We start from the raw sequence: 104059 nt of genomic DNA, 5'->3' as shown, positions 1-104059 counted from the left end.
TATATCATTCAGTGCCAGTCCCGATGATGATTTCATACTGCCATCCAATACTACCCGTAATTTTGTTGTACTTTTATCTTTTCGAACGATGCCGTGATGGGGAATAACATACTGGAGTGAGGACTCATTTATATTTCTAGAACATGGGTTTAAATATCCCTTTTCTAAATAGTCCTTAATGACTTTATCGTATTCTTGTCTCATTTCGGGTTGCAATAGCAGCTTACGTTCCAATGAAAGATATCTACGCATTGATGCCTGCAATGAGTCACCCAGCTTACTAGGAGTATCTTTGAATGGTAACGAGACAATGTAACGACCTAAGCTATCACGAGTAGTCGTTTGTCTATAAAGGCTTTCACACGCCTCTTCCTGTTCCGTGTATGGCTTGACGTCTGGAATATCCTCTAATTTCAAAAAATTACCAATACAAGCATTATTCTCATTATCCAAATTGTCCTCACCAAAGGTGCAATGTGTATAGTATGAATTATCTATCGAGGGAGCTAATACCGGTGCCTGGCCGACTATTATGTAACCTAATGAAGTCTCAATTGCTACAGGTTCACCGGGGGTCCTAGAAATTATATGAGGTCGTAAAATTCGAGAGAATACATCGGAACCCACAATCAAATCTATACCACGAGGCTGTGAGAATCTGTCATCAGCTAGCTTAATGTGTTTTAGATAATTAAGACTTGAAGTATCGATCTTTGAGGTAGGAAGTTCACCTGTAATTTTATTGATTACCAGAGGTTGTATTGTAATACGCACTGATTCTTCAGTACAAGAGCAAAGTGTTAGACAACAATATCCTTCAATGGAATTTTTCACGTCACCCACTCCGCACACTTGCTTTGTTTCGGAAGGATAAATTGGTAAATTAAGTCTCTTACAAAATTCAAGAGTAATCAGATCTCGTTGCGATGCACTATCTACCAATATTCGGGCAGTACTCAAGAACGTGCCTGAATTGTCCATAATATTGCATATCGCTGTACCAAGCAATATAGTTTTAGTGGGCTGCTGATTACATACCGTCTTAAAACACTGCTGTTCCAATGCGCATGCGCACAGTGAATCTGGCATAGCGTTGTCTTGATCTCCGTCAGTGTGGGTGGCAATGTCTACTGATTTCGGTACTTCACCCGAATCACCTTTTGTAATAAAATGTAACAGCGAATGATGACTACGTGAACATGAACTACATTTTTCATTTGACGTACAATTTCGAACTGTGTGACTGGTACTTAAGCAATTGACACAAAATCGGTTGGTTTTGATGAAAGAAAACCGTTCCTTCGGTGTAATTGATTTAAACTTAGAACAATTTTTTAACTGATGGTACTCCGCGACACCACAGAATATGCATCTCTTCTGTTCGTGTACAACAAATGTTTTCACATTATTATTTCTTATATTACGAGGTTTGTTTGAATTACTTTGTTGAGAATTATATTTATTTATTCGAATACTATTGTTATTCGATATATTATAAGCACGTTGTAAAATATGGGACTGATTACGAATATAATTTATAAATTGAGTACAAGTGGGTAGTTTATCAGAATCAGAGTAGTTCATTTCGAATGATTTAATTAATTCTAAACTAATCTTCTTACAACCTAAATGAACAAAAATAAAATCTTCAAGACATTCTAGTTTTAATTGTTTTAACGAGCTTACTAACGAAGAATATTTGTCTATGTAATTTTCTAAGCTAATCGGGTCGGCATCGTTAGCTACTGGAAGATTCAATAACGTATCAAAATATGACGCCGCCAAGACTCGCTTATCATTATATTTATTCACTAATGTTTGCCATAAAACTGAATAATTTTCAGCAGTGGGCATAAACCCTTGACAAATTAATTGAGCATTACCAGTCAGTTTACCGATTAAATACTGAATTTTTTCACTATCAGATAAACTTTGATTTTCATGGATTATGGATTTAAATGTTTCATAAAATATAGGCCAATTTTGAAGTTCACCATTAAACGGACATAATTCTAATCGCGGTAATTTCGGACACTGTCGGTAGGTCTCAATTTTATTCTCACCAACAACAGTGTTCGCCGTATTTTGCGTATTGTGACGCAACGACATTAGTTCCGAATATTTATATTTTATGCGAGAAAATAGCTCATCAAACGCCACCATTGACTCGTAATTGGGTTCTGTGGCGTCTTCATTTGATGCTAATAAATCATTAAGATCGTCCAGTGACTTTATGAATTCGGTACGCATCATATCTAAAGTACTAGCATTCGACATAAATACATCCACATTGCTCTCATTTATTTTAGTGATACTGTCATAAATGGACTGTACTCGAGAGTAATATGCATTAATTTTACTACGCATCTTACGTACATTACGATCAAAAAGTGATTGAGATTTAGAAGTAGTAGCCATTTTAACTAAGTAGTAACAAAGAAATTTAAACAAAATATTCACCTATTAATAGTTTTTTCAAGTTGGGGGTAGCCGCTCAATCTATGTGCAACGGTTAAATTATTGTTAAATATCCGGCTCGAAGTGATCAAATATGTTTGGGCTTGGTTCTTTTTTATTTATATTTTTGAGCGCAATCGATATGATACTTGGTAGTAGGTAATATTTTTAGGAACTCACCGAAAGTCTGTGTCTTTGTAGTGATAATATTTGTAGCACTATCTTCATGGAGTGGCCACTCCTGTCTTCTTTCTTTGTATCTTGATGAAAAGCTTTTAGTTTTTTAAGTACTTACTTAGCTGCACTCAATATTCACCACTTTTTCGCGATCGCACAATTTTGATGCGCACGATTCAAATTCAATTTAAAAGTGTCATTGATATAGGAGGGGAAAGGGGCGGGACTACATCGATGCGCTCTCAGTTACGTTCAAAAACATCAATGCTAATTATCCATTGCAGATAGCGTAAACACAGTACATTGCCAATCCAGTTTTCGGGCTCATGTTGGGCGAAGGAATTATTGTTATGTTACGTATGAGCTCGGGTAATCTCATAATTCCATGTGAGCGATGAACTTTTCCTTCAAGATGTACTTATGTACAGACAGAGATATAACAAAATGAATGGTACCAAACTCTTCAAGTCTATTATAGGGCAAATCGCTTTTCTAACTTGAGATTGGAATGTATAAGTGCTTCGCGCTAGAAATTGGCAGGTTTGTGGTACAGTAATTACATATAATCGATGTGGATTTTTATTTTATTTTATTGCTTAGTTGGGTGGACTTAGTTAAGTGGTTCCTGGAGCCCATAGACATCTACAACGTAAATGCGCCACCCACTTAGAGATATAAGTTCTAAGATCTCAGTATAGTTACAATGGCTGCCCCGCCCTTCAAACCGAAACGCATGACTGCTTCACGGCAGAAATAGGCGGGGTGATGGTACCTACCCGTGCGGACTCACAAAAGGTCCTACCACCAGTAAAAATTTCTATTACACTACGTTATTCCTTTAGCGTGGAAGTCATTTATGAATGCATGTTAAGTGCACATTTCCGAAAAATTCATATCTGACCATGACTGTCATTTAATTTTGAATGCTGGCACAGTCAGTTCAAGCAAATGCAAGTGAAGCGGGCGTCTCATTATTTAGAGCAAACGACTTCAAATTATAATAATATGTGATATACAAAATCTGTGTGATTAATTGATTCTTACTGGTGGTAGGACCTCCCTCTTGTGAGTCCGCACGGGTAGGTACCACCGCCCCGCCTATTTCTGCCGTGAAGCAGTAATGCGTTTCGGTTTGAAGGGTGGGGCAGCCGTTGTGACTATACTGAGACCTTAGAACTATATCTCAAGGTGTGTGGCGCATTTACGTTGTAGATGTCTATGGGCTTCAGTAACCACTTAACACCAGGTGGGCTGTGAGCTCATCCACACATCTAAGCAATAATAAAAAAATAAAAAATAAAAAAAAAATTAGTAACGTCGAGTCACCTTTACGTATCGCCATAGATGAAGACCCCAATTGCTCCCGAAATGTAGCAGCCTTTCAATCAAACTTTTTGAAATTCAGTACGTAAATAGTTTCTACGGATATCTAATACTTTTTTGTCTAACCTCCCTAGAGTACATTGAGACGTAGCGGAAAATTACAATTTTACCCCCCAGCACTACTGTTTGTTGCTTATTTCTTTTAAGCATTTTTCGTTCCGGTCCGAAAAATAGGATACCCATTATCTGTATATAATGGAGATTTTGGCCTTAACACGATGTGGCATCTTCAGTCAGATGCCTATACGTATGATGGTCATAAAAAATGTATATAAGAGTTTATGAAGGATTTCTAAACTAGAATGCTACGCGTTAATAATAGGTAAGAAGCTAACTAATAGTCATGCGAACTTAAATCCAATAAATAAATAACTTATTTAGTATAAAAAAGTGATTTGTTTTTTCAAGCTCTTTTTGGGATGGAAAGATAGCTGGTGGTCCGAAGACCCTAGCGCCTCCGAATGAGATCTGATAGTTCAAGAGCAGCAGCCTCGCGAATGTATCTCCACTGAATCGGAATCTCGACCCGATGAAAAGTTCTAGCTAGCAACTCAGCGGGCTGATGCAGTAAACTAGATTTCACGTCAAACTCATCGACGAGTTCGACGAGTACGGTTTCCAGGGTCCCTAGGCCTGCTCCTAATGTTAGAGGTACAGGGGTCTGATAAAACTGGCTTGTAAATCTGTGTTTAAACCCGTGTACCGATTTAAGGGGTCAAATCTGCCAAGACCTGAATACTGTTTATGGTATTGTCAAAATGAGCATACATATTGTAGATTAATCTACATGGCATTTTGTTCTGAGTCTATTTTCCTATGAAATACTTTTTACATCTTGACACTTTACCAATAAATCCTCTCGGATTCTTGCCAAGTTTTGCCAGTTAAAACTGCCAAGCTAATGGCCTGTATCCTAGGAAACAGAACGGTGACCAATTAAAATAAAATTGTACGTTTTTTTCTGTGAATCTATTTTTTTATTTTAGCGTGATATTTGTAACGATAAGTGTTTACTCAACTTCAAATACTTACTATTTATGATCGCTTTTTCGTTTGAAACAAAGGCAAGCGTATTGTCTACTAGTGTGTACACCGTGAATATTTTTCAACTTGTAGGCAACCGATTCCAGAGACATGGCTAAGTTATCGTCTACTGCTGAGGATTCCTTTCGAAACTAGTTTGAATAAGGACATGTCGCAGTACTCAGGAAACTATTGGACGAAAAGAAAGGAGAGAAATATGCTCAAAAGTCTAACATTTTGTGACAGAAATTAACTTTACAATTGCACTATATTTCAGGGCTTTAGAGTCTATAGATAATAATGCCTATAGAGCTAAGCTTATAGATCCAGCTAAGAATGAAAACTGCTCTGGTTGTGAGTGCTGTGATGGTAAAAAAGAGATAGGCAAGCAGTCATTGGAAGCAACCATTGATATCAAAAAAATACCTAGCAGCAATACAAATAGCTTTGACCTTATATAACACGATGTGATAAGACTATTGAAAATAACAATTTGTCTCATAGCCGTATTAGAGTCATTGTCACTCTACAAAACTTTCTTGATAGTAAGATATTTGAATATAAACTGCATCCGAGATCAAATGGTCTGCACGAACAGTGAACAAATGTTCTTCTAACTCGGTATTTTATAAATCCTAAAATTTAATTTTGATTCAAAATGTAAAGGATATTTTTATTAGATTAGTTATACAATATCAGAGTCCGTCTAATGTTAAGCGGCTTTGGAACTCACAGACAAATCAACCTCACGTCCGCGATGACACAGGAGTCCTTAGTGGATCCAAAAAAGGGATGTTTAAAAAAATTACGATTGAAGCTTTTTTAAAACGGCTTGGATAGATAACAGCAAACAAACGTAACTAAGTTCTCTCTTTTAAGATTCAATTTTTTTATATCGTTATTAAAAATGTATACTCGTCATCCTGTTCTGATTATTTACAGAGTTAATACTCAAAGTATTATTATAAAACATTTCATTGTTCATACTGCATAGACAGGGATTGTATTGCTGCCTGAGCAGTGTAATTCTTGTTCAATATCACAAGTCACAATTTCTATCCATACAGCTTTTATAACGTAAAATCTATATTAAAGCATACCGCTTAGTGCTTAATCACTGCCATAACCTAACTGAGATCTCTTCCCCTCAAATCGCTCCAAAAAAAGGTTACAACCAATACCAGTCTACTAAATTCTTTTTCGATATACTTATAAAACTTTGAACAGACTGTCAATAAAGCTTGTCAAGAAAATTCAATGAAACAAAACTTGTGTCATTAACGAAAAAATATTAAAAATGTGAAAATCAAAACCATTCAATAAACAAACAAAAGTTTTACACAGCATTTCATAGTTGAAACTGGTAATAAATAACATGGAAAATCGAAGTTTTGGTGAGTAATAAAAATATTCCGATCCATTACCGGAATCTCGGAGACGTTAGAACATTGAACTTGGCTGTAATATGGCTGGAATATAATGGTGCTGTTTTGTCTTTTATGTCTCGAAATCAGAATCAGAAGGCCGTATCTCTGAGCAAAACCAGTCGAAAATCTTCTTTGTTTTCCGACAACAGAAGTTCATAATCGTGTACCAAAATGATATAACTTCAGACTTAACGATGTGATAAAAAAAAGTTGGACTTCAGCCATCATTTTGTCTTTGCTAGCCGAAGAAAACAAAACTGCTTTTAATTTTTCTCGACATGCGAACTTTGAAGTATTGAAAAGAGAGAATTGACCTAATTGGCAATAATAACTAATTTGCTCAAAAAAAGCATTTATACAGTATTTAATACAAGCTTGAACAACCTTCATGAAATATTTTATCTTCAATAGCACAAAATACCTATGATTCCTGACTCTAATAAAAACTTTTTTTGTTTGGAAGTTTATTGCTACAGTGTTAATTTGCTATTTTATTATTTCTACAAAGAATTTCAGTAGACAGTATTAAAAGTAAAGGATGCTTATGTTTTGCTTAAGCTATTTATAGCTTGTTGCCCATTTCACAAAACATAAGCTTATGTATATTTAATTGTCTCTTGATTTCACTTTCTTAAAAGTCTGGCATTTTGAAATTTAATTTTGTAAAATAAGTCTTGAGTTCGCTACTTTAGTAGAACTTAACAAAACTAAGTCTATCCAAATAGATGTTGAAGATATTCTCGATCTAACGGATACCGAAGATACGTCTTCGTCTTCTTCAAATATTGGGGTATACGACAACCGAACACCTCTTGTGATGGATATTCATGAAGTTAAGAAAGACGATCCTATTGCGGAAAATAGTTCACCTGAAACAAAGGTATGCAAATAACTTCGTATTTTTAAAATCAGCTTAGTCATTTCACAAGACGTATCTAACCTTAGTATAGAGCTTGCTAGAAATTTCTATGGTTAGTATTTATCATCATTATTGCCATTCCAATAGTCAAGAGAGTAAAGTAAAAAGAAAATCATTTTGCCTCAATGACTGTGAATTTTATGCATACCCTAGGTCTAAAAAGGTGAAAATATGTGGTAATTTTCGAATGAAGAAATAACTTTTAAAAAGCTAACTTGACTTAAATTACATCTCATGTATCTACGGCCTTGTATAGATTAAGAAGCTGAAAAAGAAGAAGAAAGTTAAGCAAGTCACCGATAAAATGGAGCCGAGTATTTCTTCGGAGAGCGCAGCAGAAGTCAATTCTCTCGTTGCAGCAGTTGAGGAAGGCGCTAAAGAGGAATTCTTCGATGCACACGAGAGCTATCATGTTATTCCAGGTTGTAATTTTTATTTAATTATTGTTTCTCAAATTTGCACTCATTATTCTAAAACATTAAATGTATTATCATTATACATTTAATGTATGATGTTGTCATAGTCTGATGATGACATAGTCTTAATGTCGGAATCGCTGGAGGACCTCAGTCGTATGCTCAACGATCTCAATGCTGCTTCCCGATGCGTGCGACTGCGGATGAACCTTGACAAGACGAAAGTTATAAAATCGTCCCGGGCCAAGTTACCATCCAAAGTTACCAAAAAGGTAAAAGACTTTGTCTACCTCGGTCAGGCTATCCAGCTTGGCCGGGGTAACTTCGATACAGAGATTGAGAGACGCATACGACTGGGTTGGTCGGCATTTGGGGAATTCCGTGCAATCCTCACCTCGCAAATTCCTCAAGACCTGAAGACAAAAGTCTTTAACCAGTGCGTTCTCCCCGCGATGATCTACGGCGCAGAAACCTGGACACTGACGGCAGGGCTGGCCCATAAGTTAAGAGTCGCACAGCGGGCGATGGAGAGAGCTATGCTCGGTATTTCTCTAAGGGACAAAATCCAGAACGAAGAAATTCGACGGAGAACCAAAGTCGATGACATAGCTCTCAAAGCTAGCAAACTGAAGTGGCAATGGGCCGGTCACATCTGTCGAGCCAGCGACGCCAGGTGGGGGGGGAAAGTCCTCGAATGGAGGCCACGGAAGGGTAGATAAAGGCTGATGATGATGATGATTATCATTATGTTTCCGGGTTTCGATTTGGATAAAAGCGTACAAATTAATTTAGCTAAAGATTTGGATTTCATTACATTTGTAATTCGAGCTACTATTAAAAATTCACATTGATATTGATTTTAATTAATTCTTTTAAATTGTACTCGATTTATTTTAGACAATCAAATCGAAAATTCAGAAGCTCAAGTAATTCTGGCTTTAGCTGCTTCTGAGCATCAACAAGGACCAAAAACAACTACACAACAGACCTCAAGTACCCAACCACCTTCCGCAAACCTTACCGAATCGGATAAAAAGCCTTCGATTATTTCAGTTAGTATAATGTTAAGTCTGGCGTTTTTTGTTGACCTTGTATTATTTCTGAAGTCACGGAGGACTGGTCTTTTTCTTCCCTACCTTTTCTAGTAACTTCGAGGGGACATACTAGATTCACCGAACGACTAAGTGAGCTCTCAGGGCTCTAGCCTGGAGTTGTTGCTAACACTAGCTCTAGCAAAGCAGTGTTTCGCAGAATCTTTCGCCGGATCGGAAGCGCGACCCACTGAGAAAGTCCGGCGAGAAACTCAGTGGGCTGTGTCTAAGGGTTAGGTCTTATCGTGAGTCGTGCGTGACCATGAAAACTATAAAACAATCGGAATGTCGCGAATAATAAAATGACGATAATAAACGAGGTTTTAAACCTTAAAAGTAGTTTTAATTATCTACATATATCTACGATTAGCGAAATCCGAACAAATTACTATAATATTAGTATTGTATTAAAATTGTATACTAACGACCCGCCCTCGCTTCACTTCGAAAACTGTAATTTATTATTGATTTCTCCACTATTTAATAGATGTTATATTATACATATAAACCTTCCTCTTCAATCACTCTATATATTAAAAAAAAACTGCATCAAAATACGTTGCATAGTTTTAAAGATTTAAGCATACATAGGGACAGACAGATATAGGGACAGTGAAAGCGACTTTGTTTTATACTATGTAGTGATCCGCTGTTAGTCTTCTACGATTTGGAGTTTATTAATGTCTCTGGGATTTGTCAACGCAATCGAGTTACCGCCGAAAAGTAAGTTTTCGTTTCGTGAGAAGACCCAATCGATTGATTCACTGAGCCATGCCATTATTTCCATAAATAGGTATCAATGTGCAAAGTCGCAGGTTAAATTTGCTATGAAATCAAAGCACGGCCGGCGGTCGTGATCACGCCTACGCCTTTTTTGCAGGATCGATATTTTAAAACGTATCTCTTTAAATAACTTATTTTAAAGTTCACTGGTGTTTGAAATTTTTTATAATATTTATCTATTATAAAAAAAATACAGATGTTTTAGTTGTTTTATTCGAACGTTGACCGTCGGTAATGGACGGTTCAGACAAGCCTTTATTTACAAGTCATCAAGGACTTTATTTTTTTAATTATTTAATATTGATTTATTTTAGACTACCATAATTGCGATATCATAAACATCTGTGCAGTTCCTAAAATGAAATAATGCAAACAACATCCCTATATTGATACATTTACATTGATACATTTTAACATATCGTCAATGTTTTTTAAATGTTATTTTTGAGGCGTATAAATAAATTATAAGCATGTTGTTTTGTTTATGGTAAATATATCGGTTGTCCGTTAGGAATGCCAGGTGTCGTAGGTAATAATGATATCCGGTGCACAAAAAAGTTTATTAATTAACACATAAGATAGGTCGACGACACGAAGACATACACAAAACCATAGAAAAAAAGAAGGAGTGGAAACGAGTAGAACCGTAACACAAAATGTTCACAATAACAGCTGTTGTTAGCGGATAAACAATAGATAGCAATAAGCGTTCGGGAAGCAAGCGACACGGGCTTCGCGGCCGAGGATCTCAAACCGACTGACGTGGGGCGCTCAGTGATCTGCGCACGCGCGTCGTTCGTGATACGCGCCGAGTCGTACGTTTCCAATGTATGATGTCACACTGATATAGTAAAGTGAATGTCGTGTTATAATGTTAATGTTTTGAGTAATAGCTACATCACTCCCCTCCAGAGACCGTCACTACGGGCGATAAAAATCGGGAAACCGAACTGTACGGCCTGAACGTGTTCTTCTGACGTCACCCTGAGCTGGGGCTCTTTGCTCTGGGGGAACAGGATTAGGTAAAGAACTAGGGTAGGAGTTGGAAGTAAGAGTCGGAGTGGAATCGGGGGATGGGTTAATCAAAATATAGGCTGGTTTGAGGCGGTCTATGGATACAGTAACACTCTTCCCTTTGACCTGTATCTTAAAAGTCTTTTCACCTCGTTCGAGAACTTCATAGGGTCCGGTGTAAGGTGGCTGTAAAGCGCCACGCAATGCATCGTCCCTTAAAAACACGTGACTAGACGAAGTCAGATCTTTGTGGACAAAAATTTTGTTGTCGTCATTGTGACGTGCAGCTGGTGTCGGCTGGAGTTTAGCTGCGAACTGACGTAGGCGATAGTTGAAGTCCGATATATCGGTAGAATCCGGAGCGGTAGCCTGGAAAAATTCACCAGGCAGACGAAGCGGCTCTCCGTACACCAGTTCAGCAGAAGACGACTGAAGGTCGTCTTTAAACGCGCTCCTTATGCCTAAAAGCACTAAAGGTAACGTATCTACCCAATTGCAATCAGCGTGGCACATTATGGCTGCTTTCAACTGGCGGTGGAATCGTTCCACCAGCCCGTTACAGGCAGGGTGATACGCGGTTGTCCTGCGATGTTTGAATCCAATAAATTTTCCAAGATACTGGAAAAGTGACGATTCAAACTGTCGTCCGCGATCGGTGACAATATCGGTAGGACATCCAAACCTGGATATCCACGATATTAAAGCCTTTCCGACTGTTTCGGCGGTCATATCGGCCATGGGTGTGACTTCCGGCCAACGAGTGAAACGATCCACCGCTGTGAGACAATAGCGGTAGCCCTGTGAAACGGGCAGAGGACCAATAATGTCCACGTGAATAAAAGCAAATCGAGCGCGAGGAAGGTCGAACGTGCCCAATGGAGAAGATACGTGGCGATGAATCTTGGCGCGTTGACATGCCTGACATTGACGAGACCACTGTCGACAGTCTCTGCGCATTCCAGGCCAAACGAATCGCTCAGCAACAAGCTTAGCCGTTGCGTTAGCGCCTGGGTGGCTGAGGTTATGAAGACTGTCGAAAAGTTGTCTTCTTAAGTCTTTAGTGACAAACGGTCTAGGTGTAGGGGTGCTGACGTCACAATAAAGCTCTGTGCGAGAGTTAGGAACCCTCAACCTTTTCAGGCGGAGTGAAGATTCTCCTTCCAGGAGTCGAGTCAACTCCATATCCGACGCTTGAGACGAAGCCAGCACGTCTAAATCGACTGCCACCTGCAGCTCATCGACACGTGACAGTGGATCGGCAACGACGTTGTCTTTGCCTGAAATGTGTCTAATGTCGGTCGTGAACTGTGAAATGTAGTCTAGGTGACGATACTGTCTAGGCGAACAGTTTGCCTTCTTTTCACTGAAGGCGTAACTTAGTGGCTTATGGTCAGTAAACACCACGAAATGCCTTGCCTCTAACATATGACGAAAGTACTTGATGCTTTCATATATGGCTAAGAGTTCTCGGTCGTATGGTGAGTACTTTTGTTGGGAGGGACTCAACTTCTGCGAGAAGAAAGCGAGAGGTTCCCAAACATTATTTTTATATTGCTGCAATACTGCGCCCATTGCCAGGTCGGACGCATCTGTTACCAGAGCGAGGTCGGCCTGACAATCTGGGTGTGCCAGTAATGCGGCATTGGCGAGACTTTCCTTACACTCGTCGAAAGCCAACAGGGTATCACCCGAAATGTCAACTGGGTGCGACGCCTTGACGTTGCCAGCAAGTAACGCATTTAAAGGGGCTTGAATGGCGGCGGAACGAGGTAGAAATCGCCTGTAAAAGTTGACCATTCCCAAAAATCGCCTGAGTTGTCTAACAGTCTTAGGTACCGGGAACTCTGATATGGCCTGGACCTTAGATTCCAGAGGTTTGGTGCCGGATGCAGAGATTCGGTAACCTAAAAACGTTATCTCTGGTGCACCGAAGACGCACTTGGAGGTGTTGACGACGACGCTGTATTTATTCATACGGCTGAAGAGCTGATGAAGGTGGGTTTCATGTTCATCTTCGTCCTTAGAGAAAACTAAAAAATCATCAAGGAAACAGTAACAAAAGTCGAGGCCTCTCGTCATCTCGTCAACAAACCTTTGGAATGTTTGGCCAGCATTCCTTAGCCCGAAGGTCATAAAAGGGAATTCATACAGGCCAAAGGGAGTAGTGATGGCGGTCTTAGGTATGTCGTCCTCAAAGACCGGAATCTGATTGTAAGCCTTCATGAGGTCGATGGTGGAGAAGACTTTACAACCAGAAATGGAGTGGGCAAAGTCATGGATGTGTTTAATGGGATAACGGTCCGGGATAGTCCGTGAGTTAAGCATCCTGTAATCGCCACAAGGTCGCCAGCCATTATCCTTCTTAGCTGCAAGGTGTAAGGGAGAAGACCAGGGACTTTCAGAAGGGCGCGCTGTGCCGTTATTGAGCATGAGCTCGAACTCATGTCTGGCTATTTTAAGTTTGTCCGGTGCCAGTCTACGGGGGGTACTTGAGATAGGAGGGCCGGGTGTGGTCCTGATATGATGTACTGTGTTGTGCTTTGGAGACACCGGTGTACCTGCCGGGCGTGTAATTTCCGGGTACTTACTTAAAATGGCGTGGAAACGCGTGTCACCTGTCGAAACCTTAACAGAAAAGACATTGGAGTTAGCAATCAAAGCAGTTGACGACAAAGTTGTGGTATTGTCAAGTAGGCGTTGATTCCGGCAATCGACAATTAAATTATAAAAGCTAAGGAAATCAACGCCTATAATTGGCTTTGTTACGTCAGCCACAATGAAACGCCATACAAAATCGCGCCTTAAGCCTAAGTTTAAGTTAAGCTCGATAAAGCCGAAGGTATGGATGATCGACCCGTTGGCTGCAGTGAGCTCGAAGTCGGTCTTGGCCCGTCGTTCCCGAAGCGCAGAGCGAGGGTAGACACAAAGGTCACTGCCCGTATCCACCAGGAATTGGGCGTTCGTGTTGCGGTCGGTGATGAAGAGGCGACCCTTGTGTGGTGGGCAATCGTTTGTCGCCACTACCGACTGCCCACGTCGTTTCCCGTCTTGCCGTAATCGCAAGGCTTTAGGCATTTGTGAGCCTGTGCACCAAACTTGCTGTGATACCAGCATATGGGGTAGTTTCGGTAGCTGGAATTGCTTCGGCTCCGCTGTCGGGATGGTGAGCGACGGTGATCGCGTGGTCTCGAACGATCAGTAGAGTAGCAGCAGGCTGCTCGAGTATGCTCCTCTAGCTTCAGGGTGAGGTGCTGCACCATCTTCTTCAGCTCCGCGATCTCGTTAGACTGCGATGAAGAAGCGTGTATACTACTAGTAGACGCAGTGACGACGTTGCAAGGCGACGCGAGCTCTTGGATGCGATCTGCCAAGTCTGCCAACTGCTCCAGAGAATGGGTTGGCTGTGACGCCAGTACCGTCTGAATGTTGTGCGGGAGACGATTGCACCATATCGACCTGAGGAAGTCATCAGGTATAGAGGGTCCAGCCAGGTCTTGAAGATGTCGCAAGAACTGTGAAGGCTTCCTGTCGCCAAGTTCTTCATAAGTGAGCAATTGTTTGACTCTCTTCTCGTGTGATGCGGAAAGACGCTTTATTAGTTCGGATTTAATTTTATCGTAACGGTTCTTTGCCGGAGGATTGATAATGATATCTTTCACGGCCTTTGCGTACTGGAGGTCTAACTTATTGGTGACGTTATTAAATTTTATGACGTCATCAGTGATGTTATGACCGTCGAATTGACCTTCCAGCAAGGCGAACCACAATTCTGGATCCTCGGGCGAAAACGGAGGAACTTTAATTTTTAAAATTCGCACCTCCGTATCTCTGTGGTCAGTGGAAACGCGCACTCGACGTTTTCGCCGTGTGGTCACGTTGGTATTCTGATGTGAACTAGCAGTTTTCGCCGACTCACTGCTATCGCTCATAATGGTACCTGGTTGTTCTGGTATCCTTAATTCTCGTGTCCTTTAGGGGTCACCAGTTATGGTAAATATATCGGTTGTCCGTTAGGAATGCCAGGTGTCGTAGGTAATAATGATATCCGGTGCACAAAAAAGTTTATTAATTAACACATAAGATAGGTCGACGACACGAAGACATACACAAAACCATAGAAAAAAAGAAGGAGTGGAAACGAGTAGAACCGTAACACAAAATGTTCACAATAACAGCTGTTGTTAGCGGATAAACAATAGATAGCAATAAGCGTTCGGGAAGCAAGCGACACGGGCTTCGCGGCCGAGGATCTCAAACCGACTGACGTGGGGCGCTCAGTGATCTGCGCACGCGCGTCGTTCGTGATACGCGCCGAGTCGTACGTTTCCAATGTATGATGTCACACTGATATAGTAAAGTGAATGTCGTGTTATAATGTTAATGTTTTGAGTAATAGCTACATGTTTCTAAAGCCATTCTCGTTCGCATTACTTAGATTACACACTGACAGAGTATAAAGTGGTTAAATGTCGTGCTATAGTGAAGAGTGAATTTCAAGAATAAATCCCCGGTCACCGTCCTCGTCGAACCCGTTGCTTGCGACGAAGGGCTCAACGAGCGAACTAACCCATAGACACAGCCCACTGAGTTTCTCGCCGGATCTTTCAGTGGTTCGCGTTTCCGATCAGGCGGTAGATTCTGCGAAGCACTGCTCTTGCTAGGGTCAGTGTTAGCAATTCTCCGGTTTGAGCCCCGTGAGTTCACCTACAAACGTTAGGGCGAAGATGAAATAGCCTCTCAAGGCTATCAGCAAAGGTAGGAAAAAAAAATTAGAATAAAATCAAATACAGTTTCAAAGGGACAAAGAGTCCTCAATAGCGCGCGTTCACGATTTGTAGAACTATAGGTCAAATTTTAATTTAATAATCATGACAACTGGTGGGAAAGTCACTTAACGTTTAAGTATTTACAAAATAACATTACTTGTTTTTCACAGAAACCAGTAACGCGTCACGATTGAAGAAAAAAGCCCCCGGGTATGTATAAAGATTGGTATATAGTTGCACATTATCATTGAAAATGATTTATTAGTATTTACTTTCTTATGTATTTTGAAGTTGGGGAACAATAATCCAGATTTTTTACCATCACCATTTGTTTTTTTTTTAAAAGATTCGATTTTTAGTTAAACTATTTTCATTTACCATTCGTAATTTGCAAAAGTAAATGATTGATTTCAGAGAAATAAATTGTTTTTTTTTTATGAAATCAAGGGGTCAGTGAGCTCATTGTCTCGCCTGGTGTTAATCGGTTACCGGAGCCTGTGAATATCAACAAAGTTAATACTTCTACCCTCTTGGAAGCTTGTGGTCTCTCCAGTTTTACCAGAATAGGTCATTAATATTATTTATAGTCACAATATTATACATTCTATTCACAGACTTCCATTGCTGGACATGGGTCTCCCCCAAGCCTCGCCACAACGATCAGTCTTGCGTTGTTTGCATCGAGCGGATTCCTAATAATAATATATAAAGACTGTCGTATATTAGAGGAAATCTGAAAGTGGCGCCTGTGACAGAGAAGTTGAGAAGTGCGCGTTTGGGATGGTATGAACATGTGATGAAACGAAATGAAAATGAGGTTGGTAAGAGAGTATTAACTATGAATGTGGAAGGATATAGAGGAAGAGGTAGACCTAAAATAAATGGACGGATTGCGTGAAAGACGATATGGGTAAGAGGGGAGTGAGCGAAGAAATGATGGAGGAGTATGGAAGGAGAAAACATGTTGAGCCGACCTCAGGTGACTGGGAGAAGGGCAGGAGAATGAATAAAGATTGTCGCACCTAATCGTACAGCATCGTAGACTGTGTAATCAAATGTCGTGTAGATCTGATCAGACGAACGCTTTGGGCTGCGACCCCACGATCTTTTTTCTTCCACTTTGTCAGTGACCATCATCCTTAAATATCAGCAGATTGTATCAGAGTGTATAAATTATATTTGCTACAAACGGGTTATTTAATAATTACCTTAAAAGGAATGCAGCTGATCGCCCGCTTCGAACTAATTTAAAGTAGATAAATAAGTTTTTTTTTGTTTCAGAAATGCACAAGATATGGAAAGTGAAATTAAATAAAGATATTTGATACGAGCAGTAATTGTTTTATTGAGCTAAAGCCAGTTTTCAATCTTAAAAGATTGAAAACTGGGTTTTTATTGTATTTATTCTAGCATTCACAACATAGGTCTGCAACCTGGAGAGCATCACACCATAATAGTATCTATTCTGTAGTACTTAACGGTAGGCAGCGGCTTGGCTCTGCCCCTGGCATTGCTGAAGTCCATGGGCGACGGTAACCACTCACCATCAGGTGGGACATATGCTCGTCTGCCTGCAAGGGTTATTAAAAAAAAAAAGTGTGCAATTCACACGTGGTAGAAGTGAAACCTTACAAAATTAAAATACAATTATCCTAAACGTCTTAAGTATAATATGTAAAATTTTGTCATTAGTAAATAATTGTAAGGTAGCGCCCTCTGTGAATTGACATTTTAATTTCACGTATAATCCTAAATTAAAATTCACAAGAGCTTTCATACACACGTTAGTATTAAAAAATCTCACAGATGGCGCTGTATTAAATAGTATGTATATTTCTGTCTCATTCTTTACTGGCTTCATCCTACACATTTTTGTATTTGTGTCTCTTACCTGTCGTTTTTTCCGTTGCATCCGGTTTGAAATCACAACGATTCTAAAGAAGTTTTCATTTCAAAAACCTATATAAAGCGGCGGTAGTTTTTTAATAATTAAATAGGTAGTGGTAGTAGGATGTCTTGTAAGTCCGCACCGGTAGGTACCACTACCCTGCCTATTTCTGCCGTGAAGCAGTAATGCGTTTCAGCTTGAATGGTGGAACAGCCATTGTACTGTAAAAACTGAGAACTAGAGTTTCAAGATTGATGGCGGCATTTACGTTGTTAATATCTATGGGCTCCGGTAACCACTTAACCCCAGGAGTACCGTGAGCTTATCCACTCATCTCGGCAATGAATAAACAAACGTCAAACTACTATGAATGTTGTTGCGCTTGCGCTGTCATGTAGTCTCCCACATGATAATTCATAATAATGCAGAGTAAAGTAGGAGTTTTTTTTATATTTTCACATAATAATAAAATGTCTTTATTTTCATTTTTAATGATCGCGATTACGCAAGCTTTTTAGCATCAATTTCCACAGGTGCGTCAACCGCTCTTCTTCCATAGATAATATTTTATGAACAACCCACATAAAGCCTTTACGTTTTGATAACTACACTGACATTAGTGACAGATTTGACAGATGTCAATATTACATAGCAACCGCATGTCATTTTTGATATGTTAAAGTTAAAATTTGTAGTTTGATGCTTTTAATTTTTATATGGTTAGTGTAAGAAAATTTGATGAAAAGTTTATTTGGAAGCCCCTGCACAGGGGGCTTTCTTTTCCACATTTGAGTAAGTTGTCAATTGAAACTAATGAAGGATAAATTTAGTGAAAATATTGTTAAAAAGTTTGGTTATTAAATACTCGAATTATTGAATGAAGTATCCGAAAGCTTTCGTTTTTCAGAAGTTTACTTCATTTTTTCTTAATTTTTGATACATCCTATATATTAGAAGAGGGTATAGAGGTTTTTTTTTGCATATCACAGATATCCGCTTCTTAACAATAAGATTATTACTGTAATACTAAACATATTTATTTACAGTAATGGAAAAACATTCCCGTGGCAAAGGAAAAAACAAAAAAGCGGCACCGAAAGCGAAAACACCGAAGAAACGAACAAGCGAAGGTGTGTCTTATATCACAGAGTTAGAGTTGTCTTTTGCGTATTAAAAAAAAGTGATTAGCTTTTAAGAATCTATCGTTAATTTTCAAAGCGTCTTGCAAATTACCGTACTAATAATCAACATCTGTGAATTTATTTTTGGATAAAATATTTTCACTTCATTGCTTCTACATTCTTGCTGAATTAACATTCTTACGAATTAATTAATTTGTTTTGAATGTTCTTCGAAGCGATTTTTTGCAAGGCTTTTTGTAGTTGATTTAAGAAGAATTTCGTGTAGGTACCTAGCAGTCGTTTTAGCATTTTCTAAGATGAGATTGGTAGTCTTATTTATCCATATTTATATCTAATCTATCTATCCAGATATTGTATAATCTTATTAATCGCTTATTATTAATATAACGTTAACGATATAATTAGTGTTGATTAACGAAATCTGTTCGCTCAGGAGTATTGACTAATAAAACAATTATACGTTCTATTTTGAGGCCCAACCTGTTCCTTATTCTTGGCTGAACTAACTAGAAAGCTGGCGTCCAAAAAGAAAGAAGAGGAGGAAAAGCCTAAGAACATCATCCGTAAGTCATCCTCAAGAACAGCATTAGCATTGAATATAAATTAGTTTTTATGGTAATGATCATAAGATGACAGAATCTTGCATCAAAACAAAGCGTAGTTTAGACTAATCATAGTTTTTATTTCAAAGTATCTATAATTTCTACAAGTTAATGGTAAGTAGCTAAGACTTTTTTTTATTGCTTAGATGTGTGGACGGGCTCACAGCCCACCTGATGTTAAGTGGTTACTGGAACCCATAGACATCTATAACGTAAATGCGCCACACACCTTGAGATATAGTTCTAAGGTCTCAGTATAGTCACAACGGCTGCCTCACCCTTCAAACCGAAACGCATTACTGCTTCACGGTAGAAATAGGCGGGACGGTGGTACCTACCCGTGCAGACTCACAAGAGGTCCTACCACCAGTAATTACGCAAATTATAATTTTGCGGGTTTGATTTTTATTGCACGATGTTATTCCTTCACCGTGCATCGCTCGATACGAATGCACCGGACGTCTTATCCTTTAGGCCACGACGACTTCATAAGACTGCAATGAGAGGCCTAATATAGTACCATCGCATTGAAAGTCCGCACGAGTGTGTGTCACCCCAATTTCTGACACGATTCAATCATACGTTCCGGCTGTTACAGCTACTATACTATACAACTAAGATCACACCTACACACTCATGTTCCATTATCATCATCATCAGCCTGTGTCTCTCCACTGCTGGATGTAGGCCTCTCCCATAGTCCGCCATGGACCGCCCATGGTCCGTCAGTCATGTCCCACATTAAAAAAATACAAGAAACTTCCCAACTAACCTAAAACGGGAGACAGCATTTAGGTCGTGTTCATGAGCTACAATAACCATTCCATCACCAGGGCATAATCTTTTTTTTTATTGCCCTTGTAGGCAGACGAGCGCACGACTCACCTGGTGGTGAGTGGTTACCGTCGCCCATGGAATTGAGCAATGCCAGGGGCAGAGCCAAGCCGCTGCCTACCGAAATCTCGTTCGGTCATATGTAGAAACTATTATCATTAACGTCTTAACGTTAACGTTTTTCACAGAAACAATAATAGAAAGTATCACAAACGCGTTACCCATAAAGTTATCAAGAAGGACGACTCCGCCCAAAAAGGAATCGCCTATGAAAATTGAAACATTACAAAAATTTGCTCCTGAATTGGTACCAAAGAATACTGTTGAAATAGTTTCGATACCAAATCAAGTTTTAGAAATCGTAGAAGCAGAGAAAGCAGTGGATAACGTTATTTCTATGACAGAAGTTTCAGTAACAGAAACGATCGCGAAGAACTCTTCCTTCAAAATTCCTAAAATGCCATTGGTTAACAGTGAAGTTCTTAAAAATGCGATCGAGAAAAGAAAGAAGTCTTTAATGAAGGACGCGTCTATGAATACAAACACGGATCACGATATTGCCGCTGAGTTGACTAAGCACGTTGGAACCCTGCGAAAGATATCTCTGATAGCTGAAGAGTTTAATAAAAAAACTGGTTTGTATGCTTTTGTTCTAATCTAGCTACTTCTTTAGAGTTTTCGATAAGAGCTTGGTATCTAAGTAAATAAAGCAACTCCTACTCCTCAACTTAAAAAGTCGTATATTACAAATACAGTAATATTATTATTACTATAAGTTAATGGATTTTTGTAATTGAAATCTGTGGTTATTTTTTTCTGTGAGATTTTTGATATTCCAATTTAACCTTTAACCTTATGCGTAAAACTAGAGGGACTTAATTCATTGAATCTATGGAATTCGGTGGCCATATGAACATTTTTTACCTATTACCATGTAGAAGAATGGTTTGAAGAAATCAAATTTTCGACATTGAATCCTGCACTAAAATTATGTTTTTTGAGACGGGCAACATATGTATGTCACTGAACATTCAGATGCTCCACTATTGTATCAGGTCCAAAGGCCGCGATCGATACTTCCATGATGATAAATGTTCTATGGAGATGATATCAAGGGCTGAAAGGTTATTTGATTGAAGTGACGTTTATTCGACATTTAAATAGTTGAAGAAGTCTTTTTGTTACGATATTTTTGTCAAATTAAAATTTTAAATGGCTACATTGGGTGATGGTAAAGTTTGCAAAAATGTCGCTAAATTTTTTTTTATGATTGAAAGATTGCTGGTGGCCCAGAAGCCTTTCCAGTTTCACTAGGACAGGTGGGCGAGCAAAGGCTCAGCCAGGACGGGTGAGATTTGCTAACAGCTGCCCGAGCGCCTCCAAAGGAGACCTAACAACTCAAGAGCAATTGCTTCGCGAATGAATCTACTACCGGATCGGAATCGCGACCCGCTGAGAAGATCTGGTGAGAAACTCAACGGGCTGACGCATAGGTTAAGTTGCACGTCAACCTCTTTGTCGAGCTCGACGAGTACGGTTACCGGGATCCCTAAGCCTGCTCCTAGTGTTAGAGCTGAAGGCGTCCGTCGCTCAAATCAAATGGCCCCTCAAATACCCCTCGATATTATCTACCATTCCACATTTTATTACAGTAATACCCTAATGTTACACAGAATGAACGTGTATGATTTTTTTTTTAGTCTTTTCTCTCTCTACAATAGTTTGTATGAATCACAACAAAAGTCGTAAAATTAAATAAAATAATTTTCAGCGAAAAACTTGAAAGAAATCGTTGATAGCGTCCAAGAAGAATTAATACAGAAATTAGAAGAAATCAAAGCAAAACAAAAACCAGGAGCAGTACACATAGAAACTGTGAGGGAATAAAAAGAAAAATATCAACTTCAAGAAAGAAAAATAAAAAAATTAAATCTGACAAATTCAAATAGTGACAGAAGAGCTTTGTCAAAATGAAATGATGTTAAAATTTTTAGTAATAAACACACAATATTTTTGATTTGTTAAAAAATGTATTTATTTAGTTGTTAATTTTAAATGAACCAGATTAATTAGTATGTTATGAGTTATGGCCGAAGTTTTAGATAGATTGAAAACCTCAAAAAATGATCAACGCTTTCCGAGGCAAAAACCAAACACACTTTATGATAGAATTACGAAAAATCGTAAGTAAAATTTTATGATGATGCTAAAAATTAGCTTAGCAGAAGATATTCTTGTGTTCTCCTGTTTAAATGGAGTTAATAGCATGATAGTGGATATTGTATCAAAATGATAGTCACAAACAGGCAACGACTTACCCGTTCCTGTGGTTTTGATGATGTCCATGAGTATTGATGACCACTTAGCATCTAGAGGCTGTACGTTCATCAGCCTTTGTAGGCATGAGATGGAGTTAAGAGTTTTTCCGAAGCTATTGGTAAAATTCAAAGTCTGCCGACAATTGGGTAAGTGGCGGAATTTACTTGGTATGGTCTATGGACTTCGGTAACCACTAAGTAACAGTTAGATCGTGAACAGGTCCACCCACCTTTGTTATGAAATAACTGATTCCCAATGAGATTTGGACGAATCGTAGCCATTCTCTCATAGAAATATCCACAACGATCACCTCAATGATTTTTCGAGAAACTCCATCGTCACGGCCATTCTACATCCTCGGTATTTTACTATTATTAGAATAAAGTTTACATGAAAGGAAACTCGTGAAAATTCACCGGAGATTTTTCGCACGATTAATAAATAGCCTCAGCGGAGTGTGGTCTGGTTGTATTATAATAGTGTAAAGCGGCTAGTATTTTTTTTTTCGTTTTTATGACTTTAATATTTAGTATACTATTGATTATTTTTAGTAACATGGTTGAAAAAGGAGATTATATCATAAAATGTCTTTAAATAGCACGTGCTGGCCAGTGTCCCAGCTCAATTAAGGCTCTATTTATTAGTGTATATTGTGTCAAAAGCCCAAAGAAGGGTTTTAGAGTATTTTTTTTAGTGCTTAGATGGTTGGACGAGCTCACATCCCACCTGGTTGTTAAGTAGTTACGGGAGCCCATAGACATCTACAACGTAAATGCGCCACCCACCTCGAGACATAAGTTCTAAGGTCTCACTATAGTTACAACGGCTGCCCCACACTTCAAACCGAAACGCATTACTGCTTCACGGCAGAAATAGGCAGGGTGGTGATACCTACCCGTGCAGACTCACAAGAGGTCCTACCACAAGTACTTACGCAAATTATAATTTCGCGGGTTTGATTTTTATTACACGATACTATTCCTTTATCGTGAAAGTCAATCGTGAACAATTGTTAAGTAGGTACGCATTTCATTAGAAACATTGGTATCCGCCTGGGATTCGAGCACCAATGTATCGCTCAACACGAATGCATCGGACGTCTTATCTTCTTGGCCACAACGACTTCAAATATTTGTATACTAACAAATTTAGGACAATTCGGCTACTTTCGGTTTTTTTTAGTCAATAAATCGAGCCCCCAACCAACATTTGCAACAAGCAAGCTACCGAAGATCGTGAAACCACCTGCTTCGTATGCCTCCGATAAAAACATAAGAACAAAAGAAAAAGTAGATGCAGGTAAGTTAGCTGTTCGATAGTCTATCGAATTATTGCCTGAATCAATTTAATTGTCATCCGTTAATTTTTACTGGTGGTAGGACCTCTTGTGAGTCCGCGCGGGTAGGTACCACCGCCCTGCCTATTTCTGCCGTGAAACAGTAATGCTCTTCGGCTTGAAGGGTGGGGCAGCCGTTGTAACTATATTGAGATCTTAGAACTTATATCTCAAGGTGGGTGGCGCATTTACGTTGTAGATGTCCATGGGCTCCAGTAACCACTTAAAACCAGGTCGGCTGTGAGCTCGTCCACCTATCTAAGCAATAAAAAAAAAGCTTTTGATTCATAGAATAGTATATGAGGGGAATTGGCTGGGTCTAGAAAAGCCTATCCACCGACAGTATATAGATTTCAGAACTCTTCGGTGTACCTTGTATTGTATTTATGTTTTCGTATTACAAGGACGCTCATTTTTAGGAGACAATTTTGCTGGGACCAGTAAGCGAATGGGCTCACAGAAATCCAACAAAAATTACAAACGTATGTATGCCTAAAATTTATATTAATGTATTATGCATATTGATGTGCCATAGAATCTTAAATTTTAAGCAACACCTTGTCATTCATGCCAATGTTTTGGATTTCATTTGAGAACCGCCACCTTCGTCTCAAGATCTAAATATTATTACTAAGCACGAGTTCGTTAGATCGCCCTCCTCCTAAGCCGACTGCCCCACTTTTTAAATCAGAAATCATAATTGCTTCGCGGCTGAAAATACGTACATTTTAACATTTAGCGGATTTGATTTTTATTAAATGCTCCTACTACTTCACTGTGTTTCGACAAAAAATGTCTGGTACATTTGAACATCGGTGTAATAGGATCGTTTGATAGGAGTGCACTAGGTTTCTTATGATATAAGGCCACGACGACTTCAAACTAAATTTCCTTAAATTATACTTTCATAAGTCGAAAAATCAAAACCAAGTCATATACCGCGACGACTACAAGAAGCGACGGCTAAAAGGAATTCAATAAACACAGAAGACATTCCTAGTTTTGAGCAAACCGAAGAGAAAACACTCGCTGAAATAAAAAACATTCAAAGGGTTCAACTTTTGATCAATACAGGTAGGTTTAAACTTGATTTTATTGTAAACTCCTGTCTGACCTTTGAACATTACATGTTGTTTCCTATTATTATTTTTCTACTTTAAAAAGTTCTCAAAAAACATATACCTATGTTCTTGCTTTTATGTATTTTCTGTCGAAGACAGATGTGCTTCGGTTCTGTCGAATCATTAGTGATTACCTTTACTCAGGAACTTCATCTAAGATCATCGCTGCTATAGCAACTATTTTCTGGCCTTGTTTTGAAGATACATATGTCCTGTTGCTTCAGCCACAATTTCAAACAAAGTACAAGCATAACAGGTTCCTACAGGAAATTATGGCAATACAAAAGTTGTAGGAGTAAATTAGTAAGAAAGGCATATCTCTTCTGAGACAGTATTGGAAAGTTCGGGAGGGGTTGCATCACCTATAAACTGCTAATTCCTATCGCAGCCATGACGAAAGCATGCCGCAGACTCCTAAGGAATTTGAAAAGGAAAACGAAACGCGAAAAACAAATGAAAGAAACAAAAATTAAGCTCACAAATTAATATGTCGCTACAGATCTTTGCGAAGAAGACGAACGAACGAATCTCTTTGTACCGGCTAGGCCTATACCTACTTTGGGACAGATTTATGGAGCAAACAACGTGATTGATAACGATCTGTTGGACGGTAAGCAAACATGGAATATTTATTGTCAAGCATCTTATTTGGCCAATCAGACTAAGGGACTGATTTAAAGAGATTTTCTCGAACCCTACCAGGAATAAAGTTACAATATGTGAGAACTATAATAGCTATATATAGAGACAGAGAATAGATGAGAAGATTGTACTACACTTTTTTAATTTTTACCAAAACCAATAAACATCAACCCCTGCATGTCATTATATATTTGTCATTATATATTTGCGGTAGGCAGCGGCTTGGCTCTGCCCCTGGCATTGCTGAAGTCCATGGGTGACGGTAACCACTCACCATCAGGTGGGCCGTATGCTCGTCTGCGTACAAAGGCAATAAAAAAAATTAGAATTTCGGATTTAAGCATGGCAACGTCTAACTATCTCTATGACGCCAATTCCGCCCTTCAAAGCACACTGCATAACTGCTTCGTAACAAAACAGATAGACACGGTGGCACAAATGATCACGTGTGCTCACGCCATGCTATACCAGTTACACGATGCTACTTTAATTTGTTCAAGTTTCCAATCATTTATTCGATTTTCGGGCTTCCAATAACTTTAAAACCCGCTGAATAGAAGAAAATTGATTATTTGCTTGGATTTACGCATTTTATCCCCCGCCTTTCACCACTCATCATCAGGGAGAATATATGTTCGTCTACCGACAAAAGCAGTAAAAAACTTTTGAATTTATGAATTAACTTTCAATTCTAATTTTAATATTTTCAGACTGGCTTATATCAATAGGACCTCCTGTGAATTCATTAGAAGCTAGTCTCAGAAATATAAATCTTCCAACTACAGTGGATGCTGGAAATACGAACATGTGTGGTTAGCTTTCGAAATAACATATTGGCAAACAATCAAACCAAATTGGCAAAGGAATATTTTTTTTAGTACCGTACATTCCTATTATGTTCATTGATTACCTATGTTATATAATTTACTAATTTATATTACCAATTTTAATGCGTTAATTTTTTTTGTCACGATTTGGTAAACGTAATAATTGGACCCTACTACTACGAAAACTACAAAGTTTTAGTGGTCAGACCATACGAATACGATAGGTCCGAAATAATGTAATAACAATAAAAAACGTGAAATTATGTGTCTTACCTTGTTGCGTTAGTTGACGTAAAGCCTTCGATATTTGAAGTTCACAAAAGCATTTGAGAAATTACGGGTCGTCCCCCAGATAGTGACTTGAAAGTGAATTTGGAATCAGTGTTTATTTAAATTAGTGCTTACGATAAAATCAATTTACATTTTTAATCGTATATTTAGATGAAACATAATTTTTACCAGCAAAACTACCAAGACATATTCGCTAGTTTTGATTCATAAGGCTTTCACAATGTTTTGTTAACGCTGTATTTATTTTTCGTATATGAGTCGTCTATTATCAAAGGTGGCAATCTGTGTATTTGGAAAAAAAAATGTTATTGATATGGCGATACAGATTGATTTGAATATAATCGTCTCCTTCAAAGAATACGGTTCAAAACCTGTATTAAATAAAGGTTAATACTTAACCTGTTATTTATCTAAGATGTCGTTCAGAAGAGTTTTGTGACTGCCAATGGAATACAAAGTAAATAATTCGTTTTTCTGATTTACCAATAATTGTCCAAAAGTCACATTGCCGGCTTTGATAATAGTCGACTCATATGCGAGTCATCGTTTAGTACCTACATACATATTTCTCTAATACTTTTTAAACCAAAATTCATAATTTCTAGACTTGAACTTTAAATAATATAATAAATACAATTGCATTATAAACTTACACAGCGTTTTATAAATAAACTAGCAACCCGCCATCGCTTCGTTTCGGAAACTGTAATTTATTATTAATTTCTCCACTATTTAATGGATGTTTTTATACATATAAACCTTCCTCTTCAATCACTCTATCTATTAAAAAAATCCGTTGCGTAGTTTTAAAGATTTAAGCATACATAGGGACAGATATAGGGACAGAGAAAGCGACTTTGTTTTATACTATGTAGTGAAGTGTTTGAACATTCACATAATATGGATTTATTAACAACTTTTTTGTTTCATTCACTGAAATTACTTAGGAGCAGACGAGCAAGATATATCAAACAATAATAGAACTTCCTCGCGCAGGCGAACTGGCGTAAGAACACAAGATGATTTCAACGACTTGACGAATTCGGAAGTGGAATATCCCACTAGAGATTATGAATCTGGTAATTATATATACCTAAATGGAGCGAATACATTTTATCTAACAAGATAGGATAATAATCATAATCGATAATAATCAAGAGATAAAGATAAAAATACAATTGCTTTATGAATGATTCTAGTGAAAGTCTAAATTAAGCCTCATGGTTTTAGTTGAAAACACTATTATTTTTCTGAATATTCACGATTAAATCATTCTAACTTTTTAAAAGGTCCTCTACTCTAGTAAGCATATTTAGGTTATATGAGAAATAAATAAGATTTACGTAAACTATACTGTTATTTAATTTTATGTCGCTATACTTCTTTGCAGCTGTAATTACAGTTAATAAACAATCCCCTGTAGAAGCAAAATCAACACGTAGTGAAAGGATTATACCAGTAGCTGTAGAACAAAAATTTAAATTATCTATTGAAGGTAAAGGTTTGATTTCTCGTATAATCAATACATAAAATACCATAGTAATAATTTATTGTTGCAACCACATTAGTACCCGTATTTAGAAACTTAAAGGCATTTGAATGTTTCTATTTCTACGACTGTAAATAAACGATCATCAACAGCAAGTGGAATTACAGATGAAATCAAAATACCAAAAGAAAACATAAAAATGCTGGTCAAAGAAAATCAAGTCACGGTTGATTCGTATATTGAGCACCCTTCGGAGTTGCTTCAGAAGACTACCACATTTGGTAAAGAAGGTATCTTAGTAGGAAATTGTATAGATTGAGTTCGTAATGGAGTAGTTACTTCTTTTCGCTCCTTTAATTTAATAGCAGCTGTTAAATTGTGCATTGAATCTATAGTTAAACTGTCACATGAATTTGATCCTTGATAGGTTGCGAATCGACAAGAACCCTTAGCAGTATTGGAACAGATTTAGCTGACGATTTATCAAGTCGATATACTTTAGAACATGCGGAGGATGTTCTAGATGAACATTCTCTAGACGATTGGGATGCAAATGGTAAAGAGAGGAATTTCATTTTGCTGAAGACGAAAGGTTGTTTAGGTACTGAAGTGCTATCTGAATATTGGCAATATCAATGGGAAAAAGAATTCAGTGGAGTAAGCTTAATGCCGAATTCAGGTGAGTTAGAAAAAAAATTAACACCATTCATTTCGAGACGTTACTAAGTTTAGTTTTCCTGGCTTGGAGTGACAAACTGCCTTTCCAATTCTAAGTTATTAACGCATAAACATCAAAATATGAATGGTGCCAGAGCAACAAACTCTATGAAATAATCACAGCAGAAATAAACAGTACGATTGAACTACCTCGCGCTCCTTATACAGTAAACGATAATCATGTCTTCAACATAAGCGATGAAGGCAAATTTATGACGATTTTATAGGAAAATAGCAAGACTCAGGCACCTATCAAATATCTTGTGTTCCATGATGGGTACTGCCACAAAATGGGCTGATCGTATTATATCAATGAAAATAATTTAGCTTCGGCTAGTTTACGGGGATGTTTATTTTGCAGAGAGCTCTCGTACCTATCGCTGTTATAAATGCGGTCAACGAATCAGGCGGAAGAGATGTGGAAAAAAACAGGACAATGACATTCGGAAACGATGCAAGAAGTGTAACAGCAGCAAACTGTTGCTGAGTGGCCCAGTCAAACGTAACTTTTTTTTTTTGTATACAAGAGCAAACGGGCTCACGGCCCGTCCTGTGTAAAATGATTACTACAGCCTATAAACGTTATACTAATAGATTTCAACAAAATTTAAATAAGAAATAAAAGATTCTATTTAATATTCCAACTAAGCTCACGGATCGTTTCGAAGATATGGGCCTTCAGAGAGACTGGTTTTCAGTGTGTTTTATACCGTAAGTTCCATGGGGAGTGCTCTGCGGAATTGCTTGAGATGGTCCCGTTATCTGCATTTTACAATCGCATCGCCCGCTACTGGAGCAAAGTCCGTTTCTATTATCCTGAAACATTATCTAGAGCACATTTCAAAAGATAATTAGCGTCGGGTCGCCGTGACTCCTTATGGGGGCACGGGATGGGTCTTGGGATACCCCCCTTTGTTTGGCCTTGAACCTAACAGAGCAGGGGTGTTCTACTTGCAGGCTGCAACATTGAATGGGTTGGCGGAATCGTGGGATGAAAATATTTGGTGGTGGTAATGTTGCTGAATATGTTTAAGATTGGTTAAGCTTGGATGGTAGAAGTTTGTTGACGCAGAAGAGCACCTGTTCTGAAACAACGAAACACGGGGTGGTCTGCTTTTGTCTTCTTCTCCGGATATTCGCTGCTCTTCGACTTCCGATTCTCAGCTGACCTTTTAATTATTAACTAACTAACTTATTTGAACTTAGGCTAAATCGAAATAAAACACTTTATTACAGTTTCTAGCCGTTTCGACTCCATAAGAAAGCAAATTTCAATACGCTTTTGTAGAAAAAGATGGAACCACGTCTGGAAAAAGACGGCTGAGAGATGGGCATTGTGGTCCAAATCGCCAACAAAATCTAACCGAGGTAGGCAATACATTGAAAATATGTGCAGACACTCTTAGAAAATAATGAGGTATTCAAACCAGTCTAGCGTCAATTAATTCACCGCTACCGTCGCAAGTATTTTCTTACGTAGGCTTGTATGGTTTGAAAATCTCCCAATTTTAATAGTAAAAACAATGTATCAGTGTATGAAGAAAGAACCGTAGACTTGTATGGTTTGAAAATCTCCCAATTTTAATAGTAAAAACAATGTATCAGTGTATGAAGAAAGAATCATTTAGTTTAATTACATTTTTGGATTAGAAAATTTGACTTGCAGAAGCTCAGTACAAAATTTAATATGTCAAAAGCGATATCCGTGAGAATCGAAATGCATTATGTGAATCTACGCGTTGACTGTCTTTGGAAATAAACACGCCACCACAAAATTATAGTGTACTTTTAGATTATTATAAAGAAAAAACATTTTCTAGTATTAGATATGCCAAATATACCTACAGTAATTATACCAAACCAATGAGACCTATATACTTCATGTATGATAACAAATAGCTGATCGAGCCGTTGTAACTATACTGAGACCTTAGAACTTATATCTCAAGGTGGGTGGCGCATTTACGTTGTAGATGTTTATGGGCTCCAGTAACCACTTAACACCAGATGGGCTGTGAGCTCGTCCACTCATCTAAGCAATAAAAAATAAAAATAAAAACTTGAGTATTCATGACGCACTTTGGATTCATTATTATTTATCATGTTAAATGTTCACGATTGACTTCCACGGTGAAGGAATAACATCGTGTAATAAAAATCAAACCCGCAAAATTATAATTTGCGTAATTGTGAGTCCGCACGGGTAGGTACCACCGCCCCGCCTATTTCTGCCGTGAAGCAGTAATGCGTTTTGGTTTGAAGGGTGGGGCAGCCGTTGTGACTATACTGAGACCTTAGAACTTATATCTCAAGGTGTGTGGCGCATTTACTGTAAGCTCGTCCACACACATAAGCAATAAAAAAAAAAAATCAGGTAAACCGATAGAGCTTACGGCCTCTAGTGCTAAGTGGCTACCGGATCCTCGATACTTCCCAATGTGAATGTAATACATACACTTTGTGACAGGAAGTGTCAATTGAATAACATAACCGCTGTCCTGTCTTTCGAACCGAAACGCATTACTGCTTCACGGTAGAAATAACTGGATAATATTTGTTACACAATAATGTCATCATCTTGGATGTCATTCGTGAACAATTTCCGTATTTTACAAAAAATAGCCACTCCGTCAATCCGTATTTATTGTGTGTGCCATTTACAAGTTTTATTTTTAGTGAGATTTTTTAATTAAAGATTTTGTTATCAGCTCGACTGGCTCAATACTTGCAGCGTTCAATCGTTTGGGAAAACGCCGATGTGCAGACAACAATACAATGCAAAGAAATCGGTAATTGATCTTAATCGATAAATTCATGACAGACGTCTGTTCAGCTCTGTAACATAATTCCTTACACTTATAAGCTACTCGTCCTTACAGTAATAATAGTGGCATATTAACCAATTAATATATAGAACCGAAACATAGAGTTTTAAGCTATTGCGTAGCTTTTATCGCGGGCTTTGAGCACGGCGACCGAATGAAGAAATTCCGTAACGACAATAAAACCTAACACCCCTCACTCCGCCTACCATGTAGCTCGCGCTCAACACATTCACACGTTGCGCTTGTGTAGCGTTTGTGAATAAGCGCGCGGCGTGACGTCGCACTGCATGCGCGTCATGAAAAGTCTGCTCATCTCTCTCGCGCGGTCTAGCTTATGAGTGTGAAAGGGACAGTTAATGTTTTGCTTTTATTAATGTTTATAAATATAGCGTGGTCTTATTTTATTATTGATTTAATATTAAATTATTATTGTCTAATTATATTTGCATAAGTTGATAAAAAATGCTATGCAATAGCTTTACCGCGGCAGTCCCCGAGTGCCACAGGTTTTTTTTTTTCAGTGATAGGCAACTGGTTGTTGAGGAAACTCAAAGAACATTACAAATATGTTAGATTACAATATGATTGTGAATAAATTTATAAAACATATCGCACACGGCCTTTATTAGAATAAGTTGTTTAATTCTTCATTAAGATTAAAGCAAGCTACGTCTAAAGCCTGAGTTTTTTTATTGCTATAGACAGACGAGCATACGGTCCACCTGATAGTGAGTGGTTACCGTTGCTCATGGACGTCAGCAATACCAGGAGTAGCCAAGCCAAGAGCCAAGCCGCTGCTATCGTTAAGTACTCCCTGCAAGCTTCGTTTGAAGAAGGACATCACGACCTAGCGAAATATTTGTTTGTACTGGTCCATACTGGCTTTTTAGAGCACATTTATTTCTACTATTAAAGGTACCTTTCACCAAACGGCAATCCATAATATATTCTAAAAACCGGATTACTATCACATCTTGACGCGTTAAACACACTTAAATGTGTATTAGCAAATTTAGAGGTACGCTTTGGGAAAAGTAATGCTTAAAGAAGTACTTTCCGATTTCAATTTATCAAATTTAATATGGCAACAAACACAAACATATAAATGTATCTTTCAGGTATCGAAGCGTTTGTAAAGAAAGTTTCTGAGGCGATCAGCGCTGTCGTGAAATGTGGCGACAAATCGACCGAACACATAGGATCTACATACGAAAGTAATGACTATAACTTAATACTGAAATGTACAAAAACCAGCATTTTTTTCCGTGAATACTATATTATGCATATTTAGGGATATTCACAGTCAAATATTCCATATATCCATAGACATCTACTACGTAAATGCGCCACCCACCTTGAGATATAAGTTCAAAGGTCTCAAGTATAGTTACATCACTGCTTCACAGCAGAAATAGGCAGGGTGGTGGTACCTAACCGCACGGACTCACAAGAGGTCCTGCCACCAGTCAACATTTAAATTTTGAAATTTGTAATTAAATATACGTTTTATTAAGTATTAGCATCAACGGTTGAATGTTTTTAATTGGACTTAAATTATGTTTACTCCATTGACGTAGCTAAAGAAGTTTTTTTTTGTTATGATATTTTTTCTAAATTTTAAATCTACATCTAAATTTTAAATTTTAAATGACTCTCCTGTAAAGTCGCAAAAATGTTGCTTAAGCCTTTCACCCCTTGATATATAAGCTCTTCCAAACAACGAGTTCCTATGGCACCCGAAATTTTCGGAGTTGGACTGAAAGTTTCCACTCTGAACACGCTCAAACATAAAAACCCCAAACTCTCTACGAATAGAGATAAATAAATCGAATGCACAAATTGAATTTTGTTTACCATATCAAAGGAAGTCTTTATTGAAAATGTTCACGGCAACTTCAGAGGGGTGATTTATTTCGTTTCGTTTCACTTCACTAGGCGAGTCACCTAATTTTGCGATTGGAGTGGTAGTTAATTAGTTTAATTTTTTTTCTTTTCTTGAGCGATACTTTTGTCGCCATATTTATCATACAAGGAGGAGATTCTTTAATTATTCACCGTACATTCCTCTATTCATTTCAATCAATTTTAAACTGGTCTTAACAACAAATCGATTTTATGAATTTAAGTTTTTTAATTGCGCTCTTTTTTATTGCTTTGATGGCTGGACGAGCTCACAGCCCACCTGGTGTTAAACGGTTACTGGAGCACATAGACATCTACAACGTAAATGCGCCACCCACTTTGAGATATAAGTTACAGCGGCTGCTCCGCCCTTCAAACCGAAATTCGAAACCAGACAAAGAGCAAACAAACCTGTTCATCACACGAATGTTTGCCCGATGTGGAAGTCGAACCCGCGACCCTAGGCGCAGCAGTCAGGAGCGCTAACTACTGCCCCACCGAGTCAGTCAGATTAGATTAATAATAATTAGAATTCAGGACTAGCTAAAATATTGTTTTGTTCTGTATAGATCTGAAGAGCGTGGCACGTGATAATAGATCAAGAATTAACTTGGGACCTTCTATGTTTCCATTCCTCGGTGCATCGAGTAAGTATAATGTAATTGTGTGTAATGTTAAATTTAGTTTATAAAACCAAGCTCTTTATGAAGTGGTGTGAACATTTCTGGAAATATCCATACCTGTGAACAAGCAATGTACAAATTGTTATCCGACCGTGACGGGTCACGCAAAGCCACGGTCGCCCGTAACATGTCTTGTCGGATCCCCCGGATTCACTCTCGGTGTTTTTAGGCCTCTCAAGCACCGGTCACGGTCTTTATGACCTAATGACGAAGAAATCGACGAGCGAACTAACCCATAGACACATCCCACTGAGTTTCTCGCCGGATCTTCTCAGTGGGTCGCGATTCCGATCCGGTGGTTGATTCTGCAAAGCACTTGCTACTCTGCAAAACACTAGCACCAGGGCTAGTGTTAGCAAATTCTCTCAGGTTGAGCCCGTGAGCTCACCTACCCGTCTGAGCGTAGCTGCAATAGCCAGGCTACCAGCGAATAAGGGAATAAAGAAAAGCGCAAATTACGCACAAACACATTTCATTACTTGTCTCCGCCTAAAAACCTTTTAGTACGAACAAGCAAGTGATTTAATCCATTCTTGACAAAACATTTCTTTATGAAAATAATACCCTTACACTCCGGGTTCAGTGACCCGTTATAACGGGTGCCTCCCAAATCATATCTCTCCATTTTCCTCCCGATCTTTTCTTTTGTTGCGCTGTGGTTCACGCAGAACCGCCTGCACCGACCAATATCTAGGGCGTTCCAGGCCGAATTCATTGTGACTTATGATATTCAAAACATGCAAAATATATTTTTATTTTTCGCAGTAAATTCTCTGCATTTAGAGCGCATCAAACAGCGTCACAATTTACATTATCCAAGCGCTCCTGATACTAGAATAAAACAACAAATTTCTCAGGTTGATGCTATATACGACGTAGTCCGCAGTGGTCAAAGTGAGTATATGTTTGCACAAATAAGTAGTAAAATGCAACGTTGACAATGATTTGACTATTACAATAAGTAAGACAAGAAGTCAACAGCCTTATATTTTCGGTAGGCAGCTGCTTGGCTCTGCCCCTGGCATTGCTGAAGTCCATGGGCGACGGTAACAACTCAACATCAGGTGGGTCGTATGCTCGTCTGCCTACAAAGGCAACAATTTTATTTTATTTTTTCTAGATTTTATGACCTGGTTAACGAGTCCTTTAAGCCAAGTCTTTGTTTCTTATCATATTCTGTAATTATAAAAATGAAAATGTGTGTGCTATATGAAAATAAAAGCGGTGAAGTTGAACAGTTTGAGTCAACTGATATCAAAACTAATGAAACAACATAAGATGGGATAAAATAAAGTGTCATGAAAATGATTGTTGTTTACTGAACCACATGAGAATGCGGAGAGGTTTATCTTCTCATTACAATGCGGGCTAACTATCTAAAACAAGTTATCTTGGAAAATGAATAATAATTTAATTTATATCAGGGTACTAGTGAAACGAGACTCTTATGCTAAAAAATGGAAAATCAACCTCCACTGAATTTAAATTAATTTCCTCCGTTTGTGTTTAGATATAAAGCACAAGGATAACACATTGAGTTCTGATTGTTTAGAAACGACGACATCCAAAGAAGAGAACTTCCACAATTACATTATTTGCGAAAACACAGGTACCTACTACGTGCTGAACTTTTCAAATTAAACTGAGCTTTATAGGGTAGATCATCCGCTGTTAAACTATAGTTTATTAAACTATAGTTTTTATTTATTTGTTGTTTAGATGTATGGAAGAGCTCAGAGCCCACCTGGTGTTGAGTGGATACTGGAGCCCATAGACATCTACAACGTAAATGCCGCCACCCATTTTGAGAAGTTCTAAGGTCTCAGTATAGTTACAACGGCTGCCCCACCCTTCAAACCGAAACACATTACCATTTGGTGGTAGGACCTCTTGTGAGTCCGCGCGGGTGGGTACCACCACCCTGCCTATTTCTGCCGTGAAGCAGTAATGCGTTTCGGTTTGAAGGGTGGGGCAGCCATCGTTACTATACTTGAGACCTTAGAACTTGTATCTCAAGGTGGGTGGCGCATTTACGCTGTGGATGTCTATGGGCTCCAGTAACCACTTAACATCAGGTGGGCTGTGAGCTCGTCCACCCATCTAAGCAATAAAAAATAAATAAAAAAAAAAACTTCACGGCAGAAATAGGCGGGGGAAGCTTGGTGACGTTAGCTGCGAATTGGATATAGATATTACTAGCCATATTTGCCCGCTTCCCATAGTTCAGTACTTATAACGGAACATCGGTAAAAATCACTGTAGATTTATATATTGGTATATATTAGTATAGATGTCGCAAAGATTTTACATCGTCGCAATTAAATCCGTACAGATTTTAAAAGTTTTATTTCAGAAACGGACCTTAGATTCAGTCCCGATTCACCGACGCAATCCAGTATGGGGACTACAACAAGCGGCACTCCACTCGACAGAGCTTTCGGGACCAACACCGGTAAGTTGAAATTCTTTTACAACTGTTCCTCGTAAGTTTTGAAACGAAGTTCCTTATGGGACGATGCGGAGGGGTACCCAAACCGGGAAAAAACGTCCGTAACGTAAGCTTTTTATTAATAATGCACACAGTGTACGACTTAACTTTGTAATAACGTACAAATTAGAAATTCACAGAGCGTACGACTTAACTTTGTAATAACGTACAAAAAATAACATATTTTTATTATATATTTTATATAAAGCATTGTGAATAAAATAAGGTTGATAACTTTGTAGTTTTCTTTTTATCAATAAAAAAATCATAATAAAAAATGTATACCCGAATCATTAGTTTCTTTATACCTCGAAGAGAACTTAAAATAATATTTTTATAATAAGGAACTTCGTTTCTATCCGGTGTCCCACGACACCACACATCTTTTTTTTTATTGCTTAGTTAGGTGGACGAGCTCAAGCCCACTTGGCGTTAAGTGATTACTGAAGCCCATAGACATCTACGACGTAAATGCCGCCACCGACCTTGAGATGCGAGTTCTAAGGTCTTAGTATAGTTACAACGGCTGCCCCACCCTTCAAACCGAAACGTATTTTTTTTTTTTTTTTTTATTTTTTTATGATTGAAGGATTACTGGTGGCCCGGAGGCCTTTCCAGTTTCACCAGGACAGGTGGGCGAGCAAAGGCTCAGCCAGGAGGGGGGCTCAGCCAGGAGGGGGGCTCAGCCAGGAGGGGCGAAACGTATTACTGCTTCACGGCAGGGTTGGAGTACCTACCCGTGCGGACTTACAAGAGGTCCTACCACCAGTAAGAATGTAGTTATGTTACGTGTTGTTCCCGAGTGCTAACGATGGACACCTGGCATTGGATTGATTGAAAGTTGCGTTATAGTCATTGACAGGTTTACTGGTGAACTATATCACACCCCTGGTATCACAACCCTGCCTATTTCTGCCGTGAAGCAGTAATGCGTTTCGGTTTGAAGGGTGGAGCAGTCGTTGTGACTATACTGAGACCTTAGAACTTATATCTCAAGGTGGGTGGCGCATTTAAGTTGTAGATGTCCATGGGCTCCAGTAACCACTTAACACCAGGTGAGCTGTGAGCTCGTCCAACCATCTAAACAATAAAAAATGGTCTGTCAGGGTATTTTAATGTTATTATAAAAGTTTTTTTTTTCTTTAATTTTCCAACCTCACGTAATTTTGTGTAAGTTTTATTATTTTAGAACATGTCACATTGCATACAAAGCTTTGATAATGTATCTAAAGCATTAAGTGATGATAAATATACATTCCTCCTATTATCTTCTATCTCCTATCATCTTAATTCGCAGAATACTCTGTTGATGCAAAAACGATTGTTTTACAAACTGCTTGCGTAATGACATCCCGTGAAGAACTAAAGAATAATGTCAATGCAGGTAAAAAATAATGTTATATTTGTAATGGTATTAATTAAACCTTTTAACATTATACTACAGCTATCACTAAACTGTTTAAATATGTTCTTTTTACTACCGGCTTTCCTTTAAGGAGCATAAATTATTCACTTAAAATGTAAATCAAGAGTATACTAGAAAGATTAGGCACATTTATTAAGCATACATGCACTGTAAGCTTGGCTAAAGTTATACAAAGCTAAACTCGACTGAGTATGTTAAGCCTCTCCAATGTAGGTAGTTTTAAATCCGAATAACTTTAGACAACAACATGTAGCCAAATGTGAAATGCAATTTTTGTTACAACAAAAATAATTGTTATTTATAATTTGATTATTATTTTTGAAGCTATTGCATAGCTTTTCAATTATTTGACTTGCGCCTGCCTTTTCTACAAATGTGGCCAATGTGTGTCCATGTCCATGTCATAATAATAATTTATCTCAGAGTTTTATATTAGTTAACACTCTAACAGTTGAATTTACTGGAGCTTTCTTGACCATGACAACTAATTTAAGAAACTCTGATTTTATTAATTTAATATTTATTAATTTTATTATTTCGGCCTTATTCCATGTCTGTCTTCACATAGACACGAAATACTGCAAATAAAAATAAGAATTTTTTTTTTTTAAAACATTTTTAATAATTGAAAATCTAATCAAAATTGAGATTTTATCATATTCCCGAAAAGTTTATCACGGTTTATAAAGACGATGAAAATTTTATTTTATTCAGAAACTCAGTTAAAATTCCCGACCGCAATTAAAATAACAAGAGGCGTAACGACCACAAAGGAAATTACCGAAACGCCTCTAGCTGTTGTTTGTTAGTATTTTTCCTTTACAGAAATATCTGTCTAATCAGCTATTTCTTTGTAATTGTGAATTTTCGGAGGTAGACTTTACCAAATCGTAGCGTAATTAACTTGATTAGTTAGTTGGTAATGTTGTTTTGTTTTTTTTTTCCCTGAGTTACGTGACTTCGAACAGTTCTTTAGATTATTTAGTTTTCATTGGCCCAATGAAAAGAAAACCCTTAGACACAGCCCACTGAGTTGTTTCTCGCCGGATCTTCTCAGTGGGTCGCGTTTCCGATCCGGTGGTAGATTCTGCGAAGCACGGCTCTTGCTAGGGTTCGTGTTAGCAACGACGTCAGGTTTGAGCCCCGTGATCTCAACTACTAGTTAAGGTTACGCTGAAATAGCCTCTCAAGGCTCTCAGATTAAGAAGGAAAAAAAAGGCCCAATGAATGAGACTCAAAGCATATTTTTAGAACTTTTCGATTTTGGATTAATAACAGTAACTGTTTTCTTTTGTAGCCGCAACCACGTCCGACTTTAAAGTCGAAAAAATGAACGCATCCGCACAAACCTCACACCCTCTTTCTGTCCTCACTTATGCAGGTACATAATAATATGTCCACTACTTATGTTTATTTTCTATTATACTATAATTTTTACATTAATAACAAACACAAAAAAATATAACCTGTAACAGTGCACCTTATTAGCCAAATATATGGATTGTTACAATAGTTTTAAAGATTAGACTCAAGTCCCGTAAGCACGCACCACATTTTTCTGAGGAATTGTGTACCTGATTAACGGAAGAAGTCCACGATGAAAAAAAAATTGTAATAAAATTAAACTTGCAAAATTTATACATAAAATACATAAATAGTGGTAGTAAAGACGCCTATTCTTGCCTGTTTTTGCCTATTTTTGTCCTGAAGCAGCCACGTCAGCCAGTTCTAAAGTCAGAAAGTGGGTTCACCGCTGCTATTCCTATGAGCTCTGTTGAATACTACGTGTGTCAAAAGCCCATCGTCGATTACGATGAAAAGTTCGACGGGCGAACTAATCCAAAGACACAGTCCACTGAGTGTGTTGACGGATCTTCTGTGGGTCGCGATTCCGATCCGGTTGTAGATTCTGCGAAACACTGCTCTTGCTATGGCTGGCTATGGGCAAATTCTCTCAGGTTGAGCCCGTGAGCTCACCAACCCGTCCGGGCGTAGATGAGATAGCCCGGCTACTGGCGAATAGGTAATAGAAAAGAGTACACAATAGTAAATTGTTCTTAATCTTCCAACCATGGACATAATTATCAAATCTGAACCAGCATACCTATTGTGACATACAATGTTTTTGTTTCTACAATTATATCTATTGAGCATGATTTTTTGTAAAATTTTAATGTTTAGAGATCATTGCATAAAAACTTAATTTAAAGGCCCAAAACTCATCTCGATTTCGTCTGCAACAATGCACACAGCTTCGGTTTCGACTTCAATGAAGAACTTTTCAAATAAAGGTAAGATCGTTTTAAGACATTCAACATGAAAATGTGTTTTTATAACAAATACACCATACTGTGCAGTTTATGATTTCAATAAAACAAAGTTTGTAATAAATTTTGCAGAAATCCAAACATGTAACGACAAGACTAATCGTGACTGCAATACGTCATCATCACGACGATTTGAGAAGAAATGCACGGAAGCTTTCAAAGGTAATACCAACCTTCCGTCCCAGATAAGCAACTGTCTAGCAACTGGGTCACTTGTAGTAAAAAGCTGTCAAGAGTGTAGCACTATTGTAACATCCAGTTACACCGAAATTAATACGGTGCTAATACAGCTTTTAGATTTATTATATTAATGTAGCTGTACCCGACCGCTGCGCTGGGCATTTAAAATTAACATTATTATTTCTCACCCCCACAAAGATTCTCATCATTAACGCCCCCGCAACTGGTGTAGGGAGTCATATAAATATTAGCCTATCTATTAAGTACATGTATTTTCTACATGGATACCAAGTTTAAGTATCGGATGCATGGTTCAATAGTTATAACAGAACATCCGTAAAAACCACTTTAAGTTTATATATTAGGATAGATATATTATATATTTAGACTAAAAAAGAGCCCTCAACTCTTTACAATATACTGGATTACCAGTAATACAAGAATTAGCAGGAGAAGTAGAAGTTATTAAGCAGGAAACTAAGTCGACGGGTCCACTACTATAAAAGTTGTGGAAGGAATAATGATAGGAGAACATCACGCCTCCAAGTATCCTAAGTATGTATCAGGAGAGAAAGGTAGAAATAAGAGCTAGCAAGACTGTGGGGGAATAAAATTGCCAACTCTAAGAAATCGGGGCTATACAATCTTGTATTTTAACTACTAACCAGGCAATAGACAAGAATTAATATCCTCTGGCCTCAAAAAAGGTTTTACTGTACTGCTTTGTGATTATAATTATAAAAGTTTTATATTGGAAAAGTATGTACGACATAATATCAGTGTGTTTTTAAAATTCTAACTACCAGAAACCAGACAAGCGCTTGCGTAGACACGAATTTTGTGTTATTTCTTCCCTTAAGTCGTGATTCTCTCCAGTTTAAAAATTAGAATGGTAGCTATTCAAATGTAGCTGAGACTTTAACTACACAAATGGGTTAATTATCTCATCAATTTCATTGACGATGCACAAAGACGTGTTTTAAGGCCGCCACGTTGCGATCCTCAGTAGATCATACCTCACTTTTATGGTCAAGGCATGTCGTGTTATTCAAGTCGTGTCAATTGTCTAGTTTTGTCTGCTCATCCACATTAATAAAGTAGAATCGAAGTCGAAACAAACTCACACGCGCGTGTTCGTTGCGTATATGTGCTCACAGCCGTGGCTAATTTGACGCACGAGGGAATGTTAAAGACCGATTTCAACCTTAATGTCAACAAATTACCCTTTACGAATCGTCAGGGTCGCATTTTTTATAATCTTTATGTTGAGGTCGGAGTACACTGTAAAGAGTGATTCAGCTTGTTTTCTTAACATTCTGTAGTTTATGTTCTTCAAATACATTGGTGAAACTGTTCCAAGTTTGAAGTTGAAAAATGAAATGTATATATTTTTCATTTTCCTGCGCTTTATAATTGTGGATTCATGAAAAATAGATAGCTTGTTTGTAACATTATTGTTTATGCTTCGAGTTTATAATATTGTGCTTAGTTTAGGAATTGAATGAACTTATGGGTTAATTATTAAGGGACACGTAAGATGCTAATATATTGATTAATGGTATTTGTTGTTAAAATAGTATCAAGTGATTGACTGATTCGAATTTATTCCGGAAATCTTTGGAAATACCATACTTATATTCTATCAAGTACTCAATACTCAATGCCTATCAGCAATTATTCCACTATTGATTACTCGTTGACAGTGAGTGTGGCAATGAAAACATTATCCTGAATTAAATTTACAATAGAAATGATTTTTTTGTTATTGGAACGAAGTTCCTTATGGGACGATGCGGAGGGGTACCCTAACCGAGAAAAAACGTCCGTAACGTAAGATTTTTATTAGTAATGCACACAGTGTACGACTTAACGTTGTAATAAGTTACAAAAAATAACATTTTTTTAACATTCATTGACCACGATCTCAGAGCGTTCGTTTGCGCAATACACTAACTCTTATGCAAACAACTGAGTGAAGTGTACCACAATAAGTTCGCACGTTACCGAATGACCGTGGGTTGTTGCGAACCTCCAGTTTCATTTTCTTTATACCTCGAATAGAACTTAAAATTCATGTTTTTATAATAAGGAACTTCGTTCCTATCTGGTGTCTCACGACATCACACATTTAGTTGTTATTTTATTCATACAGACGTCGAGCCATTCTCATCGACGCGCTTTTGTCAGAGTCGGCTTATATCTGCGTGTATGCTGAATCGATCTCTGCACGAAACTGGCTTGCAAACTGCTCCCGAGTCGTATGGATGCGGTAAGTCAAAAATATTATGGTTTTTTAAACATAAAGGAAGAAGAACCTAAATAGTTTCGTCCACGAGAAAGCATTTAGTTTTGGCACCTGTGTCGTCAGTCGTTGGTCAGTCGTTACTAGCGCAGCTACTGATTTATCCAATGTCATACCTTTTTTAATACGCTTTTATTAGCTTCAGACGCATGTATGTTAGTATGTAACGGAATCTTTGAGCATGATTTTGACCCCCTTCAAAACGTCAATTCAATCAAATTCAATCAAACGAAAAAATTTAAATTCAACTAAAAAATAGAAAGCAAATTTTAATAAATTTGAATTAAAATTAGTGTCAGAAAAAAATGGATTTATTGTAAAAAAAGCGTGGGGTGCATGGTATCAGTAGTTATAAATATTTTATGAACAGATATGAGTAGAAGGGTTATTTTGATAATATCCTGAAAAGCACACCACGCTTTTTTTACAATAAAAGCGTATTTTATTATTATTTTTATTTATTGCTTAGATTGGTGGACGAACTCGCGGCCCTACTGTTTACCGGAGTGATTACTGGAGCCCACAGACAACTACAACATAAATGCCGTCACTCACCTTGAGACACGAGTTCTGAAGTGCCAGTTTTTACAGTACAATGGCCTTCAAACCGTAACGCATTACTGCTTCACTGTAATAAGCAGGGTAGTGGTATCTACCCGTGTGGGTTCAGAAGACGTCCTACCACCAGTAATTACGAAAATAATAAATTTGCGAATTTTATTTTTATTACACGTTATTAGATAGTTCTTATATTACTCGTAATATAATATAGTATAAGTCAATAAAATAATAATGTAGACCAGTACATAGTTTCGTACTAAATTATAATTTTTGCGGTTTCACTGGATTCATGTTGTTGTTTGACGCTTCATTGGATCATTGGATTGAAGAATGTGTATCCCACTCTTTTTGCTGTTAAGCTAGGCAGGATTATTGTCCATGTTCCAGCCGCATTGGAAATTCAAACAACGCTCCAAATTTTATCATGTAGCCCATTCCTAACAACATGAGTGCCTACACAAGCTGTTGAACACTCACCGCGACGATTTCTCACTCGTCTGCATCTTTGAACTTCCTCAGAAATTGTACCTAATGGAACGGAACCCCGAGATTGTGTCGACGACTGAGTATTAGCGTGACGTATTCCGTATTCCGATTATTGATTGCGGGTCAAATGTTTTTTTTTAATTCTCATTGTTTGATCAAGGATTTTTTTTAATCAATTGCACTACTCAATCAATTTCAACGGATTTCGGTCCGTGAAAATCAGTCGAGGCATGTTTTCAACGTGTGAACTGTATCTATCTTATTGCTTCAGGTATATTTGTTGAAAGTAGGAGCATAGCAACGCTAACAACTACCGCGGGTACCTCCAGATCAACACAGTATCAATTTTTCCCGGATGAATACGATTCTTATCAAGGTAATAAACACTTTCAAGTAGGATAACACTTTCGAGTATCGTCCTACCTGGTTCACTACTTTGTATGTTTAAATTCTAATCTATATATACAAATGAATTGCTGTTCGTTGTCTCGCTAAAACTCGAGAACGGCTGGACCGATTTGGCTAATTTTGGTCTTGAATAATTTGTGGAAGTCCAGAGAAGGTTTAAAAGGTAAATAAGTATGAAAATGCTCGGAATTAAATAAAAATGAAAATTTTATTTTTCCTTGATGTGGCCCCCGTCGGACGGATTCCTTTTGTTTGTTTTAAGTTTATTTTACACAAAAGTTCAGGTCTTTTATTTGTCGATTGAGGCACTACGAAGTCTGCCGGGTCAGCTAGTAATAATATAAATATATTACAGTACTATTAGAGTAACGATTGTAATTTTGTAAGTCACTCGAGGTTGGTAGGCAGCGGCTTGGCTCTGCCCCTGGCATTGCTGAAGTCCATGGGCGACGGTAACCACTCACCATCAGGTGGGCCGTATGCTCGTCTGCCTACAAGGGCAAAAAAAATACATATTATGTAATGATGTGATAAATTTGAATTCCTTTGCCAATAAAAAAAATTTAAAATGTTTTGTTTCTTTGCCTTTATATTAAAACATTCCCATTCATCCGTTTTGAGAAGCCAAAAATAAATATTCAATATAACAGATTTCTGTTTACTATATCCGACTCGCTAAAGTCGGGTCTATCTCATATTTTTCGGTGACGTAAAACCGTTGATAAAGGAAATGTCAAAAAACTCACCTTTTTTTTCCTGCAATTAATAGAAATGATTTTAAAAGAAATATTGCCGTAACCATTTCATACTGCAAAGAGAAGATCTTACAGTAAGGGGAGTGGTCGCCGCGGTCCAAATGTTTTTTTTCGGGACTTTGATATCATTCATTCATATTAATTCAGTCTACTATTTATAATACTATAACGCAAGATTTCTTTGAATTTTCACAAAATTGAATCTTGGTTTTATTTACGTTTGATGCATTGAAATATTTTAGTCGCACAAATCACCCACCAGCAATGTAATAAGTACAAAACGAAAAATTCTATTCACCCTAAAAATAGCGAATAGATTTTTTACTGAATAGGAAAAATCTTCTCAACGTCGCATACGTCGTCACTTCGTGAATTATTCACGGATACCGAATAGGGAATACCTACTCGATGAATAACGAAATTAATTTATGTATTAACATTGAATCTTCATACGTTGAATAGACGAATGTCCTTCGCGAACATCTGAACGGGAAGTTCAAAGGAACGCGCGGATAAAAGGCGGTTGCACACGAGAAATTCTCGAAAGAAGCGCTCGAGGTTTGTATGAAAATCATCCATCGTTTCGCATGTGTATCTTTCAAGCAAAATTTAGGTAAACATAAAGGATACAAAACAATGTTATTGCCTCTGGGCTTTGAAACGAAATGTTTTAGGTTTTTTTTTATTGCTTAGATAGGTGGACGAGCTCACAGCCCACCTAGTGTTAAGTGGTCACTGGAGCCCATAGACATCTACAACGTGAATGCGCCACCCACCTTGAGATATAAGTTCTAAGGCGCAAGTATAGTTACAACGGCTGCCCCACCCTTCAAACCGAAACTCATTACTGCTTCACGGCAGAAATAGGCAGGGTGGTGGTACTGTTACATATGCCCCTCAGTAATAACGTAATATAAATAATAATGCCGACTAAGGCATTCTTGAATGCATTGTCTCTATATAAAGACGATATATTGCTAAAACGTGGCAGAACAGATTTGGCTTGAGTAGCGGAAACATACATCCTTTGTACTACTTCTTTAATAAAATAAACTCCGTGCCAGTCACCGTGTCCTTTTTTAAAAAGAGCTCCTGGACCCACCCCGTAACAGTGGTGTCAGAAGTGGGATAGTCAGTACGTTACACTGGCTATCCGGATTGTCTTGAGCTCTTGATTCTACGTTGCGCTCATTGCCGCTGCTCTCATCATCAATATCGTAAAGGAAGAAAACCTGCAAAATATCTTCAACGCCATCTTCAACATCGTGAGAAAGAAAAACTTACAAAAATCTGCCACATCATACCCGCTCGTGCCGGTCAGTATTGATCGGCTGGTGTCAACCTGACAAAAACACGCAAAAACCAATAAGACGTCCTGCTGGTTCCTGTGAAACAAGCCCGAAGATTCGCCCGAAGCTCCAGTACCTGCTGACTCGTTCCTGCTAAGCCGTTTGCAACGTTCCTGCTGACTCGTTCCTGCTAAGCCGTTTGCAACGTTCCTGCTGACTCGTTCCTGCTAAGCCGTTTGCAACGTTCCTGCTGACTCGTTCCTGCTAAGCCGGTTCCTGCCGTTTGCGACATTAAGACTTCCAGTATAAGCCTGCCAAACGCCTTGCTGCCATCCCATCATCCGTGCGTACTCCGATGAAGTTAACAGCTCTGATATTCTTGCGGTGAGTGAATCATTCGTCTCGTATAACTATTACATTTTTTTAGTTGACCTTCTTTCTGCTAGTGTCTGTTTTGTTACTGTCAAAAGCGAATACTCGTAATAATGTCTACTAAAAGTGAAATAGTCTTGAGCGAACAATATCCTATTCAAGTACTATGTAATTTTATCAACCCATATAATGGAAGTCGGGAGACCCTTACGGCCTTCTTGACTAACTGCCAGGATGCGTTAGATCTTGCATCAGACAGTCAAAAAAGACTATTACTGAAATTTATAATTTCAAAGCTAGAAGGAAAAGCCAGAATAGCATGCTCAAATAAAATATTCGATAACTTCGAATCGTTGAGAGAATTTCTTCGTCAAAATTTTGGAGAAACTAAACACTACAGTCATCTATTTTTCGATTTGCAATCATGTAAACAACGTGCTGGCGAATCTGTGTCTGAATTTTCATTACGAATCGATACGTGCCTAACCGAGATGCAGACCGAAATCCATAATTCTAATACATCAAAAAAAGACCTATCAGGTCGTATTGCCATGACAGAGGACCTGGCGATACACTCTTTTATGTTCGGACTGACTCCTCGTATTGGTAACATGGTGCGATGTCGTAACCCCAAAAATCTTAACGAAGCAATTAATATCGCCATTGAAGAGGAAAAAATCCAGAACTTCGTTGCTAAGTCTCATTCAACTCATCATCAACAGCCAAAATTATCATTACAAGCTAGTTCATTTAATTCAACAAAAATAGACATAAAACAAAAAATTCCACCTCAAATCGTTTGCAGTTACTGTAAAAACCCAGGTCATCACATTGCGAAATGTAAGAAACGCGAATACAATAACAACTTACGTAATAATTCGTATAATAAATATCGCCCGCTTAATCATATTCCACCTGACTCGGAATCTTCGCCTTTTAAATGTTGCGAAATCGAGAAAACCGACAGTAATTTAAACTAACGTGTCAGGTATCGCAAATGTGCCGGCGATTGCCTGCAAACCAAACAGGCACAAAATTACGTAACTCTACTAAATCGCAACAATGCAAAGAAATTATTAGGTCGTATGCACAAGCGTGCAAAACTACTTCTAGTTCGTTCACTAATTCGCCAATTATTTCGTCTTCTAATTCGTTTACTAATTCGTCTACTAATTCGTCTACTAATTCGTCTCCTAATTCGTTCACTAATTCGTTTACTAATTCGTTTACTAATTCGTTTACTAATTCGTTTACTAATTCGTTTACTAATTCGTTTACTAATTCGTCTACTAATTCGTCTCCTAATTCGTCTACTAATTCGTCTACTAATCCGGTTACCAAGCCTTCTACTAAATCGTTTACAAAGTCACATGATAAGTCAACCCCGGTATCCGCTAAGCCAGATACTACTCGTAAATCAATCAGTCAACTTACCCCTCAAACGATGCCATCGGCGATATCTCAAGAATATTTGCCGACAGTGTACGATATTTCTCAGCATAAAAACACACCGTTACCTTACATACTTGTTCATACATCCCATACCACGAATCCTATTTCGTTATTAGTTGATACGGGAAGTTCAATATCTCTTATAAAAAGTACCAGTATTCCTTGTTTACCAGTTCTTGAAAATCACAAAATAAAATTCAAAGGCATCAATGACGTAAATTCACACTGTGAATCACTGGGCAAATTCCTTTTGTCAATAAAAACTAACCAATCGAATCTATCACCTTTTTATTTTCACGTAGTTAAAGATGTTAACCTGGATTACGATGGTATTATAGGATCAGATTTTTTAGACAAAAATAGTGCATTTATTAATTATTCAGAGAAATACCTGGGCATACTTAGCCCCTCTACGCAGCGTTTCAAGTTACATATGTCACAACCCTACTATATCGTTCCGCCAAGAAGCGAAATGTTTATTGAGTGCGCTGTTACTAACCCGGAGTTAAAGGAAGGTTTAATTTTAAAAAACACGCATGTAGACTATCCTAGTGTGTATTTTTCTAAATGTCTAGTTAGTGTTAAACCAAATAACAAAATTAATTTGTCTGTCCTGAATACTTCTGAGTCGGAAGTAAGGTTACATGACCTATCTTTCACCCTCGAAGCAGTGTCTCTGATTCTAGAAAATGACCCTCCGTCTAATACTTCCGACAGTACTCACGAGTCATGCTGTTACCAAATTAGTTTTAACTCAGTCCGGGAAAAACGAGTTCAAGATGCCATTCGTTGCGAACACTTAAATAAGGAGGAAGAAACATGTTTACGCAGTATCTGTTCCGAATTCTCAGACGTGTTTTTTCTTGAAGGCGACAGCCTCACGTGTACAAAAACTCTTGAACACGAAATACGCACTACATCTGACACACCGATCGCTGTTAAAAGTTACCGTTTCCCTGAGTGTCATAAAGAGGAAGTACATAGACAAATAAATGATATGCTACGTCAAAAAATCATTCAACCCTCTATCTCACCATGGTCAGCACCTATATGGGTAGTACCAAAAAAACAAGACTCCTCCGGTAAACCTAAGTGGCGTATTGTTATCGACTATAGGAAGTTAAATCAAGTAACAATTGGTGATGCCTATCCTATTCCGAACATCACGGATATCCTGGACCAGCTAGGCCACAGTAAATACTTTACCACTCTTGACCTCGCGTCTTCGTTTCATCAAGTCAAGGTGAAAGATACCGAAAAAACAGCATTTAGTGTGCCCTCGGGCCATTACGAGTTCACGCGTATGCCTTTTGGTCTTCGAAATGCTCCTTCCACATTTCAAAGACTCATGAATATAGTACTAAGCGGCCTTCAAGGCACTCATTGCTATACATATTTAGATGATATAGTCGCTTTCAACCACGATCTCTTGTCTCATTGTCAAAACCTCAGAAACATATTTCATAAGCTCCGTGAACACAACCTAAAATTACAACCGGACAAATGTGAGTTCTTTCGTCGAGAAGCACAGTATCTTGGACATATTATTTCAGATAAAGGAGTAATGCCTGACCCCAAAAAGGTTCTCTGTGTCACTAACTTCCCAGTTCCGAAGTCTCCACGTGATATAAAATCATTTCTAGGTTTAGTCGGTTATTATCGTCGCTTCATTGAAAATTTCTCCCATATTACTAAAGCTTTAACTAGCCTTCTAAAAAAGGACGCTACGTTTCAATGGGGTTGTGAACAACAAAAAGCCTTCGACGAACTGAAAAACAAAATAACCTCGGCTCCTATCCTTCAGTACCCTGATTTTACTAAACCCTTCGTACTAACAACAGACGCATCCAATTACGCTGTTTCTGCTATTCTTTCTCAAGGCGAAGTAGGTCAAGATCTCCCAATAGCCTTCGCATCTCGAACCCTGAACAAATCAGAAGGAAATTATTCTACAACCGAAAAAGAATGTTTAGCTATCATTTTCGGCACAAAAGTTTTCAGACCTTATCTGTATGGACACAAGTTTAAAATCGTGACCGATCATAAACCTTTGCAGTGGCTATTTAACTGCAAAGACCCGGGTTCTAAGTTAGTTAGATGGAGGTTAAAATTAGAAGAATTCGACTACGAGATTGAATACAAAAAGGGGAAGTTAAATTGTAACGCAGATTCCTTATCTCGCAACCTCGTTCATACTCTCGATGAACCAACCGTTTTACAACCACCCCCATACCTTGATGAACAGTCTCGAGTAGATGAGCCCCTTACGTTCGATGACTTGTCTCCGTTACCACCCCCCATAGACTTCAACGCCCCAGGTTCCGTCCCTTCAGAAACCCCTCTTGGACAAGAAATGCCTAGCCACCCTACTCAACCTCCTACAAAAGTCCCTTCTCCATCACTGCCCTCGCAACCGTCACCGTCAACTCCTGAAACCTATGAACAATATCTAAAAGTGTCCCGACAATCGAAAGATCCGTTTAACACAAATATTCAGGAATTTAACGACTCTCTACTTAAAGCTAAATGTAAGCTGATAGCCTACCCTACCTCAATTGACCTTGATGAGTCTGTACCATATTGTTCAGAAATCATAGAAATGTCCACAACTATGCCTGACATACGTGAAGTGGAGAGAGAACTGTACTCATTTTATTCTACCGGTAACGCCAGTCATTTATTTACACATTTGTTTGTCCGTGTTCATTTTTACGATGAGTTTACGTATAAAGATATTTTTAATGTTTTACGTTGTTACCGTGACATGATAACTACATGGTATAGCGAGGAAAAGGAATGTGCTATATCAGATTTCTCAGACCCTTACACGAAATTGTCATTTACAAAAATTTACAATATCGTTGCGTTTCTATTTCATGACACTCAAATCAAAGTAAATATTTACCATAACAATATCCAATATCCTACGCCTTCCGAAATAAAAAAAATATTAAGAGATCACCATGATTCCACGACTGCAGGTCACCCCGGAGTCGCTCGTATGTTAGGACGAATAAAAGAACTATATTGGTGGAAAAATATGCGACAAGACATAGAAAACTATGTCAAAAATTGCAAATCGTGCCAAATAAACAAACCGCTGCGCCAAGTTAATCGCTCCCCAATGATAATCACGTCTACCGCCACTAGAGCTAATGAAAAGTTATTCCTAGATTTAGTGGGGCCATTACCCGAAACACACCATAACAAATTCAAATTCATTCTTACGTTACAAGACGATCTCACTAAATATTCTCAAGCATATCCCATGGTCACATGCTCCGCCGAAGAAACAGCTCGTTCATTAGTAAAGTATATCTCCCATATCGGTATCCCTAAGATCATTATTACAGATCAAGGTGCTAACTTCTCTTCCGAAGTAATGAAGCAGTTAGAGCGTTTATTCGGAATAAAACACATTTTTGCTTCTCCATATCACCCGCAGACTTGTGGCGCCCTAGAAAGAAGTCATTCGACTCTGAAAGAATATCTTAGGTCGTATATAGTTGAAAACCAACATACATGGGACTTATATCTTAGAACAGCAATGCTAGCGTACAATTCCAATATCCACTCTACCACAGGCTTTTCACCATTAGAACTGTTATTCGGGTTTAAACCCTACATCCCTAAAAGTATAGACTCTCTCGACCTTAATACATACAGCGATTATATAAGAGCACTTAATCACCGGTTATATTACAGCCGTCAAAAAGCTTTACAAAATATAGAGTCGTCAAAAGAAAGATCAAAAAAATACTACGACTCTCACTCGAAACCGATTACCTATAATATTGGTGACATGGTCTACGTCCGTTGTCATCATAAGCAAAACAAAGCCTTATCTCCTGTATGGAAAGGTCCATACAAAATCATAAAAATAAACGGCAACCACACGGTCACCTTATTAATGAACCGTAAACACGTGCGTCACCATTATGATGAAATAAAATTAGCAAATGACGACGCACTATAGTCTTATTAAAAGCTAACTCGTTTAAATAATCCCTTTATTTTCGAACATACTTAATTCTGTTACTCAAAAAAAAAAATATATATATATTATAATTATAATAATAATCTTACACTGAATAACTATTTGAAACTTTTACTATTTTATATGTTTACTATTTTACAATATTTGATTTAGTGGTGATAATAAACGAATGCTTACTTATTACTATTTCTGTTCCCTTTCAGGCCCATCTTAGTGCTATGTACAAGTCATCAAATCATAACCCAGATAACAGATAGTCCCGGTCTATACTACGATAGACTATCTGACGTCAAATTTACTAATGATAACTGGAATGTTGTAACTTATTTAAACACTAATAACATACAGTCTCATCTTGATAAAGTAGATCAATTATTTGGAAAAGTAAACTCTTTCTGTAAGGACTTCGAGTCCTCCAAAATCCAGTTCGATTGCATGAACGCCATTTCGTCATTACAAAGTCAACACGATAATAACATCAAAAAGTTTGCATCTGTATCCTATCTTACTAGTAGTCAACAAAATAGATCAAAACGTGGGCTACTCGACTTTGGTGGCTCTGTTCTTAAAACATTCTTTGGCACTCTAGATTCCAACGACGGTGTCAAGTTCTCTGATGCTATCGACCAAGTACAGTCAGACGAAAAAGCTTTAGCGCATCTTATGCGTGATAATATACATGTGATAAAATCTACAATTTCCACATTTAATAATTCAATGTTAAAATTCAGTGAAAACGAGAAACGTCTAAATAAAAATCTAGAAATCATAAATTCGGCATTCGAATATATTATAAATTCTAACGATAAATTACAAATAAAAACAAAATTTAATTCTTTATTCCAGTCCTTAGAAAGTATAATCATTGCATTGTCTTTCGATATCGAAGACATAAACAACGCTATTTTATTTAGTAAAATGAATATTTTGCACCCGACTGTACTCAGCCCATATCAATTATATGTCGAGTTGGAGAAACATATAAATGACCTACCTAAGCATTGCGAACTTCCTATATCAATATCTTTACAGAACATTCACGAAGTTATCGATATTTCTAAACTAGTATGCTACTATCATAATAATCGTATTATCACTATAATTAAGATACCCCTCGTGTTACCTCAAGTCTATAACCTTTACCATATTGTTCCTATGCCAGTTCCTTATGACTTAACAAAACCAGACACTTATGCACTTATAGCACCAAACAAGCCATACATGGCATTAACAACAGATCGTATGCTTTACTCACTGTTAGATGACTTAGACAAGTGCAAATTCGTGAGTGAAAAGTGTTATATTTGTGAATTGGGTAATGTGTATTCGACGCTTGCGAACCCAACGTGTGAGACAGTTATCTTAACCGAAGTTGTCAATAAAGTTCCAAGTTCATGTTCGGTAAAACTCTTAAGGGGTCACGTAGATTCCTTCTTTAAACTTAATAAAAATAGATGGATATTTGTTCAATCTGAGCCTGGAAAATTACATGTAACTTGTTCTAGTAATAGTCTCAACTATGATTATATTTTGTTAGGAACAGGAATAATGTCCCTGTTTAAAGACTGTAAAGCTTTCTTCAAAACTTTACAATTTTCGTCTAGTGAAACATTTATTTCTAATGTAACAACTCAAGTAGCTAACTTCAACATTTTGGAAGATGATTGTTGCGAACGTACAAAACTAAATAAAACTTTAGCTAGACTTCCCTTGTTAAAATTAAATAACCTTAATAATTTAGACTCATTGTTACACGCCAGTATTCATCTAGATACTCTAGAAAAAGAATTAAATCATTTGGAAAGTCCTTCGCACTTTCAAAAATATGCTGTTCATTATATGTCTATAAGTTATTCTCTTACTGTTCTATTTTTCTTGTACCTTATATTTAGATTTCGTAGATGGTTTTGTTCAAGTAAACATAATTCTCATTGTTGTATACAAATCTTTAATCAATGCAACAAAGATCGTAAAAACGATCATAATAATGTTACACAAACCGTGCAAATAAATAGTGAAAAAGATTATTCATGTCCTAGGCCTTTTAGGAGAAATCTTATGTTGTCAAATTCGTCCAATAGTGTCGACGTCGAGTAATGTTATAATAAATTATATTCTTTTAAATAAATTGTATAAGTTTAATTAATAATTATAATTAAGACCTTTATTAATTATAGATTTACTTACTATATCCTGTTTTCGTATTTTACTTAATAGTTACTTAAGTGTTTTTGATATTGTACTTAACGTTTATTTCTTTAAGATATAGTTACTATTTTATTTTAAGTACTTACTTGTTTTATCCTGTATCGTATGTTTTAATTTTCCTATTTTGTTATCCAAAACAAAAGCCAAATTCTATACTTACCGCTCTAGTTTATCTCAACGTCAACGTCCGTGACCATTCATCGGTGACGATGAATCTTAAGGAGGGGGATGTTACATATGCCCCTCAGTAATAACGTAATATAAATAATAATGCCGACTAAGGCATTCTTGAATGCATTGTCTCTATATAAAGACGATATATTGCTAAAACGTGGCAGAACAGATTTGGCTTGAGTAGCGGAAACATACATCCTTTGTACTACTTCTTTAATAAAATAAACTCCGTGCCAGTCACCGTGTCCTTTTTTAAAAAGAGCTCCTGGACCCACCCCGTAACAGTACCTACCCGCGTGGACTCTCAAGAGGTCCTACCACCAGGTTATGCCAAAATGCGTCCGTGACCTAATAAATAAGATTCGGCGTGCTCGCATCGAGTGACACTAGTAAGGGGTGGCGTCTATGTTAAGGCCATTACGTGTTTTTCAGAATAAGTTTCTTACAATTTTGACGACTGACTTTGGAGCTAATGCTATTCTGTAAGTTCACTACTGCATGTTCCATAGGAGTGCTATGAGCAATTGTTCGAAATCTCATTACCTACCTTATTTTCACTATTGTAATACCTATATTCGGAGTAAAGTTTATCAGTGCTGTTTATAAGCACTGCGTTCATTCACAGTGCTATGACATGTCTTTCTTCAAACGAAGTTTGTGGAAATTAACCAGTAGCAGGCAAACGAATCGGCTGGATTCCTGGGTTTTTTATGTATATGAGCTACGGTTACCACTGATCAACGGTTGGGTCGTCTGCTCATCTGCCTACAGAGTGATTAATAAATAAAAATCACTGGATAAGCTGTGAATCCGTATGTTGTTAACATTATGGGAAACCTTTTTCTGTGAAAAGTTAACAGATTTTGCCACATGACATCCAACTCTGTAATTAGGGGAAATTCGGTGTTTCTCGAGTTTTATAGAATATAATTTTTGAAAGTTCTGATTTCATGTAAATTTCTGATCCTACCAGTAGGCAAAGACGTACGCCTGGTATTGCTGACGTCATGAGTCACTGAGGCCAAACACCATCAGATAAGTCGTATGATCGGTGGTGACCAATTAAAAATATTTTTCTCTATCCCGTAATGAAGTCGGAACACTTCTTTCTCCAAATGTCGTTTTCTTTTCAGAAAAAATCAATGATCAAATTGTGTCTCTATCGAAATTGATTAGCAGAAGAAAAGCGAGCTCTCAGACGCATCCAGACTGTCGCACAAGTATGGTACTGTCCAGTGATTTGAATGCCGAAAAGTGGATAAGAAGAGGCGCAGCTTTTGAGAAAGGTTTCACTTTTACATTGACTATTTGAAAACGGTAGGACCGGCGTTGTGGTCAGAATATTTCACCATGCTTTAACCGTAATGGGAGTCTAATTATACCTCAGTAATCACCAGTGATTTTCAAATAGAATAAAATATGCTTGAAAATTCTTAAGCTAAATTAAAAACATTACCTGATGATGATTCCGAGGTGGATGTATCAATTAACGTTTTATTTCTTTTGATTGCAGAATACCCAACGTTTATAAAATGCAATCAATCGTTCACCAACGGTAATGAAGCTCCAACGAAATTGTCTGTTGAAAATGTAATTGACGAAACGGAAAACGAAATTAAGAAGCGGGATCTAAGCTTTGGTAAAAATTTGATGACACCTAGCATTAACTATTAACTGATGCGTCAATACTCAGACACAGCCCACTGAGTTTCTCGCCGGATCTTCTCAGTGGGTCGCGTTTCCGATCCGGTGGTAGATTCCGCGAAACACGGCTCTTGCTAAGGTTCGTGTTAGCAACGTCATCAATTTTGAGTCCCATGAGCTCACCTACTAGTTAAGGTTACATTGATATAGCCTCTCAAGGCTCTCAGCTTGGGTAGGAAAAAAAAAAAGATCTGTCATTATATTTACGCACAGAGTATATACGACCTTGTGAGTAGATATTTTTTCATTTTTTTTCCCCCTACCAATGCTGATAACCTTGAGAGGCTTTTTCAGTTTTACCTTGACGTGTGGGTGAGTTTACGGGGCTCAAACCGAGATTGTTGCTAGCACTGGCCCTAGCAAGACGTGCTTCGCAGAATCTACCACCGGATCGGAAACGCGACCCACTGAGAAGATACGGTTTTTCATCAATGCAATTGACTAAATTATATAAGTATAAAAACTGCCCGACTTCTCAAATCTGACGCTTTGCAGTAGAGATTGGTAGAATTTTGATACCTGACCGTGCGGACTTGTAGAACTTCCTACCACCGTCTTGATTTGCCTGCCTCAGGTTTCCTACGTTATCATCCAAATAGTAAAACTATTGAATGTAATCCTGTTTTAGTGATAACAACTGCACCGACCTTGGCAATGTCGAGAGACAGCTTGGCTGATGTCCTTCCTGTACAGGATCTAGTAAGAAAATCTCCGTCTCCAGTCGCTAAGGAACGAATATTAATGGTTGATGAAGTCACTTCAGGTGATGTTAACGAAAACCTTTCAAATTTATTTTTTACAAATAAAATATTGGTCCTTCTTGATTAGGAAAATTTGTTGAACCGAAGTTTTTTTTTTCTCTCAGATGACACCATAAATAAATCTGCAAAAGATATTGTCTTGCAAGCAAAACCAGAAGTCACAGATGCTGGTTAGTGTTTTAACAAATGCTCGAAAAGTAGAACATTTTTGTATTCGATTTTTTGTTAGTGTATTAAGAAAAAACCGGTGGCACTCGGGAACTGCCGCGGTAAAGCTATTGCATAGCATTTTTTACTAACTTATACAATTATAATTAGACAATGATAATTTAATATTAAAACAATAATAAAACAAGACCACGCTATATTTAACATTAATAAAAGCAAAACCTTAACTGTCCCCTTCACACTCATAAGCTAGACCGCGCGAGAGCTGGAGTCATGGTCCAGACGGCTGGCTGATCCTTCGGCTGGTCGTAGGACCGTCGAGGCGATTCGCCCGGTCCTTGTGGATTGGGTGAATCGTGACAGAGGACGCCTCACTTTCCGGCTCACGCAGGTGCTCACTGGGCATGGTTGTTTCGGTGAGTTCCTGCACCGGATCACAGCCGAGCCGACGGCAGAGTGCCACCATTGTGGTTGCGACTTGGACACGGCAGAGCATACGCTCGTCGCCTGCCCCGCATGGGAGGGGTGGCGCCGTGTCCTCGTCGCAAAAATAGGAACCGACTTGTCGTTGCCGAGTGTTGTGGCATCGATGCTCGGCGACGACGAGTCGTGGAAGGCGATGCTCGACTTCTGCGAGTGCACCATCTCGCAGAAGGAGGCGGCGGGGCGCGTGAGAGACGCACAATCCCGCCGCCGTCGAGCGGGGGCCAGGGACGCGGATCTCGCCCAAGCCCTGGCCCTCTAAGTGTTTCGGGTCCCCCTCACATGTCGGTCTGGGGACCGGCGAGGGGGGCCTAAGAAGACGACGTGCAGGCTGCTCTGCACGCGTTTTACGCAAGAGCACCCGGGTGATGGAAGGCCGGCTATCCTCGACCCACGCTGGTTCTGGCCCAGCGGGGTATTCCGTAGGATAGACCATTCTAACCGGCGCCATCTAGGCGGGCTTCGGACAGTCTGCCGACCGAGAGGGCTGGCGGTCGTGGCGCCGACGACCGCCAGTCCGGCGTCCCGAGGGGACGGTGATGGGAGAGATGTGCTCCGCACTAAACGCTTCACTTTCCCCCCTTTGCCTTGTCATGAGTTCTGTCTCATGCGAGGTTTGGACGTTGGTTGTTGAGCGACAGGAGGTTTTAGTCAGTTCGACTCTGACATACCCCGCCCAGTATCCCCAGAAAAGGGCGGAAGTCCGGCGATTTCCTCCTGACCAAAAAAAAAAAAAAAAAGACCGCGCGAGAGAGAGATGGGCAGACTTTTCATGATGCGCATGCAGTGTGACGTCACGCCACGCGCTTATTCACAACACTACACAAGCGCAGCGTGTGAATGTGTTGAACGCGAGCTACATGGTAGGCAGAGTGAGGGATGTAAGGTTTTTTTCGTTACGGAATTTCATGATTACAGTAAGCTGCGCTCAAGGCCCGCGATAAAAGCTATGCAATAGCTTAAAAACAATGTTATCATATAATATATACTAATGTATAGTATATTAATACAGTAACAAATAGCTAGTTTCAATAATTCCGTTGACAAAGGCATTGTTTTGTTTTTTTCAACAGCAACTCCCAAACATGAACCGAAAATGAGTATTATATTCAAAATGGATAAGAGCTTGATTAGCAAATGCATGATAACGATTAACTTAAAGAAATCGAGAAAACGCAAGTAGGTAGGATTTTTAAAAAAATAGAATTATTGTAATGAATTTTAAATATGTTCATTGTATTAAAACCATTATATATGTATGTGGTCCAAGTCTTATAATTACTAATAATTTTCTTATTATTACTCATATTATATAAACTTTTAAGCCCCTTGGAAAACGCGTTAAGTATGGAATCAGTTACTTGTCAATAAATCTATATATTAATACTTGAAGCAAAAACTTTGTGCCCCTTTTTACGAAAATTTCGCGGATGGAGGAGTATGAAATTTGCAACACTTATAGAGAATATAGAGAAGAAGTGCAGAATTTTATTAACTTTTTTTTAAACTATGAACATAAAATGCATTAAATCAATAAAAAAAAACATTACATACACTACCATGTATTTGCCTTACACACTTAGCGAAATCTCTTAATATAGAAGTATAGTCTGACAAATGAATCATTTTAATATTCAAACTTATAATTTAAATTAAATATGGTGTAATTTCGACCACAGGGCGACCACTAGTTAATATTAAAGTGTATTCGATATTTAGCCGTTCATAGCCGTTTTTTTGTATTTCAGAAACTCAGTTCGTGAAGAAAACTGATTCCGCTTGTGTTTCAACGTCAAGATGTGTATTCGCTGGTTCTACGTGCTGTGAACGAAACGGTAACTCTCTAACTCTCTTAATTTCGGTTTCATCGGTAATTAAGCATACCAGGTTTTTTTTTTGTAGTCGTCGTGGCCTAAAGGATAAAACGTCCGGTGCACTCGTATGTAGCGATGCACCGGCGTTCGAATCCAGCAGGCGCGTACCAATTTTTCTAATGAAATACATACTCAACAAATGTTCACGATTGTCTTCCACGGTGAAGGAATAACATCGTGTAATAAAAATCAAACCCGCAAAATTATAATTTGCGTAATCACTGGTGGTAGGACGTCTTGTGAGTCTGCGCGAGTAGGTACCACCGCCCTGCCTATTTCTGCCGTGAAGCAGTAATGCTTTTCGGTTTGAAGGACGGGGCAGCCGTTGTAACTATAGTTGAGACCTTAGAACTTATATCTCAAGGTGGGTGGCGCATTTATGTTGTAGATGTCTATGGGCTCAAGTAACCTCTTAGCACCAGGTGGGCTGTGAGCTCGTCCATCCATCTAAGCAATATAAAAAAATATAAAAAAACTAGTCCGTGGTAAAAATACAGTAAAAACACTTTATTCGCGGGGCATACGTTCCGTGAATATGGAAAACCGCGTTTACAAAGGAGATTCGGTTGGATACCTACATATTGGAATCCTTTTTATCAATGTATATGTACCATTTTACCGATTAGATTCGCGAATATAGAATGCATTAGCCGCGAATACAGGAATTGCGTCGCATTTTTTTAAACGTGAAAGCGTGAATAAAGGAAGCGCGAATAAAGAGCTTTAACTGTATTTAATAAACATTACGTTGTTTTTTAAAGGTAACCTCGATTTTAATAAGTGCTTAAATGTTGGATCTGTAATTTTTTTTTGAATGGCACCCAATATAAGTACACAGATCGTGAAGGATAGAAAGGCTTTTAACCAACTTTAAATAAAATAGACGTTCAATATGGGGCATGTGTTTTTTTTTTACAGATTGTCTATTTGTTTATCGCAAGCCACGCTGCGTCATACATGATAAATCCAATGATACCGGAGTTCAAATCAACATTTTATCAGCAGGTAAAACGCCAAAAAAATAGATCTAATACAACTTTTTTTCCCGCTTTATCTTGAAGTTATTTTTTTTTTTTTTTGCAGAACATTCGAAAGAATCTCTTCCAAACCATCGGTCAGTTGGCTTAGTGACTTCAAATGTTAATGAAACGGATAACAGTTTGGGATGGTCCGAAAGCCTCAAACGAAATGTCCTCCCACCGAGAGGTAGCTGCTTAAATTTACATAACTATTTGAACATAAGTTATCCTTATAACTCTGCAACTAAGATTACTACTACCATATTAGCGAGAAATCTACACTCAGAAATAAATAAGTCAATCACACTATTTTATAAACACTTATAATGTTTTGTTAGTATCACTACATAGTATAAGACAAAGTCGCTTTCTCTGTCCCTATATCTTTCCCTATATCTTTCCCTATGTATGCTTTAATCTTTAAAACTACGCAACGGGTTTAGATGCGGTTTTTTTAATAGATAGAGTGATTGAAGAAGAAGGTTTATACCTATGTACAATAATATCCATTTAATAGTGGAGAAATCAATAATAAATGACAGTTTCCGAAGCGAAGCGAGGGCGGGTCGCTAGTACAGTATATTATAATGTTGACAAGAAACGCAGAAAAGGAAGCTAGGCACCAGGAGATAGTAATTATTATTATATTCCGCAGATAAATGTTTTAAGTTAAACGTAAAATCACCACGAGAAATCACCACGAGAGTGTTTGTTGACTGACATTGTAGTGACATCTGCGTATTCGGGAATTCCGATTTCGCCCGATGACTCCCGAGTCCGACTTACATGTGTCTTCTTTTTTTTTTCCTACCTAAGTTGATTTCCTTGAGAGGCTATGTCAGCGTAACCAAGCTAGTAGGTGAGCTCACGGGGCTCAAACCGGAGTGATGCTAACACTGGCCCTAGCAAGAGCCGTGCTTCGCAAAATCTATCACCGGATCGGAAACGCGACCCACTGAGAAGATCCGGCGAGATACTCAGTGGGCTGTGTCTGTGGGTTAATTTACTCGTTGAGCCCTTCGTCGCAAGCGACGGGTTCGGCGGGGCGGTGACCGGTGCCTGAGGTACCTAAAAGTATTGTTAATAGATCGTGAGGAACCGTAATGACGTGTTTCAGCCCGCTGGGTTTCTCACCGGATCTCCGGTGGTAGATTCTGCAAAGCACGGCTCTTGTTAGGGTTCGTGTTAGCAACGTCGTCAGGTTTGAGCCCCGTGACCTGACCTACTAGTTAAGGTTACACTGAAATAGCCTGTCGAGGCTATCAGCTTAGGTAGGAAAAAAAAACATGTTTAGGGCGACGTCGACTGTTTACCATTCGGTTGACAGGATCGGGTATGTAATACATGTGTGTTGTACGCTACAATATTAGCCGGTGCTTTCCTAATTACAGTTTACAAAGCATTGTATGAGACAGCGAAATTAATCTGGAACGAGGAGCCAAACGATTCGAGCGGTGAAACGAAAAAGAAACTATCGACAAAAACACTCGACGTTGCGTATGGTTAGTTGTCGCGTCACGATTCACCAATAAGGCCAGGGACGAAGCGCACATAGGTACACGCGCGTCTTTAATCCAGTCACGGAGCGAGCGGGAACGCGTCGCGGAGAACAAATCGCTCTGCTATTGACGCTTTTCATGTTAACCTACGCGTGCTCGTGTTGTGGTATGGCGATATGTGATATTTGACAAGAGCAGATCGCGGCCGTGTTTTGTTTCCATCTACAGAGGGATCTAGGTTGTCTACCGTAGATACGATACGATTTTTTTTTGTATTTGGAACGAAGTTCCTTATGGGACGATGCGGAGGGGTACCCTAACCGGGAAAAAACGTCCGTAACGTAAGATTTTTATTAGTAATGCACACAGTGTACGACTTAACTTTGTAATAACGTAGAAATTGGTAATGCACACAGAGTAGGACTTAACTTTGTAATAACGTACAAAAAATAACATATTTTTTTATCATTCATTGACCACGATCTCAGCGCGTTTGTTTGCGCAATACACTAACTCTTATGCAAACAACCGTGAATGAAGTGTACCACAATAAGTTCACACGTTACCGAACGACCGTGGTTTGTTGCGAAACCTCCAGTTTTATTTTCTTTATACCTCGAATAGAACTTAAAATTAATATTTTTATAATAAGGAACTTCGTTCCTAGCCGGTGTCGCACGTCACCACACATCTTTTTTTATTTCTTAGATGAGTGGACGAGCTCACTGCCCACCTGGTGTTAAGTGGTTACCGGAGCCCATAGATATCTACAACGTAAATGCGCCACCCACCTTGAGATATAAGTTCTAGTCTCAAGTATAGTTACAACGGCTGCCCCATCCTTCAAACCGAAACGCATTACTGCTACACTTCAGATTTTGGCAGGATGGTGGTACCTACCCGCCCGGGCTCACAAGAGGCCCTACCACCAGAATACTCTGCGGCAACATTTCGAACGCTGCCTTTTACATATAAACTATGAGTTTTTTTTCCTACCTATTCGCTGGTAGTCTAAGAGGCTATTCTAGCTACGCCCGGATGGGTAGGTGAGCTCACGGGCTCAACCTGAGAGAATTTGCTAATACTAGCCCTAGCAAGAGCAGTGCTTCGCAGAATCTACCACTGGATTGGAATGTAAACTACGTACCTCTGAAGTGTCCTCTCCTTTTTTTTTATTGCCCTTGTAGGCTGACGAGCATACGGCCCATCTAATGGTGAGTGTTTACCGTCGCCCATTGACCTCAGCAATGCCAGGGGCAGAGCCAGGCCGCTGCCTACTGCAAATCTCCTCTAAGGGGGGGGGGGCCAGAATATTATGCCATAAGATAATATAGAAGGCCACAATGATCGGTAAATAACGTTATCGACGGCTTAAAGATAAATATGTTATAAATCTTTAGTTATGTTAAAATGTATTTATTATTTCTATTCTTTTTGTTTTTAAGCTATTGCATAGCTTTTATCGCGGGCTTTGAGCGCGGCGACCGAATCAAGAAATTCCGTAACGAAAATAAAACCTAACACCCCCCACTCCGCCTACCATGTAGCTCGCGTTCAACACATTCACACGTTGCGCTTGTGTAGTGTTTGTGAATAAGCGCGCGGCGTGACGTCGCACTGCATGCGCTTCATGAAAAGTCTGCCCATCTCTCTCTCGCGCGGTCTAGCTTATGAGTGTGGAGGGGACAGTTAATGTTTTGCTTTTGTTAATTTTTATAAATATAGCTTGGTCTTATTTTATTATTGATTTAATATTAAATTATTATTGTCTAATTATAATTGCATATGTTGATAAAAATTCTATGCAATAGCTTTACCGCGGCGGTCCCCGAGTGCCACGTGTTTTTTTTTTTTAAACTACGTATATTTATTACTTAATCCTAATTGCATTTCACAATTTTAGAGTCATCATTGAAGAAACGTGCACTGAAAACGCGATCCGCTTGTGTTTACACTTCACTCATCGATCACTTCTTTATGCAGAGGGATTGTCTGGATCACTCGACCGATATGCGTTAGTGGAAGGGATTTTATTGAATATAATCGGGCTACTAAATATAGGATATGCATTCGCGAAGCAGCTGCCCTTGAGCTGTGAGGTCTCCTACGGAAGCGCTCGGGTGGTTGTTAGCAAACCTCACGCTCGTCGACCTATCCTGGTGAAACTTGCATTATTTAATAATCGCTTTTTTTACTGGTGGTAGGACGCATTGTGAGTCCGCACGGGTAAGTACCACCACCCTGCCTATTTCTGCCGTGAAGCAGCAATGCGTTTCGGTTTGAAGGATGGAGCAGCCGTTGTACTGTTAAAACGGAGAACCTTACAACTCATGTCTCAAGGTGGGTGGCGGCATTTACGTTGTAGATGTCTATGGGCTCCGGTAACCACTTAACACCAGAAGGGCCGTGAGCTCATCCATCCATCTAAGCAATAAAAATAAAATAAAAACACATATTAAAAATGCCAATTTTTTCCTGTCTCACTGTCGACGCGATCCTTAGGAGATAATATAGGTAGGTACCTTGGTCTACGTTCTCCGGTTTTATTTTTCAGAATCGAATTTCATCGTAAGACCTGCAAGGAATAAGACAACACAAACATGTTCCGAATGCAAAGTGAAAATTTTGAACGATAACATTAAGTCTGGTCAGTTCCTTTTTATATCTATATATTGTATAGAAATTTCGAACTATTTTTTATAATATCATAGTTTGAGAGAAAATTTAGAAAAGTGGTCAATTGCTAATAAAAAATGTGTAACAAAGATACCTAAGTAATAAAAATTTACAAATCGACTACGGCAAAGCGTCACGCCACGCCACGACAAGACAAGCGAACCGTGGTTTGTCTACCTACCAACATAGAGAAACAATTTCGTGGAGGGTTGTTTGGCTTGCGTTTGAAATAAATAGTTGAGTTTAACTACTAATGCTTGATAGTTGGGGGAGGGTCACAAATGACACATCAGCATAGAGCCTCGACGTTGGAATGGATCTATCGATTAAGTCCCATGTGTCCCAACCCTATTTTCCGAGCTGGCGCTAATACAAGATATAATATGAACTATGATGTCAAGCCCTGTGTCGAGCAGTTAAATTTTAAATATCACTCACTATCAATGCAAAAGTCACTAGAAACTATACACTATTCAAATTAATATTGTGCCTCAGTCTGGGAGAGGGTTGTCAAAGACCATTAATACTACATTTGGCAAACCGGAAATTATTACTTAGAAGCAAAAATAAGGAGGAGCCTAGCGATTCTTTAAGCACGCTTTAAAATCAGTCAGACCTAGCTTAATAAATTTAATTTTTAAACATCCAAACAGCGCCATCTAACGGAGCATTTCCGTACGAATTGCTGAATGCGGTGTTCATTGAAGCCTGCACTATGAAGCCAAGCGGCCGCCGAGAAATAGCCTGTCAGACCAACGAAAAAGCTGAAAGATTGGACAAAATTGCTTTACAATGTATTTTGTCGCCTGCACCTAGTTTGACTGACATTTGTAAGAGCGACAAACAACATTTGAAAGCGGTGTACAATATTTTGAGCGCCATCGAAGGTAGAATAAGGAGAATGAGAGCAAATTTATAGTGTACTTAGTTTTAATGATTTCTAATAGATGGCGCTTTACTAAAGAAAATGTTTTATCTTTCCATTAGAAGGCGCTTTACTAAAAAATGCTTTGTCCTGAGTTTAATTAAAAAAATAAAACAATATCAGACGTTTCGTAATTGATTTTTTTGTTGTAATAATCGTAAAATGTGCTTACAAACAAATATAATGCATATTAATGTATATGTAATGTAATGTATATATTTTATATTTTGATTTAAAAAACAAGTAATCCATGTTTGTGCGGTAAAGTCGATAAAGATTCAATTCATATTTATCTTGTGAAACTAGGCACCTTAGATTTGACAATACCGCAGTAAAATAAATGCATATTGTAATTAAATTACAAATAATTCCTTTTATTAATAATATATCAACATTCAATTGAAAATAGTTATTTTTACTCATAATATACACGATTCGTCTTAGTAAAATAAGACTTGCATTGAAAACTACAAATATGAGATGAAATATTTACAGTTAATTCGACATTTCTATGCGCAAGCCGACGTTTTTGTGTGTAGAAGTATTTTTTTACATTCAATAAATTAATTTTGTAGTAATCAAAGGCTTTCATCAAAGATAATCGAGAACTTTTTTAATTTAGAATTTAATCTACTATTGTTTTTTTTTATGCCCTGGTAACGTGACCTTTACGCCAAGTTTTATTTCTTCTTATATTCTCATATGAGGCAGTCAGCGCAAAAGTGCCCTAAGCTTATCATAGTATAGAGATAATGAGGTTGGAATTTACTTTTAGACTGCTTCGTAGGCAAAAACAATACGCATCGACATTTATTATGTTTTAAATTAATTGCAATATATAAGCGCGAATATGAAAAATTGTGGGTTAGGCCGATTTTGCACGGACGGTCTCATATATAAAATTGACATGAAGCAAAATGAGATGAAGATGTTTAATATGAGAACTTAATCAATCAGAATGAAATTAAATCAATCGACATGGGATGGAACGAGATAAAGTATCAGTAAAATTGTGGTTATTTTGTCTGTGGACGTTTTGGAAGAAACCTAGATGTCAAATCCAGCGGCTTTGTTGTATTTCCTCACATTTGGGCAGTTTCAATTCACAGAACTCCGCTTCTGTCTTAAGTTACAACTGACTTCAAATATACATTTAGATTGTTTACAATTTACGAAAATAATAAAGGATTTTTTTCCATACACAAAAACTATTTGCGAATATGAATATATGTTTTTAAATATAAATGATACACGTCGCATCAATAACGTTATGAAGCATTTTACATATGTACACATTCAATATAGAACTATAAATGGAACATTTTAAAATCTATCGTAAAAATTAAAATTAATTAACACTATTTTAGAAGAAATTTTCTTTCAATTAAAAACTAAAGCATACACTTCGATAACTGATAATAATAATAATTTGTTTTCAAAAGAGGCTGAAAAAAATGAGCTGATCTTGTCAATTTTTCCTTTTTTTTACCTTCAATGGCCAACGAGCTTACCGTCCCTGTGATTGAGAGCTCATGGACATCAACAATAGGCAAGGGGCCGTCTTCTGTTGCTGCCACCTCATCGCCTGTTATCGTCGCAGAGTTCTCGAAGGACTCATTCCAGGATTTCCCCTGAGCGGTATTGAGCTTGGTTTGAAAATTTCTCAGCTGCAGACAGCGTCTTGACTACGCCGATGGCATTGACAATGTTCATGATCCACGCTCAGACGGGCCATAAACTCATTTGTCTCGAAAGGCAAACAATAATCCTTAATACAATCTATACATTCAGTCAGCAAGTTCCCTGTTCGCACATCGGTAGCAAAGTTTAATATCTATAAACGACATTTGGACTCCTTAGAGGTCCACCCCTTGTCCGTGGATGGGGGGACGTCTGGGGGACGCTAGGGGGACGCATGGGGGACGCGTGGGGGACGCCTAGTCGCGTAGGTACAATACCAGTGTATTCGAGAACAGAGTGACGTCTATAGATATTAAAGCTTTTATAAAACGCGCACCGCTCGCTCGCCAAGCGACTTTCGACCCTGATACGTCAAGTTTCTTCACACATACGGTTCATTTTGGCACACTAATACTTCGTTTCCACAGCCATTTTTGTTTTCGCACCAGAAGCTTGGTGTTGCCTGAAAAAAAAAACAATACATTTAGATTTAGCAACCTGTTTTTTTAACATTTTTTTTTTAATCAATCGATATAAATGCGAATAAAATGTAATAATTTAATAATATATGTTAAATGTTGCCAAATTCGAACAAAAGAACAGAAATGGCAATTTTGGAAAAATATGAGTAAAAATGATCTGGTTGAACGCTCCGGGGCTCATCTGTTCGCTTCGGAGCATTGTGTACCTATCCGCGTGGACTCACAAGACGTTCTACCACCAGTTATTACGCAAATTATAATTTTGCGGGTTTTGAATTTTATTACACGATTCACCGTGGAAGTCACTCGTGAACGTTTGTCAAGTACGTATTTAATTCGAAAATTTGGTACGCGCCTAAGATTCGAACACCGGTGCATCGCTACATACTGTTAGGCCAGTAAGAGTAACGCTATATATCGCCGAATAGTCGAACGAATATCCAAGGATCTAGTAGCACCTAGAATGCTTGAGAAGTACAACGCCATCTATTATCAGATGGTGGAAACTACTACTAGAGATGTGTGGAATATTCTCGATAATTCTAGAGATGTGGTATCGGCTATAAAAGCGTTGCAGAGATGGCACGCAGTCAGTCAGTAATCGGAACTGCTCGAAGCGAAACGGAACAAGCGAATTGAGAGTTTTAAAGTGTTTGTGAAGTGTTTAAGTGTTGAATACAGTTTTTTAGTTGTACTTTGGTGGAATTTTATTTATCCCGAACTCCAGCGCGTAACAATACGAATGCATGCACCGGACGTCTTATCCTGTAGGCCGCGACTGCACGTGTTGTATGTAGGGGAGCACCGACCCTCACGCGAGCGAGCGCGGCGTGAACACGTGCACGAGCGAGTCCCAGCCGCAGTCGGCGAGCTGGTGCGGGCGCAGCGGGCTCCACGCCAGCCCGTACGTGAACTCCGAGTGGTGCCGGATCGTCTCCAAGGGGTCGCAGCCGCGCTTCAGGTCCCAGATTCTGTTCAACATTTATCGAAGTGAAATTTCTTTAGAATCGTTGTGGTTTCAAATTCGATGAAACAAAAAAATAAGTCCATAGAGACCCAAACACATAAATGTATAGGATTCAGCCGGCGAGAGAATGAGATAGAACACATTAGACGTGAAGTTAAAATATCAATTCACAGAGGGCGCTACCTCATACTATAAAAGATGATTTACAATTATTTACTAATGACAAAATTTTACACATACTTAGACATTTAGGATGATTGTATTTTAATTTTTGAAGGTTTCACTTCTATCACGTGGGAATTGAACACATGTTTTTTTTTAAATTTGATTTTGAACTAAATTGTACTGACAAAAAACTGAAGCTGTTTTTTTTTTAATAAATGCGCAATGTAAAGCAAAATAGAATTCTCATATACTTGGGCCATTACAAACGTGCGAGCTGAGTCATAAAACATTACGTTTTTTTTTTTATTGCTTAGATGGGTGGACGAGCTCACAGCCCACCTGCTGTTAAGTGGTTACTGGAGCCCATAGACATCTACAACGTAAATGCGCCACCCACCTCGAGATATAAGTTCTACGGTCTCAGTATAGTTACAACGGCTACCCCACCCTTCGAACCGAAACGCATTACTGCTTCACGGCGGAAATAGGCGGGCGTCAAAGGTACGTGACAATGCCGCGCAACTCGATATCGATAAAGAGATACCGGTCGGGTTCAGGTAGTCAGATGACGTGATCGTTGATAACTGGTACATGTAAACTGTAGGTTGTAGGTGTTTTTAAAAATTGTGTTAGTTATCATTAGACAATCCTACGCGAACCATGGAAGCATTATTCGATAACTGTAAATAACGGTTTTTTTTCGTTGTAATTATATTGATTTAAGTTTTATACGCACAACACTAGAAGTGTGAACGAAAGATCAGATATGGCTACAAGTGTGAGCGAGAGGTCTGATAAAAATGAATTATGACTCAGTTCGCACGTTTGTTTTTTTAAGCTATTGCATAGTTTTTATCGCGGGCCTTGAGCGCGGCGACCGAATCATGAAATTCCGTAATGAAAAAAACCTAACACCCCTCACTCCGCCTACCATGTAGCTCGCGTTCAACCCATTCACACGTTGCGCTTGTGTAGTGTTTGTGAATAAGCGCGTGGCGTGACGTCACACTGCATGTGCATTATGAAAAGTCTGCCCATCTCTCTCTCGCGCGGTCTAGCTTATAAGTGTGAAGGGGACAGTTAAGGTTTTGCTTTTATTAATGTTTAATATAGCGTGGTCTTGTTTTATTATTGTTTTAATATTAAATTATCATTGTCTAATTATAATTGCATCAGTTGATAAAAAATGCTTTGCAATAGCTTTACCGCGGCAGTTCCCGAGTGCCACACGTTTTTTTTTTTTTCTCCTACTTATTTTGATAGCCTGAGAGGCAATTTCAGCTTCACCCTAATGTTTGTAGGTGAGCTCACGGGGCTCAAACCGGAGAGATGCTAACACTGACCCTAGCAAGAGCAGTGCTTCGCAGCATCTACCACCGGATCGGAAACGCGACCCACTGAGAAGATCCGGAGAGAAACTCAGTGGGTTGTGTCTATGGGTTAATTCGCTCGTCGAATCATTCGTCGCAAGCGACGGGTTCGACGAGGACGGTGACCGGCGCACGTCTGTAATAGTTCAAGTATAGTAGCCGAATTCTCAGTGTTGATAAAAAAATAAGCGTGTTTTAAATAAATGCGCAATGTAAAGCAAAATAGAATTTCCAAAGTACCCAAATTCCCAGTGTTCGATTACAATAGCATGTACTCGTATATGTTGCGAGGTCACTCACCTCGTGGTAAAGTCGTACGAGACGGCGGCCAACACGGAGGGCGAGTGCGGCGAGAACTGCACCCGCCGCACAGCACACTCGCACCCTGCACGCAACACCCAGAGTTAGCATCGGCGTCAGGGGCCCGCGTCATCAGTCTGCTCAGTGCGAGTTTTTTAACGTTCTCGATAGCGTAAAAGTTAACTCTAATTTGTATGCAGCTGGAACAGCGCCCCTAGCGGCAAACGTAAGCAAACGTTTCAACTCCACACAGTTAACTTTTACGCTATCGAGAACGTTAAAAAACTCGCACTAATCACACTGATTCCAAATTAGGACTTCCTGTGTTATGGGTACCACAATTTGAATATTATGACATACATATATACGTTTTTATAAGGAAATACATAACAACATAATATCGATGTGAAAAACAGCCAGACAAAGAGCAAGCAAATTTGTTCATCACAGAAATGTTTGCCCGATGTGAGCATCGAACCCACGACCCTCGGCGCAACACCCAGGATCACTGACTACCGCACTACCGAGTCAGTCAATTTAGGTTGAGTAAACTGTGAATTCATCCTTCCTGCTTCGGCTAGACTAAGCGTCTACCTTCACGCGCGTACCTTTTAATGTGAACATCGGCGAGGTCAGTCTCCTGAGGTCCCAGCCACGGACGAGCCCGTCGGAGCCGGCGGTCGCGAGCGCGTGCGTCTCGGTACTGCTCCAATCGCACGACAGCACCTATCACCGCGCGCATAAGGTTCAATTCCGTGCCGACACGAGTATGACCCATGACAGAGCACGACGATATCAGATTTCTTTTTTTAAGATCGTCGACCTCATCGATGAGGCATTCGAACCGTCGAAAATTTTAAATGCAAATAATAAACGCTTTATAAGGCCATAGATCTGTGTGTTTAGAGCAAGTTTCTTAACGTTCTCGATAGCGTAAAAGTCAACTCAAATTTGTATGGAGTTGAAACGTTTGCCTACGTTTGCCGCGAGAGGCGCTGAACACTCGCACTAAGCACACTGGCGACGGTCGGACCCGTCCGTCTGAGAATCGTGGTCACCATTGGACGGTGCGTACTGATTGCGGACGATCTGCCGCAATCCATGCCGTCCTTGGCACTTCCCACCAATCTACGACTCGCGAAAAACCCAACAAAATATTAGGAATGCCTGTTTTACTCTCGATTACTATTTCTGCCGCAAATACATCTCGGCACGGCTAATTTTTCTCTTCCATTCTCTTCTATCAGCCGTCATCTCAACACTCACTCCTCTCTCTCTCATATCGTCAATCACACACTCCATCCATGTCTTCTTCGGTCGACCTCTTCGCCCTCTACCTTGCACTACCATTTCGATACATCTCCTAGTCACATGCATCTTCTCTCTACGCATCACATCGTCTTTTCGCATTAAAAGTGTACAATTTCCAAAAATATTCGAAATTGTGTCAATATGCGGAATCATTTGGTATCACCAGTATTTTTCTAATAAATACTGTCAAAAGAACGTAGTTTAGTTTTAGTTATTTTTTTTAGTTTACCCATGTTTTGACTACTATTAACAAAATTAATACATAATTTTATCTTACTTTAAAACACAGATAATGTAACTGGTACAAAATAAAAAATAAATGTTGCAAAGATGATTAATATTAAAAATATCACATGTTAAGCCTTTAAAACACTCTCCTGTAAAATTAGGAAGTTTTGAGATGATACAGTTTTAATGCGAGAAGACGACATGTCCATACCAAGCTAACCGTCTGCTTTCTGCCGCAAATCCATCTATGGTCAAAATAAGAATGATCCCATTGTAGAAACAAGGTTAACCCACTTACCTCGGCATCGTGAGCCTTAACGACAGCAGCAGGCCTCACGGACTCGCTGCAGGCCCATAGTTTGAGGTGTCCGTCCCCGGAGACCGAGGCGAAAGTGGCCGGCGAATGGGGAGAGAACACCGCCGTGTACACCAGCTGCGAATGACCCGTGAACGTGCTGAGACACGTTTCTGACTCGGGGTCCCACTGTAATGGTTAGTAAACGAAATGTCATCGTTCTTGTGACGAAGGGCTCGGCGAGTAAATTAACCCACAGACACGGCCCACTGAGTTTCTCGCCGGATCTTCTCAGTGGGTCGCATTTCCGATCTGGTGGTAGAATTTGCGAAGCACGGCGCTTGCTATGGTTCGTGTTAGCAGCATCGTCAGGTTTAAGCCCCGTGAGCTCACCTACTAGCCCGGTGACACTAATATGGTCCCCTAGACCAGCAGTTTAGGTAGAAAAAAAAACAAGAACGAAATGAGAACACATGGAACACATTGAAATAAATTTACATATAAAAACACAAAGTCTCACATTTCATCGCCAAATTAGACTATACCGGTGTAGAAAATCTGCAGACAGATCTAAAATTTCCTGAGAAAAGATATACTGAGCATGTGTTCACGAATAACTTCATAATGATTACAATCATTGGATATCCATTGAAAACTGTGTGGAGTGTGAATTTATTTGCGTACAATTGTACAATTGTAGAATCAAAATCTGGCAGTTTTAGTGGGGCAAACATTTGCATGTCAGCCTACCAAATGTATAATAACTGACAACTAAATTGTTCAAATGATACATGAACACAGATGAGACGAAAGTTCTTTTTCTTGTTGATTCTACATGCTATGGATAAAAAGTCAGGTTCCTATGCCAAATATTAAAAAATAAACAAAAATAAGGCCTATTTGACAATTTATCTATCATCTCTTTCTATCCTAGCAAAACGAATCGAGCACTCAGTTATTCTGTTAATGTGAAATAGCATGTTACAAAATTTAGCATTGAGAAAAGTTTTAAATATATGCTCACAAGTTTGACGGTTGTATCCCAACTGGCGCTCAGCAAATGGCCTCTGGGCCAATCAACGGAACACACTTCACTGGTATGCGCCCGGAGAACTCTCAAAGGAGCTGCACAACCGACCCTCCAAACAATCACTGTGCCATCACCGGCCCCACAGGCAGCCGTATTGTCTGAGCTGCCTGACCAAGTCTGGAAAAGAAACATGTAGCCTGTTGTCTCACAATATTTCTAACATTTTCGGAAATCACAGTAGATCACAGTGATCATAAATCTTTTTTTTTATTGCCCTTGTAGGCAGCGGTTAGATGGCTCTGCCCCTGGCATTGCTGAAGTCCATGGACGACGGTAACCACTCACCATCAGGTGGGCTGTATGCTCGTCTGCCTACAAGGGCAATAAAAAAAAGGCAGACTAGCATACGGCCCACCTGATGGTGAGTGGTTACCGTCGCCCATGGACTTCAGCAATGCCAGGGGCAGAGCTAAGCTGCTGCCCACCGCTATCAACTCTGCCTCTCAACGATTTATGAGTAGGTATCCATCCTCTCCATTGTATGAGTATTCATTTTTGTAATGAAACAAAATGAACATAGTTTCTTCACCTACACCTTTCCAGTAGTATTTGCAATTTGAAATATTATGACATGAAAAATACAGTAAAAGATCTCAAATGTAATTAAATAAATAGCAGCCTGCAAAAGTGAAGATCCCACTATGATGTCTTAATAACAATCAGGACTAAAGTATACATGCTCATACTTTGTTGTAAAATTAACAACTAGCGAATCCAGCTATGCTCACATATTTTATAGATGGATATGGGTTCACTACATCCATTTTTTTACTAACTTTGATACTACTCTGCCATAGACTATACCTGAAGTAATAAGATTTAAATTTCTCAAATCGTAAAAGAATAGTTATATAAATGAATGTGTTATGTCAACACTAAAAGCTTTAAATCTATAATAAATTAATTGAACAAAACTTAAAGCACGAGCTTAATGAGAACTTTGCAATATTACAGAATTAATGTTAAAATTGGTCAAGCAAAACACCCCTTTTAAACATAACAAACAAGGGTAATTTTATCTTATACATAACTCAAATTAACCTTTCTTCGAGTAATTTTACCGCTATCTAAATGTATTATATGTGATCCTGTTAGTGGCAATGAAAACAATTTTACACGTAAGTGACTTACATGGCTTCCTCGTGTGACCGTTAATGTGTTTGTGAAACTAGTATCATTCATTAATCTAAGATTCATTCTTTGGCGAAACAAACTAAGACAAATTTTTTTTCATTTTAGATTTGATTGCATTTTCTTAATTTTGAAAATGATTGAAGAAAGTTTATCTATTGGTCATAATATAGCATAGTAACACAGATAGGTACTTTCCTGCCTAAACTGCTACAGAGTAGGCAACAATAATATAATTGAAACTTTATGCTGTTGTCTCAGGGTACATTATTCGGAATATTAATTCAAAGGCCCCGATAACCATTAAGCAAGAGAGGTAAGCCATCATCGGATGAACTTATCCAACACAATAAAAATTTACATCCTTCGTTTTTTTATTTCTGATTTAATATTTGAATTTCGAATCTATCCACTATATTTGGTCATGTGGAATAGGTCTTAAAATGTAGAAAACAAAAAACTTAGTTCTGTTTCAGTTCAAAATGGCAATCAGCTTCTTGCCATGTCAGAATTGCCCTTGTCAAGTTTAAGATTCAATTCTTATTTTTATAGAAAAAACTGTAAGCAGGCACTTAAAAAATAAGGTATTATTTGTTGAACTTCTATGGTGTGGATGAATGATACACTTACAATTTCCTTAAGATACTATGGATTAAAAGATTAAAATTCCTTATTTATTTACTTGAAATTTCTGTTAAGCTATTTACCACATCGAAAAGTCCATCGCTCCACTCTAATTTCTGAACTTCGATCAAGGTCCCGCCATCAGGAGCAAGCTCTAAGAAGAACAAGGTTCCTCCGCCTGCCAATCCGTAATACTGGCTGGTGGCAACTGCCAGTGCATCAGGCCGAGTCCGAGAGAACCTGACGCTATATCCATGACGACCAGGCGTCAGAAATGTTGGCATGCTGAGAGTATAGCTAAACAAAAATTTATTAAATAAAAAATGATTCTGTTTTTTTATATTTAAATAATAATAACTTACTTTTACTATTTTACATTGTTCACCCTATTCATAGCAATCGTATTGGTTTTCTATCGAATTCTAATAAGTACTTTTATTGCTCTCATAAATGTTAAATAAAATTAAATAGTTCAAATCGAAACATAACCTTTTGATTCTGTTCTTGTCAAACAAAACGTCATTTGAGTGACGTACTCTTCGTTTGGGAAGTGTTGGGGTAACATTATCGATTAGGAAAGAGTATGCGTCAATGATAATCTTGTTAGATCGCTTACAGTTAAAATCCAATTAGTACTACTTATATCTGCATGAAACCTAACATTACCGGTATAAATAAGCTGGAATTTCCTATACCACTCATTTCTGGTGACAGCTTCAAACAATACATTCCACTACTTAATAAATTCTAGTCAATCCCATAATTCAATCTTTTATACGTTTTCAATTCATTTTACATTTATTTATTTTATCTCATCTCTTATTCAATACAAAATGTTAGATCTTATATCTCTGGTGTTGGTAGTTGCTGTTAAAGTGTTTAAGAAAACAACTCCAAATGGAAAAGTCACGGTTTACCTTGGCAAGCGCGACTTCATTGATCATGTGGATTATTGCGATCCTGTCGATGGAGTAGTGGTCGTTGACACCGAATATCTGAAAGGCAGAAAAGTTTATAGTCAGGTACAAAAAAGTGCAATGTGTTCTGTGCAGTGCTAAAATTTCGTTCGTGCTTATTAATTGGATGGATTTTCTATCATGCAGTTGGTGACAACATACCGCTACGGTAGAGAGGAAGATGAAGTGATGGGAGTGAAATTTTCCAAGGAAATGGTGATTGGACAAGAACAAGTCGTGCCTCTGGTCAATTCCAAAATGGAACTAACACCTGTCCAAGAAAAGTTGCTTAAGAAACTTGGTCCTAATGCTTATCCTTTCACTTTTAATTTCCCTGAAATGGCACCCAGCTCGGTAAGTTTAAAAGTATAAAGAAAAAGATTGGGCATAAATTAAACAAACAGTTCTTTGTTAATTTACAAATCTAATTCGGATAGGTGACACTGCAACCTGCTGAAGAAGATCAAGGCAAACCAATGGGCGTAGATTACTCCGTGAGAACGTATGTTGCCGAGCAAGAAGACCAGAAAAGTCATAAGAGGAGCTCCGTGACTCTCGCTATTAAAAAAGTATTTGTCTAACATGAAACAAAATAAAAGATTGTTATTTTTCAAATGATTTAAGCTGATTCACTTTATTTATTTCAGTTACAACACGCTCCGATAACTCGCGGACGTCGCCTTCCAAGCTCGCTGGTCAGCAAAGGATTCACCTTCAGCAATGGCAAGATTAATCTCGAAGTAACTCTGGATCGTGAAATTTACTATCATGGAGAGAAAATTGCAGCTAACGTGATCGTTTCCAACAACTCAAGAAAATCCGTCCGTAACATTAGATGTATGGTTGTGCAGCATGTCGAAATTACGATGATCAACTCTCAATTCAGCCGCCATGTCGCTTCTCTTGAGAGTCGTGAAGGATGCCCCGTGACACCTGGAGCTAGCCTATCTAAGACTTTCTACATGGTACCTTTGGCTCGTAACAGCAAGGATGTCCGCGGTACAGAATATTAATAATTTCAGAAAATCACTTGCGATAGCGGCTTCATTGGATTGAACTAATTCGTAATTATTTTCAAAATTTTTGCAGGTGTGGCCCTGGATGGCCATCTCAAAGAAGACGACGTGAACTTGGCTAGTTCGACTCTTGTTGCTGAAGGTAAATGTCCTGCTGACGCCATTGGTATCGTGGTGTCTTACTCTGTGCGAGTGAAGTTGAACTGTGGAACTCTTGGAGGAGAACTGGTTACTGATGTGCCATTCAAACTGCTGCATCCTGCTGAAGGTAACCATAGAATCAATTATGAAAAATAGTACTAGCTACATGAAACTAGCTTAAATTACTGTAATTTTACAGGCACTGTTGAGCGTCAACGTTTCAATGCAATGAAGAAGATGCAGTCTATTGAGAGACATCGCTATGAAAATACTCTTTACACTAATGAAGAGGAAGACAACATTGTTTTCGAGGATTTTGCTCGTCTTCGAATGAATGAACCCGAATAAATATGCGAAGGCTAAATTTAAAGCCGCATCCCTTCATGCCATCGATAATCCACAATCGATTTTCACAAACCACTAGTCATTACACAATTATTATTTATCATTTCATACCAAAATATACCCTATTTATCAAAAAAATCCATACATTTATCAAATAATATAAAGTATTTGATCTTTCAAATTTGAATAGCTATGTCTAAATCAGTAATCGCTTTAGTAAAAATACTATCTATTTTAATAAAAATATTATCTATTTATTAAAAAAATCTTACCTTTATTGTATGTCCCAACTATTTAAAAATAAAAATCACCAGAAAAACGGGTTATAATTTCACATAAAATCCTAACAACCTCAATTCAAGGACGAACTAGCGACTACTGTATCTAACACGATACTGATAACATGATTGCGTTTAGCGTATTCAACACAACATTTGCATACGCCTTTGTTACATCGATTAAGAATGGGGATGTGTCGCCGCCCTATCCGAGACATTTAGATCTTTTGTCCGGTCGAAATGTAGAGGGTAAGAAATGATAAGTCGTAACTACGTGTGATAGTAACCACATTTTATGGACTTAGAGTGTACTTAAATGGACAATAGAGTTCAGCTTTGACTAGTGTTACACTAAGGCCAGAATCATAGACATCAGAATCTAAATACGACCATCCTAACATTCAAACTAGAAACGAAAACTGCAATACAGCTTTTTTTTTATTGCTTAGATGGGTGGACCAGCTCGCAGCCCACCTGGTGTTAAGTGGTTACGGGAGCCCATAGACATTTACAACGTAAATGCGCCACCCACCTTGAGATAGAAGTTCAAAGGTCTCAGTATAGTTACAATGGCTGCCTTACCCTTCAAACCGAAACGCATTACTGCTTCACGGTAGAAATAGGCGGGGTGGTGGTACCTACCCGTGCGGACTCACAAGAGGTCCTCCCACCTGTGATCTTCGAGCGGTCGTAGCGATGCGATCATGAACCCACAAAATAGTTAGACTGTAATAAATAATATTAATATTTCTTAGTACTAGCCTTTTTGCTAAATAAAAACTGCGAAGGTACAGGACCTTCGAAGTTATCAATCAATAAATAACTAAATGCCAGTAGGTACCTACCAAAGTCAACGGCTAAGGTAAATTACTGAATATCTTTTTAAATTTCACTTGAAAAAGATATTAACATTTGCAGGGTAGTCTGATGAAACTATTGCGACCTTTGACAGCGAAAATAAAATTTTATTCTGGTCCACAGGAAAACCTAATTTATTTACACTGAAAAATAATTATAAACAAAATACGTTCTAGTATAGTCTATACGAACACAATCATTAGATAACAATAGTAAACTAGTGGTTCCCCAGTAGTCGAAATTCAACAATAATTAATTTCATAATTTAAAAAAAAATGGTATCCATGGTATTCATGTAGAAAATACGTGTAGGTACTTAATGGATAGGCTAATATTTATATGAGTGTTGGACTCCCTAATAATAATGAATGACTATAAATAATGATGTTAATTTTAAATGCCCTGCGACGCGCCCAGTACCGCTAGTATTGTCTATAAGTGTGGGAAACATACTTCTCTGTCCGCGCAATTTTCGTAAAAAAGGGAAAAAAGTTTTTGCTTCGCGTATTAATATTATTATATATATTGTTTATAACTCACGACAACTAAGAAAACTTTCTCACAGATCGGAAGTGTCCAAACCAGTTCCGCGGACAATGGACGCGGAAGACACTGTCCTGTAGGTACTCGCACAATTCATTCGCGAAGGGTTCGTCCTCAAACCAGTTTGACCGCTTACCGACGTGGGAACAACTGTCAGTGGAATGACCCTTTATTTGCATGTATCGCAATTTTAGCCGATACACACGGTCGTGCAGTTTATACAATCGTTTACGAATTTATTTATTTTTTATTGATTTATGTACACACAGAAAACAAGACATAGTACAGAGTAATAGGAAAAATATGTACAAAGGCACTGCTTATTTCTTTAAGAAATCTCTTCCAGCAGACCTGCGAGAGGATAATTAGAATAATAATAAAAAGTGATGAGTGTGTGTAGAACAAATAACACGTAACTAAAATAACAAATACAACATGAGAATTATAGTAATGCACATACACACAATTATTTTTAGCAGATATTTAATTAATAGCACTAGGTAGGTAATAAATAACATTGTCCAAAATATTAATAAAGTTAGCATTGCTAAACTGTCAACGCATTATACATTACGGATTTGTCACGTATACGGGAAGAAGTAGGCCCGCCTGTCGGATTAATACGAATTTTTTAACGTTCTCGATAGCGTAAAAGTTAACTCAAATTTGTATGGAGTTGGAACGTTTGCCTACGTTTGCCGATAGGAGCGCTGATCCAACTGCATTCAATTTGAGTTAACTTTTACGCTATCGAGAACGTTAAAAATTCCCACAAAGCACACAGGCCTCTTATTAGGCCACGATGACCTCTAATTGATAATATGCGATCATTATCTTCAAAAACATTATTTCCATAAAACAGAACAAACTATTCTATACCAATAAATTTATTTTAACACCACTTACAATCACACTTGATCAATCGAGCAATTAAAAAAAATACAAAAAAATCATGACACAACTTAAAATGGACCCCAATCTTTTTTTTCATCTAAGTCGCGTGCCATTTTTGCATCTCTATAGAGCAACACAATAGGGGATGTGTTCAAAGATTATTTTTCAAGCGTTGTTACCAAACAATAGTACCTGCATCTCTGTTAGATTATTGTATTTTTACATTTACATCTCATTATATTATGTTCTATTCATAATCTTTCTCTATAAATAACATTAAATAAAACTAATTTAGGCAAAATAATCCATCCTGAATACGATGAAGCTATCTATCCACACAGTTTTATATTAACGATGACCAGCTGGATCATATAATTTAATTTATCATACTAATGAAATACATACGAGAATACACACACACACACACAAAAAGAAATTTAAAGTTTAAAATTTAATCCCTTCAAGAGATAACATAATAATGAAGCATTCCAAATAAAATTTAAGTTCACATAATTTTACCATTAACAAATACATATTTGTTCGTCACGTCACAGTTCTGAAGAACTGCTAAAAGTTGGTAAGATAACACCCCTGTCTTTTAAAGCCCTCCCTTAAATAAAAGTTATTATTGTGACCCAAAGGCCAACGTACTTGCTTTATTGTCAGGTCGCGATAACAATCTCAGGGTCGAATGTCCAGGTCAATTCCCACGTCCCTTGTCCAAACAGGTTTCAAACCGAAAACTAAAGTTACCGTTGCTAACTGTTTGCTTAGAGTATAAAAAACGTGGTGTTTTATATCCTATTATTAATGTAAATGGTAATGTCAATTCGTTTATAGTTTCTTAGCAACTAATATTAATAATAGATATTCGGTTTACTTCGATCTGAGTATTGTTTTCGGGTATGTCTTGTTAATATTGGGCACAGATAATGAAAAAGAAAATTTCAAGATTTTGAATTTAACACAAAATTTAAATAGTTTTTTCTAATATGTCATAATAAAACGATACTCAAAAGACGCTGTGTTTCAGTTAAACCTGACCTAATCAATCAACATAAACAAACATATTTATTAAACAATAGAGAAGTTAGAAAACTTTCTCACAGACTGGAAATGTCCAAACCAGTTCCGTGGACAATGGACGCGGAAGACACTGTCCTGCCCTCGCATGATAATACTATACTCCGCGAAGGGTTCGTCCTTAAACCAGTCTGACCGCTTATCGCCGTGAGAACAACTGTTAGTGGAGTGACCCTTTATTTGCATGTTACGCTTTTTCCTGTCAGTAATCGTTATGTCTATGATTTTTTTGCACTTCTTATGGTAATTTTTTGGAAAATTTAGCATGACATTTGTAATTACCCGCAACTATACGTCAAACTAAAGTCCTAGCTTAACATTATCGAGCATTGGTACGCTATTTACTACTATACCTAATCATGATTAATAAAAAAGTCATAGAGAAATTTTAAATTTAGTTAAAATTATTGTTAAGGTTATTTTAGTTAAATATCAACTCTTCCATCAGCGTTTAAAAAGTTTGCTATCATTAAAATATGAAACGGCCAGCTTTGCACTAAAGTCAAATTCAATTATTATAAAAATTCTATACGAACTTCAGATTCGTATGTCAGGGAAATCAACGCCCTTTAGAACAAGTGTAATCCCTACGAACTGTCTATGATAGTTAAATCGCAGGGGTAAGGGTACTTTCTCACGAATTGTGGTCGAACTGGTTTGTCTTGAAAAGGTACCTAACTGTCGGACGGTAATATCCTTTGACCGATTTGTGACGTGCCGATTTCTACGGCGGACGGATCAGTGGTAATGTTGTCGCAGATGGGCAGGAAATCTCACGGGCTACTTCCTATTATCTGGTTAGCAAATCTTAAGGTAGACACTGTTTTTAGTTCATAGAGATTCACGCCGGATCTTCTCAGTGGGTCACGATTCCGATCCGGTAGTAGATTCAGCGAAGCACTGATCTTGCTCGGGCTAGTGTTAGAAATTCTCTGAGGTTGTGCCCGTGAACTCACCTAACGATCCGCGCAAATTGGAATAGCTTCTTATGCTACCAACGATTAAGTAGGGAAAAAAACAGTAGACTGACTGTCTAGTCAGCCAGGGAGTGCACTGAGGAATAGTTTGAGATGATACCATCATCTCGTTTCTACCTTCGCACCGCCCGCCACCGGAGTAGAGTTCATCCATACTACCTCGAGCCACTGCGATCATCTACAGTGCGTTTCCAGAGGTCTTTTTGCTCTTTGGTCATTCGGCTATGGAATGAGCTCCCCTCCACGGTGTTTCCCGAGCGTTATATTCTTCTTCAAACGAAGCTTGGCTCTGCCCCTGGCATTGCTGAATTCCATGGGCGACGATAACCACTTACTATCAGGTGGGCGTATGCTCATCTGCCTACAAGGGAAATAAAAAAAAAAGCCTAAGTTAATATTTTAAACGCTTATCTGTTCTGCCATGCTCTGATTTGACACGAAATTTTACTGCGATTTTGCTACGTCAAAAAACTTATCGCTTTATTATGTACTAGCGGCTCGCTCCGGCTCCGCTCGGGTCTTTAACAAAAAATTCAACGATATTTGACGTTGTTTTATTTTTAAAAATAAAAGAACACTTATTGCGGCATAACTACAATAGTTGGACAAATGCTGTCTCGACACTTTTTGTAATTAATAATGTATTCTACAAAGTCGTTGTACATTATTTTATTCTATCATCAAGAGTTTTCGCAGAGCACGCGATGTAAAGAATATTTTAGGTAATTTTTTACACCTTGGGTTACATTATTGGAGTTTTATTAAAGATCCCTAATTTTTTTCAAAAAATATTATAGCCTATGTCACTCGGGAATAGTGTAGCTTCCAAACAGTGAAAGGATTTTTCAAATCGGTTCAGTAGTTTCCGAGCCTATTCAATACAAACAAACAAACAAACCTTTCCTCTTTATAATATCAGTATAGGTACCTATAGATTTAATGCATTTACTACAGAGAAGTGAATGTCAATAAACAATTTCAACTAGACCAATTCCGTTGGTGAATGTTCTGTATAAATGGGGACATAAGATTTTTCACAGTCGGCCTAACACATTGTTCCCACAATGCCTAGCGGTGACCTATGGCAATTCTACTACTAATTTTATTAGTAACGGTTAATATTTGAAGGCGTATCGTGCGCATGTTTTGATTTGCAAAAAATTATGCCTAATTGAGTTAGAGTATCGTATGCTATTGTAGGTATTTATGAATGCTTGTATTTTATTGCCTATGGTGGACGACTTCGTTACCGTCGGTCATAGTCAATGGTGATGCCAAGGAACTGGGCGTAAAACAGAGGCGCTGACGCCAAGAATGGCAAATTTCTAAATTTACCATTTTGTATATTAATTATTGGTGTACGTATAACAAACCATAATATACGTGGGTTCAATTATGGTGAATATGAAATATTTTTGAAGATAATTAGATGCAACTATTTTGCGATAGAAATATGCAGGACACTCGTATCTGTCTAAGCTCATAAAATGCAATACCGCCTGCGAAGTAACTTTAATAAAATTTTATGTAAAATCCACTACATCTGGAGTCCATCCAACCCCAAACACCAGCACGTACAGTCAGTTACAATACTTTTGAGACTTCTAACTCTTGTCTCGGGATGTAGCATTCACATATTGATGAGTCATCCTTGCGGTAATAATAGAATGAGAAGTAAAAATAGAACCGTAATAAAAACTTTATTGAAATAAATAACTAGAAACTAAAAACATTACACACGTTCACTTAAATATTACTTGTACTATTAATTTGCAACTGGCTGTAAGACATACGCTTGTCCTGTGGCCCTATCAACGACATGTCCCGTCGAGGGTTCAAGGAAAAGTCTTGGCACCGAAGCAGCCGCCGTGGCTTCAGGTGGTTGATGCTGCCTCACCCCAGCACCGCCTTCGTAAGGAACAAAATGAGCCTTAAATTCAGGCTGTCTTTTAGGCTTTTCATTTACATCTTCCTCATCTTTATGACTCACGACCAGAACAACTTGATTTCTGGTTTCCTTCGAATCGTTATCCCTCCTCTGCTGTTGATGACGTCGGGGTTTCTTTTGCTCTACATCTGTTCGTTGAGGCGTGTCGTGTTGCTCCGCGGCCTCTTGCGAGATTTCTTTGTTTTTCTCCGGCAACGCGGTAAGCTCTCTGCGTTCGACTTTCGCCCGCGGATGGGCACGCTTCGATCGGCCGCTTTCATCGTAGCTCACCTTCTCCGGGTCATACTCGTCCTTTTCATAAATCGGGCTCTGCTCACTGGGCTCATCATAAGAGTCATGATGCTCATTATCGCCATAGGGACTGTCATCGGAATGATTCTCGTAACCATCATTATCGTTATTGCCGGAGTGACCTGCGTGGTTCAAATCCCAATAATGCTCACCGTAGCCCCCTTTTTTATCCCCCCATCGCACCTATGAGATTTTTAATGGAGAATATTAGTCTTAAGAACAAGATTAGTGACAAACGTGTATCACAGAAGAGAAATAAAGTTATTTGCTGAAGAATTAAAGTTAATATAAATGAGTTACAAGAAATAAGAAGAAACGGCAGTACCTACTACAGCTTGAGAAGTTATCTATTAGCATTTGAAATTAAATTTAACAAAATAATATTACGCAATACATTTTGAAAGTTGCCTTTTGTTAGTAATATAGTCTAGTAAAATAAACAAGAAGAGGCATGCGAGTTTGGAAAGAAGACGGCATTCAAAGAAGATACCTTCAATAAATATGGGTATTATTAGGTACAATGAAAGTTCTGGCAAAAATAATGAATGAAGCATGGTAAGCGTACTTTAGCAGAGAAAAGTCCAGCAGAGGGGCGGGACCTCTCGTGTCGTTCAGTGAAGTGGTGTTCGCTTCCCAACCGGTGCCCCTGATCGAAGTCCTCGGAAGTGGGCAAGTGCCTATACCTTCAGCCAAGCGAAGCGAAGCGGGACAGAGAAAGAAAAATAGATCTCGTTAATTAGTACATAAGGTATACTTTGCCCATGTCCCTGTGGTTCTTAAAGTCTTTCTTCTCGTAACGTTGCTCCCACGTGTTGGGGTCCTCACACACGTGACCGAACTCTATCTTGTATGGACTCAACTGTACTGAGAAAAAATCCCTATAAAGCAAATTTAGACTTTCACTTATTTACAGTTATAACTGGTTATTGTGGTGGAAAGTTTTATTGAAGCTTTGCGGAATATAAGCGTATGCTAGAATTTAAAACACAATATGAAGCCTGATATTAAATTATGCAAACTATAAATAGGCAAGGATAAATAAAATTCAACCGTTTTTTCTACGCTATTCAACAACCGGCTTTTTCGGTAATTAATAAATAATTGAAAACTCTTTTTCCTAACTTTACAAGAAAAAAATAAGAATACGAAATTAAAATGAAAATCACCTAAGACATAAATAACAAACCTATTTTGAAGTGTCAGTGATTATGGCTCATCTTTGAAAACTATCTATTTACAATGTTGCTAAAATAGTTAGGTTCAAGTTGGAAAAAAAAATTCAATCATTGAAAGTACCTTAATAAATTAAAATAAGAAGTAACGCTATTATTACCTTAAGCAAAGTCTTTCTCTGATTTCTAATTGCCTACTGTTTCTAATACACCAATAGTGACAAAACGAACGAAGTGAAAAAAAAGCCATTACAAACTCAACGCTTGTATGTATGCATTAAAGTTTGGTTTTTAAACAGCCAACTTGATGGCAATTGGTTAAATCGCCCATAGATATGGGCCATGTCATAAACACGGTCAGTCTACTGACTATTGTAACTGTCATCTTTTCAATCGTTTGTGTCATTATTGATGTTTTTGTTTGAATGACTGTTTTGAATTTGACTATAGAATTAATGTTCCAAAATAAATGATACAGCTATCAAAAAAAAAAAAAAACAATGCGGCTTTTTAATGTTACGGCGTCTCTAACAAACATTTTGAAGCAACCCTCCATCCAAATTTTATACATACACATAATTATGTTTAAGTAATATCTCTATCACACTACACTTACCAAGGTTCATCTCTGCACCCCCCTAAGGTAGACTGTCAGAGAATGCCTATGGCATTAAGTCCACCTTTATACTGTATAATATATAAAGTATTTATATATAAAAATGAATTGCTGTTCGTTAGTCTCGCTAAAACTCGAGAACGGCTGAACCGATTTGGCTAATTTTGGTCTTGAATTATTTGTAGAAGTCCAAAGAAGGTTTAAAAGGTAGATAAATATGAAAATGCTCGGAATTGAATGTGATTGATGTCCCCTCCCGTCGGACGGATTCCTTTTGTTTGTTTTAAGTTTATTATATACAAAAGTTTGGGTCTTTTATTGATCGATTGAGGCACTACGAAGTATGCCGGGTCAGCTAGTTATAAATAAATAAAATTTACACCCAATCTGAACTTTAAAATGTACGTCATTCAAATTTTAACTTACAGTGCGGACAATAGTAATATCGAATACCGATCTGCATATCACAATAGAATCTAATTAGGAGTGAAGGCTGTGTATTCGTTACGAGGCCACTTTCGACTCTTAATCAGCAACTCGATTCGAAAACGAAATAATTCTCGTTTAGATTACAAGTAAATGAACTACAGCTTTCATAATAATTTGAATTGGGCAAGAAACTATGTACATTTTATGTTAACTAGTGGGCCCCGTAGTAGTCGAAATTCGACTATAATTACATGGAATTGTAAGTTTGTACACTATTATAATTGTATTTTATACTTTTATAATCACAAATTTCGCCAAGGTTACACTATAAAAAAATATTAATAAAGACAAACAATATTTAATCTATTCTCAATTTGAACACAGACGTCAAGAGCAAAAGTTTGACAATAAATAGTACATATGCATGCGTGTGTGCGTTAAATACATGTTATGTAGTGTGTGTAATGTTTTCTTTATTGACTTAATGCATCTTTTATGCATTATTTAAAAAAATATTAGCATTGTGCACTTCTTCTCTATTTTCTCTATAAGTGTGGAAAATTTCATACTCCTCCGTCCGCGCCATTTTCATTTAAAGGGATACAAAGTTTTTGCTTCACGTATTAATATATAGATAAAATTACTTAAGTTTTTATATTTTTTTATTGCCTATATGGGTGGACGAGCTCACGGCCCACCGGGTGTTAAATGGTAACCGAAGCCCATAGACATCTACAACGTAATACCGCCACCCACCTTGAGGCCTGACTAAGGTCTCACTTTTTACCGTACAACGGCTACCTCGCTATTCAAGCCGAAACGCATTGTTGCTTCACGGCAGAAATAGGCAGAGTGGTGGTACCTACCCGTGCGAATTCACAAGGCGTCCTACCTTTCATCTTCCTTTTCTCTGTCATACTGTCTGTCATACTCTTTTCCCTTTCTTGCCGTTTTCTCTCACTTGCATCTTAACGCTCCGTTTCACACTATTTTCATACGTTCCGTTCTTACCAATCCTACATTATCAATCAGTAATCAGTTAAAGGTGTGGCAAGCTTAAAAGCTGTTTTTTATTAACCAAAGCATATTAATGAAGGATTGAATACTTGAAAATTTAAATTGAATTTGTGTGCTTACTGAAAGAACTTAGCCTGTGCTTCGACGGTGGCCGGATTGCTGGGTGGAGTCCGAACTGTGACGGCCCTCGCCGGGACCCAGGAACCTTGGAGCACGAAAAAACACCAGAGCCATTTCTGAAATGTGAGCATTTGAACCTTTTTGACAATAAGATCATATCTAAATTTAGCAACGCTCAACGAAATGTTATGATTTTCTAATTTGCAACCGTAAAGTTAAGAGTTGTCCCGTATCGAATAAAATCTTCAAAATTGTTTTTTTTTTTATTTTTTTTATTGCCTTTGTAGGCAGACGAGCGTGCGGCCCACCTGATGGTAAGTGGTTACCGTCGCCCATGGACTTCAGCAATGCTAGGAGCAGAGCCAAGCCGCTGCCTACTGTTTCGGAAGTATCTTCTAGCTCTGTTAAAATGTGTTTCATTAAAAAACTGCACTATAGTTTTTTGTTTCATAGATTTTTCACAATGGTTTGCCGCGCTTTCTTATTTTGAATTTGATAATAGCATCACCATTTTGACTGAAACGGCAGTTAACAAAATCGAAATCATTTGACACTACAGAACACAGAGGGTTACAATATTTCAAAATGAAACCTTTTTTTTTTAATGAGATTTTAGAGCAACACTTAACATTTTGTTTACTCATCACCAAAAGTACTTTAAAAAAAATATCGATATATTTACCGTTGTTCCCAAAACCCGTGGTGACATCTCGACTGAACGATGGTGTTTCCAAAACGACAGTGACCGTTAGATCATTTATAGACAGCAGGTGATCGTCCAACGTTTTCAGGGGACGTAAACATTTCATTGCAAATGTTGCGTTGTATTTTAACGCACGTATTTTTGCATTGTTTAGTTGTAATGAGTTTTTGTTTTGGCTATATGAAGCAAACGATTTTAGTGATGCAATACTCAGCTTTTGTTAATTAAAACAAAAACAAAAAACACTTTACTCAAATATGATTAAATCAGTAAGTGCGGATGGTTCTAATCTATTTGGCTTCAAAACTATAATTCGGTCATTTCAAAACAAAAGCTTTTTGTAGTAATAAAGTTCAAACTTAACTTTCTTGTGATGTCTGAATGAGTTCAATCAGAGCGTATCAGAGAGCGTCTAACTATTCAATTCCCGGTGAACGGTTGATTGGATTTAATGAGAGTTTGATTGTCCAAAAGAAGTCTCTCATAGAAAATTATCGTTTCACCCTTTATACCTGAAGACATATGACTGAAAACTTAAAAGGATGGAATTGCATTAGGTGGGTACCGAATCCGTCATATCAGGAGAATTTACCAATTGAACCGACGATGCCACCAAGTCTACCAGTAACCAATCCCAAGTAAACCACCAGTGCTAACGTAGAAATAATAGTGACTCTAGAAAAATAGATTGTTTATTATTTAGACCGGGAGTGATGTGAAGTCCGGATCCACACGCATGTATTATGACTTTTTTGTTATTGCCTTTGTAGACGATAGAGCATACGGTCTACACAGTGAGTGGTCACCATTGCTTACCGACATCGGAATTACCAGAGACAAAAGCGCTGCATGCTATTCGAAGTATCCATTAATTTTTGGGGAGGCTTAAACGACAAAGGGAAGAACTTCCACCGAGCGGGTGATATTTGCTCGGTAGACCGACGGTCCCAATGTTGTTCGGAACTTGTATATATGCGAGCTTAACTTGAAAATGTCGTAAGCGAGATTCAGGCATCTGTCAAATATCTTGTGTTCTGTGGTGGCTACCGCTACAAACTTTTTCCAGGTTCAAATACAGTATAAGCTGGTCTAGTTAAGCATGTGTTCTCGATCCAGTCAGAGCGGTAGAGGAAATGCTTTTCGAGCAGTGTCTATCTCTTCAATGATTACCATTCTGCCGTATGTGCAATTAAAATAATAATTTAAGGATTAGTAGTACGAATCAATGATGAAGAGTTTCTAGTTGGATTAGGTTGAGATGGTTTTTGGACTTTTGACGACAGTACCTACCAAACACCGAACATCTGAAAGGATGCGAATGAGATTGGTAAAATAGAGGTCCGTGAAACAGGGTTTTTGCTGACTACGTGGCCTGCGAGGTTACGGCTCATCTGTTGGAAGTCTAACATGGCAACGCTTTAGCATTTCATTATGCTCAAACTCTTTGATATGATTCTAGTTTATTGCTAACAAAAAACTACTATTACTTTTCGACATTCGATAAATTAAATAGATTTGGTTGGATGCCCCTGGTGACTTAATTTTAGCGTCTTTCTAGCTCGCTACGCATCAATAGAATTTTAAAACGAGGCTTCGAAAAACGATTCGTTAAATTTGGGTGAGATTTCGTTAAACGAATCTAATATTAGCATCCTTAAAGTTACTAAAGCACAATAGAGGGATCTCGTGACTCTACATAGAGGGGTCAAAGGTTTCGACTGCTCATTTACGCCACAAAAAACGACAAAGAAAAACAGCTTTTTTACAAGGCGTAAATAATCTTCCATTCCACCCTAAATTTAAAAAGTTGTTAAAGCCAGTAAACACTAAAACGAGAATGTTGAGCTTAAGACATAGGATTAAAGTCGAAATTACTTTAACACATTTATTGATTATGATGGCAGACGACTAGATATCGCGACTACGTACAATGGTAAGTGGTTACAATCATTTATGAATTTTGGCAACATCATGGCTACAGTCAAGCCGGTAGGTAGTACCGAAAAGAACTATTTAGCAAAACGTTTGAAGAAATATAGGTGAATACACGCAATGGTTCCAGGTAGGTTGTATTAACTGTCCTCCGCAAGTTGTTAGAGGATGATGGGAATAGCAGAATCATCTCTTATTATCCACACAACACTCCCCACGGAACGAAAGGTTCCAGCAAGATTGTCCATAGTCCATTGTCAACTATACAACTTATCGTAATACTGTCTGTATAATAATACTCTCTGTATCAAATGCCCTGTGTCATTCACGAAAATAATAGATAGGATATTGAAAACCAACTGTGCATCTTTGCAGCGTGAACCACTATAATTTTTACTGGTAGTAGGACCTCTTGTGAGTCCGCACAGGTAGGTACCACCACCCTGCCTGTTTCTGCCGTGAAGCAGTAATGCGCTTCGATTTGAAGGACGGGGCAGCCGGTTGTACTGTTGAAAATGAGACCTTACAACTCACGTCTCATGGTGGGTGGCGGCGTTTACGTTGTAGATGTCATGGGCTCCGATAACCACTTGACCAGGTGGGTCGTGAGCTCGTCCACCCATCTAAGCAATAAAAAAAAATCAGTGTCTGACCCGAACTTCGGAAACCGCTAAGACTTTAAGACGCCGTGAGCGAGATCCCAACAACAATTCCATCTTGAAATCTAGTCGACCATGATTCACAACAACTAAATGTATTTGCTCATAGAAAATTTAATTAATTCCTTTCAAAATGATTTCAGAAAACCATTTTGTAATTATTACTGAAAGGTCGATCGGACTTATATTTTTTTTATATTAAAGAAATCTTTTCAGTAAACTTACAGATCAATTATGTTTTTACTACTAAGTTCAGATCATTAAAATAAAATTAGTTTGAGCTATTGACTAAGACTTTTTTTTTATATAATTCTGAAATCAGACTATAAGCGTTTTAAATATTTTAAACACAAAAAAATTGCTAATGACGTTCAAATGGCCAGCGTCCGAGCTGAAGTTATGTAAGTTCACGTAATTGTGACTTTGACTAAAGCTTGAGTTGCACCGGGAGTAGATATTGATATTAAGTCGTCGCCGCGTCGTGGCCTAAAGGATAAAACGTCCGATGCATTCGTATCTAGCGATGCAAAGGATGTTGCGATGCGATGTTTGAATCCCGCAGGCGGGTACCAATTTTTCTAATAAAATACGTATTTAACAAATATTCACGATTAACTTACACGGAGAAGGAATAACATCGTGTAATCAAAATCAAACCCGCAAAATTATAATTTGCGTAATTACTGATGATACTGGACCTCTTGTGAGTCCACACGGGTAGGTACCACCACTATTCCTGTGTATTTCTGCCGTGTAGCAGTAATGCGTTTCGGTTTGAAGGGTGGGGTAGCCGTTATAACTATACTGAGACCTTAGAACTTATATCTCAAGGTATCCACCTTTCCGTTACTGCATTTACGTTGTAGATGTCTATGGGCTTCCTAACCATATACTCTCAAGTAAACAAACATATTAATTTCCATTTGAATTATCATTGAAAGGTGATTTACCGTTAGTAATTCTGAATTCACGTGCCGTCCTGGCTACGAAGGGTCTCAGCGCTCTGTGATCTGTTCCTTAAACTTATGTTTCATATAACGCATTAAGAACAAGACATACTAAAGCCTTCGTCAAACAGAACGCGTACTTAGCGCCGCGTACTTAACGTCGCGCTCTTTTCATGTCACACCAATTGACTAGATGAGTCTAACGCTCCTTGACGCAACGCATTCGCCAAATCATAGTGCCTTTCGATAGCAGTGTAAACATTTAAAAGTATTAAGAAATCGAGTGATTCAGATGTGGCATTGTATAAGCATGGGTATTTTCTAACTATTTATATCATTTTTTCGGGCATTATCTAGTATTTTAATACACATTCACTCGGACGCTAAAATAAAATTTGTAAAAAATTACAACGCCTGACGTCAAAGCGTCCTAACGCCGCGACAGAGCGCTGCGTACTTATAGCGCTGGGGCTCTGTTTGACGGTATGTTACCATTGTAGTACAACACATCTCAGCGTCATAGCGCGGCGGTAGTTTAGCGCTCTGACGCGCGCTAATTACGCGTTCTGTTTGACGAAGGCTTTGTAGTTTATGAATACACAAATCCCATTATTTTTGTTCCACCGTCGCTGTACCCAGCAACAGAGCGAGGCCATTTTGAAAACCGATTTCGCAACATCACAAAAGATAAACAAATTAATTTAATGTTGCCAGAGTAATAAATACGGACATTAACTCTTTGAATAATGAATTACTCGATTGCTATATTGTAGCAGTGCTGATGAAGAAATTGAGGTAAATTACTGTAGCTCTAAAGATTTAATTGAGCATTCACTTAGCTACTTACTGAGGCTTCGGAATTTATTGTGTAAATATAGCGCTAACAATGCGTGCATTAAAATATAAGTGCATATTTGTTTCTGAAAATTCCTTGTTATTAAATTGTGTTTTTTTTTTATTGCTTAGATGGGTGGACGAGTTCACAGCCCACCTGGTGTTAAGTGGTTACTGGAGCCCATAGACATCCACAACGTAAATGCGCCACCCGCCTTGAGATATAATTTCTAAGGTCTCAAGTATAGTTACAACGGCTGCTCCACCCTTTAAACCGAAATGCATTACTGCTTCACGACATAAATAGAGCAGGGTGGTGGTACCCACCCGTGCGGACTCTCAAGAGGTCCTAGCACCAGTGTACGGTTTATTTGTCTTGGTTTATTTTTATATATGGCGACTTTTTTACTTTCATGTTTTTTGCTAATATGATTATAAACTCGAAATCACTGGTACTTGACTGAGCGACATGCGATATTTCCGAGCAATAGAAAAAACAATAGCTAGTTAGTTTCTAATTAAAAACCAAATGATTTTGATGAATAGCATCTTTTTTCGTTTGCGCCGTTTCAGGTAGAAAGCAACAGCCAATCTGAGGGTGAGCAGTCACCGTCAGTCATGGACATCAGCAGTGACAGGGTGTGTGTATGCCTGTATGTGTCAATCAATTACTGTACAGTTCCCATCAATTGTTCACAATTTTTGTCATCACAGACAATTTACGTAAAATAATAATAATATAATAAATCCAACACATTTTCAGCAGCTATTGGTCTCATTAACGATTCTCTATGCCCAAAGTTGTAACTTACTGATTTAAAATATCCTTCACTAATGTTGTGCACAATACGTGTAGTTAACAGGTCGAAATCCATATTGGTTCACTAACCGTTTTGTCTTGATTCCCTAATTGTTGCTGTCTAAGCCCTTTTGCAATAAACAGCTTTATGGTGATGAAATGACAGCACTCGGTGTGTCCCCAACTTAATTATCAATATTGTCACAAAACTCAGTTTGAATGCGCTCGACATTTTGAGATCTGATCGAGTGATGCATAAAAAAATGAGAACCGCTATGGTTACGCAGGATGTTGCATAAAGATTTTCTGTTTAAAAACAAAGTAAAAGTACCTTTTATTTTCTTTTCAATGCAACGGCGGATCCAGGGGGGGGGGTCATGGGGGTCATGACCCCCCCTGAGTTCCAGGACTTGAACTAACTTGGACTAATTGAAGAACATCTTGATTTATTTATTATCTATTGTTATCAAAATTAAATTATAAGTTCTTAACTTGCCCACGACTATGTGACCCCCTCCTGGCGCCAAAGCTGGATCCGCCCTTGTTTCAATGTTTTTTGTACATATATATTTTTATAAGATCTTTTATTGTAGCTGGAGGTATGTACGATCACAATTCGGTGGCAGATTCCTCAAGCCCACCTGTCAAATAACCAAGTTTTGAACGAAGTGAAGGGTGCTCTCCCCCACGAAGACACGGGTTTGCGCGTTCACTGCGAAGAAGGACCCTTTTGTCATCTCAGTATAGTTACAACGGCTGCCCTACCCTTCAGACCGAAACGCATTACTGTTTCACGGCAGAAATAGGCAGGGTGGTGTTAGCTACCCGTGCGGACTAACAAGAGGTCCTACCACCAGTCTCTTTTGATCCACACAAATAGTACTAGATCTAGTTTTTCTGGAAGTCGGTTTTAAAGCGGAGGGCTTCGTCACGCGCGGTTCATTCTTCGCAGTCCAACGTGATCGTTCAACCGGAAAACCTTCGAATAGAAAGTGTTCAGAATTCGGTTTTCTTTCTTCATAAAAAGGCTGATCTGACAAAATCGTGACCATTTCTAACAACGGCGTATTCGCACGGTTGTTCGCATTTCATTATGGGTCTTAAAGCGTTGGTGAGTATTCATGATAAAACAAATATTTTCATATCGCGACAATTAATAAAACGAATTAATTTTAGAGAACTAAAAAAAATCCATTAAATCTTTAATTTCTGGTACAGATAATTTTAGAAAGCTTTTGATTATTGTGGAGAGTCATATGACCTCACTGCCAAATTTGTATTAATGAGATATTAGGGCTCGTGGACATCATATAATCAGTTTCAATTGCACTGTATAACGGTTGTCCCGAGCATGATTCATTCGTCAAGTATTTCTTAACAGGTTGTAGCTTGTAAGTAAATGTTGTCAAAGTTCAAGTAACAATCTGCATAGGGATACCTCTGGTAGCATGTAAACCGGTCTGTCCAAGAAATAAAAAGCTCACCCTGTAGATCGTAGACACTACAAAGTAAAGTCCAAAAGCAGCTACATCAGAACCATAATTGTCGAGAGTCCGACATCTCTGGGCTCTCAGCGTATCCATTATACCCAAAACTATTTTTAATACGCTTTTATTGGCTTCAGACGTATGTATGTTTGTAACGGAATCTTTTAAGATGATTTTGACCCCCTTCAAAACTAAAAGAAAAAATGATTTTACTGTCAAAAAAGCGTGGGGTGCATGGTATCAGTAGTTATAAATATTTTGTGAACAGCATAGATATGAGTAGAAGGGTTATTTTGATAATATCCTGAAAAGCACCATACGCTTTTTTACAATAAAATCATATTTTCTTACACTATTTTTTTTCAAATTTAATTCAAATTTATTAAAATTTATTTTCTATTGATGGATTTTCTATAAAAGCGTATTTTGTTAGTTTTTTTAAACTATTATATTATTTATTTTATTTATTTATTTTGTATACACATTTTGACGCTTTGAAAGGTCTAATTTAATAATTAATTTCCAGTTTCTCCTTGCTTGCATGGCTGTCGCAACGTCAGCATGGTCGATTCCATTTTATCCGGTACCAAGAGGACCACTGAGGGTCACCAGGTTCGCCACACCACCACGTCATTACAGGACACCGTGTAAGCTGATTTTCTTATAAGAATCTCTTAAAAAGTAAACATTGCATTTATAATATTTTACATACACAGGCTTACAATAACTTAGGAAGAGAACTTTTGTTTTATTTAGAAATAATTTATTTGAAAGTGTTGTAAACGTCTTGATGTAACAACAAGTAAATATGATTAAAAAAATTAAAGGTCTACAAAATATATAAAAAAAACATTCTCTTTAGGTTGACCCTAGTAAGGTTAAGTCAAACCAATGAAATTATTGTATTGCAACGGTCCGTGATGCGTGGGCAAACGTTCAAGCGAACGTCTTGTAGTAAGTGAAAACTATGTATGTAGAAGGATTCCGCCACATAAATAGGTACAAGTCAAACCAATAAAAGTTTTTTAAAAGCGTTCTCTGGTCAATTCAGCTGTTTTCTGGAGTGTGCTCTGTAATTGAAATTTTATCTCGAAGATTTATGCCGATTAATCGGAATCATTGATCACCTCCTGTCACCGTCCTCGTCGAACCCGTCGCTTACGACGAAGGGCTCGACGAGCGAATTAACCCATAGACACAGTCCACTGAGTTTCTCGCCGGATCTTCTCAGTGGGTCGCGTTTCCGATCCGGTGGTAGATTCTGCGAAGCACTGCTGTTGCTAGGGTCGGTGTTAGCATCACTCCGGTTTGAGCCCCGTGAGCTCATCTACTAGCTAAGGTTACGCTGAAACAGCCTCTCAAGGCTATCAGCTTAGGTAGGAAAAAAAAATAGTCTTTATCTCTACTTCCAATAAAAGTCAATATTTTAAAATATATTTGCTATTCCGTGTTCTCTTTCTTGTCTCGTATGTGTTTTCAGTAACAAGAACTCAGAAAAAATCAGCTTAGGGTCCATGAATGTTGAACGCTCATAATTAAAGCACATAAAACCAATTAATGTTAAAATTGCATTAAAACCATCGATTATTGTACTAGAATGAAAATGGTCAATGTTAATTCCAACAGTGGAACCGGCTCCGGAAGATGAGCCACCACAGCAACGTCCCAAGCGGGGCCATGACGACTACGGCCATGAGTCGAGCCACCGAGGTACCAGCGGGATCACTGGCCCGGTCCATACTTTCGTCAAGACTGATAAGAACGCCAATTACAAGTGGGGGGTCCGTCATCACGTTGGCGACAAATACGCCTCATAATAACCTCATTCCAAAGCTATTGTTATGTAATTTATTTAGCTGTTATGATTGATACAATTGTAGTTTTAATAAATTTATAAATAGTAGTAAGCTCCGTTTCATTTAGTCAATGTGTTGATGATACATTATGACAGTTCCCTTTTGGAGATGGAGGGGCAAAGAAATACTTAAGGTTTAAGCCTTTGATGGATTTTCTATTCTCTTAGAGAACGGGAAGTCAATGATTTTTTTGTTACATCAACCAACGCATATTTGTGCGTTCACTATTGTTGATGTTTGGAAATTCTTTTATCTTCACATAATATGACTATATATGATTGAGGGATCACTGGTGGCCCGAAGGCCTTTCCAGTTTCACCGGGACAGATGGGCGAGCAAAGGCTCAGCCAGGGCGTTCTTTATGCTGCCACGAATGCTCATAATATTATCCATTAGTTTCCTATTGGCCACGTGACCGTATTCAATCGATTACCGTAAATCTTCAATCGATAGTTTGATTATATAATTACGCAACGGAGCATTTGAATGAAATAAAAACGACCGATAAATTCGTACAAACGAAATTACAGCATTACCTAATCCTTAGCTTAGGTTTAGCAATTCCAATTAGATTGTCAAGTTTTTCCGATTCGCTGTCTTATTTATTTGTGTACGTGATCCGGTTTAGAGTATTTTCCAGATTGAAACGTTCATTGTGCTGTTCAAATTGTGACAGTTTTAATTCGTTTCATTACTATTATGTTTCAATATAGTCTACAAATGAGAACTAGACCTCACGTACCAAAGTTAGTGGCAGCATTCAGGGTACGATGTCTATAAGAGGTCCGGAAACCACACGAGGTGCATTCGTTAATTCGTCTATTTTTATATATACAGTCGAGAACTAAATTTTAATACGAGTGGATAGGCTAGGCAGTCTATAAGATTTAATGGACAGTTAATATCGACTGGGCCACGAGCTGCCTACCTTAAGTAAGCACTACCTTAAGTAAGCGCGCTGGCACTAGGAGGAAGGGACGAGGCGTCGGCGACTGCGGCCTGCGATTCGCATTGTCGTCGACGCTGTCGTCGCCGAACATACTGTGGAAGAGCAACCCGATCAGTGGTGTATCGCGTTCCGATCCAGCAAGCTGGTTCTGACCCAGCGGGATATCCCGGAACACCAGCGACATCGCCCGGGCGGCCTGGCAGGGCCGCCGTACCGCGGAGACCAGTGTCGTTGGTCGTCGACTATCGCCTCGACGACCCGTCGGTAGGGCGTTCTCGGGGTGGCGCCGCGAGTCTGGTTTTAGAGTTCTGACCCCGGACGGAGATCGGATGTCGGGTGTAAGAGTGCAGGGGAGACGCTTAGTGCGGTAGGGCCCTAAAACTCCTTGGGCCCGTGGTATGCTATCAATATCAGCAGATCGTCAAGTCCCACATACGCCGCGCGCCCCTTTAGGCACGGAGACGTCTAGAAAGTTCAGACCGCGGCCCGAAAAAAGAAAAAAAAAAGGACTTAGCAACAGCTTAAAGAATTTAATTTTAACATGACTGTCCTGTTTAAAGCTTCATGTTGTAATATCGGTAAGCGTGTCGACCGCGCCCTGTCACTTATCAACCGCATGCGACTAACCAGATCTGGGTCACATATCGAAGTATTTATGAAGAAATTAATGGATTTCAAATTAGCATTACTTTAATCGAATACAATTTCAAATTAGCATTACCACGTTCAATTGTACCGCTACAAAATTCAATTAATCTAATTCTAAATTCAAAATGAATTCATTTCTAATGACAATTGGAATAAGATTTCAATTTGGAAACTGGTGTCGTTGGTCTGGTAGTTCGTGAATTTGCTTAATGTACTTATCATCCAGGTTCGATTCCCGGTAACTATACTATGAGGATTAGCACGTAGCCTTGTCTCCGAATGTACCTTTCTAGTACACACCACATCAGGGCTAGTTTGTCTGTGTTGAATTTAGTAGGTTTTTTTTCCTAGGCCAGCATTTTCCCAAAAAGGGTTAGTTAGTTGTTCATTTAAGTATATTTATATTTATCATACAGTCCTACTTCCAAAGACTATGAACGTATAGGTCATTCCAATAATCAATTGAACATTTACCAAAGAGTAAGAGAGAAGTGAATTTAATTTTAAAACTAGGTATATATTATATATACGTGTAATAGTAATTTTAATTAAACTTCTTAAACTGGTAACTAAACAATTTTATTGTGTGCTTGGTCCTTAAATGTGAAATTGCCGTTTTAAGTGGAAAAAATTAAAACACGCAAAAATTAACATAATCAAGCAAAATAGTCACACGAATAGGTAGGAAAAAAAACGGCATTTTGTCAAGACAAGACAAGAAATTATTCCAATTTCGGAAAAAGTGGCAATCTGCTGGAATTGTATTGGAATTTTGAACAGAAAGATGTCAAAAGAAAAACTCGAGTTGCACGAAAATAAAGGAAGAACCAAAAACTGAAATAAATTTATATTTTGAATCATTAACGAACCACAAGATATTCAGGATCCAAGTGGCAAATTCAATAAAACGCCGATTTCATACGTAATGCCTTATTATTCCATAGCGATAGTCTCATCAGACCGCGATCAGATTTCACTACTAAGTTATATTGGTCTTTACAATGTTACTTACTTACGTTACGTCGTTAATTACAAGGGAAGGAACTATAACGAAGCAGGGAAAGTGTGAAACTAAATATTAAATTAAGTGTTCCGTGCGGGTAAATAAACGTTATAAAAACAAGGCGAATAGGCGCTTAATAAAATCGCGTGTGTTTAAAAAAAACGTGAACGAAAGGTTGATAAATTCTTGATAAGTATTAAATAGAATTTTACAAATGACGGGAAAAGAAACTTTTTTAATTTAGTTATATGCAATCGTTTGTACATCACGGCTATCTGACATTAATACTATTGATACCCTTTTTTTTTTTTTTAACGCTGGGGAATCCATTTACGGATACCCGGTCGAGGGGGGTAACGGACCGGGTTATGTCGGACTCCGGCGCCTCCTGAGAGGAAGAAGGGGAAAAGAGAAGGACCGAGGTCCTTCACCTCCCCCAATTTCTCACAGGAGACTACGCCTTAAAAAAGGCGCGCGAAGCACTTGCCCCGCAGAACGACTACCGACTAAACCCCATCGAGCTCCACCACACCGACTACACGAAACTTACGGTACCGCGATGCGCGCCGAAAGTCTCGCCTTAGGCGGTACCCGTACTGATGTTAAGACGGGATTTCATCCCCGGGAAAATCCCGTAGAACCTCGTCTCGGGAGACACACCGTGAGCGGCGCACAGGAGCCACCTTGCACCGCTTCACCACCGGACCAACAGTCGAGTGCCGGGCGCCCCCGCACCCGGAACGCTTCTAGCGCGTGCTGGGCGTCATCGTTCGGGTGCCCGCACTGGTGGCAGCCCGGATGTGGCTCCCTTCCGCAGACTCTCCACAGATACCTCCCGAAGCATCCATGCCCCGAAAGGACCTGGGTGAGGCGAAAGGAGAGCTCACCGTGTCGCCGGTCCGACCATGCCTCCAGCACAGGCACCAGTGCCTCGAGCGTGCGCTGACGAGACTATTGATACCCTGGACTTCAAATAGAAGCTCTTAGTTAAAAATGCTGGAGCAGCAAATTATTAAAAATAATTAGGGAGGCACTTATCTCTTGGATCTTATACTGATTTTTAGTCCATGCGGCTACCCATCAGGGGTATGAGCTGGAAGCGCGATCCTGGCCTCCAAGAGAGAGAAAGAGAGAAAAAGAGAGATGAGAGACTATATTGCACATCAAAATACAATTAACATTCAAAAACAGTCAACAAGCAGTTATAATGATACAATAGGTGGTCTAATCGCTAAAAGCCATCTCTTCCAGACAAACATGATATCTACAGAAATTCTGAAAATTCTGGTATGTTGCAGTTTACTATTAAGGATATTTAGATTCGTCTATCTAAATAGACTTTAAAATCTTCCCTGCTAGCAGGCTCTGCGCACTTATAACTCTGCCTTCGCAATAACTTTGATCTCCCCTAATTTTAATACTGGCTTACTATATTGTTGGCTCGCTGGGTTGGATACCAGAATCCTATCAGTCTGTTTGATTCTGTTTGAAGAGGCGTCATTCACATTGTAATACTCACTGGTCTATAACTCACACTTAACACCAGATGAATGGAAATCCGCATGCACATTCGAAGCAAAAAAAAGTGTCTGCAGACAAATAAGCATACTGCCCGTTGCCACCTATGGTGAGTGGTCCCGTTGCTTATGAACACCAATAACACCAGCAGCACAACAAAGCCGTTCCCCACCATCATTATTATCCCAAAATTTGACACTAAACATTATAATTCGTTTTCGATCTACCCGCATTAGTCGAGTTTACCCAGACTTTTTTACTGGTGGTAGGACCTCTTGTGAGTCCGCGCGGGTAGGTACCACCGCCCTGCCTATTTCTGCCGTAAAGCAGTAATGCGTTTCGGTTAGAAGGGTGGGGCAGCCGTTGTAACTATACTTGAGACCTTAGAACTTATATCTCAAGGTGGGTGGCGCATTTACGTTGTGGATGTCTATGGGCTCCAGTAACCACTTAATACCAGGTGGTCTGTGAGCTCGTCCACCCACCCAAGCAATAAAAAAAAAAGACTACAAAATAAAAACCCTTTACATCAGAAACCATGATACAACGAAATTCTAGTCTATACAATTGCAATTACCGTTTAAAATCAGTTAAACCCTGAGTTTGTCTTCGTCTTTACGAACAAAAAGTATTCGGTTTGGTGATGCAGACCACGTGACCCCTAATTAAACATTGTTTAAAAGACGTCAGACTCTCGGCACACTTTGAGCGTTGGGAAACGACACAGTTAAGTACAAAATAAGTTAACCGCTCGTGACCACAATACGTAACGATCCAGTTCAGTGCGTACACTGCTTACGAACTAGTTCTACTGCTTTTTACTAATCAACTGTTATATGATTTAATGCTTCGATTCTGTGTATTCTCTGCTGGTCTTTGGATAAGCAAAAACAGCCTATGTCGCCAAGAGCATAAAGACTGTTATGGTTTCCAGAATGAAATCAATAAACGATCTTTTGATTATGTATTCGGTTAATTATTTTGCATGCCCGATATATGCTGTCTGACCTCTTTGGAGCATTTTTAAAGTAGAATATGTACCCTCGAATTTTGAAAATACATTCCAATAAGATAAAATATCTAATTAAGTATTATGATACATAAATAGATATCATTAAGATTACATACTTTGTGGATTATTTTTAGTGTCGGTGTATAGTTCACAAAAACCTTCAATTAATTTAAATGACAAATGCAGTGGAATGAAATACAATTAATTTATTTGAAATAGTAATTTATTTAAAACTCAATTCCACTAAGATGATATTGAATTGAGTAGTATGACATGAGAAGCAATTAAGTAAGCGACCCAATAAAATGGTGGTAATTTAGTAAGACCTCAGTAGGCCTTTTCGAATCAAATCAAATAAAAAAAAAATTATTCAACATAAATGAAAGTACATGGTTGTTGAACGTCAAAAGAACTACCGCCAATTCACAAGAACTAGCCTCCGTCCTGAGAAAAATTGGCAAGAAACTCAGCGGGCATGTCTTTTTTTTTTTAATATTAGAATTTTTTTTAACATTAGATTTTTTTTTTAATATTCATTTTTACAATGAGCATTATAACATAACAAGTCGAGTCCGAAAAGTCCTTCTTTTTTTCCAAATATGTGTAGTATCACAGACGCTAATCGCTTAGTTAGCCACAATTATAACATGCTTAAATCTAAAAAAACATTAAGTGTATAAAATAAATAAATAGAAAACATACAACATCGTTTTAATCAAATCCCACCAAAAAACCTAAAAAATCAATTTTCCTGTTATTGCCACATTTTAATTTGTCAATTTCTCGACAGCTCAGGGTTGTGTTTTGCTTCGCGCAGTGGTGATATGTTTATGACGCCACATACTGTACATATTTTAGGTAGTCAACCGATAATTATGATCATGAAATATTCACAACTTATCTGGGATTTTCGTTCAGAAAAAGCTAATATACCTGAAGATTATTTGTCTTATACATTAGCACAAGCGCAACCACGTGTGAAAGCTAATATTTTTTTAAGTCTTTTTAGAAATAGATACACTATAATTGATATTTTCTAGCATAGCAAGTGATCACTTTTCTTGATGACGAAATCTCAACCCGATTATCTACAGACTTTATTAAATTTACTTCTACGGTTTTTAGACATCTACAATTGTAATAATGTTCATTAAGCCAGAGAATTTTCGAGAGCCCTATTTTGCCCCATATTAACTCAGTACGAGTAACAAAAAGCATAACTGGGTCATTTTGTTTTCGCAAAAGTATGCTGCTTACGCTTACATACGTATAGTATGGGAGCATTCCTACATTCCTTACATAAAATTACATACAACAATTCAATGAGGACTTCATGCTCTAATCTTGAACCTCTCATAACTCTCAGAGGTATCCGAGACACAGTTGCGCCAAGAATTCTATTTCAAACTCGGATATTAAAGGTGATATTAATTTTCCCTAATGACTCCAATTTCCTACAATCTACATCTAGTCCGACAGAAGAAAGTTGTTAGTGTTTACATAAACACAATTACGTAACAGACTGGTTCAATTCGAATTATTTGGTAATTGATTTTAGACTGTCTTGCATGGGAATTACCGTAAGTTATTACGTAGTATCCTCAAAATTATTGTCACATAAAATGAGTGGAGGTCCACAAATCAATTCTGCTCTTTTTAAATTACTTAAGTTAGGCCGAGAGCTTCCGACCTAACTGGATACAGGAACATATAGAAATGTCAATGTGAATTCCGCCAGCAACACATGAGGTCTTTTTTTTTATTGCTTCGATTGGTG

At 38.3% G+C, this 104059-nt stretch overlaps 5 protein-coding genes across 24 annotated transcripts; 3 read left to right on the top strand and 2 right to left on the bottom strand.

Annotated features, from left to right (window-relative positions):
• Window positions 1–6210: 6210 nt before the first annotated feature.
• Window positions 6211–16789, top strand: LOC101741380 (uncharacterized). Of its 5 annotated transcripts, none has more exons than XM_004924231.4 (6): window positions 6211–6434; window positions 7193–7347; window positions 7643–7808; window positions 8700–8854; window positions 15627–15666; window positions 16738–16789. In XM_004924231.4, the coding sequence occupies exons 1-5, from the start codon at window positions 6416–6418 to the stop codon at window positions 15648–15650; spliced, it is 519 nt and encodes a 172-aa protein (XP_004924288.2). In that variant the 5' UTR covers window positions 6211–6415; the 3' UTR covers window positions 15651–15666; window positions 16738–16789. The 5 variants fall into 5 exon arrangements, with proteins under 5 accessions (XP_004924288.2, XP_062531060.1, XP_021202417.2 ...); XM_062675077.1 differs by having other exon boundaries at window positions 6272–6434; window positions 16071–16789; XM_062675076.1 differs by lacking the exons at window positions 15627–15666; window positions 16738–16789 and adding an exon at window positions 9550–9876.
• Window positions 16790–17973: 1184 nt separating this feature from the next.
• On the top strand, window positions 17974–65742 carry LOC101735909 (uncharacterized). Of its 13 annotated transcripts, none has more exons than XM_038018817.2 (41): window positions 17974–18136; window positions 18391–18474; window positions 18960–19049; window positions 20111–20557; window positions 21694–22105; window positions 23424–23540; window positions 23997–24059; window positions 24490–24651; window positions 25198–25308; window positions 26051–26152; window positions 27406–27537; window positions 27849–27953; window positions 28115–28228; window positions 28375–28626; window positions 29026–29166; window positions 29901–30032; window positions 31373–31453; window positions 32608–32703; window positions 33961–34038; window positions 34840–34968; window positions 35585–35683; window positions 36428–36526; window positions 37860–37946; window positions 38703–38792; window positions 39286–39369; window positions 40199–40279; window positions 40388–40477; window positions 42648–42764; window positions 44116–44220; window positions 45470–45565; window positions 55633–55785; window positions 56013–56138; window positions 56832–56966; window positions 57069–57134; window positions 59364–59450; window positions 60408–60494; window positions 60573–60695; window positions 61900–62010; window positions 63911–64021; window positions 64562–64654; window positions 65337–65742. In XM_038018817.2, exons 5-41 carry the CDS (start codon window positions 22009–22011, stop codon window positions 65600–65602), a joined length of 4218 nt encoding a protein of 1405 aa, XP_037874745.1. In that variant the 5' UTR covers window positions 17974–18136; window positions 18391–18474; window positions 18960–19049; window positions 20111–20557; window positions 21694–22008; the 3' UTR covers window positions 65603–65742. The 13 variants fall into 13 exon arrangements, 11 of the variants coding, with proteins under 11 accessions (XP_037874745.1, XP_021202419.2, XP_062531047.1 ...); XM_021346744.3 differs by having other exon boundaries at window positions 28115–28237; XM_062675060.1 differs by having other exon boundaries at window positions 17977–18136; window positions 18920–19049; window positions 28115–28237.
• Window positions 65731–75776, bottom strand: LOC101742196 (peroxisomal targeting signal 2 receptor). Of its 3 annotated transcripts, none has more exons than XR_005246006.2 (8): window positions 75614–75776; window positions 75335–75548; window positions 73431–73613; window positions 72410–72595; window positions 71181–71298; window positions 70573–70657; window positions 68466–68741; window positions 65731–67751 (listed from the first exon to the last, which is right to left on the bottom strand). XR_005246006.2 is itself a non-coding variant. In XM_004924238.5 (8 exons), exons 2-7 carry the CDS (start codon window positions 75533–75535, stop codon window positions 68582–68584), a joined length of 933 nt encoding a protein of 310 aa, XP_004924295.1. In that variant the 5' UTR covers window positions 75536–75548; window positions 75614–75776; the 3' UTR covers window positions 65731–67751; window positions 68580–68581. The 3 variants fall into 3 exon arrangements, 1 of the variants encoding a protein (XP_004924295.1); XR_005246005.2 differs by having other exon boundaries at window positions 68523–68741; XM_004924238.5 differs by having other exon boundaries at window positions 68580–68741.
• An 18-nt stretch (window positions 75777–75794) lies between these two features.
• Window positions 75795–78028, top strand: LOC101742049 (arrestin homolog). The gene is made up of 6 exons (XM_004924236.5): window positions 75795–76273; window positions 76355–76561; window positions 76645–76776; window positions 76855–77206; window positions 77297–77491; window positions 77564–78028. The coding sequence occupies exons 1-6, from the start codon at window positions 76085–76087 to the stop codon at window positions 77710–77712; spliced, it is 1224 nt and encodes a 407-aa protein (XP_004924293.1). The 5' UTR covers window positions 75795–76084; the 3' UTR covers window positions 77713–78028.
• Window positions 78029–84023: 5995 nt separating this feature from the next.
• Window positions 84024–89062, bottom strand: LOC105841350 (uncharacterized). 2 transcript variants are annotated; one of them, XM_012688767.4, is made up of 4 exons: window positions 88618–89062; window positions 87936–88051; window positions 85336–85459; window positions 84024–84764 (listed from the first exon to the last, which is right to left on the bottom strand). In XM_012688767.4, exons 1-4 carry the CDS (start codon window positions 88642–88644, stop codon window positions 84108–84110), a joined length of 924 nt encoding a protein of 307 aa, XP_012544221.3. In that variant the 5' UTR covers window positions 88645–89062; the 3' UTR covers window positions 84024–84107. The 2 variants fall into 2 exon arrangements, with proteins under 2 accessions (XP_012544221.3, XP_037875030.1); XM_038019102.2 differs by lacking the exon at window positions 85336–85459 and adding an exon at window positions 85147–85264.
• Window positions 89063–104059: the final 14997 nt, after the last annotated feature.

Source organism: Bombyx mori, chromosome 22 (genome assembly GCF_030269925.1).
Source record: "Bombyx mori chromosome 22, ASM3026992v2".
Lineage (NCBI taxonomy): Eukaryota > Metazoa > Arthropoda > Insecta > Lepidoptera > Bombycidae > Bombyx > Bombyx mori.
The sequence above is the reverse complement of the archived record's forward strand: the minus strand, read 5'-3'. Positions and strand labels throughout refer to the sequence as shown.

What these genes read in the sequence shown, in the direction of transcription:
- LOC101741380 (XM_062675076.1), top strand. An exon ending in ATAGTTCACCTGAAACAAAG is followed by an intron (nt 7,348 to 7,642) that starts GTATGCAAATAA and finishes GGCCTTGTATAG; the next exon opens with ATTAAGAAGCTGAAAAAGAA. An exon ending in GAGCTATCATGTTATTCCAG is followed by an intron (nt 7,809 to 8,699) that starts GTTGTAATTTTT and finishes GATTTATTTTAG; the next exon opens with ACAATCAAATCGAAAATTCA.
- LOC101735909 (XM_021346744.3), top strand. Translation starts at nt 22,009, where the DNA reads ATGGCCGAAGTTTTAGATAGATTGAAAACCTCAAAAAATGATCAACGC. An exon ending in AAAAGAAAAAGTAGATGCAG is followed by an intron (nt 23,541 to 23,996) that starts GTAAGTTAGCTG and finishes GCTCATTTTTAG; the next exon opens with GAGACAATTTTGCTGGGACC. An exon ending in AACACTCGACGTTGCGTATG is followed by an intron (nt 62,011 to 63,910) that starts GTTAGTTGTCGC and finishes TCACAATTTTAG; the next exon opens with AGTCATCATTGAAGAAACGT.
- LOC101742196 (XM_004924238.5), bottom strand. Translation starts at nt 75,535, where the DNA reads ATGCCAACATTTCTGACGCCTGGTCGTCATGGATATAGCGTCAGGTTC. An exon ending in TTAAGGCTCACGATGCCGAG is followed by an intron (nt 71,299 to 72,409) that starts GTAAGTGGGTTA and finishes GCGCGGTGATAG; the next exon opens with GTGCTGTCGTGCGATTGGAG. An exon ending in GCCGATGTTCACATTAAAAG is followed by an intron (nt 70,658 to 71,180) that starts GTACGCGCGTGA and finishes TGTTGCGTGCAG; the next exon opens with GGTGCGAGTGTGCTGTGCGG.
- LOC101742049 (XM_004924236.5), top strand. Translation starts at nt 76,085, where the DNA reads ATGTTAGATCTTATATCTCTGGTGTTGGTAGTTGCTGTTAAAGTGTTT. An exon ending in TAACAGCAAGGATGTCCGCG is followed by an intron (nt 77,207 to 77,296) that starts GTACAGAATATT and finishes AAATTTTTGCAG; the next exon opens with GTGTGGCCCTGGATGGCCAT. An exon ending in ACTGCTGCATCCTGCTGAAG is followed by an intron (nt 77,492 to 77,563) that starts GTAACCATAGAA and finishes GTAATTTTACAG; the next exon opens with GCACTGTTGAGCGTCAACGT.
- LOC105841350 (XM_012688767.4), bottom strand. Translation starts at nt 88,644, where the DNA reads ATGTCACCACGGGTTTTGGGAACAACG. An exon ending in CACGGGTTTTGGGAACAACG is followed by an intron (nt 88,052 to 88,617) that starts GTAAATATATCG and finishes CTCACATTTCAG; the next exon opens with AAATGGCTCTGGTGTTTTTT. An exon ending in ACCACAGGGACATGGGCAAA is followed by an intron (nt 84,765 to 85,335) that starts GTATACCTTATG and finishes AAAATCTCATAG; the next exon opens with GTGCGATGGGGGGATAAAAA.